This window comes from Podarcis pityusensis (genome assembly GCF_964106645.2).
Source record: "Podarcis pityusensis genome assembly, chromosome: 10".
Lineage (NCBI taxonomy): Eukaryota > Metazoa > Chordata > Lepidosauria > Squamata > Lacertidae > Podarcis > Podarcis pityusensis.
Window position 1 is genome coordinate 62,456,165 of NC_138035.1, and position 144,179 is coordinate 62,600,343.

Consider the following 144,179-nt stretch of genomic DNA (forward strand, 5'->3'; position numbering starts at 1 on the left):
TGCAGACTGCACTCTAATAGCTCAGTCTGTAGAGCATGAGACTCTCAGAGTAGTGGGTTCAAGCCCCATGTTGGACAAAAGATTCCTGTACTGTAGGGAGCTGGACTAGATGATCCTCACGGTCCCTTTCAACAGTACAATTCTATGATTCCTCTCATGTCCCTTGCTACCCCATGTAAGTTGTGGGCTTTGAGGTTACCCCACCCCATAGAACTGATGATGGAGAGTTGATTCCTTCAAGTGCCAATGAGTCCCCTAGTAGAAAAAGTAAACCAGTTGAAAATGTACCTTTGGGGGGTTCAATATAGTTGGTCACACCAGGATTAGACACTCTTTCTCAATGCAATCGGACATCTTTAGTTGGGTTTGGCTCCAGATTTGAGTGGCCTTCAGCAAAATCTGGGCCTCCTGTATACTTAGGGCCATGGAATCAGTAGTGGGGAGCGCTACTGAGTGGCTTGGAATGACTGTTGACATTTCCCACAATGCCTTGGAGCAATGCTACACTGGGGGATTGTGGGAAATTAAAATGGCGCCTCCCAGATCTAGTATGAGGGTCCAAGCACAATGGTGGACCACCAGTGAGGGAGCTGGGGCCTTGGCAGCTTCCAAAGAGTGCTAACACCAGCCTGACTCTGTGTTCAGAATTTTGTCCTGAACCAAAGTGCATTCCCACATCAAATGAATTGATAGGCAGCTGTTTAGTAAGCTTTTTTTTTTTTAAAAAAAAAGACTTCTCATGTGTATTGCTTATGTCATTAAAACATACAAGTCACGTTACTTTGGAAAACGTACTTGCACTATCGCATCAATATTGCATTTTTCTGAAATGATATTTTTTAAGTTAAGAGGCATTTTTTAATTTTTTTAAAAATAATAGGGCTGGAATTCATTTCTAAAAATTAGCCTACTTCCCTCTGCCTGACATCCTGCGAGGCTTTTCCCCTCCGGATGACTGATTCCATCCATATTGCCTCCCCTAATGGAGCCTATTCCATTTGCTATGAATTATCTGCCTAGCACACAGCTAGTGAACAAAGGTGCACTTTGAGCAAGAATTTCCTGTCATAAAAATCTTTCATCAGCCAAAAAGCCAAAGCAAATGTATGCATCTTCTCAACAGAAATGTCAAGGGAATCGGCCAGGCTTTAAGACGATGCTTCTAAGTGCATGGCACACAGAGCCCTGCGTTAGTTAGAATGCCTTTGTTCGAATTTACTGCGTTATTATGTTGCTTTCCCGTAATGCAATTACAGGAGAGAATAGCTGTTGAGGCAGAACGTCCTGCTTTTAAATATGTTAGGAGGGAGCATCACCCCCCCCCCCAGAATGCATTGTGGGCCTAAAGTCTTCCTTCTTATCATCAGGAGGAAAGAAGCCTGCAGGACACAAAGATATTACTCTTAGCTGTCAAGGATAATTCAAATGTTAAATCCACAGAGGTGTGTGTGTGTGTTTAGTTGCAGTTCTGCTGCTGATTCTGTTTAATGATTGCTGTCAAGATCTTCACGTCAAGGTGTGATGTTTCTTTCTCAAGGCCCCACCCTCTTCTTTCTTTGTGCTTCTTCTATTTATTTGCAAACAAGGCTGCTCTTGGACTAGATGACTCTCAAAGTCCCTTCCATCTGTCTATCTATCATCTATCTATCATCTATCTATCTATCTATCTATCTATCTATCTATCTATCCATATCTATATGTATATCTATATCAAAAGTTTACAGTTTTAATACACAGTACATATTTCCACCTGCCTTGCCCCACCCTCTAGTCTCTGCTTCTCAATTTGTATTGCATTATTTTATGTACTGTGGCTTGCCATTGTTTTACTGATTATAGTTTAGAAATTATTTATTGTAACTTGAGTGGATTTCTGTTTAGCTCTTATATGTTGATATTATTATTTTATACTACTCTAATAATCATTGAATGTTACTTTTTGATGTTATACTACTCTAATAATCGTTGAATGTTACTTTTTGATGTAGGTTGCTTATTTTAAAGTTTTGTTTTATTACCACATTTTTGTATTGCATTAGATTGTTATAAGATGTACATTTTTTGTTTCTTCAACTTGTAGACCGCTTTGGGTATTGTAAGATAGAAAGACGGTATACAAATAAAAAAATAATGATGAAATGATGATATTTTTCAATTAACATCTCTCCATATTTTCTATCAGTGCTGCATATTAGAATTACTCTATATCCTTTCCACTTGTTCCCAGATACATATTTTACTCCTGTTCTTCATTCAAATCCTACTTGCATTTTTACACGTTGACAACCGCTCTTTAGATACCCTACAAAAAGGTTTCCAGTCCTCCTTAAAAACTGCCTCTTCTTAATCTCTAATTTCCATGGTTAAATTTGCCATTTCAGCATATTCCATCAATTTTAGCTGCCACACTTTTTTTGTAGGTACCGCCTCATCTCGCCATTTCTGCGCATGAAGTACCCTTGACCCTCAAAGTCCCTTCCAATTTCTGCAGGGAGAGGTAATGGCTGTGTACACACCATACATTTAACAGGGAATGTTAAGGATGCTGGGAATTCTAGCTCTGTGAGAGGTAAACTACAGTTCCCAGAATTTTTTTTTTTTGGGGGGTGGCATGCCATGCACTATAAACCTATGGTGTCCACACACTCAATGTTCACACATCAATCAGGTGTGTAAGAAAGTAGAGAGGAATAAGAAATAATGAATTCTTTCCCATGGACACCATCTCGTCTCAGATGGGATTTGCCTAATCTGTCTAACAGTTTGGCTGCTCTCCATTTTTAAAAAGATGACATATCTAGTCACCTAATATTCTCGATGTTTGTGTATCTTCCACTTGATTCAAAAGCATGTGTTCTTTTCTCATAGAAAACGTGAAGCATGAATTGTGTATACCAGTGAAACAACAATATCTGCAATGAAAATTGAATCGGGTCAATTACAAATATAGCACCGGGTATTTTAGACACAAAATCATCTAAAGAGATCCTAAAATCCTGGCCTGTCAAGGTATACCCTTTCTTGTTGCTAAATCGTGGTGCACCATGTGTTGTTTTGCTCTCGCGGTCTAAGTGCTTTCATTTTTCTAAACACAAGGATACTTGTGTTTTATTTGAAGATGCCATTATAAGCTTCCTGTCTTTCTTCCCTTAAATAAAATTCAAGGGCATATGGTTTTTGCCTATTAAAGTGCTAGTCAATAGTGGAGTTCAATTTCCCAGCTTGTCATCCCCGGGTGCCATAAAGGACAGATGTCGAGCACTTGGAGCAATGACTCCTCAGAACTCATGTATTGTCAAAGAAAAAGCACTGTCTCTCTTCCACTTCAGTCTTATGACTTGTCAGGCTGTTATAAAAGATGGATTCTAGTCAACTTTTTGAAGTACATTTGAGCTGTGGCAGATAACTTGGTGTGGAGAAAATGTCACACGCCGCAAAGGATCTGGGGCATTAACCCATGAAATGATTGGGTTTTCCATGCCACCACAGAGAAATAGAACTGTTTCTGGAGTGTACCTTAATAATCTAATCTACTAATATGCTTTTGCATACAGAGAACTCTTGTTGTTAAGGCTTTCCTGTTCATCCCTATGGAAGATGAAGCTTAGCTCTCTGTTCCACATGCAAAAATATACACACCAAGATCACTGCCACATTGCAGTGAATGAGAAATCATAAATGTGCAGAATCTAAAGGTTGCATCGACTGTAGGGAACATACAACTTGATTTTAGAGGGTGAGGCAGATATTTTCCTTGCTTATGGCAAAAAGCCTCTGCTCTGATAGCCAGCATGCAGAGCCAAAGAGCAAAACTATATACAATACTAAACTAGCGTACAAACGGCACTATTTATATCGCATGGAGCATCTCAGTTCTGCATGAAAATCATTGGATGCATTTCTATAAGTCATATTGTGCATCTGTATAGCATCTATTTGTTTGTCTTTATTTATTTAATGGATTTTTGCACTGCCCTTAAAGGAACATTTCCATGCCTGCACAAGCTCATTGTGAACTCTGTTGTAAGTTGCCTGCCATTGTATAACAAGAATCAGAAGATCAATGGTGCAATTAGAACATAAGTAAGCCACATTCACCTTGCCGACAAAGGTCTGTACAGTGGTACCTTGGGTAAGTACTTAATTCGTTCCGGAGGTCCATTCCTAACCTAAAACTCTTCTTAACTTGAAGCACCACTTTAGCTAATGGGGCCTCCTGCTGCTGCCACACTGCCGGAGCACAATTTCTGTTCTCATCCTGAAGCAAAGTTCTTAACCTGAGGTAATATTTCTGGGTTAGTGGAGTCTGTAACCTGAAGCGTATGTAACCTGAAGCATATAGAATAAGAGAACAAGAAGAACATTTGTTTAAAGAAGATTGGAAAATGTTTATTGAATATATGGGGGGAAATCATGTATACTTGAAAACGTTGGCAGCATTAAGATAAATTCAACAGTGTAGATAAGTTTTGATGGAAGTAATAATGGATTACTGAATGGTTTAGTTCATATAAAATATGAAGGGATTTTTGCTATGTAAAATGAACCATGGAAAGAGAAGGGAAGTCATTGATATTTTAAGGTTGTATAAATGCATATTCTAAATTGTAAAACAGAAAATTTAATAAAAATTATATTTTTAAAAAAGTTAACTTGCTATGGCTGTGGGATTTTTTTATTTTAGAAACTGAACGATGTCAGCAGGTGGAAATCCATGCATCTTTTATCTTGGGGGTTGTATATTGGGGGATTCCTCCCAGGATGGTGTAAATGCCTTCCCCATCATGTGTTTTTTAATAGGTTGTGCAACAACATTACCCTGTATTCCTCGGAAACTCTCCCTGAAGCCTTTATCTGAGCTCTCTTTTCCATGGGATCATCATTTTGGGACTGTGCTACTGCAGCAAGCTTTTTCGGCAATCTGGCCGGCATCTCCCTGTCTTGAAATCCACTGATGAAAACTGAAAAATCTAGGTTGGCAGGATACATATGACCCGCTGACAGACTATGCATATATTTCATTCTCTTCCAGAAGGGAGGCATCAAATAAATTCTCCAGGGTTTATGAGGAATTGCAGTAAATGTCAATGGCATAACGAATAAAAAAAAAAAAGACAATTGGGGAAGAACTAGTTGGCGAATGCGACTTCTGTCTTCTTAAATAAGACGTAGATGTTTCAGTATATTATTAATCACCCAAGTGGAGCCAGGAGTGGAGATGGGGAAATAGGAAGCCATGGCAGGCTGTGACTGACATTGTAGGTATTTCTTGGAAAAAATCTTAAGCGTCTGCGTTACATTTCAGCAGGTTGCTCACTAATTGAAATTTCTTTTGATCCGCATTATGTGTCAGTTCATGGTGATGCCTTGCTTTAAGAAAAAAAACAAGCACGCAACGTGTGTCTTTTCATACTTGAATCTTTCAGGCACAACCACATTTTCTGAAGGTTTCTTTTTTTTTTGGAAAACATTTTTGTTTTTTACAATACAAGTTTATAGAAAAAATTCAATTGCATCTTCTTCAAACTCCAGTTGTTATATCAATCCATATTTTCCATGATAATTGTTACACTACAAGTGATTCAAAATCCTGCCAATAGATAACATTTCCCCCCATTTTTTTATAAAGTTTTTGTCCTCTTGATTCTTGAGTTTTCCAATCAACTTTGCCATTTCAGCATAGTCCATCAGCATGGTTTGCCATTCTTCTCTGGTCGGAGCTTTCCTTCTGAAGTTTTAAGGCATGCCTAATATACATTTTGGGACGCGGATGGTGCTGTGGGTTAAACCACAGAGCCTAGGGCTTGCCGATCAGAAGGTTGGCGGTTCGAATCCCCGCAATGGGGTGAGCTCCCGTTGCTCGGTCCCTGCTCTTGCCAACCTAGCAGTTCGAAAGCACTTCAAAGTGCAAGTAGATAAAGAGGTACCACTTCAGCGGGAAGTTAAACGGCGTTTCCGTGCGCTGCTCTGGTTCGCCAGAAGTGGCTTAGTCATGCTGGCCACATGACCCAGAAGCTGTACGCCGGCTCCCTCGGCCAATAAAGCGAGATGAGCGCCACTGTGGCAATCACACAAGGTCCCCGGACGTTTCACCATCTATTGATCCCTGTGCCACCACTTTATTTCTCGCTGCCACCACCCAGGCCCTACCTGGTAAAATACTGAGTCCAGTCAGGGTTAAGTTGGAATATAAACTTCTGTTTATTTATTGCAGTTTAACAAGCGTCTGGTTTCATAAACGGTCTCAGTCAATTACAATCATCCAGATTGTATCCAGACCTATAACTTTTGCTACCTGCTCTCACTCATTAAACCACCTCTCAGATATTTACTTGTCTTCCTAGCTCCTAGCTGTTCCTGAATCAGCTTATTTCGCTATACTAATTCAACCTACCCACAGACTCTATCCTAATTCACTCCACTCCAACCAACCACCCAACCTCCAACAAGCTCCTCAACAATCTCTCACTTTGCCCCTCCCAGAGATGATTTTCTAGTCCCTCTGACACCACCCCTTGGGTTCTGATTGGTTAATGTGTTTAACTATTTCACCTCCAGCACTCTCATATGTTAACGTCACAGCCGCAACCCCAGAGTCATCCGCAATTGGACCTAATGGTCAGGGGTCCCTTTACCTTTAATATACATATAGGTACTATTATTTCTCTCCTTGTATGGGGGGGATTATTGAAGTTTTCACAATACAATAAAAGAAACAAACTAATTTACAGGAAATAAAAAGAAAGAAGAAACAGAAAGGGAAACTACAAGACCCTCCTTAATCAATATATCTTATCTTTCATCCCCTACAGAGGAAGGTCTACCCTTCCAGCTGTCCGCTTGGTTCATCCCTCTCTTCTCACACTGTGAGATCTCCCCGTACCTGCCTCTCACACAGGGTCCAAACTGTCCTTCTCTTTGACACCTGGTGTCAAAAACGGTTATTTATGTATGCTATTACTGCGACCCGTGATTTGTTAGCCCCAAAATGGAAAACAAGCAAGGTCCCAACCATAAAAGAATGGCAACTTAAGTTGACAGAATATGCACAGCTTGCAGACTTAACATACAGAATAAGAGAACAAGAATAGCATACGTTTAAAGAAGATTGGAAAACGTTTATTGAATATACGAGAAATAATTGTGTACAGCTGAATACACTGGCAGCATTAAGATAAATTCAACAGTGTAAATAAGTTTTGATGGATGCAATAATGGAATACTGATTGGTATAGTTTTTGTAAAATATGCAGGGATTTATGATATGTAAAATGAACCATGGAAAGAGAAGAAAGGAAGTCATTGATATCTTAAGGATGTAAAATGAATATTTTAAATTGTAAAACAGAATATATATATATATATATATATATATATATATAATTTCCAAACTGAAATCAAGCACTCATTAATCCTTAACTTTGCTTGGATTGTGCCCTAAGTGGTTGCCTTGCTCATGGTATTTGACTTGCATCTCCATCTTCTCTGACCAACAGTCTCTTTTTAGAGTGTCAGACTACTGAAGGAGTTTGTGATGACCCTGTTCCTTTTTCTCTATGAGATTGCGCTTCAGCTGAAAGTCCCAGCTGGATAACCCTTTGTTGTTGTTTAGTCATGTCCTACTATTCGTGATCCCATGGACCAGAGCACACCAGGCACTCCTGTCTTCCACTCCCTCCCACAGTTTGGTCAAACTCATGTCAGTAGCTTTGAGAACACTGTCCAACCATCTTGTCCTCTGTCGTCCCCTTCTCCTTGTGCCCTTAATCTTTCCCAACATCAGGGTCTTTTCCAGGGAGTCTTCTCCAAATATTGGAGCCTCAGCTTCAAGATCTGTCCTTCCAGTGAGCACTCAGGGCTGATTTCCTTCAGAATGGATAGGTTTGATCTTCTTGCAGTCCATGGGACTCTCAAGAGTCTCCTCCAGCACCATATTTCAAAAGCATCAATTCTTCGGCGATCAGCCTTCTTTAGACAACCTTCATCTTATGCCCCTGTGAATCGGAAAGGACATTTAGATCCAGCACTGTTAGATTCGTTTTGGAATGTGGTGTTTGGAACCCTAGCTAATAATTCCAGCCTGCTTAAGGCAATAGTCTGTCCTGTTGCTTGCATTTGCTAACATGATCAAGGCATGCTTGCTTCACTTATAACAGAAGCCTTGTCCGATATATAATTAGCAAAATCGGCAGCCCAAATGAGAAAATTTAAAAACGAAGCAGGATACATGAAACTTGATTTTTCAAAGATCAAGTGATAGTAATCTCAACATGTCCTGTACAATTTCAAAAAAACAGCATCACTGGAAAGCCTCAGAATTTATGCGCACATGGCTTCCGTGCTAAATGTGAAGACTCAGCAGAATGAATTGTCCCCATTTCTGTTGGCAACCTGTGCTAGTAAACTAAACAACCTTAATGGTTTGATTGAAATCAAGTGATCATGCTGTTCTAAATTATCTTATAGTGCCTATTGCCTTGTCCTGATTTCCAGGGGTGAACTAGCTGTGCTGTTTTATGGCATTTCTAATGTATGCTGGCATAGAGCTGGATAGGATGTTAGTGAGATTGCTCTGAAATAAGTGGTATCTGGACAGCAGCCAGGGGCTTTTCAAAAGAGTCTACTATGAGTGGTAAACGAAACATATTCCACCGAATAAAATGTCCGCTTGTTCATTGTCCCCGGCTCACCCATTTTGAAATAATACATTATTCACTTAGTTTCGCATTCAGCGACTTCCTTGTGGCCTCAAAAACTCTCTGTGTTCCTGAAATTCCACACATTAGATTCCTAATGAGAGCTTGATGAGTTGGAAGCCATTTCAAGGAGAGCTCTGAAATATACCTTCTTCTTCTTTTGCGATCACTCGTAGCCGAGTAAGATTTTCTTCCAAAACAGGGTTTTAGCAGTGAGTCCGTAAGTGACTGTGGAGGTCAATTTGGGATCCACACGGAATATTGTGCGCTGTCCAGACCCAGTTAAGAATTTGAGTATGCAAGACATAGGAGACAGGAAGTTGTTGAGATTGGGGAAACTTCATAGGATCATAGAATTGTAGGGCATGGTGACATCACATGGCCCCAGGCCCTCTCAGCCTGCTCTGCGCTCAGATGCATTTGACACCTATGTGGCTACAGACTCCTATGTATGTGTTGTTAAAAGGAAGCAGCATAGAATGTAAAATTGACCCAGGCCAGGACACCTTGGTTTCAGCTTCAGTATTGTTTATTGGCAATAGATCTCTAGGGTTTCAGACCGAAGTCTTTCCTAGCTGTACTTGGGGGTCTTCTTCTTCGGCAATCCCTCATAGCCGAGTAAGATTGTCTTCCATAAACATGGTTTTAACAGTGAGTCCGTAAGTAACCGTGGAGGCCAATTCTGGATCCACACGTCCTTCCACAGCAGGAACATAGGTTTCTGGGCGGGAGTTGATCACGGTGAGGGTTTGCCAAGTGTGCCTTCCTCTTAGTACGTTTCTCCCTTTTGTCATGAGTTTGAGCCTCTTCAAAGCCCATGACACCTTTGGTAAAGGCTGTTCTCCAGTTGTAGTACTCGGAGGCCAGTGTTTCCCAGTTGTTGGTGTTTATACTACATTTTAAAAGATTTGCCTTGAGAGAGTCTTCAAACTTCTTTTGTTGACCACCAGCTTTCCATTTTTAAGTTCAGAATAGAGTAGTTGCTTTGGAAGACGATAATCAGGCATCCGCACAACATGACCCGTCCAGCGAAGTTGATGTTGAAGAATCATTGCTTCGACACTGCAGAGGGGTTGTTTTGTACTTGTTGGTGCAGCACTTTGGTTTTTTGGATGTTGAACGATAGGCCAAGCTTTCTGTATGCTCCGAAATATACCATGTACCATATGGTGCATGTCAGATATTTGCATGCTTAATCTATGGGGATGTTACAAGCATCAACAAACTCTCTGGATGATATGTAAGGCACTGGTTCAGATCTACAGCACTGGTGATCAGTGGTAACTGAGATGGGCACTAGACTACCTGGGTTTACATCAGTGGTGGCCAATGTGGTGCCTTCCAAATGAGTACTACTCCCATCACCCTCAGCTAGCATGGGAAATGGCAAAGGATGATGGGAGTTATAGTCCAAAACATCCATAGGGCCCCACATTGCCTAGCCCCAGTTTAGATCATTGCTTCAAGACTACGTAAACTAGGTGGCCTTAAGGCAGTGTCTGTCCCTTAGCTTATCAGCTGTCAGGGACTGGGCAGAGGGCGAGTGGTGGAGACCGCCTCCCCATCCAAGGAGGAGGAAGAGGAAGACAGTATAGATTTACAACAGTTGTTTGCGGGACGTCACAGCTCAGAGGCGGACAAGGGGGAAAGTTGGGAAATAATGGGAGAGGAGGAGGAGGAGGCAAAACTGGAGCATCATCTGGCTGACACATTTTCACTAGAAAGCATTCAAGACCCTCCATCTCCCATAACCTGGCAAACCTTAAAAGTAGGAGAGCAAAGAGCTCAAAGACAGAGGGCTTGTAGAAGCACCCATAGAGGAGACAATGAGAATGGCGTATGAGAAAGTAGGAGAGACGGGAGGTGCAGATTCATTCGGGACAACACCATTATCCAAGAGGTTGGGTTCTATAGCCTCTCTCTGTAAATATTGAAATAAAAAAGGACGGCAAGAAACTTTTCTTTGTCTTTCTACTTTGCTGGGAAACCAGCTGGGAGCCACTGAAAGCATCACGACATCAGCTTGTTGTGCAGATATTGCTTCTTGCAGTGGCTAACCAGATATCCACTAGCAGAGCACGAGTGGAATAGCCCTCTCCTGCCGTTGCTGTCCTGTGAATGGTATTCATAGTCTCTGATCCTGAATGTAATATACAGTGGTACCTCAGGTTACATACACTTCAGGTTGCATACGCTTCAGGTTACAGACGCCGCTAACCCAGAAATATTACCTCAGGTTAAGAACTTTGCTTCAGGATGAGAACAGAAATCGTGCTCTGGCGGCACGGCAGCAGCAGGAGGCCCCATTAGCTAAAGTGGTGCTTCAGGTTAAGAACAGTTTCAGGTTAAGTATGGACCTCCGGAACGAATTAAGTACTTAACCTGTGGTACCACCGTATTCTTTTGGGACGCGGGTGGCGCTGTGGGTAAAACCTCAGTGTCTAGGGCTTGCCGATCGCATGGTCGGTGGTTCAAATCCCCGTGGCGGGGTGAGCTCCCGTCTTTCGGTCCCAGCTCCTGCCCACCTAGCAGTTCGAAAGCACCCTTAAGTGCAAGTAGATAAATAGGTACCGCTTTATAGCGGGAAGGTAAACGGCGTTTCCGTGTGCTGCACTGGTGCTGGCTCGCCAGAGCAGCTTCGTCACGCTGGCCACGTGACCTGGAAGTGTTTCCGGACAGCGCTGGCCCCCGGCCTCTTAAGTGAGATGGGCGCACAACCCTAGAGTCGGACACGACTGGCCCGTATGGGCAGGGGTACCTTTACCTTTACCTTACCACCGTATTAGGGATGGGTGAATCTGTTAATTTCAGTTTCTCCCAGTTTCTTCTTTTTCCAGTCTTCAGTTCCACTTTTCCACTTCAGTTTGCATTTTTTTTAAAAAATGGAAGAGTCCTTGTGAAAATTCACCAGCACTTGAGAGTGAATTTCTCCTACTATGGACAGTTTTTAATGCATTTTTTTTATATACTTTTTTTTTGCAAAACAATTCCATGTATCAGAATGCATATTTGTTGCCATTTTGCATCCTCCATAATGACCTAGAGCTAATGTCGTTCTGGACATTGTGTGCCACATTTTGTGTCATTGCCACAAGAGAGAAAAAGGGGGGGGGAGTTTTAAAAAGTGGACTTCTCTTTCTTGGGGGGATGAGATAAAGAACAAAATGGAGGAATTTTCTTAGGGAAATCAATGCTTTCCCAGAAATTTAAGCTTAGGTCCAGTCTTATGCTGACAAATTCTGCAAAAAAACCCCACCCCACCAGACTTTTGCATTTTGCCAACTTGACAGAATATCTTTTTGATTTCAAAATTCTAAAAACTAAGAATGCTAAACCATTTTCCAGCGCATTGGCTAGATCGGTCCTCAAGAAAGGTAGGAAAGAAAACTTGACACTCAAAACATGGTAGTTTGATTTGCTGGCAAATTCCTCATTTTGATTTGTTTCTGATTAAGACTGAATGGAGATCCAGATCCTTTGTTTGAAACCGTACACACACACACACACACACACACACACACACACACACTTTTTGCTACAGCAGATATTGCTGAGTTTCTTAATAACAAAGGAAATATGGCCAAGAACTATAATAATTTGCGATCTCATTGAACACCTCATTAAAAGCAGCTCCATTCTCTCCCCACATTGCTCTTAGGGGAGAGACGAAGGTGTGCATTAATCTTTTAATTAATAATTTAAAGGAAAAATGATTTCCTCCATGTAGATGAGCTTTCTTTCAACAGGCGCTCAAGATGAAATGCAGGGAATCGGTAAGCATTGCAAAAGTAGTTGGCACAGCACGCTACACCTGTACTTGGAATTTGATGCACATTTGCCAGGCAATTAAAATTAATTGCACTCTCGTCCAGGAGCTGATTTAAGAAGAGCTTCTTTAGTCCGCCCGTAAGGGGATTTCCCAGCATGATGTACTTTGCCACATTTTTGTGTATGCCCGGAATCTGGATAGTGCTGAAGGCTAACATCTTTTGTCAGAGGTTAGTATCCCCCGGAAAAAAAAACAGTCACTTACATAGTTTGCCGTGCCTTGCAGAAAACAAAACAGGATGGTGACTGACTGCAAATTCCCATGTCGTTTCCAGTGATGCCCTTTCCCCAACTGAACTGTAACAAAACTTAACAAAAAATATGTTTATGGGTGGCTTTTCTGCTGATCTTGCACTTTCAGAAGTGCCACATAATGTTTGTTCAGTGTAGAAGTACCGTGGTACCTTGGGTTAAGAACTTAATTCATTCTGGAGGTCCGTTCTTAACCTGAAACTGTTCTTAACCTGAGGTACCCCTTTAGCTAATGGGGCCTCTGGCTGCTGCCGCGCTGCTGCCACCGCGCGATTTCTGTTCTCATCCTGAAGCAAAGTTCTTAATCCAAGATACTATTTCTGGGTTAGCAGAGTCTGTAACCTGAAGCGTCTGTAACCTGAAGCGTCTGTAACCTGAGGTACCACTGTATCTACATTGGAACTCCCTGCCCAGTGATATTAAGCAGGGACCTTTGTTATCTTGCTTTTACCACCTGCTCAAAACATCTTTGTTTAGGCAAGCCTCCCCAGATGAAGAGTTGTGACCTATATTTTTAACAGGCATTTTAATATAAAAACTCCTGTTGATTTTATTTATACTTTGAATTTTGCTAAGGCCAACTTGCTTTTAACACCTGATATTATCAGTGTTTCTAAAGCATATTTTCTCTTTATTTTATGTAAACCACTTTTGATGATTAAACAGTATATGAATCCTGTTCAAAAATGACCAATAAATAAAGATGCTGCGTTCCATTACAAAATTCAGAGAAGTGGAAATTTCAAAGGACGGCCGTGTTTTGGTTTGCATATTATTTTGGAGAGTACAAATGAGGTAAGATCACCTTTAAATGCAAACTGGGTCCAATTTCTCCCTCATCCTTAATGCTGATGTCTAATTGCTCTTAGCTCTCCTTTAATTTACATTCCCATCTGTGGACTGCTGTAATAATAATAATAATAATAATAATAATAATAATAATAATATATTTATACCCCTCCCATCTGGCTGAGTTTCCTTCCCCAATTTGTACAAATTTCCTTTCTGATGGATGTCGTAGATTCAGAAACCTGGTTGGTTTTCTTCCAGGTAGCCCCTAGCGGTGGATCTGGGTCCCCATTTCCACCAGAACAAGATTAACTTGTTTTTGTTCTTCGTAAGCTCATTAGCATGCCATAAAGCAGAGGTGCACCGCTGATCCCTGCTGGAATATGCACACGTGCCTGTGAAAAGTTTGTGGCCTAAGAGCAGCTGTTGTTGTGGGGATTCTTTGTCTGGAGAAGCTGTGCTATGAAAGTAACAGCTGTGTTTCCTATGGGGAACAAGGGCAAAAGAAAACATGTTTGCCTTTCTGCCTCATTCTGCTGAGTGCAACGGTGCCCCAGGTGGTTTATAAAAAGACCCTTTGGTGACCTAAAATGCAACTCCTCTCTGAGACAGCCTGTCCTGCTGCTGTTTCGCACTTGTTTAAAGATGCCCAGTATGGTAAAGGGAGTGAATTTTTTTAATGCAATGTTTTTGGGATGTAATAGATAAAGCGGGTGATGCTGTGGTCGAAAGCACTGAGCCTAGGGCTTGCCGATCGGAAGGTTGGAGGTTCAAATCCCGGTGACGGGGTGAGCTCCCGTTGCTTGGTCCCAGCTCCTGCCAACTTAGCAGTTCAAAAGCACACCAGTGCAAGTAGATAAATAGGGAAGGTAAACGGTGTTTCCGTGCGCTGCTCTGGTTTTGCCAGAAGTGGCTTAGTCATGCTGGCCACATGACCCGGAAAAACTGTCTGAGGACAAACGTCGGCTCCCTCGGCCAGTAAAGCGAGATGAGCGCCACAACCCCAGAGTCGTTCATGACTGGACTTAACTGTCAGGGGTCCTTTACCTTTTTTTTTTTAATAGATAAAGCAGCAATTCTTAACTGACCAAAGAAGAACATTGTGTCCGTGTTTTTGATGTTTCAGTGTCTACTGTAATTTAAGGTGAACGAGACGGCAAGGCCCTGCAAGTGAAGCCCTACCAGTTTCGGTAACATTTACAAATTATTTATGGAAGGCACCCTGAATGCCTTGCCTACCGCGTTCTGAAAATACTACTCCGCTATTCTTTGTCTGAGCAGTAGGAGGGAGATGGTCTTCCCTCTAAATGATCTATTGCAATTCATGGAACCAAGGATGAAAAAGGAGCGGCAGAAAAAGGACAGTCTAAAATGATTCTTTAACTAGTTCTTTCAAATTGCACTATATGGATGCCCTTTTAGGGCTCCCCGGGGGGTGGCCTGTAAGCACATGCCAGAAGTAAATGGCCGACCTCGAGAAGGAAATTCTTCCCTGTGAACTTCCTCGGGTTATGGGTTTATGACTGTAACGAGTTGTGGAAATCAATCTTCTGTAATCTCTGCCCTTTCTACTTTTACTCAAAGGGCTACCTTCATGCCAATAAATAATCCATCGGTGGTTCTGATTGAAGATAAAAAGAGTTGGCATGCAAAAGGGGAGGGGGGAAGAAAATGGTTGTTCGAGGTGAGATGGTAGTTTTGTACTGTGTTCTCCGGTTAGTTATACAGGAGTAAATGTACAAGCCCAAGAACAATTTGGATTCGTCTTATTGACTGACTTCCTGTTGACTCTTTCTGAAAGCCTGCTAAAATTTATAGTGCTTGCAAGACAGGACTTTCGGCAGAATCAGGAATCCCAAGGTATAGCGATTTCTTAAATCTAGCGGAAGAGGCATATGCCGGAAGGCAATGAACCAGTTACTGAGACTGCACGAAAGAATAAAGAGAAGCCCGTATGCACATTCAGTTCGAACTTCTAAGGGTGTATAATAAGCAAACTGCAACAGCACACGAATCTTTTACCTCACACTAAGTTCACACCCACACCCACATTTAAAGCACTGTTAGCGTATTGGCCTGAAAATAAGCCGCACTCCCCCTCCCCCAAATTCTGACTTTGAAAAGTTAAAGTGCGGCTTAAATTTGTGACCTTACAAAAATTGCCTATTACGATATCGCAGCTGAAACAGACATACGGTAAAACGGAACGGGTGTGAGTGCCTGCAGAATTTTAAGGGAGCGGCTTATATTTGGGTATTGTCTCTCCCCCCCTTGAATTTTAAATGTGTGGCTTATATTCGGGTGTGGCTTATATTCGGGCCAATATGGTATATCACTTTAACAGTCATGACTTCCCTCAAGGAATCCTGGTAACTGTTGTTCATGAAGGGGGCTCTGAGGTGTTAAGAAACCCCTCTTCCCCTCACAGAGTGATTGAACAAGCAATCCCTCTTGCCAGGGAACTTTTGGAATTGTAGCTCTGTGAAGGGAACAACTCTTAGCACCCTTCACAAACTACAGTTCCCAGCAGGGGCGCTGACTTGGGTCCCAGATTATGGGTGTCCAGCGGTGTGTGATTTAACGTGACATCATAACATCATGTTGCACCGTGACATCATGCCGTGATGTCGCGTGTGCCACAGCGGCGGCTGGGGACCCTGGAAGTCACGTCTAAGGCCCCACGAGGCTTCAAACACCACTGTTGTGGCCCCACAAGGCATCCACTATACCTGAAGGAGCGTCTCCACCCCCATCGTTCTGCCCGGACACTGAGGTCCAGCGCCAAGGGCCTTCTGGCGGTTCCCTCACTGCGAGAAGCCAAGTTACAGGGAACCAGGCAGAGGGCCTTCTCGGTAGTGGCGCCCGCCCTGTGGAATGCCCTCCCATCAGATGTCAAAGAGAAAAATAACTACCAGGCTTTTAGAAGACATCTGAAGCCAGCCCTGTTTAGGGAATCTTTTAATGTTTAATAGGTTATTGTATTTTAGTGTTCTGTTGGAAGCCACCTAGAGTGGCTGGGGAAACCCAGCCAGATGGGTGGGGTACAAATAAAAAAATATTATCATCATCAGACAGGACACCCACTGCTTCAGGAGGCACCAGAAGCCACATAGAGGCCTTGCGATGGGTGCGCAGGCCCCCAGGGCCCCCTATGGTTGGCACCAGTGGTTCCCAAGACTGTTTGTGGGAAGCGATGGCAATTAAAGTGATACGTGACTAAATGTGAAGTGTGGATGTTTTCACCCTTCAGATGTTCACACCAAGAAAGGATCCCGGGGCACAGGTGAGGCACATCTCTCTTAACAGCTCATTTATCTCCTTGATAGCACTATGTCCACTGTGGCTCTGAATGTTTTCACGTTGAATAAGAAGTTACAAACTCTGCTTTCTGGGCGTAATGTATCTCTCTTCTCCCACGTCCCCCCACTGGTAGTTCTACCCAGCGAAGGTCAAGGCAATCTATAAAAAATGGAATGCTTATTTGACTTGCAGTTCAGCAGGCCTAAACAAATCAGTTTTGACGGCACGGGTTGCATCATTTCAGGATCGTTGCCTCCCAAATGGAGTAAGAGCCCTGAGATATATGTGGGGTGGGAAAGAAGGGGAGGAGAAATAAAAATGATATTTTTTATTTTAAAAATGCAGAGCTTCACAGCAAAGGAGCCTGAAAGAAAACATAACACCAAATTGTTTGCAACGTTATTGCTATGAGGGAAGGCCCAAATCTCCATAGTGTGACTACTAAGAAAATGAACATAAACTGTGTTCTGAGTTTTGTTAAGAAGCACACACACACCGCCACCGACAACAAAATCCCAAGCACCCTTGAACACGAAGAGTGAAGATAACAATGGTTCTCAGTTTTCCCCTGAGGCGCTAATGAGGCTTCCTGCAAAATATATAATTGGATATGTCATCTTTTTAGGGTGGCAGCACTAGTGCCACCTTTTGAATGCTATTGTGTTTGGTCAGCCATGGGCGGTAAGTCCCATGTTATGAGGGTGGTCTTTCTTTACCGATTGCATTCCTTAGCGTGAAGAGCTTGAAAAGTGTCCGAGTTCCCCGGCTCATTATTTCTATGAAACTGGCATAGCAGCCGCGTCCTCGGAGCTGAATAGAGCATTCCTGGGAGAATCCGACATGGTTTCCCACCTAAATTTAGAGCGTTTGGGAGCTAGCCTCTGTCTGTTCCCAGAGCCTCCAGCGAAAGCTAGGGGTGCATTCCTGCGACATTTCAAACAGTAGTTAGATAACACTTCTAAGCTGCCTTATACCTAGCCAGGCCAATGCATTTTTATAGAATATCGGGCTGTTAATTGAAATTTCAGTCAATCCTGATTTTAAGTCTGCTCATTTGATGTTATCAGTGGCGTGCTTTATGCAACAGGCTTGGGCGTCTATTGTTGTGTTGTTGTTTATTAGTTGTCTCATAATACAGCCTCTCTTGTGACATAGGTAAAGGTAAAGGGACCCCTGACCATTAGGTCCCGTTGTGGATGACTCTGGGGTTGCGGCGCTCATCTCGCTTTGTTGGCTGAGGGAGCCGGCATACAGCTTCCAGGTCATGTGACCAGCATGACTAAACCACTTCTGGCGAACCAGAGCAGTGCACGGAAACGCCGTTTACCTTCCCGTGGGAGCGGTACCTATTTATCTACTTACACTTTGACGTGCTTTCGAACTGCTAGGTTGGCAGGAGCTGGGACCGAGCAACGGGAGCTCACCCCACCGCGGGGATTCGAACTGCCAACCTTCTGATCTGCAAGCTCTATGCTCTGTGGTTTAGACCATTGTGACATACAATGACTTAATAAAGACACCTTTGGGGGGAAAGTGATTGAGAGGGTTATGCCACAAGAACTGCAAGTACTCTCAGATGAAACTGATTATCTTGGCCCATACTGATCTGGGTTCAGGCGTGGCTATGGGACGGAATCACATTTTAAAGCATTTCATTCCCTGCCTCAATTTTATTGTTTTGTTGCAAACCGCTTTGAGGAGGGTGTTGTTTTACAAACAAGCAGCAAATAAATTCACCTCAGCATCCACTAGACCCAAATATGAGTAAATCGCATCGTCCCAGTTTTGTTATTTTCCTGTGTGTTCCCCCTCTCACACTTTAACCACATTGGATGTTTAAAAGAGCAATAGATTGTAACAGAGTGTATTACAGCAATAGGGCCTTGGAGAGTGATCTCGTTCTGAAGTTTTTGTAAAATCACATCACCGTCTGTTATAATGATAGTTAAAACCAGAGAGAGCGCTCTAATAAATCTCTACTCGTGCATCTGGGATTGTGGTTAATGCTTAATGAGGGGGAGATAGAGAGGCAGGATTTAGTGTTTCTGAAGGAATGTTCCGAGAATTGCAACCATATAAATGCAGAGGGAGGAATAGCCAGGCAGTTAATTCCCATATTGCATCACACGGTTAAAAAATAAGAAATACTGACAAGATGAGAAACAGTAAAAGAAAAGAAAAGCGTAAAGTCCTCTGGCAGCATTAAAATATTGCAGGGCATTTCAAGGTTATTAAAACAAATTCCATTCACGTCACTAAAGCTGTTTCAAAATATTCAAGTCAGCAAGAAGCTTCTTCAATGTTTTACAACCCTGGTCGTCTTTCCCCCTTTATTCCTGCGCTTCAGTACTTGAGTTTAGTAGATGTGGAGAGGTGGTGGTGAAAGCATTTTCTTCTGTGGCTAACCTGAATTTGTTAATCAAGAATAAACCAAAAAGAGGGTAAAATGAAAGGCAATCTTTCATATCATATAGAACAATGAGATTATGATGCAACAAAAGCATTCAAAGCTTTGAGTGGCATTATATATGTCAAGCAGGAAATACAAGGCAAAGTAATCATGATTTAGGTTCATCCCTCCCTCCTTGGCATTTGGTCCTAGGAATGCTTTATTACTCACATAACTTCACTTTGATTAAGAATTTTTAGCTCATTCACCTTGACCTTTTAAGCAATACAAAGAGCACACCCCTGTTCTGGGTGATGGTCTACAGAATTATTATTTTTTTAAAGTATAAGGTAAAGGTAAAGGGACCCCTGACCATTAGGTCCAGTCGCGCACGACTCTGGGGTTGTGGCGCTCATCTCGCTTTATTGGCCGAGGGGGAGCCGGCGTACAGCTTCCGGGTCATGTGGCCAGAATGACTAAGCCGCTTCTGGTGAACCAGAGCAGTACATGGAAACGCCGTTTACCTTCCCACCGCAGTGGTACCTATTTATCTACTTGCACTTTGACGTGCTTTCAAACTGCTAGGTTGGCAGGAGCAGGGACCAAGCAACAGGAGTTCATCCTGTTGCGCAGATTCAAACTGCCGGCCTTCTGATCGGCAAGCCCTAGGCTCTGTGGTTTAACCCACAGTGCCACCCGCGTCCCTTTTTAAAGTATACTTTCATCAAAAAACAAAACAAAACAATTTTGCAGTATGGTGGCTGTCGAGGCTCATTGCGTGGCAGCCCAAAATACACACAATGGCCAAATTGTGTTTTGAAGTCTTTAAAAAACCAGACTCCCAAACACTGACATGCCCATGTAAATAAGTGCAAATCGAATTGTGGTCAAATTGTCAAACCGTTCACAAGAAAAGGAGACTCATAAATACCTTTGGTTGGTGAGAGTCACTTTTAAAAAAAAAAAAAAGTTTTCATTGCTAAAATAAAGAAGAAAAGAAAAAAGAAGAAAAGAAAAAAGAAAAGGGAGAGAAAAAGAAAGTAAAAAAGTGTGAAAAATGCAATGTAATGATATAATACAATAAATATCCAGTTACATTTCTATACATGTTGTTGCTGCTGCTGTTGCTGTTGTTTAAATTCGTATACCACCCTATACCCGCAGGTCTCAGGGTGGTTACAACATAAAATCACAATATAAAAACATATAAACATAATAAAAACAAAAACAACCCAATAACCCCCAAGAGATAATATTATTGTCCTAATACACACATGATTATTAATACCCTACTGTATTCTGTATAAACTCATTCCAAATATCAATATATTTATCCAAATAAAGTCTTCATCTATAAATAATACGTTCATATGTTGCTAGTGTTGTCATGTCATCAATTATGCTGTAAACCGCTTTGAGATTTTTCTTAAAAATATAAAGCGATATAGAAATGAAATTATTATTATTATTATTATTTCACTGATTAAAGGAGATCCTATCTTTATTTAATATCAATCTTTTGGCCACAGTTAGGGAACATAGAATCCATTTTCATTGTCCAGTTGTCAACTTCCATACAACAGGTATAACACTGAAAATAATATTTTGAAAATTCAGCTTTTTCTGCACAATCATATTTATATAGCCCAGCACTTTCTCACAAAACTTAGTGAGTATAAGGCACCACAAATACATTTCCTAAACAGAGAGCTCATCTTTTGGAAATATGTTCCGGCTATAAAAAAGGTGAGAGTCATTTATTAGGATCAAAAAACGTTGCATATCAAGTGTTAGGAAGATATCACTGCTGTTAGGCCTGGATGGTACAAAGTAGATGATCAGATTAAGTAGGGTATTTATTTGTCCCTGAAAGGTTATGTGAGGACAAATGGATGGCTTTGTTTTCTTCTGCAAATAAGTAAATAAGTCCTGCTTTCATAGACATCAGATAAAATTCTCTCAATCTTCCTATCAGTGGTGGTTTATTTATTTATTTTTTAAAAAATAATAAAACCGAGAGCTGAATAACAAACCTATTTGCCACTTTGGGTCTCCCCCCGTTTCCTTTATTCTACCTCATGAAATGCTGATTTGGGCTATCACTGGTTTTCTACCATGCATAATATTTATTTATTTAATGTATATTCCTCCCTATACTCAGGGCGGCTCACAGAACAAAGCCAGAGCACAAAACCACAAAATATGTAACCAAAATAAAAGCAGCAACCCCAAATCCTCCCAAACCCCCAGATTTTAAAAGGGCATAGGATGTCAATCAAATCAACCAAAGGCCTGGTTAAAAAGGAATGGTTTTGCCTGGTGCCTAAAGGTGTACAATGAAGGCACCAGGCGAACTTTCCTGGGGAGAGCATTCCACAGACGGGGAGCCACTGCAGAGAAGGCCCCGTTCTCATGTTGCCACCCTCCGGACCTCACATGGAGGAGGCACAAAAGAAGGGCCTCAGAAGATGATCTCAGGGTCCAGGTAGGTTCATTTGGGAAGAGGTGGTCCTTGAGGTCTTGCGACTGTGAGCCGTTTAATGCTTTATAGGTCAAAACCAGCACTTTGAATTGGGCCTGGAAACTAATTGGTAGCCAGTGCAGTTGGGCCAGGATCGGTGTAATATGCTCAAACTGTCTTGCTCCGGTGAGCAACCTGGCCACTGAATTCTGCACCAGCTGAAGTTTCTGAACCGTCTTCAGAGGCAGCCCTACATATGACGCATTGCACTAATCTAACCTTGAGGTTACCAAAGCATAGACAACAGTAGTTAGGCTATCCCTGTGCAGATAGGGGCGTAGCTGGGCCACCAGTCGAAGCTGATGGAAGGCACTCCAGGCCACTGAGGCCACCTGAGCCTCAAGTGACAGCAAAGAAGAAAAGGAGAAGAAGAAGAGGAAGAAGAAGAAGAAGAAGAGGAGGAGGAGGAGTTTGGATTTGATATCCCTCTTTATCACTACTTGAAGGAGTCTCAAAGTGGCTAACATTCTCCTTTCCCTTCCTCCCCCACAACACACACTCTGTGAGGTGAGTGGGGCTGAGAGACTTCAGAGAAGTGTGACTGGCCCAAGGTCACCCAGCAGCTGCATGTGGAGGACCGGGGAAGCGAACCTGGTTCCCCAGATTACGAGACTACCGCTCTTAACCACTACACCACACCGGCTCTCAGGAGTCTCAGGAAGCAGGAGTACCCCCAAGCTACGAACCGGCTCCTTCCAAGGAAGTGTAACCCCACCAAGAGCAGCTGATCTCCTACCCATCTGGTCTAGGGAACCACCCACTAATAGTGCCTTAGTCTTATCTGATACTGAGATAAGACTTGGATTTGGGAAAAATAAATGAACCATAAAGGTAAAGGGACCCCTGACCATTAGGTCCAGTTGTGACAGACTCTGGGGTTGCGGCGCTCATCTCGCTTTATTGGCCGAGGGAGCCGGCGTACAGCTTCTGGGTCATGTGGCCAGCATGACTAAGCCGCTTCTGGCGAACCAGAGCAGTGCACTGAACCGCCGTTTACCTTCCCGCCAGAGCGGTACCTATTTATCTACTTGCACTTTGACGTGCTTTTGAACTGCTAGGTTGGCAGGAGTTTGAACTGCTAGGTTGGCAGGGCTAGGTTGAACCACACACCCCACTATTTTTGTACGGGTTTTCTCATTCCACTAGGGCAGGCTTCCTCAACCTCGACCCTCCAGATGTTTTTGGCCTACAACTCCCATGATCCCTAGCTAGCAGGACCAGTGGTCAGGGATGATGGGAATTGTAGTCTCAAAACAGGGCCGAGGTTGAGGACTAGGGGGATATGTGTGCAAAAACCTGATCCTAGGTACTTAGTGCCTTTCCTGTAACTCGATGTGGTGAGGAATTATCAGAATGGAGGAGAGCTATTGAATTACTGTGGACCCCTGACCCCCTCCCCAAATTATGTCAGAACGAATCGCCTGGGCTATTACTGGGAACCTGCCACTCTGTTTTGAGCTGCCTACATGTGGTGAGCCATTAGAACTGCAGGTTGGTGCGATCACCAAATGACTTATATCTGTGGAATACAAGCTCATTTACATTGCATTATTGCAAACAGTATGCTTAACAATTTACAGTAGCTTGGACAACAGCCCGGATTGGAATGATTTAACGACTTGGGAGTTGCTGCGTCATTAAACTTCAGATGATAGACTTGGACAATAGCCTGGATTGGAAGATTGGAATGGAGTCAGGGAAAGCTGCGATGGCAAATAGACAGTTGAAAAAATATATACCCACAAATAAAGCTGTATTCGACGGATGAAAGGATATATGATTTCTGACATGACAGAATTGTAGAACCAGGGATGGAGAACTTTAAAGCGTTAAGATCAGAAGGCGGAAAATACGAAAACAACGAGAAGAGGCAGGAATGAAGATTTGGAGATATGCTTCAGAGGTCCAGATGATGGGGAGCCTGGAAAAATTAATAATTACAATTTGGATTATCACTGGTCATTTAAAAAAATTAGCTTATTATTTTTAGTCGGATTATGATTCGGATATGTTGGCTGTTTTTTATTGGAAAATTAATAAAAATGATTTTAAAAAAAGGACTGCAGGTTGGTGCATCTTCCTGGGTAGGTGAAATCTCAGGCTCCAAACAGCAATTGGGACCCCCCAGCCCTCTAGGGAGAAAGGGTTATAAAGTACTTGCTGTGGGGGTTGTGACTTTGCCTAAACCCTCAGTTCTGATTCTCTGACTCAGCTCCTGCCTCCTGTCTCCCATGGCCCAGCCTTAACGCAAAATGACCCCGCGCATGTAACCTGAAATATACTTGGAGTCGAGTGTGGATTTCATGCTCTTTATTCAGCTTGTAGTAGTGAGGAATGGAAGTTCCCCCGAGATGTCTGCTTTATATACATTATTTACACAATGGGCCGCACGTGATTGGCTAATTCTGGGATTCTCCTGTAGGCCAATCAGGTTGCGGATTCACTTCCACCTGGAGCTGGATTGGGTGGCTCCTGCGGACCAATCAGACTGCTGCATTGTTCTAGGACCAATGAGACTGCTGCATTCTGGACCCTATTGTTCTAGGACCAATCAGACTGCTGCATTCTGAACCCTATTGTTCTAGGACCAATCAGACTGCTGCCTTTTGGATCCTATTCAACTCAGTACATAACATAACATAACCGTTCTGCATAATTTGGCACAGGATTCACATTATTGGTGTACAGCTGGAATGATCCCGGCAGAGACCATGCCGAATAAGAATGCAAACAGCACCTGAGCTTATGTAGTTGTCTGTGATGCAGGAAACACCCGTCTCCTGTCCTTAGAGCTGATTTTTAAAAACATTTTTCATGAAATGTGCTCAAATTTTTCTTCTCCCCACCCTGAGAGACTTGACTCGTCAACATAACCATTTCCATCAACGACGAGATCACAGAGCATTTTTAATCTTACACTGGATAGAAAGGCAGAGATTACTGCTTAAAGGGGGAGACCATTAGTATTTCCGAGGGTTCCCACGTATTCATCACGACTCTGATACAGATCAGTATTAATAATGGGAGCAGCCAGACACAATCCATTTGTTCGATGTTCTTTCTACCTCCTTCTCTCTGCTCCCACTGCCTTCTCTCTCCCCCTCCACTACTCTCCGCCTCCAGACACTGCCTGCTCTGGTCTCCAGACAGAAAAGCCAGACAAGGCCATTCATCAATGCAGCTATAATCTGTCTGATTTTATTAGCTTTTGAATTTTATCACCAAAACGTATGCGGGATGGGGGGGAGAGGACGTAAAAGCAGGCATCATACAATACTTCCATACCTATGTATCCCCCTCTGTGTTGCAGCCCGGAATGAGGCCAAAATAACACAGGAAACAATGAGCAGAAAATTTCCATGATATTTCCCCTGCTTCTGTCCGATTTATGTGCTTCATGCTCATCTGTGATGTATCCTTTGGAAAAGCACAGAACTGTTGTTAGCAGAATTCTCTGGCATGCATTTTGATTTTCAATTCCATCACTTTTTAAAATGTGGGTTTCTTGCATTTCCTTTAGCAGGAAACAAAATCCAACTCATTTTCTTTTGTTTCAGGGGGTAAAATAGTTTAAGGAGTGTGTTGGTGTGTTTGTGTGTGCAGGTTTCTTCAGAAGTAAAAAGCCGCTGTTTTTCCACTGTAAACTCATGTCCTCGTAAGTACACCAGCTCATAGCTACTTATTAAGAAGCAGGCATGTCAGAGAATTCTGCCGTAACTGGGTGCAAATATGGAAATTCTCACTGTTTCAGTGTTTGGGGATGAAATTCCTTGAAGTGAATGCAATCCACATTTGTTCATAGTGGGTTATTTAGAAATAAAACAAAAAACCTGCAAGATTATACATAATTAATGTTGGATTTTTTTGACATGACACTTTGTTTGACGTGCTGTTATCATGATGCTCAATAGAGGTTTAGAACCCTGCAGGGAGCTGGCTAATTGATAGGCCATTAGTTGCTTCGTTTACTTTGAAAGAAAACACACAGGGATGTGAATAATGCAAGGTATTTATTTTCAGGGCTGGGCACAGCCTTCACTCCCCACCTGATCCAGACCCCAAGATGACCCCTGATCTGACTCGGGCCAACCCAGGGAACACCTGACTCATATCCAGCCCTGAATCAATTTGAGGGGTGAGGCTAATGCTTAACCCTAGCTAACATATGGTTGAGAGCAGGATTGGGGAAGGAGATGTTGGTGCTGACCTTTAAAGGCTTAAACGGCCTCGGTCCAGTGTACCTGAAGGTGTGTCTACACCCCCATCATTCATCCTGGACACTCAGGTCCAGTGCCGAGGGCCTTCTGGCGGTTCCCTCACTGCGAGAAGCCAAGTTACAGGAAACCAGGCAGAGGGCCTTCTCCGTAGTGGCACCCGCCCTGTGGAATGCCCTCTGACCAGATGTCAAAGAGAAGAACAACTGGGCAATCCAAGAACAACTGGGCAATCCAAGGCAGTCTCCACCCAATTCAGCTGAAGAAATTCGGTTTGGTTTGCATTGTAATGCACATTTCCTGAAACAATACATGAACCAAACCACAGCTCTTCTTTACAGTTCTGTAAATTGTGTGATGCAGATTTCTGACCACAAAATGTGTAGAGGAATAAATCCATTTCAGAAAATTTAAATACCACTGGATCGTAAAAAAAGAATTTTTTTTAAAAAAAATTAAGTCAGTTTACAAATGTTAAGAATGCTGTAAAATCTGTAAAAATAATTTCAAAAATCAAGGACAAGCTAAAAATAATATTAAAATACATGCATTCAGAGACCCTTATTAAAAAAAAAAAAAGATAATAAATTTCATTGCCAACCAGCCAGGTGTTTGCATGCATTAAATATCACTATTAGAAACATGGCCTTGGACCTATCTTCTGAGCTGTCAAATTCTTATCTGTGAAATAATCTCTCTTGCAAGTTGTAACTTCTTAATATTTACACAAACAACTGAGAAGAATGTAAGGGGCCTGAGGATAAATGGATGGATCTTTTAGTGAGATTACACAGCTGCGCTTAAGAAACACATGCAGGAAGAGATAAATGCTTGCACATCCCACATATTTACTGGGCACATACGAATGATTAATAATAATAAAAAAGGACAAGGGTGACATTTCTAGAAAAATGGGGTGGTATTGGCCCACTGGAATGATGATTTCCAGAGAGGAGCAGTTCTGCATGGAAAGCTTTAAATTCCCCGTTTATAAGGGCTTGTTGTGCTTTTCTGCAATGATTGGCATCCTAATCAAGCCACATGCTTCGAGACACGGTCTTTGGCCACGTCAAATTTATTTCTGGAATATATCTCAGCTATGGGGAACTTCTTCTTTTCTAGTCCCAGAGCTGTATTCCCCTTTGGACAATGTTTCATGGGCCTCATGTTGGCGATGGATGTGGTTAAGAGGGGAAGGTTGGTGTTGCTAGAGGAAGATGTGGATTGGGCAAGTGAGGCTAGTCTTACTTTTGTGCAGTAGGCAACATGCCAGCCACACAAAAGTCTGTCAGTTTGCATTGCTTAGTACAGAAAGTATAATCCAGAATGCAGCAGCAAGACTGGTGACTGGCCACCGAGACCACATAACACTTGTCCTGAAAGACCTACATTTGCTCCCAGTATGTTTCCGAGCACAAGTCAAATTGTTGGTGCTGATCTGTAAAGCCCTGAATGGCCTTGGCTCAGTATAACCGAAGGAGCGTCTCCACCATCATCATTCAGCCCGGACACTGAGGTCCAGCACCGAGGGCCTTCTGGTGGTTCCCTCCCTGCAAAAAGTGAGGTTACAGGGAACCAGGCAGAGGGCCTTCTGGGTAGTGGCGCCCACCCTGTGGAACACCCTCCCACCAAATGTCAAGGAAATAAACAACTATCTGACTTTCAGAGGACATCTGAAGGCAGCCCTGTTTAGGAAAGTTTTTAATGTTTGAAGTTTTATTCTGTTTTTAGTGTTCTGTTGGGAGCCACCCAGAGAGGCTGGGGAAACCCAGTCAGAAGGGTGGGCTATAAATATTATTATTATTATTATTATTATTATTATTATTATTATTATTATCATCCTCTGATGTGTAGAAGATCTTTCCTATTCTCCTTAATTCAATAAGCTTGTGGAAGCTTCTCTGTGTGACAGAAACTTCATGATGATTGGGTTATTCCTTCTGAGTACAAGTGGTTTAAACTGGTTCTGTTAGCTCTTTCTGTCAAGGTCATGCTGAGTATAATAGTGAGGCCAGAAGGAGCCTGGCTTTGTCTTTCTATCTCTTTTCTTTCGGGTGTGGTATTCTGTATGCTTAGTGTTAAGGTTTAGTCTTATTATAAGATATTGGTAAGTTTAAGTTAAGTCTGCTGCAACTGGATTTCTTATGGACAGTGCCAATCCTGAATGTATTGGATTTGTGACCATTATGCTCATTTGCCTTCAGTAGCAGTAAAGCACAATTGATGAAATACCAATTGCCTCTGGTCTATTTCTTGGGAAGCCTGCAACGGGTTTAAGTTGTTGCTCTGCTAACTATACATTGGAATCTACTCTGGATCAATACCGAGTAGAATTTCAATGACAAAGTCTCTTCATTCTCCATCCAGGCAGACTTGAGGCAGTGCCAAACACACATATTCTAGCCAGGCACAAACCGCTCAAGGAGGGTGCAGAACAGGACTAGGGAGGGGTGTAGCCTGGAGATAGGAGATGGGGCATGTTTTGGGAGGAGTCCTGAGGGCCTGAAAGACAGACCTGGAAGGCCACATTCAGCCTCTCGGTGTCAAGGAGCTGTCAAGGAACCAGGTGAAGCACGGGGCAGGCACACACACAGCATGCACAGAATACAAACAAATAACAACAAATAAATAATACACCTCAGCACAGGCAGTTCTTATGTACAAATCTGGCAGTACAGTGGTACCTTGGTTCTCAAACTTAATCCATTCTGGGAGTCCGATTCCTGAAACCGTTCGAAAAACAAGGTGCGGCTTCCGATTGGCTGCAGGAGATTCCTGCACTCAAGCAAAAGCTGCGTTGGACGTTCAGCTTCCCAAAAACATTTGCAAACCAGAACACTTACTTCTGGCTTTGCGGTGTTTGGGAGCCGATTTGTTTGACAACTAAGCAGTTCGAGAACCAAGGTACCACTGTATTGCGGAGTTTGAGAAGTTACTCCCAAACTGGAAAAATCCACTTTTCTTTAGCTGGATAATTTTCTTCATATTAGCTATTTATACAAACATAGTTGCACAAAAGGTAGGATTGTTGCCACCAGTTACCAAAAATAGTTCTGAATTATGCAATGTGGACTAAAAAAGGAAGAAAAAAGCTCACACAGAGTGTTCCGCTCTTTAGCCTTGCTATAATCAGAGACACGATATTAATAAATTGCCAAATAGACTTTTCAGGATCATGATTTTATATATCAAATCTGCTTTGCGTTGGCAGCTGAATTAAGTGGACAATAAACACAGGATATTAAAACAGTCAGATTTATGCAGGATCCAGCCAAAGAATAAGAATTACCTCAAGTCATTAGCACTTTCTTTCTAGACTCAGCAATTATGACAGTAATAACCACTAACGTAAGGCCATGAAACAACTGTAACATAATATATATTGATATAAATAAATCCTTTTTCAAAAGGTACAGTTTTGCCAAAATCATTACCACAACCCCCAACCCGGAATTCAGAAGTTTATGCTGAATGAAGTGATCTGTTGGCATCCGTCTGTCTTGGGAGACAATGGATGAATGCCCCTTTGTGGGTGAAGTCAAACCACTGGCACCAACTCTAGGTGGCCCTGGGTGCCTGGGCCCTCACATTTTTTTGTGTGTGGCGGGGCTCAGCTCCCACACCGCCGGGCTTCAACTCAAGTTCAAGTTTCATGAGGTCTCATGAGGACTCAGACGTGACCTCTAGGCCCCAAGCGGCTTTGGAAGCAACATCCGAGGCCCTGCTAGGCCTCCAACATGACTTCTGGTAGAAACCAGAAGTTGTGTCAGAGGTTTTGCAAGGCCTCAGAAACACCGTTATGTCGCGGGCACCATTGGTCGCCCATAAGCTAGGGCCCAAGCTGACGCCCTTCAGTCAAACTGTTGGAAGATTGCAGCGCTTGCTGTGGCTGTAGAGGCTGATATGGGAGAGACATGTTTTGTTATAGCTGGGCCAGATGAAGGCATCTGGTTGTACTGCTGCAGATGCACCATGGCGTTTCTTCTGTCTATGCTTCTTTAGGTGATCATTCCTCCTCTGGTCACTCCTATGGATGCACAACCTGACTGTCTGTCTGCAGTCGTCTGACAACCCCGAAGAATGGCAACCACTGGACTTTGGCAAACTTGTATTGACTGGTCAATCCTGGAGGGGAGAGGGGTAGGTTGTTTGAATTCCTACTCCATGATTGCAGTCATGGGATTTTTGTCTATCACATGACGGTGTATGTTTTGACTCCACAGAGTGGGAAGCGACGGAGACAGGATGCTTGTGTTACTGTGTTCCGTGAAGTGGGGCTATTGTCCTTTGTTTTTTCTTTTTGCTGTCTGATGCTAGAGAGAGAGGGAGCCATGTTGCAGTGCTCCGTGTGTATTTATATGTAAATAAAGTAGATTAGCCAAAATGCTGAGTTGCTGAGGTCTGTTACGCAAGCTGTGAAGACTCTGCGGATCCCTAAGTGTGCCGATGTCTGTTGGCATCGGTCGCTGTGATGTTCGGGCTGAAGAAAGCTCATGAAGTTCCCGAATGATCAACCAGGAGGGAGAGAACATGCCAGTTGGGCATGTGTCTCTGCCAGTGTCCTACTCGAGTGTAGGATGAGCTCCTGACATAGGTTTCCTTCCTTCCTTCCTTCCTTCCTTCCTTCCTTCCTTCCTTCCTTCCTTCCTTCCTTCTTATTTATGTACCAACCCTATACCCGCAGGTCTCAGGGTGGTTCATAAGATAAAATTACAACACATGATCAAAATATAAACAGAAACAGCCCCATAACCCCTCACAAAAACATAAAAAGAGTTTAATTTTTTTAAAACAACAACAACACACAATTAAAAAGCAATTCTTTTGTAGTCTATCAGTCCCCGCCTAGGCCTGGTGGAGAGAGGCAAGAGCAGGACCCTCAGATTCTCAGCATGTTTTCTTTCTCTCTCTTTTTGTAATTGTGTGTGTGTGTGTGTATCCCCAAGACGTTTTCCATTGTGCAACAGCTGATTCTTTCTTACAATCTTTTGTGCAACCCTATTTAGTAATGTGCTTGCGTTTTCCCCTTGCACAACAAATTTCCTCCGGTGCAACAAGTAAACTGCTAAATGACTTAGTGCTACATTGGATACGATTCTCTGGTTCAGTGGTGGCATTCATTTGGAAACCAGTTGCGAGGTAGAGCCAACAGTTCTTTGGGGTCCTGCAGCTTATAGACGTTCTTTCCCCCTCACCAAAATTGCAAGAAGCTTCTTTGAGTAATGCTCCGAATGAAAATCTCCTATGGATAATCCAACAGCTGTTAGGTCGGCCACGATTGCCTAGAGAAGAGCGAGAGTTTCAAGTCTGTCCTATATTCAGACCATCATTTCGCGCCATTTGCCTTATGTTCTTAAAAGAAGCATGGGAGATGCACCTGGAAATGTCTCCCTGAGTCATGATGTGCATTTCCATTTCATCGTGAATAACTTCCAACTGCATAACTCAGATAAAGCCTAATTTGTCTTCCAAAAATCGCAGGGAAGGAGCTATACATTCAGAGCGCTGCAACATAATTTATATCACTGCATTATTATTGTAACTTGCTCAGAATCAATTTGAGAGCGCACGCTAAAGGGAACATTGATTGCTTGCTACTGGCGCTTCACTTGCAGTAGTCAATACTAGAACATAGACTTGTCCTGGGGTATGTATAATTATGCTACAATTGTATGATGAACATATTTATCTTCTATGAAGTGCCTGATCAAATGGCTAGTTTATGGAAATTTTCCTCCTGCTCTGTCCTCAGCAGCTATGACAAATTGGACTGTCTACCTCTGTGGTTTTAGAAGAGCTACCCTACCAGTCACACCCTCTTATGCAGCTGAGCTAGATTAATGGAGATATAAATTTAACCCCTATGGTTTTGGGAAGACATTCTGTATTCTCGACTCGCGGCACTAACCTCAAATGACCTCTATTTGTCAACCATTTTCTGTTCTCACTGAACAGCTGGCTGATAATGCACCAGAGTTCTTTCATAAATATTGCTTTTTAAATGTCTTGGTGTTTGGTTTTTAGTTACATTTTTTCCCCCTTTGTAATAGTCAGCCTGCATGTCCAATTTGTATTGATTTAACGCCACCTGAGTTCTGGCTGAAGGTTTTGAAACAGAAGCTGAATGGCCACCTGCCATTATATGATCTAGCTCAGGGGCCAGCAAACTTTTTCAGCAGGGGGCCCGTCCACTGTCCCTCAGATCTTGTGGGGGGCCGGACTATATATATATAGGGGAATGAACGAATTCCTATGCCCCACAAATAACCCAGAGATGCATTTTAAATAAAAGGAGCCATTCTACTCATGTAAAAGCACACTGATTCCCAGACCATCCGCGGGCCGGATTTAGAAGGTGATTGGGCCGGATCTGGCCCCTGGGCCTTAGTTTGCCTACCCATGATGGTGTATGATGGCAGGGGATTGGACTAGAGCAGCCTTTCTCAACCTGTGGGTCCCCAGATGTTGTTGAACTACAACTCCCATCACCCCTAGCTAGCAAGGCCAGAGCTCAGGGATGATGGGAGTTGTAGTCCAACAACATCTGGGGACCCACAGGTTGAGAACTGCTGGACTAGAGGAAGGAGGGTCCCTTCTAACTCTACAGCTCTATGATTCCATGAGTCTCCATGTGTTTTAGGGCACATTTTTGGCCCAAACAAACAAATAACTGCCTAGCTAATGGATTAGGGAGACAGGGCTTTAGTCTTTCTAATGCCCAAAGCACATCACATGCATCATTGCACTAATCTTTAGGACACTCATAATATCTCTTTCTCCATACTAGTGATGGGGAATTGAGACTGAGAGTAATTGACTTACCGTACATACCCCACCCCCATCCAAAACAGCAGTCTGAAGTCTGACTCCAACATCAGTCCAGCAGTACTGGAGGTAGATGTCAGTATCCCAGCTGGAGTAGCGGCATGGGCTTTGACTTGGAGGTGCTAGCCCAAACCATCAGCCCAGTGGCACTGGGAGACACTGCTGGTCCCAGCACCATAACCAGTCTGAAGCTATAGACCAAGTTCATCAGGTCAGGGGCACTTGAGCCCAAGACCCTCAGTAAGGACCTTTGAGATCCATGCTCACACAGACTCCATCCCAGAGCACACCTCTTCATGCTAGGGACTTGTATCTCCATGCCAATCCAGCCATTTTTATTTAATTAATTAAAAAAAATATACATACAGTCGTACCTTGGAAGTTGAACGGAATCCGTTCCGGAAGCCTGTTCGACTTCCAAAACGTTTGGAAACCAAAGCGTGGCTTCTGATTGGCTTCAGGAAGCTCCTGCAGCCAATCGGAAGCCGCAGAAGCCCCGTCGGACGTTCGGGTTCTAAAGAACGTTTGCAAACCGGAACACTCACTTCCGGGTTTGCGTCTTTCGGGAGCCAAAATGTTCGACTGGCAAGGCATTTGACTTCCAAGGTACAATTGTACTTCTTGATTGCAGAAAAACAAAAACAAACAAACAAACCCACCACCAAGCAGTTTACAAAAATAAAAAATAAAAAAACATGGCAATGCATTTAAAAACAGGTACAAGCATTCAAAAATGACTAAAATCAACAGTAGCTAAAAAGAGATAAGCACTTGTGACTTCCACATGTCTGGGTAGGCTTGCTTAAACAATTTTTTTTTAAAGCAGGCATCAAAAAGAACACAGTGAAGGCACCTGCCTGGTGTCAATAGAATTCCAAAGTGTAGGCATTGCCACACCAAAATATCAATTTCTTACAACAGTGGAATGGTTATTATGTGGCACTTCTGGCTGTGTCAGTTCCACAGAATGAAGTGGTTAAATTGGCATATCTGGGGCATGGCGATCCTGCAAGTTAACTGGTCCCAAGCTGTCAGGGGTTTTGTATACAAATAGTGTCACCCTGAATTTGAACTAGTAACAAATGGACAATGAAGAAGAAGAAGAAGAAGAAGAAGAAGAAGAAGAAGAAGAAGAGGAGGAGTAGTTTGGATTTGATATCCCGCTTTATCACTACCCGAAGGAGTCTCAAAGCAGCTAACATTCTCCTTTCCCTTCTTCCCCCACAACAAACACTCTGTGAGGTGAGTGGGGCTGAGAGACTTCAAAGAAGTTTGACTAGCCCAAGGTCACCCAGCAGCTGCATGTGGAGGGGCGGGGAATCGAACCCGGTTCACCAGATTATGAGTCCACTGCTCTTAACCACTACACCACGCTGGCTCCATACTGATGATCTGTAAGCAGATGATTTATATAATGACAGGATATCACTCCTACCAGCAACGGTGCTGCAGCATTCTGTGCTGACTCCTGCTTCTGGATCCAGCACCAGGGAAGCCCATTATCGAGTGCACTGCAGCAATCTAATATTGATGCCATTCATGCTTGAACTACTGTACAAACAACCATAGCTGTCATTCCAGCTGCAGCCGACAAAATGTGCTTCTAGTCACTGATGTCACCTGAGCTTCCGGCGACAAAACTGGATCCAGAAGCATGCTCCAAAATTGGTCCTTTGTGTGGGGTGTGACCCTGTCCAGGGAACTACATTGACGTTGCAACTGCTGACCATCCTTGCAGTATCATTCCACGTGTGTCAAACTCAGGAGAGGACAAAGTCCATAGCTTGGGCAATGTGTCTAGAAGGACTTAGTGAAACTGAGGAGGTCTGGTAGGCTCCAAGCCTGAGGTCTGTCTTGCCAGAGTGGTGCATGCTCTAGTTATCTCCCTCTTGGACTACTGCAATGAGCTCTATGTGGGGCTACCTTTGAAGGTGACCCAGAAATTACAACTAATCCAGAATGCGGCAGCTAGACTGGTGACTAGGGGCGGCCGCTGAGACCACATAACACCGGTCTTGAAAGACCTACATTGGCTCCCAGTATGGTTCCGAGCACAATTCAAAGTGTTGGTGCTGACCTTTAAAGCCCTAAACGGCCTTGGCCCAGTATATCTGAAGGAGCGTCTCCACCCCTATCGTTCTTCCCAGACACTGAGGTCCAGTGCCGAGGGCCTTCTGGTGGTTCCCTCACTGCGAGAAGCAAAGCTACAGGGAACCAGGCAGAGGGCCTTCTTGGTAGTGGCATCCACCCTGTGGAACACCCTCCCATCAGATGTGAAGGAAATAAACAACTGCCTGACATTTAAAAGACATCTGAAGGCAGCCCTGTTGAGGGAAGTTTTTAATGTGTGACATTTTAATGTATTCTTAATCTTTGTTGGAAGCCGCCCAGAGTGCCTGGGGAAACCCAGCCAGATGGACGGGGTACAAATAATAAATTATTATTATTATTTTAAGCCTTCCATTCTACAAGCAAGGGAGCAGATCCCAGAGTGAGTAGACTGTTGAGTGAGGCTCATAAGGCCTCAACTCATCTCTGGCATTTGCTGGAGCAAGCGGCTCACCAGGAGCTATCCTTGGTGCTGCAACTCCTTGCCAGCCTGGCTGTCTCATGGCATGTGGATTCTGTGTCAAACTCAAGATAGCTGTGGCAAGCTTATAGTTGTGGCAAGAGTTCATCCAAAGAATGTTCAAACACTTGTGTCTTAACCAGTCGGGTGGCCGCATTCTGGATTAGTTGTAGTTTCTGAGACACCTTCAAAGGCAGCCCCACGTAGAGCACATTGCAGTAGTCCAAGTGAGAGATAACCAGAGCATGTACCACTCTGGCGAGACAGTGTTCACGCAGGCAGGGTCTCATCCAGCGTACCAGACGGAGCTGGTAGACAGCTGCCCTGCACGCAGAATTCATATTCCCATCTCCAGTATAATGAGCTATATATAAATTCCACAACTTTCACTTTAAATTTACTGAAGGGGTAAGTACCTCTTTGGCTTGCTTAAAATATGAAGGGCATATTTGTGTGCACACACGCATGGCACACCTCTGAACGCGTTTCTTCCAGAATGTATTTACCCCAAAGTCAATTTGCTATGTCAACATCTTTCTTGCCCTACAAGACCCAACAGGCATATATTTTTTACAGTTTAACAAGCTTTCTTATTAGCCTTTGAAAAATGGATTGGGTTATTGGCGTGCACAAAATGTATTCAATTAGTCTTGATTTTGTGTATTTGATTTAAAGGTTTTTGATTATTTGCTCCATGTTCTGAACTGACAAGTTAGAAATGGAATGAAATTAACCTGTCAGGGTGGATTAATGAACTGATCTGCCCCGTCGGTTTATGATTTACACAAATTTCACCACAACCTACTTTGCTGCACTAATATCTACAGCTGAACCCCGATTAAAGGTACATGCCAGCATATTCTCCAAGTTTATTTCTTAATTGACAGTAACCACCTGGAGAGAAAGACGGGGGTACAAACAAACAAAAAATGTGCAAAACGTAGATTAAGTGTGCATCTTTACAAAGCCCAAGCCTTTTACATGATAGAATGACCTTGTCAATATTTAAATTAGTATATAAATCAAATAATTATAAGCTTTCCCATTTATATTTATGTAGGGCTTTGAATCTCATTTATATCAGGATTAATTTATGGCTAGTCCAATAGCGTAAAAATGCTGCTTAAAAGAGGAGGGATTTAGTCAAACAAACCTTAGACATGGGTAAGTTAATGTTTCTCCAGGAGGTTCTCTCACATACATACCCTAATCCAATTTCTGTCTGTGTTTGGCATATTGGCAGAGGCTTCCCCATTCATTTCAAAAGAAAGGGAACTTCTGTGGGACATAACCTGCTTCCTGAGTGGGAGCAAGAAAAGCAATGGAGTTTTACTTCTGATGTCATATTATTATTATTATTATTATTATTATTATTATTATTATTATACCCCGCCCATCTGGCTGGGTTTCCCCAGCCACTATGGGCAGCTCCAAACAGATGATGATGATTAAAGCGATAAAACATCAAACATTAAATACTTCCCTAAACAGGGCTGCCTTCAGATGTTTTCTAAAAGTCAGATAGTTGTTGATTTCCTTGACATCTGATGGGAGGGTGTTCCACAGGGTGGGTGCCACTCCCGAGAAGGCCCTCACAGGAAGAACATCTTGGCAAAGGGGGTACCAATTTGGCCTCATCCATGGGCCAGTGAAGGGGCAGCTGCTCAGAGGCTTACTTCCCTCTTCCCACTTTTCTCTCCATTTCCGTTTTTTCCTTTCCTTTCATATAGTCTATTTGATTGTGAACCTGCGGGCAGGGACTGACTTATCCTTTAATATATGCACGGTGCTTACAAATCTTTTGGTGCTTCATGTTTAATAAAATTTTATACATGTGTCTCACCTTGCTAAAATGAAAAATAGATTAATAAAGAATCTCTGAAAATGAAGCTCCAGAATTTTGGGTAAAAGGTGGCTTCCAATGCAGTCCAAGGAGCTGAAGTCAGTCAGGAGTGGGGAAGCCAAATGCTACTGTCCACAAAACACCTGCAAACTTCTATGGGACCTTTTTGGATTGATGTTGTGGGACCCAGGTGGTGCTGTGGTCTAAACCATTGAGCCTCTTGGGCTTGCTGATCAGAAGGTCAGCGGTTCGAATCCCTCAAACAGGGTGAGCTCCCATTGCTCTGTCCCAGCTCCTGCCAACCTAGCAGTTTGAAAGCACGCCAGTGCAAGTAGATAAATAGGTACAACTGCGGCAGGAAGATAAACGGCGTTTCTGTGCACTCTGGTTTCTGTCATGGTGTTCCGTTGTGCCAGAAGTGGTAGAGTCATGCCAGCCACATGACCTGGAAAGCTTTCTGTGGACAAACACTGGCTCCCTCAGCCTGAAAAGCGAGATGAGTGCCACAACCCCATAGTCGCCTTTGACTGGACTTAATCATCCAGGGGTCCTTTACCTTTTACCTTTGTTACAAGAGGTATAAAGGTAAAGGTAAAGGTATCCCTGACTGTTAGGTCCAGTCACGCATGACTCTGGGGTTGCAGCACTCATCTCGCTCTATAGGCCGAGGGAGCCGGCGTTTGTCCACAGACAGCTTCCGGGTCATGTGGCCAGCATGACTAAGCCGCTTCTGGTGAACCAGAGCAGTGCATGGAAATGCCGTTTACCTTCCCGCCGGAGCAGTACCTATTTATCTACTTGCACTTGACATGCTTTCGAACTGCTAGGTTGGCAGGAGCAGGGACCGAGCAACGGGAGCTCACCCCATCACGCGAATTCAAACCGCCGACCTTTTGATCAGCCAGCCCTAGGCTCTGTGGTTTAGACCACAGCGCCACCCGGGTTCCATTTACAAGAGGTATAGCTGAGGTTTATATAGTTACCTGGTATAATGGGACCAATTCCTCATTCATTGATAGAAAAGTTACTAAATATTAGGAGTATGTAAACTGCCCTCAGAATTTTATTCCTTTTTAAAAAAACCAAGTGCATTTCTTTGTTTTTTTCAGTGAAAGTGCAAGCTGAAACAGGGAAACTTCAAGAGTTCTTTGCAGTGCGACAGACTAAGGTGGCGAAAAATAAAATGAGTCCCAGTACATGAAGCTGATGTTTACCTCAGCGCTGGGTTTAGGTGGTTGTGTAGGTGGTTCCTTTGTACAGGGTGCCAAGCTAAGGGGACACAAAATAGAGAAGATTCGTAATTGAGAAGATCCATTTGGAGGTGCCAAATTTTGGCCTCGCATAGGGCGCCATATTATGAAATATTACCAAAGTCTGCCCCCACTTACCTAACATTACAATCTTATGCATGCCTACTCAGAAATGAGGCCTACTGAATTCAGAGAAATATACTCTTGGGTTAGCATGCAGGATTGCAGCTTTGGTATTATTTTCGACAATGGGTAACATTTGAGAAATTGTCCGGATGCTTAAACTGTATGCCGCTATTTATTCTCTGGAGAAAATAAACCAAAAAGGTGCTATCGTCAAAATGTCTACATTTGCAATTTGTTTGCTTATTATCAGTTCGTAGATGTTTTCTTTTGTCATCTGACAGCAAATGGAAAATCAAGTACGCCCTAAAATATTGATTGATGGGTGTACCTCAGCAGCCATTAGACAGCTGTTACGCTGCCGTAAGACTCTGATTTCATGGAGCAATTTTCTAATCAAAAGTGGTTGGTTAACAATAAGGTCAAAGAAGCAATTAGTGAAGAAAAATACATAACACGGAAGCCTTTTACTACAATGCATGCTGACATCGACGTGAATTGTAGTATTGGAGCCATTAAGGTGACCTGGAGTACTCTATCACACTTTGGCTGACCCTGAAAGACTTTGACCAGCTATTTGTTGTCATATCTCCTTGATTGAGCTACATGACAAATACACACAAACCCCGATTCTCAAATGACACCTTTTGTGCGAAGGCGCAGCGTTTGACCTTTAAGTGGTAAAGGTCACTGGGTCATGTGATGGAACATCTGCTACCTCCGTTGTCTCGAGGCAGCAATTCTGTTAACTAATATAGCATAACCTTTCATTTCTAAGCGATGACATTCATCCCTCGCTAAACTATGTCAGGTTTCCAGCACAGAAATAAGATTTTTTTTAAGGTCCACCCGCTCCCCTCTTTTCATTTATTATGTGCACCATCAGGCAATATGCTTTGCCTCAATCACTCAGTGACTTCGGGAGATAGTAAATGCCAAATTACTTCTCTGTTCTGCATGCAGGGTGATTAGAAGCAAAGAAGAAAAGGCTCCTTTTAAATAGAGCCGTAGAAGAGATTTCCCCCTGCCCCCTGGATGCATCCCGAAGAGCTGAGGGTCCCATTTCTCTTTGGCATCTCAAAAAACAGAGATCTTTAATTCCCCCCTCCCCAACCAGATGGCAGCATTCTAGCATCACAGCAGCTTTCAAAAGCGTGAGCATGTCATTCAAGACAGTCAGCAGTGTTTTGGCAGCTGAGACTGTGTTTCGTATCTGGAATATTTAGGGAATTTAACACACCTGTGCTGATGCTGTTATGTTGCTCACACTGTTTATCAGTCTTTGAACAGACTCTGAGTAAAAGTCCCGGGGACATACAGATCAGACTAGAGGGGTGGGGGAGATGTAACTTAAAAAAATAATAATCTTTTGAGTGTGGTGCTGATAATGCCAAGGTTGCAAGTTGCAGGTTTGATTGCCATAAGGGACGGCTGCATATTATTTCCATCGTTTGCCAAATGCAATCTTTGTCACCTAGTGGGAATATGGCTGACCAAGTGATAGGGCTTTATCTTCACAATCAGGCATAGGCAAACTCGGCCCTCCAGATGTTTTGGGATTACAATTCCCATGATCCCTATTTAACAGGACCAGTGACCAGGGATGATGGGAACTGTAGTCCCAAAACATATGTTTAATAGATTATTGTATTTTAATATTCTGTTGGAAGCTGCCCAACAAGATGGGCGGGGTATAAATAAATTACTATTATTATCATCATCATTATTATCTGTGTTGTTTAATTAGGAGCAGGAACATGACCCTTGGGAAAGGTAGTTTCCTATGACAAACAAGTCAGATGACCCATTATAATTATTTTTTAAAAAACAGAGAGCCATCATGGGCTGACTAGTAAAAGCAGTCATTATTGCAGGGCTGTTGTGTATACTTGTCCTTAAACTCACATGGTGCCTGCTTGGAAAATGCTGGAAGTCTGAGTCCTTCTGGTTTCGCATATGCCCCCAACACCTACTCCTTTCAAATCAGCTTTGTGCTTTGTTTCTGTGATTTTTGGTACAAGTTGAGCAGAACTGGAGCTGACAGCTATTCCCCTCCCCCATTTACCATCGCTCCCTAACCCCTGCACCTATCATTCTGATATTTTTCTGGAGTACTCTCTGACATATGCTATTTTCATATATATTGGTTTTCACCCCACAAAACAACACAGGAGCTTTTTTAACCACTCACAACTGTAAAGGCTGCCTTTATAAGAAAACAGCTGTATCTGTCACTCTGAAATTTGGCAGTTGTCATCTCCTTAGGAGAAGCTATCATGCCTGAAAATTTCATCTAATCCTTAAAAAAACAGAGAGAGACAGTTTCAAACTTTTAACCCCCCCTTTTTTTACAGGTGATATGCATAAAACCCTCCAAATATATTTGTCTGAGATTTGGCAGACATTATCCATTTAGATGGGGTTACTTTGCCTGCAAATTTTATCTGCTTCTGTCAAAGAGAAATAAAGTTACAACAATTTTTGTTTTTCTCATAATAATGACTAGTGAAATGAAAAACCACCAGATTTCCTGAATCAGAATTTGGAGCCATATTGGTCCTAACAGATTTCGTCTCTTATGCAAAATGCTAAATTGGGGTCAAAACAAAACCTCATATCTGCGCACATCCCTACTATGTGCATTTTTGAAGTTTCACAAATACGTCAACAGGGCACAAAATCATCCCAAAGCGGTATGCATTTTTTGGTGTTTGGAGTCTGACCAGGAACTGCTCTTTCACTTTCACATTACACTCAAATTCAAATAAGTATTCCTGGCAGAATTTGACATACTGGATGATGTAGAATATGCTACTTGGTCAGGTCCCCCCCCCCTTCAGTTTGTGTTGCTTTGTTGAGCAGACCATAATGCAGGCATTGCCTGGGACCCAGGTGCATGTATTGACTAAAACGGTTCTCTAAAGTAATAACTAACCAAGTGCTCTACTGGGAACGTTGTTCTTTCCTTTTCCATTTCTGCTGTAAGGGGAAAACAAATTAAATTAGTATTATTTATTTACCCGTAGCTGTGAAAAGTGCACATCCAAACTCATAATGGCATGAAAATAATTTAGCACGTGCTTTTAACATTAACTAATACTATATATTCTTATTGTTTATGTGGATATATGAATTGTGGACCTCTTCGGTTTCCCAGCAGTGGAAAACACACACACATTCAATTAATTCTCTGCATTTGAAACTGTCGACTTTTACTTGAGATATAAATATTGCTTTTCAGCGTTGAAGGAAACAAGGGTCTCTCGCCCTCTTTCTCAACAAGTTCTTGAGGAATGAAGAGGAAAGGTGTGTGTGTGTGGGGGGGTCTTCTTTTCAGCCTGAGAGTCACATTGCCGCCTGGGCTGCCTTTTGAGGGCTGTATGCCAATGGGGACCAATGTTTCTAGCCCAAAATGGGAAGAGCAGTGGATGCAAACTTTACCTTGGTACAGTAGTAGAGTTTCTACCTGCACTTAAGCACTCCTCTCTGTTCCTCATTTGGACAAGCCTTATCTGAGTTCAAGCAGGGGCGTAGCTAGCTGTTTCAGCACCTGGAGTGACGTGGGCCAGGCGAGCCACCCACGGGGGCAGTGCGGCGTGTCAGGAGCTCAGCCTACACTCAAGTAGGACCCTGGCAGAGACACATGCCCGTCTGGCATGTTCTGGTCGATTGTTCAGGAGCTTCAAAAGCTTTCGTCAGCCCAAACAACAGACACTTAGGAATCTGCAGAATCTGCGCAGCTTGCGTGACAGACCTCAGCAACTCAGCATTTTGGGTAATCTACTTTATTTACATATAAACACACACGGAGCACTGCAACATGGCTCCCTCTCTCTCTAGCATCAGACAGCAAAAAGAAAAAACAAAGGACAATAGCCCCACTTCACGGAACACAGTAACACAAGCATCCTGTCTCCGTCGCTTCCCACTCTGTGGAGTCAAAACATACACCGTCATGTGATAGACAAAAATCCCATGACTACAAACATGGAGCAGGAATTCTAACACGGTGATCTGTGCATGGGGGTGCTGCGGCGATCCGCCCAGGGGGAGGCGTGGTGATCCGCCTTGGGGGGTGGTGAGGCGGGCTGCCCATGGAGTCCGCCTGGAGGATGCAAGCTCCACGCTGCCATTTCAAGCAGTACGGGGCCCCGAGCCACTGCGTCACTCCCAGGAGAGACGCGTGGCTCGGGCTTGCTGCAGGCCAGGCCCCTCGGTAAGTGCCGCCCCCCCACAGTGTGCCATTTTGTCACCCCCTCAGGGATGACACCCGGGGTGGACCGCACCCTCGCACCCCCTTCCTACGCCCCTGAGTTCAAGGGCACATTCCAGCCAGCCAAATGAGAGTGCAAAGCAGAGTCGATGAGAGGAGTGGCTCGTGGGAAAAAACCTGGAAGGCTGCCTTTTTGCTGCTGGGCCTGAGGTTCCCCATCACTCTCCTAGAGCAATGAAGATTTGTTTTTAGAATGACTGCACCAGCTTAGCCATGAAGATACTGCCACATGTTTGCATGTATCCATTTGTATTGATATGATTGTTTGGTAGATTCATTGTTGCAACCACTACATGCAATACATGCACACAAATCCCAGCAAAAGAAGAATGGATACAAAAACTTATGGAATATGCAGAAGTGGAGAAAGCTTACCGGAAAAATAATAAATCAAGATAACAAACTTTTCATAAAAGAATGGAAATGGTTTATTGAATATTTACAGATAAATTGTAAACAGATAAGAGCATTGGCAGGATTATGGTAAGAAGCTGCAGTTTCCTAAGAGCATATCTTTAAAAAAGACGAATACATGAGCAGATTAAGTTAATTTGGATATGCAGAATATATTAAAAATAAATTTAAGGGACCACAGAAAGAGGGGGGAGGAAGTCAAGTTTTGAATTGTAACAATGATCATAAAATCAGTCAAAACAAAAAAATTCCTTCCAGTAGCACCTTAAAGACCAACTAAGTTAGTTCTTGGTATGAGCTTTCGTGTGCAAGCACACTTCTTCAGATACACAGAAGAAGTATCTGAAGAAGTGTGCTTGCACACGAAAGCTCATACCAAGAACTAACTTAGTTGGTCTTTAAGGTGCTACTGGAAGGAATTTTTTTGTTTTGACTATGGCAGACCAACACGGCTACCTATCTGTAACATAAAATCAGTGAAATGTATAAACCTGAAAAGTATATTTTTAATATATTTTTTAAAGAAGTGCAGTGTTTTCATATGGGTCATTCCTAGGAAGCCCCACAAGATCTGGTCATGGCCATCAATGTAAGTCCAATTCAGGCATTCTGTTTATTTGTCCAATGAAAATCCCGTGAGGCAAGGGCATGTAGGTGAACTTTTTGGGTATATCACCCGCCCCCAACCAGCTGTCCAGAATCTGGTAAAGACAAACATCTGAGGTGGAGAACCTTCTGCATTCCTGGAGGCTCTTGGCAGAATTTAGATCCCCAATAGTTTAGACCATAAAGTTTAGAGTTTAGACCATAAAGAAGGCTGATCGCCGAAGAATTGATGCTTTTGAATTCTGGTGCTGGAGGAGACTCTTGAGAGTCCCATGGACTGCAAGAAGATCAAACGCATCCATTCTTAAGGAAATCAGCCCTGAGTGCTCACTGGTAGGACAGATCCTGAAGCTGAGACTCCAATACTTTGGCCACCTCATGAGAAGAGAAGACTCCCTGGAAAAGACCCTGATGTTGGGAAAGATGGAGGCCACAAGGAGAAGGGGACGACAGAGGACGAGATGGCTGGACAGTGTTCTCGAAGCTACCAGCATGAGTTTGACCAAACTGCGGGAGGCAGTGGAAGACAGGAGTGCCTGGCATGCTCTGGTCCATGGGGTCACGAAGAGTCGGACATGACTAAACGACTAAACAAAAACAAACAAAGATCCCCAATTCTATACCGTGCAGGAATCCCTCCATCCATAAAGCAGGCTCCCTCCTTCAAAAAAATTCACCATCAAACTCATGAAAGCCAGGATGGGGGGAAAGGGATGCTGGAGGGTGTGGAATTTTCCTGTGCACTCTTGCTCTCCCTCAAATGATTTCCATCACACAAACAAACAGAAGGCTTGAAAAGGGCTGTCAATAGCTTTAAAAGAGGACTGGAGAAACTCACGGAGGATAAAGCTGTTATTGCATACTTGTCGTGATGCCTGTATATCACTGCCGGTATCAGCAGCTGTAAGACTCCAAAAACCAGCTGCTGAGGGACAACAGCGGGCGTTTTGCACTTGTGCCCCGCTTGGCGGCTTCTCATTGGTATCCAGCTGGCCACTGTGAGAACAGAAAGCTGGAGCACATAGACTTTTGGTTTCACCCAGCAGGGATCTTCTTATCTTTTTATGTTCTTAGCTGTGAAAACTCTGGGATCAGATGATACTTTGTTTCCGACACAGCTGCGTCCATGAGGCTGTTCTGCACATTCCAAATTCAGATATTCAAATTGGCATCAAGAGATGCCATTGGTCACGTGATCTGCTTCCTGCCGTGCTACCTTTGACCTAGAAAGGCCATCACAGCTTGGGACTCCCATGTTGAAGGCGATAACTCCACACCCAACACAACACAATGATCAAACCCTCTTTCCACTAGCCTCAACCATGGTTAATGCTACCAGGGTTCCCATCTTAACCAGGATGTCTATTGGGGTTTGTAGTTAAAGCCATGGTTTTCCCAGTAGTGATGTATGGAAGTGAGAGCTGGACCATAAAGAAGGTTGATCGCCAAAGAATTGATGCTTTTGAATTAAGGTGCTGGAGGAGACTCTTGAGAGTCCCATGGACTGCAAGAAGATCAAACCTATCCATTGTGAAGGAAATCAGCCCTGAGTGCTCACTGGAAGGACAGATCCTGAAGCTGAGACTCCAATACTTTGGCCACCTCATGAGAAGAGAAGACTCCCTGGAAAAGACCCTGATGTTGGGAAAGATGGAGGGCACAAGGAGAAGGGGACGACAGAGGACGAGATGGTTGGACAGTGTTCTCGAAGCTACCAGCATGAGTTTGACCAAACTGCAGGAGGCAGTGGAAGACAGGAGTGCCTGGCGTCCTCTGGTCCATGGGGTCACGAAGAGTCGGACACGACTAAACGACTAAATAACAACAACAACAACAACAACAACAACAGCAACAGCAACAAGCTGCTTTGAAGACCTTGTGGAAGGGAAGCAGGGTTAGAAACTGGCAGGGTTGCACACATACCTCGTTGCTGGAGCATAAAGCCCACTAGGGCTTTACGTAGAGTAGATGCAGAAGAGGCTCTTTTGAACTACAAACCTTGGATCATCCCGTAGCTTAACTAAACAAAAGCCTTTGTACAGGATACTGATGATGGGAGGCTTTCCTCTTCCCGTACTTCCTCTTCATGTTTTCATCCTAGCTCAAGAATTTATTGTAGCCATTAGTCTTCCGAATGAAAAATTCTCTCTCCAGTTTTGATTTTATGATAAATCTGGGGAAGTATATTGCTAACATATGAAAGGATGTATTAAAAGTTGTTTGTATCAAGAAAGAAAATAGCTACAGGCCTTACAATGGAAAGGTGATGATATATTTGTTGTCACCGAGGGAATTGTTGGATCATAGGCACTGCAGATAAAAATCTCATCTCGATCAGAAATGCTATTTCCTCCTTGCAAGACTCAGTTTTACCCAGAATGCTGGATACTTTCCAAAAAACCTAAACCTGACAGAGAAAAAAACAAACACCAGACCAAAAGTAAGTGTGTTGAAATTTTGCAAGTATTTTTTTAAAAAAAGAATTCCCTGTACTCATTTATTTATTCTAGAATACGTTTCTAGTTACACAAAAAATTAATATATTTCAGGGATCCATTTTAAATGCGATAGGACTATAGCAGGCATGTACAAAGTCCGACTTGGGGGCTCAATCTGGCCCACTGGTTGGTTTAATCTGGCCCCTGTGGCAGTTTATTTCAATCCTAAAAAATCCTAAATCCTAAAAGAAAGCTCAACAAATTTGGGGTAAGATCCTGAAAAAAAACAACTCAACAACATTGGTTGGCCCCCATGCATGTTCACTTCATCATATCTGGCCCTCTTTGAAAAAAGTTTGGGCTCCCCTGCACTATGGGAAAGATGTATTCTGATCCATCAATTTATTTATATATTAAAATATTGGCATGCCACTTTTCCAGCTGTTTGGAGGCGTTTACAATAAATACTTTTTTGAAAATACAGATAAAACAAACATTGAGAACATCTAACATCATTTTAAGTAGCCACAGAACCCAAAACCAGTTGTATCGTTTTGAGCAAGAGGCATCTGACCTCCTGCAAGTTCCACAGTTTTGAAGCTGCCACCGTAAGGACCCCTACTCTGAGCTGTGACTGTCGCTACTGCCCACAAAAATGAAACTGACAGAAACACCTGCAGACTAGATTTCAGGAAGCAAGTGGGCTCATACATGGAGTGATGTTTCTTGAGGCACGGAGCATTTGGACCAACAAAACACCAAAACAAATGCTCTTGGTACGAACCTCCAAAACTGGACAAGAGTTGGGGGGGGGGGCTCCCATTGGTGCTATGTGCACATGTGGTTGTCAGAATCATGGCAAGGGAGGGCATAGTCTTGTCTTTTCATACAATCCATTCCCATTTGTAACTCACTCTACGTGGGGCTGCCCTTGAGACTGACCCAGAAACTCCAGCGAGTGCAGAATGCCACGGCGAGACTCCTTATGGGGTCCTCGTCACAGGATCACATTCACCCGGTGCTATACCAGCCGCACTGGCTCCCGTGGAGTACAGGACCAGCTTTAAAGCCCTATACGGTCTAGGACCCTCATACCTACGGGACCGCCTCTCCTGGTATGTCCCACGGAGGACCTTACGGTCTTCAAACGAAAACATCTTGGAGGTCCCGGGCCACAGGGAGGTTAGGCTGGCCTAAACCAGAGCCAGGGCTTTTTCGGCTGTGGCCCCAATCTGGTGGAATGCTCTGTCACAAGAGACTAGGGCCCTGCAGGACTTGACATCTTTCAGCCCCCCACAATGTCCCCAAAGTGCAGAGATGAAGCACAGGGTTGAGTGTGGTGGAGCTATAATGGCCAATTCCTCCTCCTCTTGCCACGAAGAGGAATGAGGGTCCAATCAGCTGGTGGTACTGCCAGGAGGAGGTGAAGGAGAAGCCACCGGCCATTGAAGCCACATGGCTGCCACATTTGGCTCCGCCCCTGGCTCCTCCCAGTATCCCCCAATTGCCCTCACAAGCTGGCATCTCAGCAAGCAAATAACACTAATACAGTGGTACCATGGTTCTCAAACTTAATCTGTTCCGGAATTCTGTTCCAAAACCAAAGCGTTCCAAAACCAAGGTGTGTTTTCCCATAGAAAGTAATGCAAAACAGATTAATCCGTTCCAGACTTTTAAAAACAACCCCTAAAACAGCAATTTAACATGAATTTTACTATCTAGAATCATAGAATCATAGAGTTGGAAGAGACCACAAGGGCCATCGAGTCCAACCCCCTGCCAAGCAGGAAACACCATCAGAGCACTCCTGACATATGGTTGTCAAGCCTCTGCTTAAAGACCTCCAAAGAAGGAGACTCCACCACACGCCTTGGCAGCAAATTCCACTGTCGAACAGCTCTTACTGTCAGGAAGTTCTTCCTAACAGCTCTTACTGTCAGGAAGTTCTTCCTAATGTTTAGGTGGAATCTTCTTTCTTGTGGTTTGGATCCATTGCTCCGTGTCCGCTTCTCTGGAGCAGCAGAAAACCACCTTTCTCCCTCCTCTATGTGACATCCTTTTATATATTTGAACATGGTTATCATATCACCCCTTAACCTCCTCTTCTCCAGGCTAAACATGCCCAGCTCCCTTAGCCGTTCCTCATAAGGCATCGTTTCCAGGCCTTTGACCATTTTGGTTGCCCTTCTCTGGACACGTTCCAGTTTGTCAGTGTCCATCTAACGAGACCATTGATTCATAAAATGAAAGCAATAATCAATGTACTGTACTATAAAATAAATAAGACAGTACTGTAGATTATAAAAATTAAAATTATTTTTTCTTCTTACCTGCACTGATGATAGTCATTGTTTGGATGGTGGGGCTTTGATCCATTTCCGCAGTCACACAATCAATCAATCAATCAATCAATAGTTGAACTGGGTTCCACGTAGTCACGAAAACAAATTACCGACAAAGCCTCAAAAACAAAAATGCAAAATAAATAGCAAAAACCAAAGCGCCAAATTTAATGTGTTCCAGAAGTCTATTTGACTTCCAAAATGTACAAAAACCAAGGCTCAACTTCTGATTGGTGCAGGCGCCCTGGTAACAACAGCCACATCAGATGTTCAGCTTCCGAAAAACATAACACTTGCTTCCGGGTTTTCAGCGTTTGGGAACCAAGGCGTTTGAGAACCAAAGTACCACTGTATTGTAAAGTGGAATCAGTTCAGCTGCTAGACATTGAGCGATCGACTGCAGAGAAATTGAGTGATACACATGCACCTGTGAATGAGACCTAAACGTGTCCTACCTTAGGAGCTGAAGCTATGAAAAGCCATGAATGAGGACGTAAAACAAATCATTTTAGGCACCTTTCGCTGCGGGTGTCATTGCCAGTTCAGCCTTGAAAAAGAATCCCAAATAGTCATTAGCCTACTTTAATGAAAACTGCCGGTGAAGGCTGCCACTTGTGTATTAAATCATTATTTTTTCATAATTTGATACTAATCCAGTGTTCTGTTTTTTGAAAAAGAAGAAGAAAGAAGCAGCTATCATTACTCGGTGATTATATTTTATGCGTTCACAAATGTGCAGAATGACAAAGTATGTTTTCATGCCAGATTCACTTGTTATGCCCTTGTGCTTTTGTAGCAGTAAAATGGCTTATAGTATCCTTTTCAGAAGGAATTAGAGCAATTGCATTTTTAAAAATAGCATTTCTGCCTAAGCAGCAACCGATAGTACTGCAGCCACAGCTTTCTACACAAAGGCTGGAGAAATATAATAATCTTAAATGGAAGAAGCAATAATACGATAGTGAGACATTCTGAGTAGCTGGGCTTAAGCTGCTGATTACTGAGGATGCTAATTTTGTGGCAGTGCCAGAATTTTATGTTAATGCTATTGAACAAAAGGCTAAAGCATTTTTTAATTTAAAATTACTGAACTATAAAATTGAAGTATTAGATTAGGTGGACAAAGGGAAATACGATGTCAAAAGTGCATTTCTGTCACCTTCGCTTGAGTTGAACTTTTGAAAGGCGGCGCCTCGTTGTTTTCAGTCAGAATTCTGCCCTTGCTGTTTTGAATGGTGCCCATCAAAGATGATTCGTATTCAGCTATCTGATCGAAAGCATCACCTGCATATGGGTAACATTGTGTGACTCCACCCACATTTTATGGTGGGTAGCTTTGCGGCCCGTGGCGATCTGGCAGGGGGTACAATATTGGCTGTCCTGCTGGCACCTGGTCGTGCCAAACAGTGGTGGAGGAAGCTGATTGGGCGTCTGGGGTGGCGAGTGTGCCCCACACCCAGGGGCAGGGCCAGCCTCCCATGGGGCCAGGCAGGGCAGGACGCTCCGTGGGGCCTCCGAGGAGTCTTCCTGCCTCCTCCCACTCAGCCACCCTACAGCTGAGGGAGAGGCGGTGGGCGTCAGGGGCGGCGAGTGTGCCCCACACCCAGGGCCAGCCTCCCATGGGGCCAGGCAGGGCAGGACACTCCGTGGGGCAGCACAGAGCCTGGGGGCGCCCAAGCCACCGCGTCACTCCCAGGAGAGACGCATGGCTCAAACACGCTGCAGACCCAGTGGTGAGTGCCGCCTGCCATTTTGTTACCTCCCTTAGTGGTGACACCCGGGGTGGTCCACCCCCACCGCCCCCTTCCTCTGCCCCTGGTGCCAGGGGCACGGGCCAAGCTGTCCTCTGGGAGCGGGCTTGGCTGACCAATCAGCACTGGCTGGGCATGCTCCTGGAGGGAATTTAAAGGGCGGGCACAGCAAGGCAGCCACCCATGTCGGTTCTCCTGCCCTCCCACCCTCTAATTTTGCTCTTGCTATGGCCTTGCTATGGACCATGTCGGTCGCCGTTTTCGGGGCCGAGCAGGAATTTCCCCCACTTGGCAAATTGGCACTGGCCATTGGGTTTTCACCTACCTCATAGCAATCACCACAACTTTGTGAGGTTAGGCATTGGGCAAGCCTTTGGTTGGTTGGAGAGGAGGTTGTAGCTTCCGCCTGCCCCTCTTTGTTAAGGGTGTCCTGTTAAATTCATCCGGGGAGACTGGCTTCTGTGCGATACCCAGACGGGGGCTAGGGCCATAACACTCCCACCGATGGGGATCCCTGAGGGGGGAGTACCGCTATTTGAAGTGGGTCATAGTGCCCCCCCTAATGGTGGTTTACCCTTAGATGCTCTCCCAGCAGACGAGCAGGAATGATATAGTCTGGCTTCATCCAATGTGTACGCCAAACCGCTCACATCTGTAACCAATGAAGTTGAGGGCTATTTGAACCCATAAACCAAACACCATTGGCTCTGTGTTTACTCATCGCCTAGGGAACTGCGGGTCACAGGGTCTTGGCACATAAATGCCATCTCTACATCACAGTAAGCACTTTACATATCTTGGTATAGGTGTGCTATATAAATAACAAGTATATTAACAACCTGTGTGCTGGGAAAGTGGGAATATCATCCACTGATGTGGAGAACATGGTCCCATAGCCTACCACAGGTACACCAAATGTGAAAGATGGTGGGATTATCCACAAGTAGGCCTCCTTAAATTTATTCTGAATGTTCTCTGTTTCTCTTGGTTTCTTACAATTCTGATACGACCATGAAACTTTCATAATCATACCCTCCAACATTTCTCAGATGAAAATAGGACATTCTGTTCTACATCAAGAAGCTTCTCCTGCGTTTATCTCTCTGCACATATTTACGTCATGTACAGATCTACATCGGTCTCCTTGAGCCAACTGCAGCCTCTCCACCTCACCTATCTCATAAGATTGTTATAAAGAAAAAAAAATGAAAGGGATATACAATACCTTCAATGGATAAATAGAATGAAATAAAATTTTAGCTGTATGCTGTCTTGAGTAAGGGGAAAAATGGGAAGAAATAATAATAATAATAGTAGTAATAATAATAATAATAATAATAATAATAATAATAATAATAGAAACCATGAGAATGATCAAGAACATACCAGAGACTAAATCCTATTGAACTCAGTGGGGCTTACTTCTGAATAAAAATGCTTAGGATTGTAGTGTAAGACTGCACAGTCTTTACCCAGTTATCTGGGAGTAAGCTCCAGTGAGACTTACTTCAGAGTAGACATGTAAAGGCTTGCAGTGTAAGGCTCAATTTAGAATTAAGTAATAAACACACCGCACATTTCCTTAAAAAATGGTTGACTTCTGAATCATTGGAATTAAAGAATCTAAAGTGTTAGCAATTAGTAAGACACATTTCACTCTTACATGACACTGCCCATAAATTTTGGTGGCTCCTTTGTTAAATGTCCTGATTCAGTAAAGGATAGTAAAGCTCACCTGTCGAGGAAGTGTCCAGGTTTTCTTAATGGAAATATTCATGGAAGGCTTGACTGCTGGATAAATATATGGTTTAGAGGAGGTGTCCATTAAAATCTCCATTCAAATATGTTCCCCCTCACGAATATCATCAAGCCTAGGGAATCCCCACCAGAGATCACAGAGACAGTGAGAAAATGAGGAATTCACAGCATCCTGTAGTCAATCCGATGGGCAGAGCAATATTGGCTGGGCAGAAAAGAGACATGAATGAGTGTGCTGGTCCTGAGGGTTAACCGTGCGGTGAGGTCCGAGTCCAGTCCAAGTTCGAGGAGGCTGTCCGTCAAAGCTGAAGTGGGGTCCAAGGAGAGGAGTCGGGTGAGGTCAGGAACTCTGGCAGAAGAGCAGGACAGGGTGCAGGCAGGAACAGGCTACCAACAATGTTGCTCCCGCAACCTGGGACTAGGGCTGGCTGGCTTTCATCTGCCCTGAGGCATAGGGCAGCCCCGGTCCACAGGTGACTCGCCTCTCCTGGCCTGGAGGCGAGCACTCCTCCTGTGGGAACTTAGTTCCCTCCGCCTCTCTGCCCTGAGACTCTGCAGCTCAGGAGAGGCTGGAGGATTACCGGACCCAGAGGCAACCTCACTTTCCCCTGACGGGGCTGAGAGTGGAGCACCTGCAGGCAATGGGTCCTCCATCACCTCAGGAGCCAGAGCAGACTCAGCTGGTGCCTGCACCTGAGGATCCAGCACAGGTGAGGACCCTTCAGGCTCAAGCCCCAGCCCCGGCTCAGCTGGTTCTGGAGGCGGGGACTCCTGTGCAGGCTGGGATTCCTCAGGTTCAGCCTCCGAGTCTGAATCCCAGGCCACCACAATGAGTGGCATCACAGTTATTGCATCTGCAGCCCCACCAGTCATGCCAGCCAAGATGGAAGGCAGAGTGGGCAGGCAAAACCCTGGAGCTGGCTTACCAACCAGGCCCACATTGTGCCTCATGTTGCTGAGTGATGGCAGTGGAGGTGGTCCAGTGGATCCTGGGCTGATCCAGCTCCTCCCCACCCACAGAACACTCCATTTGGGGACTTTCCATGGACAATCACTGGTAGGAATCCTGCTGGCAGTACTTCTGCCCACCTGTACTTCCAGCGAACAGAACAGGCAGCTCCATGCTGATGGAGTGACGTTGGAATCCCTCCATGGACAGAGGCTGGCAGAGATGGGTGGAGGGCGGCCTCTGGTGGATCAGTGGTTCAGATTGCAGTCTATGCATGCTCTCTATTCATGGACATCAAAATGCAAATAGACTGATTTCCCATCCATTACTTTGAAGCGCCATCTGGAAATGTGTCAGGTCCCACCTAGCTGTAGCTTCTTGCAGGTGTCTTGAGTTGCAGTTATCTGTGATAAAGTAAGTCCAGAACTACAATTACCAATGTATAGAGCAGAGGTGGGAAACCCTCTAGATGTTGTTGGAGTCCCATCAGCCTCAGCTAGTGTTGGCAAAAGATAAGGATGATGGGAGCTGTAGTCCAACAACACCTGGTTCCCAATCCCTGCTATAGAACATTTCTGAATTAGTGAAGACCTGTACTGAGGGGGGGGGGGATAATCAAGGATACGAAAGAACGTATAGAATTAGAGAAGGGCTTTAAACCTTATTCCTTTATAATGAAATATTTCACTTCAGCTGGATCAGCAGTTTACCTTCAGACAAGGGCGGGGGGGGGGGGAGTTTAAATTATCTGGGTTCATGAATGTGTGAAAGATTGGAGCCATTCTTTTCATCCTGGTGAAACATTTACAGTGCCCCCAGAAAACATATTCTTGTTAAATGAGATCAAGGGGAAATTGGTGTCAGGCCTTTAAACCCAGCTGAGCTTCCCCAGCTGAAACGGCAAATAGCTCCAGCTGGACTGCAAATGAACTTCGGGTCATCAGCTGACAGTACAATGCCACGCCAAGCTCGACGGGCCATTTCGTAAATTACTCGGTTCCTAAGCATGAGTATAGACTAGGCTCCTCCTTCCCAGAAAGAACACCCTACATAACAAGGGAAAGCCCAGTCTGGCCCAGGAGGAAAAGCTGCAGAGAATTTACTTGCTTGCTTGTTTTGGCCATGTGACAAAGCCCTTTGCTGCAACTGCCCTGGGAATGCAGTGCTTAATTTTCAAGAAAAAGAGGTTCTGGAAGTCATCATGAACACCTCCCTTGTTGTTTTACAATGGCAATAGTGCCCACCTGAGAGGTGCTGTAACTTCCGACTGAAGGAAGTCCTACCTGGGAGTGCAGAAGAAGAAGACGAAGAAGAGTTTGGATTTGATATCCCACTTTATCACTACCCAAAGGAGTCTCAAAGCGGCTAACATTCTCCTTTCCCTTCTTCCCCCACAACAAACACTCTGTGAGGTGAGTGGGGCTGAGAGACTTCAGAGAAGTGTGACTAGCCCAAGGTCACCCAGCAGCTGCATGTGGAGGAGCGGAGACGCGAACCCAGTTCCCCAGATTATGAATCTACAGCTCTTAACCACTACACCACACGCAAGGAAGCTCTGGCCTCTGCCACTTGGTGTTCATTGTTGAAGTAAGAGTAGCAAAAACAAAGCTAAGACTCTCAAATCATATATATGACTGACACCCTTCTTTGGAAATTAAACCAATGTCCAGACTTTAACATTCAAAAACTTTACTTGCAGAAACTTACAGTTATAGATCATGGGTAGGCAAACTAAGGCCCGGGGGCCGGATCCAGACCAATTGCCTTCTAAATCTGGCCTGTGGACGCTCTGGGAATCAGTCTGTTTTTACATGAGTAGAATGTGTGCTTTTATTTAAAATGCATCTCTGGATTATTTGTGGGGCACAGGAATGGTTTATCCCCCCAAAAAAAATTATAGTCCAACCTTCCACAAGGTCTGAGGGACAGTGGACTGGCCCCCCTGCTGAAAAAGTTTGCTGACCCCTGGTTATAGATGAATTAAAACCTAATATTTACAGTCTCATGCTTCACCAAGCATGGGTTTACCGTCTCTTCTTCTAACATCCAAACAACTGTATTTTCCTCCCTTTCCAGAGCTCAGTACTCAGCCTTCTGTATCTCAGTTAAGCCATGGCTTCAGTTACAGATAGGTAGCCGTGTTGGTCTGCCATAGTCAAAATAAAAAAAATCCTTCCAGTAGCACCTTTAAGACCAACTAAGTTAGTTCTTGGTATGAGCTTTCGTGTGCAAGCACACTTCTTCAGATACACTGAAACAGAAGTTGCCAGATCCTTCTATATAGTGAGAAGGTGGGGAGGGGTATTACTCAGAAGGGTGGTGGGAATGGGAGATTGGCAGATAGCTGAGATGAGCCTGCTGACGACTCTTAACGACTGTAATAGGTCTTACAGGGAAAGGCAAGGGGTGAGCCATTTCTCACCTTCTCACCCCTTGCCTTTCCCTGTAAGACCTATTACAGTCGTTAAGAGTCGTCAGCAGGCTCATCTCAGCTATCTGCCAATCTCCCATTCCCACCACCCTTCTGAGTAATACCCCTCCCCACCTTCTCACTATATAGAAGGATCTGGCAACTTCTGTTTCAGTGTATCTGAAGAAGTGTGCTTGCACACGAAAGCTCATACCAAGAACTAACTTAGTTGGTCTTAAAGGTGCTACTGGAAGGATTTTTTTTATTTTAAGCCATGGCTTGCAATTCCTAGGAGAGGTTTCCAATTTTACCTTCTCCTTCAGCTTTGCTCTCTTTCTTTCAAGCACAGAAGCAGCACTCTGACACTCTATTCAACATGGCAGTGTTCACAGTGGATTCTAAAAACCGTCATCTTACTTCATGTAAAATGGAGCGTCTCCTTCACTGCATACCTTCCATGTGACCATTGCTAGCCAGTCACATGAGAGCTCTAGAATTCAGTTACCAACCAATCAAATTTAAACACATAGTAATGCATACAAACATTTAAAATTTCAGTGAATTAAATTACTATACTTAACACTGAGAGGCGCTGGCACTGAGTTCCAGTGATTTCTGGCTGAAAAAAGGCCCTGCCTGGGAGTGCTTTAATGAGGGCAAGGACACTCTTGCCTCTGCCACTTGCAGGAGGCCTAAGGGCCAAACAAGGTAAAGGTGAAGGTAAAGGGCCCCTGACCATTAGGTCCAGTCGTGGCCGACTCTGGGGTTGCGGCACTCATCTTGCTTTATTGGCCAAGGGAGCCAGCGTACAGCTTCCAGGTCATGTGGCCAGCATGACTAAGCCGCTTCTGGCGAACCAGAGCAGCGCACGGAAACGCCGTTTACCTTCCTGCCAGAGTGGTACCTATTTATGTACTTGCACTTTGACATGTTTTCGAACTGCTAGGTTGGCAGGAGCAGGGACCGAGCAACGGAAGCTCACCCCATCGCGGGGATTCGAAGCGCCGACCTTCTGATTGGCAAGTCTTAGGGCCAAACAAGATGTGATGCTAATTGCCTAAATGGGAATGCATTTTTTAGAAATGTAAATTGTAGTTGTGAAGCAGCCTTGAGAGCATTGGGTGTGTGTGGTGGGGGGGGTGTGAGGTAAGTTGAGGGGGCTAATCCGGACCTTCTGTGCTGCAGTCCCAACAAAAATTATGTGCAAATTGAATTCACACAGTCAATGCCATATCTAGTTTGGCTGTAAGGGGCAGAAGGTAGCTGCACTGTTTCTAGCAAAGCAAGGACAATGGCAAGAAAAAACGAACTTGGCCATTGCTCACCACTTTTGGCTGTCTTTTATCAAACTGGTATTCATCCTCTGCAGTTTGCCTTCATACATGTTCCCTTCAGGGAACCTTAGTCTACAGCAGGGGCACCAATTTCACGAGGCTCTTGGAAGGTTACCTACAAAGGAATGTGGCCTGTGTGCTTAAAAATATCCCCTACATTAGGTTTATGGTGTGGCCTTGTCCTGGTATCATCACAGATGAAGAGTGGGTTAAAATAACATTTTGGAAAGCCTCAGAATTATGGGTGCAACTCAGCAGCGATTTACTAATTTTATGCTTTTAATAAGAACCAGAAAAGTAAACCGCTACTGAATTGCACCCACAATTGTAAGGCTTTCATAGCCAAAATGTTATCATTGGCTATGCACTACCTGTGATGTCACAAAAGCACATGACAGCTGATTGGATATAAAGGTGGGCCTTTTCTTCTTCAACAGAACGCAGTGGGTAACAGCTGTGACATTCAGCATTGCTCAGTCTTCTTCCACCTTCAGGAGGCAAACTGGCAGACAAACGAAGGTGACCATCTATCTGGGGGATGCTATGGAGCACTAATAAGGTAAATTCATTTCCTGAGCAGGATTGCAACTTGAAGGCAGCTGGTGTCCATGGTGGGAAGCTGGCCAATGTCTAGTGATGGACCTACTGGAAGGTGGCAGATGTTGGTGGATGGAAGCTGGTGGAGGTTGCATTTAGAAACTGATAAATTCTTCAAGGCTGAAATAGGCTGGTGTTTGTGGATGGAAGCTAGTTGAAACTCACCTTTGGAAGCTGGTGGATATTTGGGGATTGAAGGCTGGTAATGAATGGAGAGGCAAGAATTAAATTGCCTGTTGGTGTTCTTCATAGATGTTGGCTGGCGTACGCCTGTGGGAGATTTCAAACGGTGTTTGTATGTGTATGAATATGATATGTGAAAGGAAACAAGTGGATATTTATGAATAGATGGAGACTGTGAAAGTGGGCAGGATGATGTTAGTGGATGAAGTCTCCAGGCTGAAGTCGGTGGAGGCAGCTGGGTGATGTTGTTGGATGGTAGTTTCTGTCAGGAGATCAGCCTACACTCGAGTAGGACCCTGGCAGAGACACATGCCCAACTGGCATGTTCTCTCCCTCTTGGTTGATTGTTCGGGAGCTTCATAAGCTTTCTTCAGCCCGAACATCACTGTGACTGATGCCAAACGACACCGGCACACTTAGGGACCCTCAGAGTTTGCGCAGCTTGCGTGACAGACCTCCGTAACTCAGCATTTTGGCTAATCTACTTTATTTACATATAAACACACACGGAGCACTGCAACATGGCTTCCTCTCTAGCATCAGACAGCAAAGAGAAAAAGAACAAAGGACAATAGTCCCACTTCACGGAACTCAGTAACACAAACATCCTGTCTCCGTCACTTCCCACTCTGTGGAGTCAAAACACATACCATCATGTGAAAGACAAAAATCCCATGACTGCAGTCATGGAGCAGGAATTCTAACAGTCTCCCCCCTCAATATCTGTGCATTTCCCAGCAAGGGACATCTGAAATTGGTGAGGTTTTCTCAAGACCACCCCGAAAGCAAATAAGTGAATTGCAGCACTTAAGAGAGTCAGGTTATATTTCTCAACAAATGGCTTTCTAAATACACCTAGCTGTAGCATCCACTCTTATCTTTTTCTTCAAAGACAGATAATGGAAAATGAAATGCCTGAGCTTTATGGTGTGCCTCATACCAGTACACAGGTGGGGTGAGTGAGAAATACCATATTTTTTGCTCTATAGAACACACTTTTTCCCCTCCAAAAATTAAGGGGAAATGTGTGTGCATCCTATGGAGCGAATGCAGGCTCCTTGGCTTCAGCGATAGCAACGTGAAGCCTCCAAAGAGCAGAGGGAGAGCTCCCTCCGCGCTCCGGAGGCTTCACGTTGCTTTCGCTGAAGCCTGGAGAGCGAGAGGGGTCGGTGCGCACCGACCCCTCTCGCTCTCCAGACTTCAGGGATAGCCGCCTGAAGCCTGTGGAGAGCAATGCGAGTTCCCACTGTGTTCCACAGGCTTCAGGTTCCCTTTGTTGAAGCCAGGAGAGCAAGACTCTCCTGGCTTCAGCAGAGAGGGAGAGCTGCGCAGCGCCCCTTCAGCCAAGCGGGAGGAGAAATGGAAGGGGCTCCATTTCTCCTGCCGCTTTGCTGAAGGGGCACTGAGCAGAGAGGGGGAGATTTTTTTTTCTTGTTCTCCCCCTCTAAAACAAGGTGTGTCCTATGGTCGGGTGCGTCCTATAGTGTAGCCTTATAAGGCTTTGCCCTCGGGTGGGAAAAATATTGCACCCGGGAAAGGGAAAATGGGAGTCAACAGACACTCAAGGAATAGTTTCGGAGAAAAGGCTTTATTTCTACCATCCATGAACTGGTAGAAGGAGCAAGTGTGATAGTTCACAAAAGGCATGCACGGGTTCACAGTCATGTGCACAGAGCATATATACCCCTTCCAGTTCCCTCCCCCTTTCTCTTCCTTCTTCCAGAGTCCTGCCTATGAGTTCCTCTGAGCATGAACAGAAAGCTGTCTTGGGACTATTGGACTCTTGGCACCCCTCCCGGGAAAGGGGAGTGAGAGCCAAGGGGTCGAGGAGACCTGGTGGTTCAGCATGTCCAAGATGTTGCAACTGCATGAGATAAAAGTCAGTTCTCAGGCCTGCTTTGAACAGAGTCTATTCATTAGCTTTTTGAAGCCTTCTTGTACTGATAAAAAGTAACGGTTTGCCTATGCACATCATCTTGTGAGAAAAAGCAGAGGAAAGCTTTAGCTGTGGATTTTTTAGAAGACAAAAGGAATTTTGGACAGCTTTGAGGCCTGGGGTGATTATTGAGTGGGGGGGGGTGACTTCGGGCCTAGGTGGGGTAACCTGTCCTCACCTCCTACAATAGAGTGAAAAATATGGTAATAAACAAATTTGTGCTGAGGTGCCCCACAACTGTCTGGCCTGGGGAGGTTGTTCTGATGTCTCTCCAGCTGTTGCCATTGGCTGCCATCTGCCTGTGATGTCACAAAAGGACACTGTGGCTGAGGGGAAACAGTGATGTGACATCTGAGGTGCTCCTGACCTGGCAACTCTATTTCCACCTGTGTCTTGGATTTTTAGTTCATAGGCCTGAGGACAGAACTTATGGCTCTCTTGGACTGATGAGGATCACTTTGGGAGACTATATTTGCCTGTCAGGTGGGATAAGCCTACAACAGAATACGTTAAATGGACAAAAATGGTTTTCACATGCTGCAGAAAGCGCTGAAACAGCAAATATATTAATACTGCTTCTGGGGACATGCATGTGTTCCACATAAGGGGACAGAACATTTTTTAATTGCTTTTATTTTTATCTATGTCATTTTAAATTGTGATTGATATTAATACTGTATTCATAGTTTTAGATTTTATGATTTATGTGGAAATTGTTTTCCATTTGGTTCTGTACTTTTTGATGTGTTTTATTTATTATGTTGGTAATTATGTAAATCCTGTCATGTTGTAAGCCGCCTTGAGCATTGTTTTAACTATGGAATGACGTTATACAAATAAAATGATGTTGATGATGATGATCTATTTATAAGGACCCTTTCTCCATTCAAGAAAATGAAATTCACAAACAAGTTAATTGGTGATGGAAAGGTGATGGTTTATTAACACCTTTTAGCTAAATTGATTATCAGGGCTGGATTTAGGTTTGATGAGGCCCTAAGCTACTGAAGGTAATGGGGCCCTTTATATGTATTTTATCAAAGTAATTGTTGAACTGAAATACAATTAAGAAGATTTATATTAATAGTGAAATAAAATTAAGAAGAAGTATATTAATCGTGATAGTGATATTTTAGGGAGGAGGCTAGCAGGCGGGGCCCATTACTTACATCATAGGAGCCTACACAACACAAAACACTCTTGCTGGATGTAGGTTTTATTTTATTTGTTTTTTATCTTATATTTTGGAAATGTGCATCCAGGTTTTTTTCTTTATTTTTTTTTTGGGGGGGGGGCCAGGAGAGTGGAGCCCTAAGCTATAGCTTGTTTAGCTTATACGTAAATCTGGCACTGTTGATTGTCTATGTTCAGAAGTGTGCGTTTCAATACATAAGGATGGGGTCTGCTTTCCAGTCCTGTCCTGCTTGTGAGCCAAAGGCATTTTTCTCACTATTTTGGAATCAGAAAATTGGGGCAGGTGGTCCTTGATCTTATTCAGCAAGGTAAGTTATGTTGTCCTAAAACCTGTGCATTGACTGATGCAGTATATGCTTTGGTGTTGTTTAGTCGTTTAGTCGTGTCCGACTCTTCATGACCCCATGGACCAGAGCACGCCAGGCACTCCTATCTTCCACTGCCTCCCACAGTTTGGTCAAACTCATGCTGGTAGCTTCGAGAACACTATCCAACCATCTCGTCCTCTGTCGTCCCCTTCTCCTTGTGCCCTCCATCTTTCCCAACATCAGGGTCTTTTCCAGGGAGTCTTCTCTTCTCATGAGGTGGCCAAAGTATTGGAGCCTCAGCTTCAGGATCTGTCCTTCCCGTGAGCACTCAGGGCTGATTTCCTTAAGAATGGATAGGTTTGATCTTCTTGCAGTCCATGGGACTCTCAAGAGTCTCCTCCAGCACCATAATTCAAAAGCATCAATTCTTCGGCGATCAGCCTTCTTTACGGTTCAGCTCTCACTTCCATACATCACTACTGGGAAAACCATAGCTTTAACTATACAGACCTTTGTTGGCAAGGTGATGTCTCTGCTTTTTAAGGTGCTGTCCGGCCCTATGGACTGTCTGGCTTCTGTTTAGTTCAGGGTTGAGTCAAGCAGTACCTAGTGCATCTATATCTGATCATTTGTTCTTCCCAGCCTGCCACCACGTTTCCTTGCATTTCTTCGTATCTGCTAATACTCCCCAAGCAATATGCGACAGAGTTTGATTTCAGTGGATCTCGCTGGGTCTTCCATTTCTCGTTAAAAATAAATAAATTTGTGGTTACAGTTTTATATTTATACTTGGCCATCAACAATGACTGTGTGTGTAATTTCAATCAGACTCAGCTGCATATTTTTCCATTTTAATTCTGGAACACAAATAGTGCTTTCAGTCTGCAAATATTTATTGGGGAAACGATGTCATGTATAAATGTATTCATATTTCAAAATGTACCTGCCATTGTTTTCCCATTGTGTTTGTGATTCTGTGCTAGTGTTCCATTCACAGTGCAATACAATGGTACCTTGGTTCTCAAACGCCCTGGAACTCAAACGCCTTGGTTCTCAAATGCCAAAAACCCGGAAGTAAGTGTTCTGGTTTTCAAACATTTCTGAAGCCGAACATCCGATGCGGCTGTCGGCTATTGTTGATGGGGCACCTGCACCAGTCAGAAGCTGCTCCTTGGTTTTTGAACATTTCAAAAGTAAATGGACTTCCAGAACAGATTAAGTTTGGCGCTCTTGTTTTTGTTATTTATTTTGCATTTTTGTTTTTGATGCTTTTTTTAGTTAATTTGTTTTTGTGACTGTGTGGAACCCAGTTCAGCTACTGATGGATTAATTGTGTGACTATGGAAATGGATAAACGCCACCCATCCAAACAACGACTATCATCAGTGCAGGTAAGAAAAAAATATTAATTTACATTTTGATCATCTACAATACTGTCTTATTTATTTTATAGTACAGCACATTGATTATTGCTTTCATTTTGTGGATCAGTGGTCTTGTTAGATAGTAAGATTCATGTTAAATTGCTGTCTTAGGGGTTGTTTTTAAAAGTCTGGAACGGATTAATCCATTTTGCATTACTTTCTATGGGAAAGTGTGCCTTGGTATTGGAACGCTTTGGTTTTGGAACAGACTTCCGGAACGGATTAAGTTTGAGAACCAAGGTACCACTGTACTAGTGTTAGGGACTGACAGCATGTGGAAGAGTGGTGGGAGTCGCCTGCCCAAGAGCCCCTCAGGGAGGACACAGAAGATGACGACTTAGATCCCCAATCCTGGTGGTAGGACATTGAGGAGCAATCAATCTTCTTCCCTCAAAGATCTGATGAGACAATGCACTGGATAGTGTACGACTAAAACTTGTTTGATGCAAGGTCATGTGACCTCCCTGCAAACAAATCAGAATGAATGCTCATTAAATTGCCAACATTGTCTAGTTTTCCTGCAAACAGACAAGGATGGATGCTCAATAAACAGGTTGACTGGTAGAACCCACTATAGTCAACAGAGCTTCCCCACCCTCCGCTGACTGTAGCCTGTGCAGTTTTTATGCAAGCCTATTCCAAACAAGTCCCAGTGAATTAAATATGTCTTTGTTGTTTAGTCGTTTAGTCGTGTCTGACTCTTTGTGACCCCCTGGACCAGAGCGCACCAGGCACTTCTGTCTTCCACTGCCTCCCGCAGTTTGGTCAAACTCATGCTGGTAGCTTTGAGAACACTGTCCAACCATCTCGTCCTCTGTCGTCTCCTGCTCCTTGTGCCCTCCATCTTTCCCAACATCAGGGTCTTTTCCAGGGAGTCTTCTCTTCTCATGAGGTGGCCAAAGTATTGGAGCCTCAGCTTCAGGATCTGTCCTTCCAGTGAGCACTCAGGGCTGATTTCTTTAAGAATGGATAGGTTTGATTTTCTTGCAGTCCATGGGACTCTCAGGAGTCTCCTCCAGCACCAAATATGTCTTACCTTCACGTAAATGTGAGTAATATTGCAGGCTAAGGAAATACTGTATGTACTTACCTGGGGAATAAGTCCTATTGAACTCCATGGGACTTCTTTTCTGAGTAGATATTCTACAGGATCACACCGTAAGTCACTGTTAGACATTGTTTGGGGTTGCATCGTAAGTCGCTCTTTGTTTTTTGATCCTGAATTAGCCAAATGTATGATCCAAGCCAAGTGGGGATCACATTGTGAACCTGGTGCCATTGTAAGAGAGGCAACTCCCCATTTATGGAGGGGTTAAATTCCAAGGCACCGCATGTGTCGCCTTTCATAGCCAAAATGTTATCATTGGCTATGAACTACCTGTGATGTCACAAAAACACATGGCATCTGATTGGATATAAAGGTGGGTTGTACTAATTGGACCAATTCCATTTATCTGTGGTGGTATTGCTGAGGGGAAGCAAAGCCAATTGAGAGAGATGGCACAAGAGCTGTGCTTTTTTCTGGTGGGTACGCAGGGGTACGCATACCCCTAAACATTTTGTGAATCTAATGGAAGAATAATTTTTAAAAAAATGTTAGTTTCTTCTCTAGCACCGTGAATTGTCAGTTCTGTTGCTACCTCTGCCTCATTTCCTGTCACAGTGTTTCCCATGTCTCAGGCGGAAGCGAGCGTTTAATGTGTGAAGCAGTGTGGAATGTGGATGTGTGGTGTTTTACTGATGAAAGTTTGGCCTTGTTGAGGGGCAGTATTTCAATATGAGCAGGAAAATATTAGTGCACACAACCTCATGCCAATGTGGAAGTTACTGTGAGCTGTCAGCTGTGTAATATGAGGTAATGCATGTTCTTTGTGCTTTTGTCCTTTTACTGTATTTATTTCCCTTGATTTGAACTATAAAATGGTGTTTTTCTTGAGTCAAAATGAGAGTACCCGTAAACATTTTTTTTTAGAAAACAAGCACTGCACGACAGCAATGTTAACAAGAATGTATGTATTGATTTAGACGTTTAAAAAGATGCCTTTCAGAGCACATTGCCCTCACAAATAGGCAAAGATGTTTGCAGGCATTGCTGGAAAATCATCAAAAAGGGAAAGATCCATTTCAATGCTGCAACTCGCTTTTTTCCGTTTCCCCCCCCAACAATTTAGCCCTAATTTCGGTGTAGCCCTAATTTTCAATGCTTTTTTCCCTCGACATGAAGAATATCTGGGAAAATTCGTATAGTTGCTTAAAATACAGTGGTACCTCGGGTTAAGAACTTAATTCGTTCTGGAGGTCTGTTCTTAACCTGAAACTGTTCTTAACCTGAAACACCACTTTAGCTAATGGGGCTTTCCTCTGCCACCGCGCTGCCACTGTGCGATTTCTGTTCTCATCCTGAAGCAAAGTTCTTAACCCGAGGTACTATTTCTGGGTTAGCGGAGTCTGTAACCTGAAGCGTCTGTAACCTGAGGTACCACTGTATAGATCAATTCTCTAGACAAAGGCAATCGCTGTGAAGGCAAATATTTGCATGTATTTTTGGATTTTAGAGAAAAGCCAGTCACACCAATGGCTATTGCCTCCTCTGCTGTATTACCTTAATGATAATCTGCAGTGGCTTGGTATTAAAAAAAATTGCACTCTGGAATTAAAACAGCTGTGCAGCGATGCACAGAATGAGCACTGAAATGTGAAAATTAAACTGTAAGCTTTTACAGAAAGTGGATTTTGCTAAACCCTGGCAAGCTGCAGGTGATTACAAATGGCTCTACTCCCCTCTCACAAACAAATATTTGAATGCACTTAACACTTAATTGCTGACTTTGTTCCACTTTCACAGAGTATGCTCATGACTATTCTGAAACAGGCTCAGAACCAGTACCAAGTGACTATTGCTTGGCACCGGACTTCCCTTCGTATTCACCGTATTTTTCGCTTTATAGGATGCACCTGACCATAGGACACACCTTGTTTTAGAGGGGGAGAACAAGGGGAAAAAAATCTCCCCCTCTCTGCTCAGCGCCCCTTCAGCAAAGCGGCAGGAGAAACGGAGCCCGAGCTTGTGGGGCTGGTGGTGGGGGGAAGCGCTGCTTTCCCCCACAGCCAGCCTCAAAGATCCCTGAAGCCTTTGGAGCGCAGCGGGAACTGGCGCTGCGCTCCGATGGCTTCAGGCGGCCATCCCTGAAGCCTGGAGAGCGAGAGCGATTGGTGCGCACCGACCCCTCTCGCTCTCCAGGCTTCAGCAAAAGCAACACGAAGCCTCCAAAGTGCAGAGGGAGCGCTCCCTCTGCGCTTCGGAGGCTTTGCGTTGCTATTGCTGAAGCCAAAGAGCCTGCATTTGCTCCATAGGACGCACACAAATTTCCCCTTAATTTTTGGAGGGGAAAAAGTGCGTCCTATAGAGCGAAAAATACAGTACTTCCTTACTTCGTTTTATTTGTATGTGCCTTTCCGGAATTCAAAGCATGCTCAAGGCGGCTTACAAAATGAAAACAAAACAAAGAAGTACCGTATTTTTCCGTGTATAAAATACCTCCTATTTTGGGGAACTCCAAATTAAGAAAATGGGGGCGGGGGAGATTGCCCAGAGTTGTTGAGCTTATTTTAGGGGGGATTGCAGAAAATCGCTCACCCGCACACATCGCAAAAGCCACCTATTGTCTGTCCCCTCGCCAGCAGAAGCGGCCAATTGCCCGCCCAATTGTTGCAGCAACAGCCACTCTCACCAGCCCTTCCACAACCACCAATAACACGCCCAATAGCCGCTGACAATCTCTGACTCATGGCAGCAACCAATCACACGTCCTCCCTATGCACTGTCCATGTATAAGACGATCCCCAGTTTTTAACATAATTTTTAAATAAAAAAACCTTGTCTTGTATACGGAAAAGTATGGGAGTTACAAACGTAACCAAAAGTAGTCATCCAAAAGTAGATCAAAAAGCACACAACCAAATTGAATTATTTGCACATAAATCACGAGATCTAAAATAAAGATACAAACCATAATATCAATAACAGCAGCAACCCACCCCTCAACACCCCCACCCCTAAAGAACACTCCAGCCCAAATTCATGTAGAAAGAATTTCAGATGTATAATGAACTGATCAATGCTATCCGTTGCTCAACAGATGGGGTATATGAATAATAATAATAATAATAATAATAATAATAATAATAATATATTATTTATACCCCGCCCATCTGGCTGAGTTTTCCCAGCCACTCTGGGCAGCTTCCAATCAAGTGTTAAAAACAATACAGCATTAAATATTAAAAACTTCCCTAAACAGGGCTGCCTTCAGATGTCTTATAAAGAGAAGATAGCTGCTTATTTCCTTCACATCTGAAGGGAGGGCGTTCCACAGGGCGGGCGCCACTACCGAGAAGGCCCTCTGTCTGGTTCCCTGTAACCTCACTTCTCGCATTGAGGGAACCGCCAGAAGGCCCTCGGCACTGGATCTCAGTGTCTGGGTTGAACGATGAGGGTGGAGACGCTCCTTCAGGTATACAGGACAGAGGCCGTTTAGGGCTTTAAAGGTCAGCACCAACACTTTGAATTGTGCTTGGAAACGTACTGGGATGTTTTCTGCAGTTACATCAAACATGACGGGCAAGAAGCACATCTCTAAATACCTAAGGCCAAGCAGTGGAACCTAAGGTTGACTAGAGATCACACCCACTGCATATTTACAAGGGGTATCACATAATTGTAGAGTTGGAAGAGACCCTGAGGATCACCTAGTCCGTGGGTAGGCAAACTAAGGCCCGGGGGCCGGATCCGGCCCAATCGCCTTCTAAATCCGGCCCGTGGACGGTCCAGAAATCTGCGTGTTTTTACATGAGTAGAACGCGTGCTTTTGTTTAAAATGCATCTCTGGGTTATTTGTGGGGCATAGGAATTCATTCTCCCCCCCCCAAAAAAATAGTCCGGCCCTCAACAAGGTCTGAGGGACAGTGGACTGGTCCCCTGCTGAAAAAGTTTGCTGACCCTTGAGTCCAACCCCCTGCAATGGAGGACTATGCAGCTGTCCTTACGGGGATCGAACCTGCAATCTTGGCATTGTCATCACCACCCTCTAATCAACTGAACTATATTATAAAGGTAAAGGTAAAGGGACCCCTGACCATTAGGTCCAGTTGTGGCCGACTCTGGGGTTGCAGCGCTCATCTCGCTTTATTGGTCGAGGGAGCCGGCGTACAGCTTCCGGGTCCTGTGGCCAGCATGACTAAGCCACTTCTGGTGAACCAGAGCAGTGCACGGAAACGCCGTTTACCTTCCCGCCGGAGTGGTACCTATTTATCTACTTGCACTTTGATGTGCTTTCGAACATTATAGTGGATATGATATATTTAAAATGGAAGGAAACGAACAGAAACAATGAAAACTTGGTGTGCGTAAGGCACTAACATGAAATGTATCCTGTATTTTAAATCAGTCTTGCAAAGCAGATAGAATAGTAGGCATTATGATAAAAAATATCTTATTAATTACGTCTGCCTTCCCTGGGTGAGTGTGCTATCACAGTGATGGTTCTTGTGAGTGGTCAGTGATGTGCTACAGCATAATCCTAACCTTGTCTACCCAGAAGTAAGTCCAATTGAATTCTTTTGGGCTTTGAGGTAACTAGGGCTAAGATTCCACCCTCAGTTCCTCCCCTTCTTCCATTTAACTTTATGACAGCGACGGCATACTTCGGAGGGTTAAAAAGAAGCCTCTTATATATTCTTGGCTACAAAACAAAGTGGATTACCAGTGTCCAATGCAAAAATACTGCTCATATAAGATGGGCGGCAAAAAATGACCATCTGTCATATATTATTTTAGTGTTAACCTCTGCCTCATAAAGTAAGCTCTCCTCATGTCTCCCGTTGCAATGTAGAACTATTTTCAATTCTCTTCATGCCCTCTGGGCATCAGCATGATTTGGAAACCTAATAAAGAAAGTCATCAAAGAACAACTCATGTGCCCAGAATTTGTATTACTACACTACGGGGAACCCAAGTGGTGTGTTATCCTTTGACCATATGTCTTCTAAATCTCCATTTATTGCCACAAAATCAATACGGTCTTTTTTTTCTAGTAGAAAGTTCCACTAAACATGAAATGCTGTACCAAATAGGCATATTGTGCTGAAGTGCTATCTCCCAGGAAACATCTGTATAGCTCGCCGTAAAGGTTATTTTTTATTTATTTAGTACTTTTGTATCTTACCTTTCCTCCAAGCTGTTTTAGCCTCTCTACGATTCCACAAGTAGGTTAGGCTATAAGGGTAATATTATAGTAGTAGTAGTAGTAGTAGTAGTAGTAATAATAATAATAATAATAATTTTTATTATTTATTTATACCCCTCCCTTCCTGGTTCAGAAAACCGTGCTCAGGGTGGCTAACAACAAATTTAAAACACTTAATTGATGCAACAAAAAACAGCATAAAATACAGTATAAAACGTGAATAACAATAAATTCAGAACTCAAAAGTCAATTTAGGGGGGAAATCCATCCAATAAATATTAGATGATCACCAGGGCTAGCTGGCTATATTAGTCCTATTTGGGCCAGCGAGGAGACCATGGGAGAATTAGCTGTGGGTAGGCAATTGTCCAAGGCTACTCAGAGATCCTCATTGAGGAATGAGGTTTTGAAACTTGGTTTCTTACATCCAAACCTAAGACTGCAATCCTATCCCCATTTACCTGGGAGCATTCTCCTTAGAATTCAACCCCAACTCCGGTCCTGGTTAGAAGAGCAACTGCATAGATCCATTATCCACTGTTGGGTTTTGTCGTTTTAAGGCTTAAACGATGTGTGTGCATTTTGTGAGACTAAAGATGGATAAGGCTAAATTGCAGTTGTATGGATGATATGCAGGACATAAAGAAGGGGATGGAAGAAGTTCACCTCATGGTGAAAAGAATCGTTGGGTGATGTGTCCATGGTCTGAGGTGCGTTGAACCCCCTTCTGCAAGAAGAGAGGGATGCTCTCAGGTGAGAGCTGGGAAGATTCACCTTTTCCTGTATGGGATAAAAGCTAAGATATAGCAGTGACAGAGGATTTTGTAGTTTTCTATCTCTTTTCTTTTCTTCTAGCTTCTTTCTTGCTATTATGTTGTTGTTGTTGTTGTTTAGTTGTTTAGTTGTGTCCAACTCTTTGTGACCCCATGGACCAGAGCACGCCAGGCACTCCTGTCTTCCATTGCCTCCCGCAGTTTGGTCAAACTCATGCTGGTAGCTTCGAGAACACTATCCAACCATCTCGTCCTCTGTCATCCCCTTCTCCTTGTGCCCTCCATCTTTCCAAACATCAGGGTCTTTTCCAGGGAGTCTTTTCTTCTCATGAGGTGGCCAAAGTATTGTAGCCTCAGCTTCAGGACCTGTCCTTCCAGTGAGCACTCAGGGCTGATTTCCTTAAGAATGGATAGGTTTGATCTTCTTGCAGTCCATGGGACTCTCAAGAGTCTCCTCCAGCACCATAATTCAAAAGCATCAATTCTTCAGCGTTCAGCCTTCTTTATGGTCCAGCTCTCACTTCCATACATCACTACTGGGAAAGCCATAGCTTTAACTATACAGACCTTTGTCAGCAAGGTGATGTTTCTGCTTTTTAAGATGCTGTCTATGTTTGTCATTGCTTTTCTCCCAAGAAGCAGGCGTCTTTCAGTTTCATGACTGCTATTATAGTGGTACCTCTACTGCTGCATCCCTTTGGATACGAAATCTTTGGGTTATGGCCACTGCCAACCTGGAAATGTATACCTTCAGGTTTCACTGCACACACATGTGCCTTGTGCATGCGCAGAAGCGCGCCTCTATTTACATAATTTTCAGGGTTCAAACGGACCCCCAGAATGAATTAAGTTCATATCTGGAGGGTCCACTGTATTCTGTGCGGATTGGTTCATTTTTTAATTGTATCATGAAAAATTTTGATAAAACTTTTCAACCCCCCCCCCATGGGCATAGCTGGGGGGGGTCAGCTGCCCCCCAATCAATAAAAATAAATAGCTAACTGAGGTCTTGGCCCCCCACCAAAAATCCTGGCTACTCCCATACCCTGCCCCCCCAAGCAATAATTAAGAATTAAAAATGCATCCTTGGGAGCCAGATTCATGAACAGTAAACTGAACTAAGCCACGTGAGCTGTTAGATCAGGATGTCTGTGGGATATGTAACATGGTAGTAGTACTTTGTAATACACCCCCCCCCAATGAATTTGCCTCCCAGGGTGTATGCGTGCAGAGGGCATCTATAATACTCAAGCATATTTTTGCTGCTCTGAAATGAGCAACTGCTGGGGATGAATGAATAATCCATCAGGGACAATATTAATTTTAATATAAAAGGGGTTTTCCAGCATCTAATCCCTGTGGAGTAGTTCAGCCTTTAAGAGAAGAATCCGTGACCCGCCCCAGCGATCTTCCAGCTGAACGCCGCAGCTTGATCTCTGACTTTCCAGCTGGATCTCCTCTGCAAAAGAAGAGAGCTCTTTCACACTTGACTCGCCAGACAACTGTGAAATTGCACTGTTCTGAAGGCGCACGTGTTATACAATAGATGTTAAAATGCAAACAATCCCGGGATGATCTCTGGGGTCCAATAATCAGAAGTGCAATTTTGTAAAGGGGAAGATTACGTTCCTCAGTTGCTAGATCAAGTTGGAAAACTCCATAAGGAATGAGTGATTGAAAAAGAACACCAACTGGGGGGCCTTTGTACACTTACCACTTATAGTGGTATATTTGCTCTTTGACCTGGCATTTTTAAGTGTGAATTTGTAGCTGATCACCTGTACCTTTGGTCACATGCCGACGTGATTAGAGACTGAGGGCAGAGTCTTCCTTTCCGCACTACTGGTGGATTGTGCCCCAAATGAGAAAAGTTATGTGTCTGAAGTCACATCCTTTATGTACTCTCACATTCCTCCAGCCAGTAAATGTCAGAGTTGTTGTTGTTGTTTATTTATTTATTAAATTTATATACCGCCCACCAAAAGATCTCAAGGTGCTTCACAGAGTAAAATACAACTTAAAACACAAGTAAACAATTAAAGCAAAACAACAAAACGATAACACAGGGATAGCCCCTTGTGCCACCCCTAGTAGCTATAATGGGGGCATTTAAAAATGGCTATAATTGTAACAAATTTCCCTGTTGCCAGAAATGGAGAAAATTTGCAGGCATATTAGTCCCTCCTGTGCTGCTGATGTTTGCCAAATTACCAATTAATAGACACAAGGCTTTTTTCTGCTCCCTCTGCCCAAAGAAACCCTACATAACATTTTTTATTTATTGACAGAATTGGATAAGAATGCTAGATCTAAATTTATGAATTCATAAGGGACTCAAACCAGTATGAAGGACTTTGTGTACAGAATATTCAAGTATTGGTTTGAACTTCCTAAATAATGTTTGTCTTAGAAGAGTATTTTTGTTTTTGTGTTTTTTCCAGTTTTTGTCGTTTTGTTTTGGTTCCCCCTTCTTTTTTCTTTTTCTTTTTTAATGTTATTCTGTTTATCTTAGATCCCTAATTACTTCTACCATGTATTTTGTAACACCAATTTTTATCTTAGAGTATGTAGTTGAGGATCAAATTATTCTTTTTATTCTTTCTTTGTAAATTTTGAAAATGTAATAAAGTTAAAAAAAAAAAAACATGCCCCAAGGTAAAAGACTTCTGGGAAAGGATTTATAATGAACTGAAAAAAGTGTTGAAAAACACATTTATTAAGAAACCAGAAGCCTTCTTACTTGGTATAGTGGGGGGAGAAATCCCCCAAAAGGATGTTACTTTTTTTCTGTATGCCACAACAGCTGCGAGAATATTATTAGCGAAGAACTGGAAGAAACAAGATTTACCAACTATAGAAGAATGGCAGATGAAGATGATGGACTATGATGGACTACATGGAACTTGCCAAACTGACTGGGAGACTCCGAGACCAGAGAGAAGAGACGGTGGAAGAAGACTGTAAGAAGTTTAAAGAATATTTGAAAAAATGTTAATATTTAAATCTTAGAATAGCTTTGGAAGTGGATATAGGCTGTAGGGTTAGAAGTAGAAGATAGTGTATTTTAAAATAGTATTATTTGTAAGTGATAAAATGTGAAGATTTTTAGGGTAAAAGTAAGTGTGATAAAAAATGGTTAAAATTATGATATATGAAACTGCTAAAGATGAAGTAAAATAAAAATCAGATAGGGGGGACTTGGGGAAGCTCACCTAACAATGTTTAGAAAAAATAAGGATAAGACAAGAATTTGTTTGTATTGTTTGTATTTCTGTTTGTATTGTTTATTTATGTTATAACCTGAATAAAAAAAAATTGGGGAAAAAAAGTTTTTTAAAAAGTTAGATCTGCTGGATCAGACCTGAAATCTAAGGTTAAAGAAAATGTTTGTGAGAACTTTAGAATGAATTTTTGAGAAGGAAAGTTTTGAGATGATTTCCCCTCCCCCTTCATTTGATAAAATATTCTGAAAGCTCCGCTGTGTGGTTAGATTTGCTTTCCAGTATTGTTCAAGATATTAAACTTTCAATATTATCATCTGCATGGGGAGTACAGTGGTACCTCAGGTTAAGTACTTAATTCGTTCCGGAGGTCCGTTCTTAACCTGAAACTGTTCTTAACCTGAAGCACCACTTTAGCTAATGGGGCCTCCTGCTGCTGCTGCGCCGCCGGAGCATGATTTCTGTTCTCATCCTGAAGCAAAGTTCTTAACCTGAGGTAATATTTCTGGGTTAGCGGAGTCTGTAACCTGAAGCGTATGTAACCGGAAGCGTATGTAACCCGAGGTACCACTGTATTCTACAAAATATACTTGAACACTCTAAACAGCTCTAGGTTCAAGAGGTCCTGAGCGAAGTGTCTTCTGGTAGGACCACTTCTCACCTGGTGAACTCTGGTGAGTTTACCTGGCTCAGTGATGGGTAACAGTGAGCTCTGCTCTAAGTAGCACCAGCTAACTGAGGCCATCTGCCCACTGAATTTCCTACAGTGCCCCTTCAATACATTTTTGGAAACCCAAACGGTGAACAGGCCAAGCCTTCCATCAATTTTTGAATCAGGAGGCTGTAAACACAGCTAAGCTAAGCAGTTGGCTCCTTACCTCTCTCGCCCTGACCTAGCCACTGTGATCCACATGACGGTCACCTCCAGACTGGATTATTATAACTCACTCTACGTGGGGCTGCCCTTGAGACTGACCCAGAAACGCCAGTGGGTGCAGAATGCTGAGGCGAGACTCCTTACGGGGTCCTCGCCGCGGGATCACATTCACCTGGTGCTATACCAGCTGCACTGGCTCCTGGTGGAGTACAGGATCAGGTTTAAGGTGCTGGTTTTAACCTTCAAAGCCCTATGCAGCCTAGGACCCTTGTACCTACGGGACCGCCTCTCCTGGTATGTCCCACGGAGGACCTTACGGTCTTCAAATAAATACATCTTGGAGATCCTGGGCCACAGGGAGGTTGGGCTGGCCTCAACCAGAGCCAGGGCTTTTTCGGCCGTGGCCCCGATCTGGTGGAACACTCTGTCACAAGAGACTAGGGCCCTGCGGGACTTGACATCTTTCCGCAGGGCCTGCAAGACAGAGCTGTTCCACCAGGCCTTTGGCCAAGGCACAGTCTGACCCCCTCCTTCTGTAAGAACTCTAGCCCAAAGGTTGCCATTAATTTGACTCTGAATTGATTTTAGAATGTATTTCAATTAATTGATTGTGATTTTATGTAAACTGTATTATTTTTTACTGCTGTTACCCTCTCTGAGCCTGGCTTCAGCTGGGGAGGGCGGGATATAAATAAAAAATTATTATTATTATTATTATTATTATTATTATTATTAATTAAAGGTGTTCAGGGCTGGTGTCGGCAGTGGGTCCTTCTGGAGTTCAGCTGCTCAAGGATGCCAAGTGCTAAGAGAAAATTTAATCAAGATGTTTTATAGATGGGACTTAACACCTGCCAAAATAGCTAAAATGTATAAAGCAAAAGCAAACCTGTGTTGGAGGTGCGGTAAAACAGAAGGGACACTTATACATATCTGGTGCACCTGTGAAAAAATCCAAAGCTTCTGGAATATAGCATATGATGAACTTAAAAAAAAGATTTAAATATAACCTTGTGAAAAATACAGAAGCTTTCCTATTAGGAATAACAGACACAGGTGTAGCAAAAGAAGATCGGAAAATATTCCTTTATGCCACAGGGGAGGACCTTAATTGCCAGATATTGGACAAATGCATTTGTGCCAACCAAAAAAGAATGCCAGGATAAATTATTAGATTATGCTGAACTGGCCAGATTAACAGAGACAATTAGGGGACAGACAACCCAGACAAGAATGGGGGAAATGCAGAGAATACTTTAGCAAACAGTGCCCCCAAATATATACCTAGACTTGTTTCGATTAATTTTTACAGGAGACTTTGCGGTTTTTTAAGTCATAACTAGGAAAAATTGTAATAATCACATATAAAAGAAACAGTACACAAGAAGTAAATAAGGAGGCCATTTACAGGATAAAGGAAGTCTTTTAATTTTATGTTATGTTTTCTTTATGTAAGGGGTTAGGGGTTTGATTTTGATAATTAAATTGTCAATGGTGGTGGGTTTGTTTGTATGTATGAGTTGTTGTGGACTATGCTGTAAATAAATTATTATTATTATTATTATTTAAAAGAATGCCAAGTATGAATGCTAGCTCTGATACTGAGTTTAAGGTATAGAGAATCACACACTTGGCTTCCGGACAGAGTGGATTTGATTTAAATCAAATTGATTTAAATCACGATTTAAATCACTAGTCAGTAAGACCCATGGGACGCGGGTGGCGCTGTGGGTTAAACCACTGAGCCTAGGACTTGCCGATCAGAAGGTTGGCGGTTCGAATCCCCATGGCGGGGTGAGCTCCCATTGCTTGGTCCCTGCTCTTGCCAACCTAGCAGTTTGAAATCACGTCAAAGTGCAAGTAGATAAATAGGTACCGCTCCAGCGGGAAGGTAAACGGCGTTTCCGTGCGCTGCTCTGGTTTTCCAGAAGCGGCTTAGTCATGCTGGCCACATGACCCGGAAGCTGTACGCCGGCTCCCTCGGCCAATAAAGCGAGATGAGCGCTGCAACCCCAGAGTCGGCCACGACTGGACCTAATGGTCAGGGGTCCCTTTACCTTTACCTTTAAGACATGATTTAAATCATTCCCCCCCCCCCGAAAGACTCATTCTTGCTGGTATAATCTGAATATTTACAACCAGAGGAAGGTTTCAATTGTGGAATAATAAATTTTCAGAGTAGTTTTTACAGTTATATGAAAAATTACTGATTTGGTTATACTATTAGAAATACATAGACAGATAATTATGAAATTATGGTGAGGTATAGTAAGTTAACTGTTTATATTTGTACTGTTGTACTTTATTGGAAGGAGAGAAATAATCATTTCCTTAATAACAATTTAAACAATTTATTTAACTAAAACAATAACATTATAGCATATGTATCCATGTTTGTTAAAACTTAAAACAAACCCTTATTTCCTGATGAATAGCCTTTGGACTATAATTTAACTATAATGTAATTTAAGATTATTAGAAAGGAAGATTTTTCTTCCAAAAGCATTTTATTTTAAAAATCCAATTTAAATCAAAAAAATCTGATTTAAATAGAAAAAAATCCGTTAAAAAAAATCATTGATTTTTATTCACCCTGCTTCTAGACTTTTGGCAGTAGGTGAGAATGAGGGAACAATTTTTGCCATTGCAGAATCACAAGGAGAAAAAAAAAAGGGATGACCTCTCTCCACCAATGTAAAACATATGGCTTTGCAGGTCATTTCCGCGAGATCCATAATTAAAGCTTTCTCAGGGGAGATGATGGAGCATTGTAAATCCCGACGGCTGTTTTCTGAATTGTTTTGGCGATCTTTTCATTTCGTTTTAATATTCCTGGGAAATATCATGTCCAAGGTAAGCATGGGACAAATTGTGGATAGCTACCTGTCTGCTTATCGGTCTATGGAAAAGGGAAACTTAGCACGGTTGTTTAGAGCTGGGACGGGGTTCAGTCAGAGGTAATTTTAGCCTTACTGCCGATTCCCTTGGGCTGAGGCACCTGCTGCTGTGCATAGTGATTGTCACCCCTTGAATGTGTGCGCGTGTGATTTCTGTAATAGACAACAAAAGAGATTAAGGCCGAGTGAGGTCTAAGAGAGGGCAAGAACCAGAATTTTGAACAGATGGTGTACAGGGACACACTGGCCTGCTGAAAGCCAGGAAGTGTGGAGAAATGGCAGGCAGTAATTAGCAGGAGATGTTAAAAAAAGGAAAGTATCCGTGATCTCCCAGAACATCTGCCGAAAAAGAACAAAAAAGGAGGCTCTCTGACCCTGATCTTAATGAGCATAATAAAAAGATACGGTTTAATGACAAAGTGAGCACTGTGGTGTACAGAATTATAGTGGGTTTTGAAATTATTTATTTGGTTTGGTTTAAGGAGGGGCTGGGCGCAGTATTGAACATGTATATTCAGAATAGGAAGGAAAACACTAGTTGTCTTGTTACAGAACTGATATGTTTTCTTCTTCTTTAAAGTGGGGAAAATATTATCAGCCTATGAACGTTTCCAATGGCTGCACTACAATCTTTCAGGATGTGTAACAATCTTTGCATATTTGGGCTTGAGGAAATAATTTGGTCACAGTTTTGGCATGGGATAGGTTTGCACACAATTCTATCCAAATCAGAAGACTTAAAAAAGCAAATTGCTGGAGGCATCGTTTGCTTGCGATCTGGGAAGGTCAGTCTTAGGGCTGGATAGCAAACAGAAGATAATTGCAGGATTGCATGGAGATTTGTTAGTGTAGTCTAGATGTGTTGAACTCGTTGACAGTCTCCCATCAAAGTAATGTGGAAAACCACAGTTATGGTAATAGTTAAAAATACATTGGCTCACAATAAGCTAGTAGTTATTATATTTTAGTCCCCCCCCCCACAAAAATGGGTTGATAGCACTACATAAACTACTGTTGAGCAATATTAAACAGTGAGCTGTAAGAACATTAGGCTCCATTTGTTTGCTAGAGGAAGTTAGATGAATCGGTGAGGTAAGCATTCTACTAAAGACAATTCTTAACTCCTAGGCAGTGCTTTTTTTCAGCCGGCACATCTCAGGTCGGCGCCATTGTGGGCTGGTGCTCCCCTTGCCTGCTTCTTGCATTTATGTACTTCTGAGAAGGCCAGAACGAACATTTCAAGTCAAAACAGAAGCTGGCTAGCATGTGTGAGTCTTCACTTTTTTCCCTAGATCCTAGCTGCTCCTAACCACGATTAGTCAAGCCTCGGGGCAGGGCCAATTCGTATTATTATTATTTTTCAAATTTTTTATTAGTTTTCTAAATTTATAACAAACAGATAGAAAAAAGAAAATAAAAAACACACAAACCAATAAACCAACAAACATTTATCCTGATTATAGTAATTCCACTTTTGTTAACATTGTTAGGTGACTTCCTCGAATCCCCCTGGCTGAGTTTTATATGGAAACAGTTGTAACAGTTTTCCAAAACTTTTTTCACATAACATTTACTTGGTCAATTAACATCTTTCTTTCTTTTCATTTTTAACTTTAACATAGTATTTTACACATCACATTTTCAAATCCTAGGCCTATTTGGTACTCGCTAGTAATTCTATTTATATTCTCTTAAGATATTTAGCTAAATAGTCTTTGAATTTCTTCCACTCCTCTTGGTGCTCCTCCTCCCTCTGGTCATGGACTTTTCCGGTCAGGTAGGCTAGCTCCCAAAAAATCCATCATCTTCATCTGCCATTCTTCCACTATTGGTACTTCTTGTAGTTTCCAGTTTTTAGCCAGCAAAATTCTAGCTGCAGTTGTGGCATACAAAAACAATCTAACATCTTTTTTAGGCAATTCCAAACCTATTATTCCAAGTAGAAAGGCTTCTGGTTTCTTAATAAATGTATATTTTAACATTTTTTCCAATTCATTGTATATCTTTTCCCAGAAGTCTTTCACCTTGGGGCAGGTCCACCATATATGATAAAAGGTACCTTCTTTTTCTTTACATTTTCAACATAGATTATCAGTCTTATGGTAGATCTTTGCTAATTTTACAGGGGTTAAGTACTATCCATAGATCATTTTCATAACATCCAATTTGTATTTTCTTTTCTTCTGTCTCCCTTGTAGCAGTGAAAGTCTTTAAGCTTTTCAGTCAGGTCCCTATTATTGCACTAGCCATCTTCCTGAAGAGAACGAGGGAGGTGGGGTCACATTTATCTGACCTGTATCATAACCAGGGACAACCTCCAAACCAGTAAGGGAGACAACTTGCTGTAGCTTTTAGCACCTCCTGGGCAGTGAACGCTGTTGTCAAACTAGAATCTGTTCAGGGCTTCCCCGAGTTGCCTGGCGACTTACTGTAAGAACTTCATTTGGGTCCTCTACCCTGGGAATATAAAGGATCTGCTCCCTGATCTCTGGGACATGTGATCTGGGGCTGATGGGAACTGAAGTCCAACAACATCTGGAATCCCATAGGGTTCCCAACCATGCCTTAAGGCAGGCATGACCAAACTTGGCCCTCCAGCTGTTTTGGGACTACAACTCCCATCATCCCTAGCTAACGGGACCAGTGGTCAGGGATGATGGGAATTGTAGTCCCAAAACAGCTGGAGGGCCAAGTTTAGCCATGCCTGCCTTAAGGAAATGAAGTACAGTGGTACATCGGGTTAAGAACTTAATTTGTTCTGGAGGTCCGATCTTAACCTGAAACTGTTCTTAACCTGAAGCACCACTTTAGCTAATGGGGCCCCTCGTTGCTGCCGCACAATTTCTGTTCTCATCCTGAAGCAAAGTTCTTAACCCGAGGTACTATTTCTGGGTTAGCAGAGTCTGTAACCTGAAGCGTCTGTAACCTGAAGCGTCTGTAGCCTGAGGTACCTCTGTACATATTTCACACACCCAATCCGTACTGCTTTGTTGCTTTCCCTGGATATCAGAGGATGGCTCTCACTGCAACATCAGCAACACAGTTACCAGCAACACACAACAGATCCTTCTCAAGTCATCAATGATGATGAGTTACATGACTTCCCCACCATTCCTCCCCTGTGTTGAGCAGGTCAGGGGACTTCCTGGCTCTGCTTCCTCCCTCCCTCCCTCCCTCCCTCCCTCCCTCTCTCTCTCTCTCTCTCTCTCCCTTGCTGAATGCAACTGGAAGCACAATGAGATAAACTGCTTCTGGCAGCATAATGAAATGAAGTGGACCTTTGACCTAGAGAAGACCAGGAGAGACATATGGGGTCATTGAATTTCCTTTCCTTTCATCCTCACTTGGACATCCTGCTCACCTGACGCAGATCAGTGGATTTAAACGCTCTCCTGCATGCTCACACCAGGCTTTCCTTAGCTGGTCCATTTATAGTCTTTGCGAAAGACTATCGAATTTCAGTGAAAGGATGGAGGAGAATTAACTCTAATTAGGAGAGACTGGGTTAGTGAGCCTAAGACCACCCTCTCCTCCAAATCCCACAAAGAGACAGATCTCTCACAGTGATGAAGGAAATGCTGTGATCGTCTGTGCTCCAGAGGCCCAACTTGTTTTAACTAGAAGCCAGGGATTCAGTCTCGTTGCTCCCATGCTGTGGACCCCTCTTCCAGCAAAGATTCAACAGGCATCCTCACAATTGTCTCTTGAAGACTGTTGTTTGCCAACAGGCCTATGAAGCTGTTTAAGCTTTTGCAAGAAGAGCGGGTTGCATTTATGATTTTATATATATTTGTATTGTACTTGCATGGGATGCGGGTGGCGCTGTGGGTTAAACCACAGAGCCTAGGACTTGCTGATCAGAAGATCGGCGGTTCGAATCCCCACGACGGGGTGAGCTCCCGTTGCTCGGTCCCTGCTCCTGCCAACCTAGCAGTTTGAAGGCACGTCAAAGTGCAAGTAGATAAATAGGTACCGCTCCGGCAGGAAGGTAAACGGCGTTTCTGTGCACTGCTCAAGTTCGCCAGAAGCGGCTTAGTCATGCTGGCCACATGACCCGGAAGCTGTACGCCGGCTCCCTCGGCCAATAAAGCGAGATGAGCGCCGCAACCCCAGAGTTGATCACGACTGGACCTAATGGTCAGGGGTCCCTTTACCTTTACCTATTGTACTTGGATAGTTTCTATATGCCGCTTTGATAGTTTCATGAAGGGTCGGTCTGTATATATTAATAACAACAACAACAATTTTATTATTTGTACCCTGCTCATCTGCCTGTGCTGCTTCAGATGTCTTCTAAAAGTTGTGTGGTTCTTTATCTCCTTGACATCTGATGGGAAGGCGTTCCACAGGGTGGGCGCCACTGCCAAGAAGGCCCTCTGCCTGGTTCCCTGTAACTTCACTTCTCGCTGTGAGTGAACCGCCAGAAGGCCCTCGGAAGTGGACCTCAGTGTCCAAAATGAACAATGGGACAATAAATAGATAATTGTCAAACTCTTTTTGTTTGTTTGTTTGTATAATCCCTCCAGATTTGTGTTTTTACAATCACAGGTTTTGATAAGGAATGCCTGATGAATATAGATGATATTCACCTAAGTCAGGCTTCCTCAACCTCAGCCCTCCAGATGTTTTGAGACTACAATTCCCATCATCCCTGACCACTGGTCCTGCTAGCTAGGGATCATGGGAGTTGTAGGCCAAAAACATCTGGAGGGCCGAGGTTCAGGAAGGCTACCCTAAGGTATACTCAGAGAAGGCCCATAGGAATTTACGAACATGACTCAGTTAAGCCCATTAATTTCAACAGATTTGAGCAAGACTTAGTTGAATCTGTAATGTTTGTGAACCCTGACATAAACTGCCATGGACCTGCATTTTTTAGGCTAATGTGCAGAGTGGACCATCATTATTCACCAGCTTTCGCACTTCCTGAATATTTCAGTGCAGATCTCAGCTCAAAAAGAAATGTCAAAATACATTTTAAGATGTCCTAAACTGCCCCACCACTACTAAAGATGTAATAAAGATGCAGGTGGCTTCACCATCAGCCATCTTTAGTGTCCCCCCCCCCACTTTGCCCTGATAAAGAGCTCTGGAGAACTTGAAAGCTTGCCCATTTTTTGTGCCACTTTGGTTGACCTAATAAATATTGCCCTACTGTGGATTTCTTAATTTTAAAAAATGGCATTTTAAAATAGAAATGGGTATTTTGAAAGAAAAGCTGTTTTTTTTAAAAAATTACACATTAAAATGTGAATTTTTGCCTGAATTAAAATAATTCAGATTAATGTGGAAATGAGTGAATGTATGTGGAAGCGAGATGTCATAGAAATAGACTGATTTGCCCATCCATAGTTTCATCTCAAGTATAATCACTTTGGAGGCAGCTGTGTTGGTGGTATCTTGAATGACTTCAATCGTCTTCTGAAAGAGCACTCAGGAGATAACGGACTCTTGCCTCTGATAAAGAATTGCAAAACTCAAAATGTATTAGGCGAAACAACCAACCGTATATTAGGTGATAGTTTTCAGGGGATGGGAAATTTTAGCCTATGTTATTTGCTCATATAAATTTTATTTGTATTGCAAGCCACCTTGTGAGAGCTTGCCCTGAGGCTGGGGTTGTTGTTGTTGTTTAGTCATTTAGTCGTGTCTGACTCTTCGTGACCCCATGGACCAGAGCACGGCAGGCACTCCTGTCTTCCACTGCCTCCTGCAGTTTAGTCAAACTCATGCTGGTAGCTTCGAGAACACTGTCCAACCATCTTGTCCTCCGTCATCCCCTTCTCTTTCCCTCTTTCCAGGTCTTTTCCAGGGAGTCTTCTCTTTTCATGAGGTGGCCAAAGTATTGGAGCCTCAGCTTCAGGATCTGTCCTTCCAGTGAGCACTCAGGGCTGATTTCCTTCAGAATGGATAGGTTTGATCTCCTTGCAGTCCATGGGGACTCTCAAGGGTCTCCTCCAGCACCATAAGGTCATCAGATTAAATCATGCCCTTTTATTTAGCACCTTGTAAGTTTTGCTTCTGTGTATGTATGTGTTTGTTGAAAGTGGGGCTCCACTCCCTTTTTTTCATGCTGGTCTGAACCCACCCTACTGTCTCTCAGCTGAATCCAATATAACCTTTTTTTAAACACACACACACACACACACACACACACACACACTGTGTGAAACATTTCCCTCTGAGAAATGGCTCTTTCACTTTAATGAACACAAGCCAATCAGCACTGACTGTGTTAGCACAAGGTAGCGCTTGTTTGTGTTCTGTACCCTGGAGATGCTTAATGAGATTGAGAGTAAGGGAACCGCTCCACTGGGGCTCCAGCTCATAAGGCAAGGGAGAAATGATTTATGCAATGGATGTCAGCGAACATAAAGAAAACAAATTGATTCTATCCTTTCTCGAGCTTATTGGAAAGTTGGTACAATTTATTTCGTTTCATATTTTTTTTATATATAAAGAAAACACTACACTTCTATGAACGATTATTTCGTATCAAGACTTATGAACCATTTAAGATTGTGCATACAGAAGCAAGACACGGTGCTTTAGTCTGGGGGGGGGCACACCATTTGTGACCCACTGAGCAATGTGAGGGCCTCCAGTCTTTCATAAATGGCTGGTGAGCTGAGGCACGATGATACGAAGCGTTGCAAACTTGTTAGTTGCTTTTCTCACCAAAGCTCAAAGCAACAAATACAACTGGTGAACGCTGGTTGAGGAGTGAGTGATGGCCATAGCTGTCAACTTACAGATTTGAAAATAAGGGACCAGCAGCCTCGAAAATAAGGGATCAGCAGCCAAAATAAGGGATTTTGCGAGCACAGGTATGTTCAGCTTCTGAGCCCCTCCGAGCCAAAGGCAGAAAGCCCAGCCAGCAGCAAAACGAAGCCTCAAGTGGTGGTTCCTACAGTGCAGCAACCCAGCAAAGGGGATGCAGCAAGGAAAACCACCGTCACCTCTCCGCTGGGAAGCGCTGAGCAAAGGCTAGTCCCCAGGCAACACGGCCGATTTGATCGGCACAAGGCATGCAAGCTCCACCCCCCCAGTCGTTCTTAGACTCCTTATTGGGTGAGCAATGCAGCCAAGCAACACAGTTGGAGCCTCCCTCCTCCCTGGCTGGCAGGGAGGGAGGGAGAGGAGCTGCTTCCTTTGAAACCCGGGAAATTTAAGGGACATCATCAATAAGGGACAGCAGCGGGACATGGCGCTGGGATAAGGGACTTTCCCGCCAAATAAGGGACGGTTGACAGCTATGGTGATGGCATTTGGAAGCACTGAACGCAAAGTGACTGGGGCAGCATGATATGGTCGAGGAGTGCCTAGCAAGGTCTAGTTCAGGTTGATGATGTCATCACTGCAAGACCATGGAATCCCTTTTGCTTGTCCATCGTTCAGCCCAGAGGGCAACTTACTGCCACCCATCCATCTTCAGAAGCCATTGGTGTGGCCATGTATCTCACGGCCCAACAAGCAACTCCTTACTCCCGTTTAACAGGCAGAAAGCAAAAAAATGTTTATCAAGTATATTGGGAACTACCATGAAGCTGGCTGTTGGGTGGGCTGTGTTCAGTTTGAGGGGGGTCAGGATTAGGCCACGGGCTTTTCATCAGTACTCCTGGTGCTGGATGATGAGTTTTGACTGGACAACGAGAAATTCATGCAGCCTTAGTAAGAAACACAATGACTAAACACCATGGGAAAGTCTTTGAAATGGAAGACTCTATGGCGAGTTAAAATGGAAAGTGCAGCTTAGTGTTATCAGTCTAACAATGTCGCCAAGCTTCATTTCTTTCTCATGCCCATAAAGGTAAAGGGAACCCTGACTGTTAGGTCCAGTCGTGGCCAACTCTGGGGTTGCGGCGCTCATCTCACTTTATTGGCCGAGGGAGCCAACGTACAGCTTCCAGGTCACGTGGCCAGCATGACTAAGCCACTTCTGGTGAACCAGAGCAGCACACGGAAACGCCGTTTACCTTCCCGCTGGGGTGGTACCTATTTATCTACTTGCACTTTGTGCTTTCCAACTGCTAGGTTGGCAGGAGCAGGGACCGAGCAACAGGAGCTCACCCCGTCGCGGGGATTCGAACTGCCGACCTTCTGATCGGCAAGGCCTACGCTCTGTGGTTTAAACCACAGCACCACCTGCGTCCATTATTATTGAAAAGGTTGCTAGGTTGGCAGGAGCAGGGACCGAGCAACGGGAGCTCACCCCGTCATGGGGATTCAAACCGCCGACCTTCTGATCAGCAAGCCCTAGGCTCCGTGGTTTAACTCACAGCGCCACCCGTGTCCCCTTCTCATACCCATAGTGAACCAGAAATGGAATAGAATGGAATCCAATCAAAGTTGGTTTCTCAACACAAAAAGCAATAACCTCTAAGCGTTTCCTAGGACTTCCTGGCTATCAAAAAGGCCCCCTCCCAATTCATTCCTACAAATATTTGTCAGAACCTACAAATGTGTGCCATTAGGTTTTCAGGATGGCAGTCATAAACACTGCAGATGGATCTATTTGCTTCCATTCTTTAGGTCAGGGGTACAGATGTTGGACCCATGGGTACCTACAGGGCGGGGAAAGGGAGAACCCCTTCAATGAACCATAATTTCTAGAGTCTTATTTTTCTTTCTTTCTTTTTCTAGTATTTGTAGAAACTGAGATGCTAGACAAAATGAACAGGCACTGTTCTCAAATTACTACTACTAGAGAAATTAGCCTGCTCTCCCCTGACAGTGTTTCACTTTGCAGTTCATCCATTCCCACCCTCCATCAATGTCTCTAGATTAGGGCTTCCTAAACTTGGGTCTCCAGCTGTTTTGGGATTACAACTCCCATCATCCCTCGCTAGCAGGACCAGTGGTCAGGGATGATGGGAACTGTAGTCCCCAAACAGCTGGAGACCCAAGTTTGGGAAGCCCTGCTAGATGTTGTTGGACAAGAACTCCCATCAAACCCATCTAGCATAGCAAATGACCAGCGACTGAGTTGTATTCCAACCACATCTGGAGGACACCCAAACTTTAAATAGATAATAATAACAATTTATTATTTATACCTCGCACATCTGGCTGGTTTTCCCCAGCCACTCTGGGCGGCTTCCAACAGAATATTAAAATACAATAGTCTATTAAACATTGATAGCTTCCCTAAGCAGGGCTGCCTTCAGATGTCTTCTGAAAGTCTGGTAGTTGTTTTTCTCTTTGACATCCGTTGGGAGGGCGTTCCACAGGGCAGGTGTCACCACCAAGAAGGCCCTCTGCCTGGTTCCCTGTAACTTGGTTTCTCGCAGCGAGGGAACCACCAGAAGGCCCTCGGAGCTGGACCTCAGTGTCCGGGCACAATGATGGGGGTGGAGACGCTCCTTCAGGTATACTGGACTGAGGCCGTTTAGGGCTTTAAAGGTCAGCGCCAACACTTTGAATTGTGCTCGGAAACGTCCTGGGAGCCAGTGTACAAACCCCGAAGCCCAGATTCACCAGGGTCTTGAAAGCCAATTCCATGAATGTGCTTCTGAAGGTGTGAATTAACTAACAACTAACTAACAACATGCTTCATTCTGTTGAACATGGTGCCTTATGCATGCAAATACAGTCATACCTCGTGTTACGTTTGCTCCACGTCGCGGCTTTTCAGGTTACGAACGCGGCAAACCCAGAAGTGTTTACTTCTGGGTTCGCTGCATGCACAAGCGAAGCGATCTGCGCGCTTCGTGCACGCGCAGTAGCAGCACCCTACTTACGGACTTTTCGGGGTATGAACGACACCCCGAAATGGATAGTGTTCATAAGTAGAGGTACCACTGTAAGACCAGGCTGCTGCTATGGAGGTGGCTTTCTGCCCATGTTTCCAACAGGAGCTGCATTTGTGCGCAAGCTTGTGTGACCTTTTGTCATTTTAAGCATCTTGTGCAATAAACCCGGCTTGAAAAGTGCCCTTGTGAATGATGAAGAAAGTAAAAATACATGACAGCCGCTTAGAAATTGAGCTTGGGCCTCTGTTCTGTTTACATTTGCATTAAGCAGTGGAGGAAAAGGAGGCCCTGTGCCCAGGATAGAAGGGGAACCCCTCTCTTTGGGGAGGCAATGTAGACACCCTGGCTCCGTTTAAACCTCATTATGACATCAATTCATGTTTTCTTAAGTCACAGGTTTGTGGTTCAGAACTGTAATAAGCCCTTTAGAAACAAGCTGCCTTGGAAATGTAACTTAATCCATGCAACTTCCAGGATTAAAAATAATAATAATTATATACTTTCTACACTGGCTTGTTGTGAATAAGTTTGCCCTGTAACTCTTTCATTTCAGTGAAGAACTCACACTTGTTCTTTTAGCATGGCGATTCCTCTGTAATTTAAGGTGATTACATTTAGCAGCCTATTTAATTTGGCTTCTTTGGTTCTGTTCTCTCTCTCCAATTTTTTCCCCTTTTCTGCATTGAGTGGAGAAGTTTGGCGAATGGTTTCCATTCAATTTGCAGACATTCCTTCAAGAGGAAGGAATGGGCCGATATCACGGGAATACAGAAAATTGTACCAAGGTTGAGTTGATAATGTTGTATTTCATCATTTAAATCACTCAATGCTTGAAGAAAAGGAATCCTTCCAAGATAAATTATTCTTTATAATTTTCATCATTTGCCTCTCCAACCTCTCTGTGTGTCTTCTTTTCTATATTGTTCTGCCATGAAATAAGAGGGATTGATCACACATCAGGTGCACATGTGTGATAAAATGGTCATTTGTGCCATCCCTGATTCCCAATGAAATTGATGGTAAAACTCCTATTGATTTTACTTACTAGACCTCTTTTGAAGCCAATGATCTTGCACAATGACCATCCACTTGGAAAGTCTGCAGCAGGTGAATCCTGAATCCCCAAACGAGAGACCATTTCAAGGGTTGGAAGGATTTGTCCGTTTCAGTTTCCTCAATTTCTTATTAGACCGACGTTAAATTCAGTTCTCTAAATATTGCAAAAATAAAAGAAAATAAAGAAAAATTAACATCCTCCTGTAAATTCACCAGATTTTAATGCAAATATCTCCTAATAAACAGGTGGCGCTGTGGTCTAAACCACAGAGCCTAGGGCTTGCCGATCAGAAGGTCGGCAGTTCAAATCCCCGCAATGGAGTGAGCTCCCATTGTTCGGTCCCAGCTCCTGCCCACCTAGCAGTTCGAAAGCACGTCAAAGTGCAAGTAGATAAATAGATACCGCTCCAGCGGGAAGGTAAATGGCATTTCCATGCGCTGCTCTGGTTCGCCAGAAGCAGCTTAGTCATGCTGGCCACATGACCCGGAAGAACTGTCTGCAGAGAAACGCTAGCTCCCTCGGCCAGTAAATGAGTGACGCAACCCCAGAGTTGTCCGCGGCTGGACCTAACTGGCAGGGGTCCCTTTACCTAAGGTATACATTTCTGCAAGCAATTTCCTCTAACATAATGCAGTTTTGTATGTTTTCCTTAGTGAGAGCATTTTAGGCACACTCATGCTTTTTAGATACATTTTTGTAAACATTGCTTGGATGGAAAACTCCATCACAAAACTCAGATGAGTGAGAATTTCAAAGAATGACGGTCTTTCGGTTCTCGTTATTATTTTGGAAAGTGAAAATTTGATAGATTCATCTCACTCATCCCATTGTCCTGGGAAGGGGTGCCAACTTGAATAAAATATTGGTGGTGGTGGGGGGTGCAGATAAGCCAAGCCCCACAAAATTGATCACAAGACACTGCATAGACCCAGGGTCACTGTCTTTCTGATTGGTTCTATGACCAACTGTTGTAGGGCCCAGGCATTTAGATTCCAGTCATGACTGGATTCTCATAGGAAGCTCACAAAAAATGTCAGAAATCATTCTTTGATGGCTAGTCTGTGCACGCAACATGCACAGATATTCAACGTACATTTGGCCTTTAGAGCTGAACGCAATAGCTCTAGCTGGTGTATTTAAAAAGAAGATCCCTTAGGATGCATGGCTAGGAACTGCAAAGTTGTTGTTTTTATTGCACATTTTATTACAAAATAGCTATACCTACAAATTCCCCCTCTAGAAATTCAACATGATCTATTGAGGACAGTGATGTGCTGCCGTTTGCAATCTAATAAAAGTCTCTGGTGGAATCCTCTTCCCGTTTTGGCCTAACAGAGCATAAGTGACATTCAATAACAAGGGATATCATTTACTAAACCCAACAATCACTCTTAATATTTGCTAACTCTTCTTACAGCAAACACTTTGATATCAGGCAAAATGGAGACAAATGTGTATGTTTTGTTCTCGAAAAGGAGAACGAAGTTTGGTGCTGGAGGTAATATGCCACACATTGCAGCCTATTATTTGAGAATCCCAGCTATTATTATCATCATCATCATTATTAAAAATGATTGATTTTCTAGACCTCATGATGCTAGAGAAAAGCTCAGAAATATGTGTCTGGTAACCTTTAGCAACTAAGGTAGGATTTCAGGAACGTGGAATTTGAGGCCTTGCATGCATTTAGTACCAACTGCTACTATTATTAACACCCCCATTGGGTCCCACTGTTCTATTTCTATTGCTGATTCAACACTTTTGCTATAATTCATGGCACATTACGAGAATGCTCACGTGTCTATTAAAGCCCTATATGACTTCTTGTTGGCATCCCTCTGTCTCGAGAGACAATGGAGTGCACCTCTGGGGGTGAAGTCAAACCGCTGCATTAGCAGCACCCAAGTGACCTCCCTGGGGTGCAAACCTGGGCAGTGTGTATGGAGGTCCTGGGTTGCCCAAATGACCTAATCCCCTTGGCTTGGTGGATGTGGTCCAAAAGAAAGAGCAATACGTTTGACACCAGCTTGACCGCAGGAGTTGCTGGAAGGAGGTGTACAGTGGTACCTCGGGTTACATACGCTTCAGGTTGCAGACTCCGCTAACCCAGAAATAGTACCTCAAGTTAAGAACTTTACTTCAGGATGAGAACAGAAATTGTGCTCCGATGGCGGCGCAGCAGCAGGAGACCCCCATTAGCTAAAGTGGTGCTTCAGGTTAAGAACAGTTTCAGGTTAAGAACGGACCTCCGGAACGAATTAAGTACTTAACCCAAGGTAGCACTGTACAAGGAACTGCCCAATTGTCTTAGGGGCTCCCCTCTAGATTTGTGTAGGTTTTACTCATTAGCCTTTTCTTCTCTTGAAGATATCCTATAAGGCAGCAGAGGTTTAGAATCACAGTACGTTTCCGAGCTCAATTCATAGTGTTGGTGTTGAGCTTTAAAGTGCTAAATGGCCTCGGCCCAGTGTACCTGAAGGAGCTTCTCCACCCGCATCGTTCAGCCCAGACACTGAGGTCCAGCTCCGAGGGCCTTCTAGCAGTTCCCTCACCATGAGAAATGAAGTTACAGGGAACCAGTCAGAGGGCCTTCTTGGTAGTGGCGCCTGCCCTGTGGAATGCCCTCCCATCACATGTCGGAGAAATAAACAACTATCTGACTTTTAGAAGACATCTGAATGCAACCCTATATAGGGAAGTTTTTAATGACTGGGGTTTTGATGTATTTTTAATCTTTTGTTGGAAGATTAAGGCCTCTCCATGGTGACGGCTGCTGGCTCCTCCCTTGGGCAGCTCTTAGCTATTGCCCAGCCTTGTGAGACTTGCTGACTCTGAGGCACAGGCAGAGGGCAGGGCCGCCTGGGGTGGGAAGAAAGGGTGGAGCGAGTGGACCTGTAAAAGGGTAAAAGAGTATTGGGAAATGATCCATAATGAATTGGAAAAAAAATGTTTAAAAGTACTTCCCCACACCCACCAAAAAACCCAGAGTCCATTCTGGTGGGGATAATTCAGACTGAAATTCCCAGGTGTCAAAAAAGGTTATTTATGGGCTTGCTGATCAGAAGGTTGGTGGTTCGAATCCCCATGGCGGGGTGAGCTCCTGTTGCTCGGTCCCTGCTCCTGCCAACCTAGCATTTTGAAAGCACGTCAAAGTGCAAGTAGATAAATAGGTACCGCTGTGGCGGGAAGGTAAACAGTGTTTCTGTGCGCTGCTCTGGTTCGCCAGAAGCGGCTTAGTCATGCTGGCCACATGACCCGGAAGCTGTATGCTGGCTCCCTTGGCCAGTAAAGTGAGATGAGCGCCACAACCCCAGAGTCGTCCGTGACTGGACCTAACGGTCAGGGGTCCCTTTACCCTTTACCTTACTGCGGCCCATGTTTTGTTAGCCCCCAAATGGAAAACGAGCGAGGTCCCAACCAAAGAAGAATGGCAACTTAAGTTGACAGAATATGCACAACTTGCAAACTTAACATATAGAATAAGAGAACAAGAAGAACATACGTTTAAAGAAGATTGAAAAACGTTTATTGAATATATGTGAAATAACTGAAAACACTGGCAGCATTAAGATAAATTCAACAGTGTAAATAACTTTTGATGGATGCAATAATGGAATACTGAATGGTATAGTTTTTGTAAAATATTTATGATATGCAAAATGAACCATGGAAAGAAAAGAAGGGAAGACATTGATATCTTAAAATTGTATAATGAGCATTTTGAACGGTAAAACAGAAAATTTGATTAAAATTATATTTAAAAAGGGGAAAAAAAGAAAGGGGGAGTTGGTTTTTTTGAAAAAGAAAATCGCTTTGTGCATCAATGTCTAACCTTGCCCTTTCTAAAATTTATTTATTGGTGTGTGTCTTTCGTTGTGTAAATCTACCAAAGAACAAAATGAAAGAAAATCTGAGTTTTATTGGGATGGCATGTGTGCTGTGCCCTGTTTTTATTGTGGGTTTTATTCTGTGGGATGAGGGGGGGGAAATTGGGGTTTGGTGAGGGTCAGTTGGAGGGCAGAGTGAAAAATGTACCTATTTTCATCTGAGGAATGTTGGAGGGAGTGCAGCTGGCAGCAACCATGCTTCTGAATGGAATTTGGAATAGAAATAAATTATGTCATCTTAATTTAAGCCAGCAGACATTTCCCCGAATTCCTATATTTAGGTTTGTTCTGTTAATTGCTGTTTCAAAGCTGCATATTTTTTTAATATACATTCATTGGAGCACTGGAGAGATTTATTCAAGCTGAATTCTTCAGTGGCACAAAAATCTCCCTGAAATCATTGGGAGGTAAGGGCACTTAACTTTCCCCTAATTGAGGCATCCCATTTGATGGCATGATTAGGGTGTAATGAAATATCACTATTCTGAGCTGCTGTGAGTGTATTGGATTTGAGACCTGTAGCTGCAGTAGAAGCCTGCGTTTTCTTGGATAGCGGGAGAAATTCGGTTTCTGGATCGGTGCCACAGAAAGCCTTGCATTCTGCAGGAATCCATTGTCGTCAAGACAGCTGGTGGTTTATTGTTTGCCTTAATTATCATTGCATTTCTCAATATTCTGAAAGCAGTTGTCATTTATCACACAGAATAATGTGCTAAATTAAAGCAGCCTTGATAAAAATGTAAAATTATCACTGTCGAACGTAAGCATATTCTGAACTTCCCAGAGGAATGGATAAAGGGGAATCTGCCAGAAAGATCGCAGAAATTCGCCACTCTTTCTGTATCTGCTTGGACTGCAATCCTGTGCATATTTATGGGGCAATAAGACCCACTGAATGTAATGACACTTATTTCTGAGAGGCATACATATAGGATTGTACTTTAATTATAGGACAGATATCTGCAGCTGTTTATTCCACAGCAATACTCTCTTTGGTTAATACAGAAGAATGCACAAAAATATTATCAATCAACCTTCATTGGTATGCACAAAAATATTATCATTCAAAAATATTATCAATCAATCAATCAATCAATCAATCTTCATTGGTATGCACAAAAATATTATGGTTTATCAAACATTGCGTGTCGAGGTCCCCAGGGCCACCCCAATAACTCACACATCACACAGAATTTTTTCTTTAAGATTTATGGCATAATTTTGGCCACAACTTTATTAAAATACAAATTTGTGAGTGGTTGCTTAGGCATTGGTTGCGATTATCTGCCCCCACCACGGGGGACAGACTGACATTCCGCACGATGCGAAAGTCAGAAAAGGGGAATACACTTGGGGGTAGCGACAGAGCAGGGAAGCTACCCTCAGCCCAAATGCAACCAGGAGCTCATTGCTATGGCCCGAGCCCCCTTGACAGAGTGGACAAGCAATAGTTAGCCTCCAATTCCTTTAAGGAATCCCTTGCAGCAGCAGCATTAGAGGGGCAGGCACAGCCAATCCATGCCCCTCAACCAACCAAACCATAAACCAATGCCTAACCGCAACCTTACAAGTTGCGACGATTTGCTACGCAGTAGGCAAAAACCAAATGGCCCCAGCCAATCAGCCAGATGGACAAAATTCCTACTGGGCCCCTGCCCCAAGAGCAGACGACCCCATGACAGGCATAGCAAGGTCAAAGCAAACAACCCTAAATATAGGGAGGGGGGATGGGCAAGCCGATGCACGGTCGAAAAGAGGAAGCCCTAGCCTCGTGCAAGGAGCTTTAGCATTTCTGGCTGTCAATCAACAAATGGCAACATCAACTTCTTCCCAACAACAAGGGAGGCCCCAATCGCATCAGTGGCCAACGATCAATTAGCCCGCCCCCAACTTCGGAGTGTCCTGGCAGCCCCCACCGCAACACGTGCTCTCCATGAAGGAGAACACGCTTTGTCTTAAAAGTTTAGCTGATATGTCTTCATGTCCAGTAAGATATATGGTACTAGGAATGGACAAATATGTCAATTTTGTTTCTCTGAAATAATGCAATTTTGTATGCTATTTTCCAGGAATATATGCACTTTTATGCACACTTTACCACAGAATGTGGATTTTTGTACACATTATTTGGCTGAAGATCTGCACTAGCCCAGCTGGCAGAGCATCTCAGGTTTGAGCCCCAGGTTGGACAAAATATTTGGTATAAATTTCAACAGATGGCTGTGTTTTGGTTCTTGCATTGCTTTGGTAAGGGCAAATTAGAGCGGTCCACATTTAAACGTAGACCGAATTGTACAGAAAACGTAGAGGAAAAACAGCTACCAGTATTTTAATATTTTGTTGGAAGCTGCCCAGAATGGCTGGGGAAACCTAGCCAGATGGGCGGTGTATAAATAAATTATTATTATTATTATTATTATTATTATTATTATTATTATTATTATTCTACCCTCTTCCTACGGTGTCCCTATGTGGATTTAGGTGAGCATTTTATCCTGAAGTGATGTTTGGTTATGACCACATAGAAAAGTTTTGTGAGGAACTTCAAAATTCGAAGAGTCGGGAGTGAAACCCTCTTTTTCGTGATGCACCAAATTCATGTTAGAAGGGTCATCTTTAGAAGATGCACCAAAGGTTTATGTTGCAGAGGAACAAACCTGTTTTACACCCAGATTTACAGACAACTGAATGATTGAGCTAGGAGTTGACCAATCAATGGACAATAATTTTGATTGTTGTTAGCTGCCCTGAGCCCAGCTTCGGCTGGGGAGGGCGGGATATAAATAATTTATTATTATTATTATTATTATTATTATTATTATTATTATTATTAATGAAATGTTACATTCTCCTTTAAAATTTAGAATCCCCTCCCAAAGGCATAGGCCAGGGGTAGGCAACCTAAGGATGGGCCCGGATGTGGTCCATTCGCCTTCTAAATCCGGCCCACAGATGGTCCGGGAATCAGCGTGTTTTTACATGAGTAGAATGTCTCCTTTTATTTAAAATGCATCTCTGGGTTATTTGTGGGGCATAGGGATTTGTTCATTTCACCCCCTCCTTCAAAATACAGTCCAGCCCACCACATGGTCTGAGGGATGGTGGACCGGCCCACAGCTGACCCCTGGCCATAGGCGAATGTTTTGCCACCTGAGAAGAATCAGCAACTCTCCCCCCCCCTACACTCGGGGCAAAAAAAGTCCCACAAGTGCTTTTCTTCTGCCAACTTTTCTCATGTCCCCAAATACAATAAGAACCAATGATTTGCTGCCTTTTAATGACACCCCAAATCAGCTGCCTGAGGTTGCTGCCTCAATTTGTCCAATGGTAAGGCTGGCCTCGACGGTTGTGCTCTAAGCTATATTCTTAGCTTGCGCAGGGTGACACTGTCCAAACCAATCTTCTATATGGACCTTGAACATTTCCTAGAATCCTATGGAAGTACAAATTCCATGGAAGACATGCAGAGGTTCTGGATGGTATCTGTTGAGGCTGAAAGTTCAGAACCTGTTGATTGGCAGCACTAAACAATTGGTGAAATTTCACAAGTGACACCTTCTCCCCCAGTGGGATATTCTTACGACGTTGGGGTACTTTTTATCCCTTTTCTATGGAAGGTTAATGTGAAACCTTGGAAAAGGGCAATAAGAGGTGGCTTATTTTCAGGGAGAACAAACAGTGAAGTCTAAAATGCATGCGAAAGCTTGTTTGCATAGTATTTTTCAGCTGCTGGAATCAAGGGTACTCCATCCTCAGATAAAAATAAATTTTGTAGTGGCATATTAATGAATCCTCTCCGAACAATTATCTTTGAATGATGAGGGTAAAAAATAAAATAAAACGGTTCTGTTCTGTTTGGAGGGATCTTCTGCTCAATTCAACTGTCAAATCAAGCCAAATGTCAGCATAATTGGTTGCAAAGTAGTCCTTAATAAGTCCTTAGTAATCAGTATTTCATCTGTCAATCTAGTTTAGCATGACGGCAAGGTTCATAATTATCAGAAGTTTTAGAGCTGTAGTTAACAGCTTTAAAGGCAGGGGAGCCGATGGAATGCATCAGCAAGCTGTCAAGAGATGGGAAACATTTTAGAATCCGAATGTGCTTTTAACCACTTTGCCGCATAAAAAGGAGCATGCTAAATGTCATCTTCCGAGGCATGTCTCTGATAATTTTGCATGGACCCAGCGAGATGTGAGTAATACAATAATTTGCTGCCATTTGACTAAGTGATATGATAATAGTACTGTGCCATTACTTGGAATAGTTCTTATTAAGTGCTTGAAGATTCAATATCAGATGCCCTATTGTTCTACCTAAACAACTTATCCTTCAATTTTATGATATTTTCATCCAATAGGAAGCATATTATAAAAATGTTAGCACCAGGGTTACTATAGTAACAGTCATGAATGGAACACAATCACAGGGTAAATGATGGCAAAAAGAAAACAAACGTCTCTGTGCTGGTATCACAGGTGTCAAGCAGACGGAAGAGATTATTTCCTCGTGGCCTTGAAGTTCCAGGATGTGGAAAGCTTCTTGTTTTGAACTGGTTGAGTCCAGATCCTGTTTAAAACAACAACAACAAAAACTCACAGTTGATGGCTTATCAGGTGCTCAGGAGTGCTCTATGATGAGGGATTGATGGTAGTCTATTTTACAGGTCTTTTTTTTTTTTTTAAGGCTTACTGAAATTACCGTATTTTTCGCTCTATAAGATGCACCAGACCATAAGACGCACCTAGTTTTTGGAAGAGGAAAACAAGAAAAAAAATATTCTGAATCCCAGAAGCCAGGACAGCAAACGGGATCACTGCGCAGCCCCCCTCCCTCCTCAGGGAAAAGCCCCCAAGAGCCGCACACACACTCCACGCGGCTCTTTAAAGGGAGCGCTGAGCAGAGCCTTCCACCTGCATTCACTCCATAAGACGCACACACATTTCCCTTTACTTTTTAGGAGGGGAAAAGTGCGTCTTATAGAGTGAAAAATACGGTATGTAGGCGAGTGGTTAGGAGAAGTCCTGCATAAGTACTGTTACAAAAGTTGGGTGCCTCCACCTCTCTCTCTCTGCTGAGCGGTGGCAAGATTCTATGTGGTCCTTTGGAGAACTGAGACACGGCGGAGACTGAAGCTTTAAGAAATATGGTTTATTCACCTATTCATACCTTCAGTCTGCATAGAGGGAATCCAGATCTTGCAACATGGTCCTTTCAAGAAAGCCTGTACCCCACAGCAGTGCAGTCCTGGAGTCCTAGGCATCTCTTCCACCCAGCCTTCAGCCATCCTGCCCAAGATGGATCTCTCTCTCTCTTCCTGCTTCTTCTTCCCAGAACTGCTTGCTACCAGATGCCCTTTTCCTGTCACCTCAAACACAAAGTTACCCTGGCAACCTTCCAAACCCTCAGTCTCTGTTTGCACCTCAGGGCAAGGGGGAAGGACAGTTCTCTTGCATTGCCAATGGCCTTCAGTGATCCTCTATTGTTTCTTAATCGCCCTAGCCTGACCAGGTCGTTTTGCATAGGCTAGGCCTGGAATTCCTCTGCAGATTGTATTTCTTCCTTCACATCCCAAATAATCAAAATTTATTAATTTCTAGGGTTTAAGGGGTTCCCCCCCCAAATATATATATAACAATACCAGTGAAACAGTCTGGTGCATGCTTACTTAGAAGCAGATCCCAAGTCAACCTTATATTAGTGCATGGGTAGGCAAACTAAGACCCGGGGGCCGGATCTGGCCCAATTGTCTTCTAAATCCGGCCCGCAGACCGTCCGGGAATCAGTGTATTTTTACATGAGTAGAATGTGTCCTTTTATTTAAAATGCATCTCTAATTTATTTGTGGGGCATAAGAATTCATTCATCCCCCCCCCAAAAAAATATAGTCTGGCCCCCCCACAAGGTCTGAGGGACAGTGGACTGGCCCCCTGCTGAAAAATTTAGCTGACCCCTGTATTAGTGGGTAATTCCTATCCCTTGCTCATATCCTGGGCTGCAGTTTTACTTTTCCCCTAAAGGGTGAATGCCAGCTAGCTTACATTGTATTGTACTGAGTTTGTGGTGGCAAAGCCATCCAGCAAACAGCTGTGAAATGGAGAAGAGAGAAGGAATGGGATGGAGAGAGTTAGCTGTGGTCCATATGTTGGTGCTGTTCTTCAACCTCCACCTCTCCATCTAAGAATGTGTTTCCTCCAAAACGAAGATCTTCCACTCCTGAGAAAAGCTATGGTGCAAACAAGACCTCAGTGTGACTGGAAAGCATCGTAGACTACTTAGAATCATAGAGTTGGAAGGGACTCCAAATGTCATCTGGCCCAACCCCCCGCAATGCAGGAATTTCAGCTAAAGCAAGAAAGGAGATTCCACAACCTCCTGAGGGAGACTCTTCCACTGTCAAACAGCTCTTACTGTCAGAACGTTCTTCCTGATGTTTAGGTGGAATCTTTTTTCTTGTAACTTGAAGCCATTAGTTTCAGTCCTATCCTTCAGAGCAGGAGAAAACAAACTTGTTCCCTCATCCATGTGACAGCCCTTGAGGTATTTGAAGATGACTAGCATATTTACTCTCAGTCTCCACTTTTCCACGCTAAACATACACATTGTTCTATCTTTCCTCATAAGTCTTGGTTTCTAGACCCATGAGCATCTAGGTTACCTTCCTCTGCACACGTTCTAGCTTGTCAACATCCTTCTTAAATGATGGTGCCCAGAATTGGACACAGTATTCCAGGTGTGGTCTGACAAATGTGGAATAGAGTGGTACTATTACAGTGGTACCTTGGGTTAAGAACGTAATTCATTCTGGAGGTCCGCTCTTAACCTGAAACTGTTCTTAACCCGAGGTACCACTTTAGCTAATGGGGCCTCCCACTGCCGCCACGCCACCGCCGCTTGATTTCTGTTCTCATCCTGAAGCAAAGTTCTTAACCCGAGGTACTATTTCTGGGTTAGCGGAGTCAGTAACCTGAAGTGTATGTAACCTGAAGCGTCTGTAACCCGAGGTACCACTGCATTGGCCATGATCTGGACATGATGCTTCTATTGATGCAGCCTAGAATAGCATTAGGGGTTTTTTTTTTGTGCGGCATCACACTGTTCATTCTTTGAGTTGCATGCTGGGAAGGGAGGGCAACTTATCTGCTCTCCAAATCAGCCCTCAAAGCAGTAGTATTTAATATATTATTTATTTAAAACATATCTTACCACTTTCTCTCAGGAGAGCATGGTGAGAACAGAATGCTGTACTAGATAGGCCTTTGGAATAGCAGTAGGAGGACATTGAATCCAGAAGACATCTCAAAGAATTTAATGCAGAAGAATATCATAAGTACTTTTCAAGTACACGTGGTGGTGTTTTTTGTTTTTTGTTTGCCCTGCCTTGTTTGCCAAAAGTGTTGGATTGTTAACAGTGTGTAAAAGTATATATTTCCATGTGCTAGTCTTCCCCTTCCCAGGTATCAATGCATTAATCAACAAAAATGATGAGTGTTTTGGAGAAGATGATCCTCTTATATTTCTGAATTGACACGGAGAGTTTATCACAAGCTTTTAAGACTTCAAAAGGAAAATCAATATTAATCCCCCTGCTGAAAGCCAGAAACATTCATTTTGTCAATGGGCCTAATCTACCTTATTTGACACTAGTGCTGCTGTAAACAGGAAAGGATCATTAATATCTATGAGGAGAGATGATCAGATGTCTATTCAGGCATCCTTGTCTAAAGAGGCAGTTTGCATTTATGTATATCAAAGAGATGGCAAGGACTCTTGTAAGGGACTTACAGCTTTGCCAACACACCCTGAAAGACGACCTGAGAGGCAGGGTAATGGTGAAAGGGTCATGTTTATTCAAATATAGCAATAGAAGATCTGCCAAACAACAACCAAATTGTGCAAGTACAGGCAGGTGGGTTTGAATTAACGTATGTTAATTCCCTCCAACTCCACTGGACATGTAAACGGCCACATTCTGTGTCTCCCCAGCCAGTGACTGGGTGCAAATGATTCCTTCTTGCTAAGTGAGCTTTGTGAACCTGACACGCACACCCAGGCCCGACTGATCAGCATTCACAAAGATGTGCATGTCAGCCCTAAAGGGCAGCCCCAAGTACACCCCAAACGGAAGACTATGGAAGGGGACTCAAGAGTGTCGTAATGCCTGGTGGTGCGTGATTTCTCCCCCTCCAATTGGGTACTTCTGCATATGTGATCCCCAAGACCTCTCCCAACCATTCCCCACAAGGCTTAGTTTCCAGGCCTTGGATAATGTTGCTTGGCCTCCTTTGCACACATTCCAGCTTGTCAACATCCTTCTTAAATGGTGGTGCCCAGAAATGGACACAGTACATGCCCCAAGGTAAAAGACTTCTGGGAAAGGATTTATAATGAACTGAAAAAAGTGTTGAAAAACACATTTATTGGGAAACCAGAAGCCTTTTTACTTGGTATAGTGGGGGGTGAAATTCCCAAAAAGGATGTTACCTTTTTCCTGTCTGCCACAACAGCTGTGAGAATATCACTAGTGAAGAATTGGAAGAAACAAGATTTACCAACTATCGAAGAATGGCTGATGAAGATGATGGACTATATGGAACTTGCTGAACTGACTGGGAGACTCCGAGACCGGAGAGAAGAGACGGTGGAAGAAGACTGGAAGAAGTTTAAAGAATATTTGAAAAAAATATGTTAATATTTAAATCTTAGAATAGCTTTGGACGTGGATATAGGCTGTAGGGTTAGAAGAAGAAGGGAGTGTATTTTAAAATAGTATTATTTGTAAGGGATAATATGTGAAGATTTTTAGGGTAAAAGTGTGATAAAAAATGGTAAAAAAATTATGATATATGTAAACTGCTAAAGATGAGGTAAAATGAAAATCAGATGGGGGGACTTGGGGAAGATCACCTAACAATGTTTAGAAAAAATAAGGATAAGACAAGAATTTGTTTGTATTGTTTGTTTTTCTGTTTGTGTTGTTTAGTTGTGTTATAAAATGAATTAAAAAAAATTTGGGGAAAAAGAATTGGACACAGTACTCCAGGTGTGGTCTGACCACGGCAGAATAGAGCAGGTCTGGATACTATACTCAGGGCCGGATTTAGGTTTGATGTGGCCCTAAGCTACTGAAGGTAATGGGGCCCTTTATATGTCCAGCTGTCCTTTGTCAACAACAAACTGCCGTTGCTTTCTGTGTTGAATATATGCTATATGGTAATTTATGGACCTAATAGGTATCTAAAGCCATTTACTCGTAACAAAATATGTATTTTATCAAAGTAATTGTTGAACTGAAATACAATTAAGAAGAAGTAAATTAATAGTGAATTTTTATGGGGCTCCCCAAGAGAATGGGGCCCTAAGCTATAGCTTGTTTAGCTTATATGTAAATCCAGCACTGACTATACTCCTGTAGATACAGCCTAGCATATTAGCTACAGGGAGAATATAATATTTTTCCTACATGCCCTAAGCTCCTTTTGCTACTGTTTTTGTTCCTTGGCAAAATTTAGGATGTCGATTCTTACCTTTAAAACTCTTCCAAACCTTTTCCAACCACATATGTATTCTCTTTCTTTCTTTCCTTCAATTGCTGTGATTAGCTTTGTATTATGATGTATTATGATTGAACAAAACAGTGTGTATGTACATAGACATACAAACAACAGTTTTCAGTGATAAGCCTGTTGTCCTTAACTCACCCTATTGTGTTTATTAGATCCTCCTTAAGCTAATAGGATTCTTCCAGGATTTATTTTTCTACCTGCTCATATGGTTCAGAATGCTGACTGACCTATTCTTTTGACATGGTTCTCAGAAAAGCTAGATTCTAAGCCAGACATATTCATGGAAATTAGGACTTTTGTGGAGATTGTGATGGGTTAACTGTGTTTCAGAAAGTCATCAGTACAAAGCAGACCTTGCTGTAATGTCCTTTAGTTCAGAGGCCCTTATCTCTCACCAGAATCTCAAATATGCCTTCAAATACTCTTCCTATGTGGCTTGGGGATTCTGAAATTACCTTACCTTGGTACAGAAAGGCAACACAGCAAAGGTATCATGGGAAGGAATCTTAGGATATATACAGGGTACCTTATTTACTTAGATAGTTCATATCTATGTAAAGTTCATGTTGGGGAGACAATTCCACATAGAATCATTCTGTAACCAACTCACCAACCAATTCAGACAAAATTTGAAAGGAAGAAGAAATTGCAGATGTTCGCTTATTAGTCCCATGACTTGAGGTCCAGCTCCGAGGGCCTTCTGGCGGTTCCCTCCCTGTGAGAAATGAAGTTACAGGGAACCAGGCAGAGGGCCTTCTTGGTAGTGGCACCCGCCCTGTGGAACACCCTCCCATCAGATGTCAAGGTAATAAACAACTATCTGACTTTTAGAAGACATCTGAAGGCAACCCTGTTTAGGGAAATCTTTAATATTTGTAGTTTTATTTTGTTTTTAGTGTTCTGCTGGGAGCCACCCAGAGTGGCTGGGGAAACCCTGCCAGATGGGTGTGGTATAAGTAATAAATAATAAAATTGTTGTTGTTGTTTTGTTATTGTTGTTTTCAAATCTAGTGTATAGGATCGGTTGTTGTTTTCAGTCTGCAAATTGATTACATAATGTAACGGCAGCATAATTTATGTAATTGTGTAAGTTGAATAAGTTGTGTCATTTTGCCACAGCGGATAACAAGATGAATAACAATTTTTGGTTGAAGACGAATTGTAGCAGAATGGACACAGGGCTGGATGTGAAGAAACCAGAGCAGAATGGGAAACAGTGTCTTGTTGCATCCCTGCTCATAGCCTGAACAATGAATCTTTCAAGAGCTTTGTATTGGACCCAAAATCTCCAGAACGAATTAAGTTCTTAACCTGAAGTACCACTGTACCTTGAACTGTGTGAACAAGCTTTACTTACAGAAAAGCTCAGATGGGAGAGACTGGTGTATGACTGAAGTCTACAATAATAACCCTATGCATGGCCGCTCAATGGGACTTACGCCTTGCTGCTATCTTTAAAGCCAATGTAGCAGGAGCAAAATTGTCTCCTCGCTATATATCCTTCATCCAAGGAGTGCAGGTTAGTGCTGAAGGGACTTGATCTGTTTTGCACTCATAGTAACTGCACAAGCCTGATTAGGCTGAGAAAGAATGACTGGCTCAAAGGAAAAAAAGTGGGCTTCATCACTCAGTGGGAATTTGAACCAAGGTTCCCTCCATGTCCAAATCCAACACTGTCTCTATGGCACTGGTAGCCATCTTTGCATCAACAAGTAATTTTATCGCTCTTCTGCTATTGGAACGTACTGCTGGAGGAGACGTAGGAAATACAAGTCTAAACGAAAGCAAATAATAGATACAGTTTGTTATTGTTATTTAGTCGTTTAGTCATCTTTGTTATTTAGTTGTTTAGTCGTCTTTGTGACCCCATGGACCAGAGCACACCAGGCACTGTTTTCCACTGCCTCCCGCAGTTTGGTCAAACTCATGCTGGTAGCTTCGAGAACACTGTCCAACCATCTAGTCCTCTGTCGTCCCCTTCTCCTTGTGCCCTCAATCTTTCCCAACATCAGGGTTTTTTCCAGGGAGTCTTCTCTTCTCATGAGGTGGCCAAAGTATTGGAGCCTCAGCTTCAGGATCTGTCCTTCCAGTGAGCACTCAGGGCTGATTTCCTTCAGAATGGATAGGTTTGATCTCCTTGCAGTCCATGGGACTCTCAAGAGTCTCCTCCAGCACCGAAATTCCATAATAGATACAGTTATCAGTGGCAAATAAAGGGTAATCATTGTGCATAAATCTAATGCAGGGGTAGGCAACCTAAGGCCCGTGGGCCAGATGCGGCCCAATTGCCTTCTCAATCCTGCCCGTGGACAGTTCTGGAATCAGCGTGTTTTTACATAAGTATAATGTGTGCTTTTATTTAAAATGCATCTCTGGGTTATTTGTGGGGCATAGGAATTCATTCGGTTTTTCCCCCTTCAAAATATAGTCCGCCCACCACATGGTCTGAGAGACGATGGACCAGCCCACAGCTGAAAAAGGTTGCTGACCCCTGATCTAATGCATGCTTCTTGTTTTTCCCATTGCAAAGCCCTTATGTACATTTGGAAGGATTGGTTTTTACTGTTGTTGTTTTTTAAAAGAAGCAGGCCAGAATAAATCAATGGCATGTTCAATCACTGAAGTATTGGTGGATCCTGTAGCAGTGCTTTGTAGCAGTAGCAGCTGATAAGGTCAGATAAGGACACTGCCAGGAATGGATGAACCATTTCTTCTTACATGCATTAATACCCTTATGACCACTTCTCAGCTTGGGGAGAGGTCAAGCAAAAGTTATTTCAATCAGGGCAGCTATGGAGCTATAATCTCTCTTTCTTGACCTCTAACATCACCTAAAACAAGAAGGAAGTGGCTTTCTGACAGTATAAACACAACCTAAAGAATGGATGTTATTGAAAAGTCCAAAACGGCAAATCACAGCACCCAAGTTTTTTTAATGTTTGGAACTGAACTAGTTCAACAACCAGCTATCAGATCGATTATTACTTTTCGATGAGTGCAAACATCGGAGTCTTAGTTCAGCATAGCCAGAGACCCTGGCTTTCATTCATTTGAAACCCACTGACGCCGACAAGACCAGAATCGGCCGAAACTGAAGTGGTTGATCTTAAGCAGGTTGTGGATCATCCCGTAATCTTCCTTGTCCTTTGAGTAACCCAGATTAAACATTCAAATCCTCTGAAAGCTTAGACATCTTCTCTGCGCGCCAGTTGGAGGAGAAGGCGAGTGTTATAAGTGACCCTGCAAAGAGATCAGGTCATCTGTCTATGTCTCTAGTTGGGAGACTTTGGGAGGGTAATGTGAGGATTTCCTCTCTCTCTCCAACCCTCCAGCTGTTAGCACACATTCTGGCTTGCACACATGCACAAAACCCTGGCTAGACAAGCCGCTGCATTTTGGCTGACCTTTCTTTTTTCGTGTTTGCTAGCTAGCTTGCCATGAGAGACACCGACAGGATTACATAAAGGCAGCAAACCCCTGTAGTTTTGTGAGGAATTTTATGGCTCACTACAAACAAGTGGACTGAGCGCATTGAATGATACAGAGCCCTGTAAATTGCTAGGATTTTGTTGTTATTTAGTAAAGCTGCAGCAAATTAAAAGACGCCTGCTTCTTGGGAGAAAAGCAATGACAAACCTAGACAGCATCTTAAAAAGCAGAGACACCACCTTGCCAACAAAGGTCAGTATAGTTAAAGCTATGGTTTTTCCAGTAGTGAGGTATGGAAGTGAGAGCTGGACCATAAAGAAGGCTGAACGCTGAAGAATTGATTCTTTTGAATTACGGTGCTGGAGGAGACTCTTGAGAGTCCCATGGACTGCAAGAAGATCAAACCTATCCATTCTGAAGGAAATCAGCCCTGAGTGCTCACTGGAAGGACAGATCCTGAAGCTGAGGCTCCAATACTTTGGCCACCTCATGAGATGAGAAGACTCCCTGGAAAAGACCCTGATGTTGGGATAGATGGAGGGCACAAGGAGAAGGGGACGGCAGAGGACAAGATGGTTGGACAGTGTTCTCGAAGCTACCAGCATGAGTTTGACCAAACTGCAGGAGGCAGTGGAAGACAGGAGTGCCTGGCGTGCTCTGCTCCATGGGGTCATGAAGAGTCGGACACGACTAAACGACTAAACAACAACAACAACAACAACAACAAATTATTTGGGCCTAACTCAGGCTTCCTCAACCTCGGCCCTCCAGATGTTTTTGGCCTACAACTCCCATGATCCCTAGCTAGCAGGACCAGTGGTCAGGGATGCTGGGAATTGTAGTCTCAAAACATCTGGAGGGCCGAGGTTGAGGAAGCCCGGCATAACCTTTGGGAAGTGTGTTAACTGAGTAAACCTCTTACGATTTCACAGAGGACACCAGTTCAAGAGGTTATCATCTTCTTAGGCCCTAATTACCCTGCACATTTAAAGAAGTATCTGAAAAGTCACGACTTCCTCCCCCCCAAAGAATTCTGGGAACTGTAGTTTGATAAGGGCATACCTTCCAACATTTCTATGATGAAAATAGAGACGTCCGATTCAATAATAATAATAATAATAATAATAATAATAATAATAATTTTATTATTTATACCTTGCCCATCTGCCTGGGTTGCCCCAGCCACTCAGGGCGGCTTCCAACATATATAAAACACACAATAAAACATTAAACATTAAAAAAAACCTTCCCTATACAGGGCTGCCTTCAGATGTCTTCTAAAGGTTGTATAGTTAGTTATCTCCTTCCGTTTTGAGTGTTACGCTTCCGATTTGAGTGTTACACTTCCAATTTGAGTGCTACGCTGAGGTCTGTCGGCTGGCGAGTCCCGAGCACCCACGTGACATGGAGGTGATATTTGGAGCTTATATTTGGGCATTTTGTTTTTGCTATTTATTTTGTGTTTTTGTTTTGGCGGCTTTTTCGGTTAATTTGTTTTTGAGACAGTGTGGAACCCAGTAAAGTTCATGTTAAATTCCTGTTTTAGGGGTTGTTTTTAACAGTCTGGAACAGATTAATCCATTTTGCATTACTTTCTATGGGAAAGCGCGTCTTGGTTTTAGAACGCTTTGGAAGTCGAACGGACTTCCGGAATGGATTAAGTTTGAGAACCAAGGTACCACTGTATTTTAATATTGATTTCTCCCAATATAGTGGTACTTCAGGTTAAGAACTTAATTCATTCTCGAGCTCCGTTCTTAACCTGAAACTGTTCTTAACCTGAAGTACCACTTTAGCTAATGGGGCCTCCCACTGCTGCCACGCTGCTGCTGCGTGATTTCTGTTCTCATCCTGAAGCAAAGTTCTTAACCCGAGGTACTATTTCTGGGTTAGCGGAGTCTGTAACCTGAAGTGTCTGTAACCTGAAGTGTCTGTAACCTGAGGTACCACTGTATAATGTTTATTTATTTTGCTAATGGGGCCTCCCACTGCGCACGCAACTCCGGTGCGTGATTTCCATTCGTATCCTGGGCAAAGTTCGCAACCAGGAGCAGCTACTTCTTGTAACCTGAAGCATTCGTAAGCAGAAGGGTTCGTAATTCCACTGTTCTTGGAGTTGCACTGGTTTCAAGGAGGCAACAGGAATGCAATCCTATACAGTGGTACCTCGGGTTAAGAACTTAATTCATTTTGGAGGTCTGTTCTTAACCTGAAACTGTTCTTAACCCGAGGTACCACTTTAGCTAATGGGGCCTCCCACTGCCGCCACACTACCGCCATGCGATTTCTGTTCTCATCCTGAAGCAAAGTTCTTAACCCGAGGTACTATTTCTGGGTTAGCGGAGTCAGTAACCTGAAGCGTCTGTAACCCGAAGCACCTGTAACCTGAGGTACCACTGTATATTCTTCCCTTCCGCAAACTCAGTGGGAGAGTTAAGTAAAGCATTGATATCAGTGCAGCTTTGTACGGCTTTGATGGAATTCATAGGCAGCCTTGGTTCAGAAAAGAGAGAAAGGGGAACAAGTAGAGGATTGTTGAAAGCAGAGGTTGTTTCAACGTAACTGCTTAATCATGTCACATCTTAAGTCGGCGTGACCCATGGAAATTGCTTCATTCCCTTCACCTATTTGATATATGAGATTGATACTTCAGGCACATAGGATGAAAAGAAATATTACATTAAAACATTAAGGGGAGTTTATTGTTTCATTAAAAATTTAGGAGCCATTGATTCAAATTTCAATGGTGCTACAGAACAGGAGACCTCAGGCTCTACAACTGTAAATGTTTGAGCTGGCGCCTATCAGAAACAATTAAACCCGAGGCAAAACCTTCCATGCTAAGAGTGTGAATGTTCATGCGCCAGATTTTATGGGCTAAATAATGGAACTTTCCATGTTAGATAATAATTTGTAGCTAAACAGCCGGGCTGCTATGGAATTTGTGCATGGACGTCACAGCAATGTGTTCTGCTCTTGTTTGGTTTCGTTTTTTCCCTGAAATTTGGCATATATATATATATAGTATCTGTAGGTATAGATATATAGTACAGTCGTGGGTTCTCGAACGCCTTAGTACTTGTACGTCTTGACTACCGAACGCCGAAAACCCAGAAGGAAGTGTTCCGGTTTTTGAATGTTCTTTGGAAACCAAATGTTTGAATGTTCTTTGGAAGCCGAAGGTCCGATGGGACTTCCACGGCTTCCAATTGAGTGCAGGAAGCTCCCACAGCCAATCGGAAGCTGCGCCTTGGTTTTTGAACTGTTCTGGGAGTCAAACGGACTCCTAAAACGGATTAAGTTCGACAACCAAGGTACACTGTGCAGAGAGAAGGGGTAAGACCTGGAAGACTCTCTCCTTCCTGCAGACTGTCCTGGGTGCTAATATTGGCAATTCCTTCACCTCTTGGCAGTTCCTTCACCTTCAGAAATTCAGGGGTGGTGATACTGGTGCAAGAGAAGGCCTTCTCTGTGGCAGTTTTCTGTCACTCAAGTTATATTTTGTTGACATGAGGAAAGGTCCTGCAGAAGTGAAACGAAACACCATTGAACATTAGAATAACAAAGCTCTCCGCTACTTTATTCTTACTACTACTACTACTATTATTATTACTACTATTGTTATATCCAAAAACCCAAGGCAATGGCACAAAGAGACAGATCTCTGACAAAGGGACACTGACTTTTTCAGTGGAAAAGGAAAACAGTGTGATAAAATCTGGTGATTTCTACACAATCTGTTTCTCGGATTTAATCACCTGTCATCTTGATATCCCTGAACCGTAATTCCATTCAGTACTTTTTTTTCTTCTTCAACGATCACTCATAGCCAAGTAAGGTTGTCTTCCATGAACACGGTCTTAACAGTGTGTCCGTAAGTGGCTGTGGAAGCCAATTCTGGACCCACACGTCCTTCCACAGTGGGGACATAGGTTTCCGGGTGGGAGTTGGTCAAGGTGAGAGTTTGCCAAGTGTGCCTTCCTCTTAGCACATTTCTCCCTTTCATCCTGAGTTTGAGTGTTTTCAAAGCCCATGACACCTTTGGTAAAGGCTGTTCTCCAACTGGAGCACTCGCAGGCCAGTGTTTCCCAGTTATTGGTGTCTATAGTACATTTTTAAAGATTTGCCTTGAGATGTCTTTAAACGTCTTTCGTTGACCACCAGCATTACGCTCTCCATTCTTTTTTTTTTCCCAGACTGGTTCAAAAACTTTATGTAAGAAAGATTGAAGATTCAGTAGTTATTCCAACATTCAAAAGCTAACCAATAAGTTATTGTGCAGACAGTTTGGTTTACTCTCCATTCTTAAGTTAACAGAGTAGTTGCTTTGGAAGAAAATAATCAGGCATCTGACAACACGACCAGTCCAACGAAGTTGATGAAGTTGAAGAATCTTGCTTCGACACTGGTCATCTTTGCTTCTTCCAGTAAAAGGTAAAGGACCCCTGGACGGTTAAGTCCAGTCAAAGGCGACTATGGGGTTGTAGTGCTCATCTTGCTTTCAGGCCAAGGGAGCCGGCGTTTGTCCACAGACAGTTTTCCGGGTCATGTGGCCAGCATGACTAAACTGCTACTGACGCATGGAGGACCGTGACGGGTGTCAGAGCACACGGAAACGCTGTTTATCTTCCCACCGCAGTGGTACCTATTTATCTACTTGCACTGGAATGCTTTTGAACTGCTAGGTTGTCAGGAGCTGGGACAGAGCAACGGGAGCTGACCCCATCACAGAGATTCGAACCGCCGACCTTCCAATCAGCAAGCCCAAGAGGCTCAGTGGGTTTAGAACACATTGCCACCCGTTCGCCTGTCTTCCCATGTGATACACACACACATGCAGGGGCAGATTTGGGTAATCTTTTGTAATATGGCTGCCTGTGTGAGACCCCCACATGGATCTTCTCAATTATAGATCTTCTCAATTTTGTGCCCCCTTGTTGGCTTGGCACCTGGGGAGATTGGGAGTGGAGTGGATGGAGGCAGCATGCATGGCGTGTTGGGGGGCAAGCAGATGCCCCCTGCATGCCCCCTACACATGTGACCTACACATGTGACCTGAAGGAGCATCTCCACCCCCATCGTTCAGCCCGGACACTGAGATCCAGCGCCGAGGGCCTTCTGGCGGTTCCCTAATTGCGAGAAGTGAGGCTACAGGGAACTAGACAGAGGGCCTTCTCGGTAGTGGCACCCTCCCTGTGGAATGCCCTCCCATCAGATGTCAAAGAGATAAACAACTACCTGACATTCAGAAGACATCTTAAGGCAGCCCTGTTCAGGGAAGTTTTTAATATGTAACACTGTACTGTTTTAAAACTTGATTGGGAGCCGCCCAGAGTGGCTGGGGAAACTCAGCCAGATGGACGGGGTATAAATAATAAATAATAAATTATTATTATTATTATTATTATTATTATTATTATTATTATTATCAACAATGCCTGTTTAGGGGTACCATCTCCATCATTAACCTTTCCAGTACTCAGTGCTTGGTTTATGTCAAGTGTGTCAGACCAGTTCCAAAGCTACATAAGAAATGTTTAGGTGGTTTCAGAAACTGTTTAGATTAAGAGCAGAACATCCGTTTTGTCATCTCCCTTTTGCCAGCCATCATAAGAGGAAAGGTACATTTCCAAGCAGAAAATAATATTCTCTTACAGGAAGAAGAAGTGAAGAACTTCTTGCACATGTTTTTTTAGTGAGCATATTGAAAGGAATAATAGCTGTCGAGTAAAACCTGAGATGAACCTCCTCTTTGCACAAGGGGAAACCAAACCTCTGCTGATCCTTACAACTCAATTATCATCTAAACTGCTCATTTCCTCCTCCAATCTGAGATTTATAGAATCTGAATGGGACATGCATTTTTAATGCCGTAGCAGGAATCATAAATGTGGTTGGCCTTGATTACCAGAATGTTAATACAATAAAGACTCTCCGTCCCCTGGAAGGGGAAAAATAAAATTAAGGGAAACTGATACACTGAGAACCCTAATAATGCAGGCAACATTTTTGATATGATTAAAAGCCTTTGGAGGAAGGAAGCCAAGTCCTGAAATATCAGATCCATTTGCAAAATCCTCATGTCGTCTCTCTCCCCCCACCCTCCCCATTTTTTAAATGATGGAGGAGCAGGTGGTAGCATTTCATTTCAACTAATTAGCCTCTAATTTACTGTAAATATCTTAGAATTCCTTGAACAAGTCTCAGCGGGATCTGAGAGGAAACAATCTACTGGTTCAATACATCTTCCAGAAATACCGTGGGGAGGCCGCTAAATACATGAAGCACTGCATTAGTTAATAAATCTGAGCATGCTTTTTAAATATGTGAAAAGCACTTGAAAAATGCAAACAGTATGCTCCTGTTATCTCTTACCCATTGCCGGTGTGTGTGACAAAAGCGGCATGCCTGAGAAAAAAAATGATAATGATTTTCTGTGAAATTACGTGTAATTTATGACTCTGCGTGGCTCATTGAGGATGATTATCTGTAATAAATGAGAAAGTAATGGTAGTATTACTATAACAAGTGTTATTGCATAGTTACTATTTGTAATATATTTATTAGATGTATTTATTCCTGTGTGAAATATGCAGACTGGTATCTGACCAAATTGTGCTCAGGACCCGTTGAAGTCAAGGGGCTTATGTTAGTCACATCTATTGATTTTAATATTCAACCCCATCTGTCCCAGCCAGTCTGGCCAATGGACAAAGATGATGGAGGTTGTAGTCCAATAAGATCACAGGTGACACTGAAATGGGCCAAATTATCCATTATTATAAGAGAATATGAGAGAGAGAGAGAGAGTTGCTACCAGTCTCTGTCTCCTTCCTCTGTTTCCTCACTCTCACTATTTCAAGCCTTATGCACTTGTGATGTCACCTGTGATGTCACCTTATGCACTGTGATGTCACTATTTCAAGCCTTATGCACTTGTGATGTCACCTGTGATGCCACCTTATGCACTGTGATGTCACTAGTTCAAGCCTTATGCACTTGTGATGTCACCTGTGGTTTGTTTTTGTTGTCCGTCCCTCCCACAGTAGGATAAAGTTTATTGCTTTTAATTTAGTCAAACGTTTTGGTGTGTAATCAACAAGAGTCCAGAAGCTCTTGAGCACATGGTCCAAGTTTCTCCTTTCTTCGCCCCTCTTTATAGAGGCCCCCCACGCTTATTAAAAGAGGAAGGAGGAAGCAGAATTTTTTTATTGAAATGCTGTGGGCCTGGAGGTAGCCCCACCCCAATGGTGAAGAAGGTCCATTGGCTCTTAACCCTCGGAGGATTAAGGCAGATAGAGTTTAAAATGGCTTGGCTAGAAGGGACTTTGTGTCTTTTTGGCTGCTCTAACCGGAAAAGTATGGGACGCGGGTGGCGCTGTGGGTTAAACCACAGAGCCTAGGGCTTGCCAATCAGAAGGTCGGCGGTTCGAATCCCCGCGATGGGGTGAGCTCCCGTTGCTCCGCCGAAAGCACGTCAAAGTGCAAGTAGATAAATAGGTACCGCTCCGGCGGGAAGGTAAACGGCATTTCTGTGTGCTGCTCTGGTTCTCCAGAAGCGGCTTAGTCATGCTGGCCACATGACCCGGAAGCTGTACGCTGGCTCCCTCGGCCAAAAAAGCAAGATGAGCGCCGCAACCCCAGAGTTGGTCACGACTGGACCTAATGGTCAGGGGTCCCTTTACCTTTAACTGGAAAAGTGGGCTGCTTGAGGTCCAGATCCATGGTGCAATCTTAGGGGAGAGGACTGAAAGCCACAAAGACGGCTTGTGTGCCCATCCCAAATTCTTGCTGTGCTGGGTTGGGTTTCCCAGGGAAAGTGACTTTGCTGAGGCCTACCAGGAACATGTTATTCCTTGAAAGAGAACTACCTGAAAATCATTTACAGGTGGTATTTAACTCGTGAGTAGACTTGCTAAAATGTATAAGACTGAATCAGTTAAGTGCTGGAGATGCAATGAGGCTGAGGGTACGTTCTATCATATGTAGTGGACTTGTAAAAGGGTAAAAGAATACTGGAAATAATTTATAATGAATTGGGAGGGGGGAATGTTTAAAAGTACTTTTCCGAAAAACACTCAGAATCATTTTTGTTGGGGGTAATTCAGATGGAAATTCCCAGGTGTCAAAAAAGGCTATTTATGTATGCCACTACTGTGGCTGTGTTTTGTTAGCCCCCAAATGGAAAACGAATGAGGTCCCAACTAAAGAAGAATGGCAACTTAAACTGATGGAATATGCGCAGCTCGCAGACTTAACTTATAGAATAAGAGAACAAGAAGAATATAGCTTTAAAGAAGATTGGAAAATGTTTATTGAATATATGGGTGAAAATTGTGTACGTTTGAAAACGTTGGCAGCTTTAAAGTAAATTCAACAGTGTAAATAAGTTTTGATGGATGTAAAGATGGGGTACTGAATGGTTTAGTTTATGTAAAATATGCAGGGATCTATGGCATGCAAACTGAACCATGGAAAGAGAAGGGAAGTCATTGATATTTTAAGGTTGTTAAAATGAATATTCTGAAATGTAAAATAGAAACACACACACACACAAATGAAAACAGGGGAAAGATCCAGCCAAGTGAAACCATGTAATGTTCACCAGAGAAGACAGAATCTAGGGATGGTTATATCCAGGAAGAGTGTTTGTTTTCAAGGTTTCAAGAAAGAGACAAAAGACATGGAGCAATGGCAGCTCCAAGTGTCTTACAACTTCGAATTTGGCCCTAAAACTAACATTGCATGGAGTGTCTCGCAACATGGCTCATGCAGACGAATCGTCTTCTTTAACCTTGGCTAGAGAATTGAGTGTGAATTGATGGGTTTTGCTTCTCAACTGCTGTGAACAGTGAACTGCTGTACAAAGATCAATGTCTGTGAGAGGAGGAAACATCTGGAAGACATAGAGAAATGTCAGCTTTTAAGATGGCACTAATCTATTTCTATGTTGGATCCTGTTTAGGCCAAGGTTTTCCTAGCCCAAACTTTGATAGTGGTTGTCATGAGATGATGTACAATTTTATTCGTTTATTTACAGCGTTTGCATGACACTCAGTAACAGTGATCTCAACGTGGTTTGCAATAATGAAACGTCAGAGCAAAACCAAGCAATACATAATCAGCAAAACAGCAAACTTCCGGCTAAATACAGTCCCCATCGAAACGCATATATTAGTGTAGATAACATAAAAGCTCACTTTGCAGAAACATGTATACCAGCAAAATTTCCATACAAATACATGTCTATTAGGAGAAATGTACAGTGAAATTCTGATGAATTTTCATGAGGGTTTTAAAAAAAACAAAAATCCTGACAAGACAGAAGTACTGTTTTTGGGGGACAGGAGGCGGGCAGGTGTGGAGGATTCCCTGGTCCTGAATGGGGTAACTGTGCCCCTGAAGGACCAGGAGCGCAGTCTGAGAGTCATTTTGGACGCACAGCTGTCCATGGAGGCACAGGTCAAATCTGTGTCCAGGGCAGCTGTCTACCAGCTCCATCTGTTACGCAGGCTGAGACCCTATCTGCCTGCAGACTGCCTCGCCAGAATGGTGCATGCTCTGGTTATCTCCCGCTTGGACTACTGCAATGCGCTCTACGTGGGGCTACCTTTGAAGGTGACCCGGAAACTACAACTAATCCAGAATGCGGCACCCAGACTGGTGACTGGGAGTGGCCGCCGGGAACATATAACACCGGTCTTGAAAGACCTACATTGGCTCCCAGTATGTTTCCGAGCACAATTCAAAGTGTTGGTGCTTACCTTTAAAGCCCTAAACGGCCTCGGTCCAGTATATCTGAAGGAGTGTCTCCACCCCCATCATTCTACGCGGACACTGAGGTCCAGCACCGAGAGCCTTCTGGCAGTTCCCTCACTGCGAGAAGCCAAGTTACAGGGAACCAGGCAGAGGGCCTTCTCAGTAGTGGCGCCCTCCCTGTGGAACGCTCTCCCCCCAGATGTCAAAGAGAACAACAACTACCAGACTTTTAGAAGACATCTGAAGGCAGCCCTGTTTAGAGAAGCTTTTAATGTTTGATGTATCACAGTATTTAATATTTTTTTGGAAACCGCCCAGAGTGGCTGGGGAAGCCCAGCCAAATGGGCGGGGTATAAATAAATTATTATTATTATTATTATTATTATTATTATTATTATTCATGTGCCTGAAATATTGTTGTCACATGGCTCCTGACTGGAAGAAATGTCACAGATCCCGTAAGGCAGAATCCTGCTAACCAAGCCGTATGAACAGGCATTCCAAGACATACCGTATTTTTCCGTGTATAAGACATGGGGTTTTTCTTTAAAAATTAGCTTTAAAATTTGCCCTCGTCTTATACATGGGTAGTGCAGAGTGGGGTTGGGCGACTGGTTGCAGATGCAAGCAGGAGATTTTCTGCAGCGATAGGGCAGGCGATTGGTGGCTGTGTGAAGGGCTGTTTGCGATTGGCTGCCTCTGTGGATTACATGGCTGTGGGTCTTCGGCGAGGTGCGCAATCGTCAGCAGTGGGTGAGTGATTTTAGGCAATTCCATCCCCCCAAAAGCTCAAGAAATCTGGGCAACCCCCCCAAAGCTCAAAAACTGTGGGCAATCCCCTCCAAAAAAGCTCTCCCCCCCCTTTTTCATACACACACACACACACACACACACACTTTTTATTTTTGAATATTTGGATGTAATGTAATTTATGCTTTCTCTGTAATTTTAAAAAATGCAATAAAGATAAAAAAAGAAAGAAAGCGAGATGAGCCCTGCAACCCCATAGTTGCCTTTGACTGGACTTAACTGTCCAGGGGTCCTTTACCTTTTTTAAAAAAGCTTTTTGCATTTTAATATGTACAGTATACTCTCAACTTACATGCATTTAGCTTGTGTGCATCCTGTTTTATATACTTGGCAAACAAATGAAGAAAATTAAAAAGGGTCTGGAAAGGAGGGGAAAAAACCTTCGGCAATCCAACCCACCATTGCACCTAATGCGTTTTGATTATATATACATTTGTAACTGCTGGTTTTATTTACATTTTAAAAACAACAATGACTTGGTTACCTAGGGCAGGATTCAGCTAATGAGTCCAGATAGCAGTAGCTTGCACAAGGTCTTCCACTTGTGCAACAGAATTGCACGCCCCTGTGCCCCCAAAACTGGCTCAGGTGTGTGTGTGGGAGAACCCCTGGACCAAACTTTGTGGCGGAAGACATGCTTGCCCTACCAGAACAACCAACATAGCACAATATCATACCCTCCAGCATTTCTCTGATGAAAATAGGGATCTCCTGTTCCATAATAATACTAATAATTTTATTATTTATACTCTGCCCATCTGACTCAGTTGCCCCAGCCACCCAGGGAAGCTTACAACATATAAAAATAATAATAAAGCATTAAACATTTAAAAAAACTTCAGGTGTCTTCTAAAGGTTCTACAGCTACTTATCTCCTTGGCTCATAGTTCACGTAACTCCATACCCTCCAACATTTCTCCGATGAAAATAGTGACGTCCTAAGGAAAAGCAGGACATTCTGGGATCAAATCAGAAACCGGGACATCTTCTGCAAATCCGGGACTGTCCCTGGAAAATAGGGACACTTGGAGGGTCTGCAATATTGAATTCCTCCCCTAGTTTTTAACTCTGTTATCGATCATTTTAATGTACATTCATTTTATGCAAACAGCTTAGAAGTGTTTCTACCTTCTTCTTTTTAAGCTGAACAGCCATTCCATTAAATAAATATTTGTGTTTTCAAAGGCTGCAGTCCCAAGCAAGCTTCCTTGACAGTAAGTCCTGCCGAACTCAACATGTACACAGCACAGGGCTTTGAGAATGCTAAAAACCATTTCTGACCATGCACTGCCTTCAGCCACAAAAGAGAACTCCATTTGTATTCCAGTTTTACAACCATCAAAGCCCCTTGTCCCTAGTTTCCCTGTTTAAAGCATTCTGCTGGCTTATTGCTACGCTGTCCCCAGAAGTCTGGTCTTGTGGGCTGCTGAAAGGCCTTCCAGACTATTTGAAGTGTGCCCATCCTTCCATAACTTTACTGCTTTGGCGACCGGAGAAGCCAGCCTCCTTTAGGTCGTAAAAGTGCTGATGAATACGGGCAGTGAAAAGAGAGCAAAAACTACAGCAGCTGCTATGGGAGGGGAGCCTTGACCTGAGTAAACCCTTCGCTCAGTCATTGTTTCAGCATGGCTGACAATCAGGTTATTTAAAGGGGCTAAGTGGTAAGCACATCAGAAATGGTGATTTTTTTGGGGGGGGGGAAGGGGTGTGTGTGTTTGTGTAGGGACACATTATTCTTAATGCTGCCCTCATGGGGCGGGGGAAAGCAGGATGCACTTGTGCGTCATTCGATCTTGCCTAAACACTTCTCCCCTCAAAGGGGGAGATGCACTTAATGTGATTGAACTGCAAGTCACTTGCAGGGTATACGACTGGTGGGGATGGTAGATGATCGTTCAGATTGGTTTTCTCATCAGGGGTGCCTAGCATCTGGCTGCAGGCCAGCTGTGAGACCTAAACGGCGCTTGCTTGCAGTATATTAAGACGCCTGGAAAAAAATAAAAAAATAAAAAAGACTGCATAAAAGAAAAAGACATGGGTGGCGCTGTGGTCTAAACCACTGAGCCTAGGGGTTGCCGATCAGAAGGTCAGCGGTTCGAATCCCCGTGACGGGGTGAGCTCCCGTTGCTCAGTCCCAGCTCCTGCCCACCTAGCAGTTCAAAAGCACGTCAAAGTGCAAGTAGATAAATACAGTGGTACCTTGGGTTACAGACGCTTCAGGTTACAGACTCCACTAACCCAGAAATAGTGCTTCAGGTTAAGAACTTTGCTTCAGGATGAGAACAGAAATTGTGCAGCAGCGGCACGGCGGCAGCGGGAGGCCCCATTAGCTAAAGTAGTGCTTCAGGTTAAGAACAGTTTCAGGTTAAGAACGGACCTCCGAAATGAATTAAGTACTTAACCTGAGGCACCACTGTAGGTTCCGCTCTGGCAGGAAGGTAAACAGTGTTTCCATGTGCTGCTCTGGTTTCACCAGAAGCGGCTTAGTCATGCTGGTGTGAATGACTCTGGGGTTTTGGCGCTCATCTCGCCTTACAGGCCAAGGGAGCCGGCGTTTGTCTGCAAACAGTTTTTCCGGGTCATGTGGCCTATTTATCTACTTGCACTTTGACATGATTTCGAACTGCTAGGTTGGCAGGAGCTGGGACTGAGCAACAGGAGCTTGCCCCGTCATGGGGATTCGAACCGCCGACCTTCCGATCGGCAAGCCCTAGGCTATAGCCAATTTAGATGTGATAATCAGCATGCAGGAGCCCATCAAATGCTTAATGCCAAAGCTAGTTTGGCCCTAAGAGGATGGAAGATGCAAACAAATCTGGTTATGAGCTAGATTGTGGTTCCATGGCTGCTGGCTGAATACTGATGCTCTAACTCCTGACTGCGATGCTGCCGTTTCTTGTAACTGATTAATCTGTCTGGAAGCCCAAAAAGAGCACTCAGCGCTGAAAGTCAACAACAGTGGCATTTGGTGGGAGAAGGCTAAAGCTGTAAGCTCACACTGAACTGCTGGCGCAATCCTCTGGCAAACCGCTCAGAACAGCTGTAGTTTTTATTGGCAACAATGGCATCTGCACTGGGAGGAGGGGAAAGATGCAAATGTTTGATGCCTTCAGAATGTGTGTGTGTGTGTTTCTTGAAAAAGGACAAGAAATATATCATTTAAAAATGTATGTACTCCTGAGGGACTCAACTAGATATAATAATAATAATAATAATAATAATAATAATAATACCCCAGCTACTAATATGGGCAGTTTCCAACACATATCAAAACATAATAAAACATCAAACATTAAAAACTTCCCAATACAGGGCTGCTTTCAGAGGTCTTCTAAAAGTCAGATAGTTGTTTATTTCCTTGACATCTGATGGGAGGGCATTGCACAGGGTAGGCACCACTACCGAGAAGGCTCTCTGCCTGGTTCCCTGTAACCTCACTTCTCACAATGGGGGAACTGCCAGAAGGCCCTCGGCGCTGGACCTCAGTGTCCAGGCAGAGCAATGGGGGTGGAGACGCTCCTTCAGGTATACTGGGTCGAGGCCATTTAGGGTTTTAAAGGTCAGCAACAACTCTTCTGCTCGGAAGCGTACTGGGAGCCAGTGAAGATCCTTGAGGACTGGTGTGATATGGTCCTGATGGCTGCTTCCAGTTAGCTGTCTAGCTGCCATTTTCTGGATTAGTTGTAGTTTCCAAGTCACCTTGAAAGGTAGCCCCACAAAGAATGCACTGCAGTAGTCCAAGCAGGAGATAACTAGAGCATGTACCACTCTGGGAAGACTGTGCACAGGCAGGTAGGGTATCAGCTGAGAAGGCCCTCTGCCTGGTTCCCTGTAACTTCACTTCTCGCAGTGAGGAAACCACCAGAACGCCCTCAGAACTAGAAGTCTGCATTTTGGTTGATAGGTAACAAAGTTAATCCATCATGATCCCCTAGCTGTCTTACACAACTTTCATGCAAAGATCTGGAACTTGATCTAGGAGGGCAGACGTTCATCGAATTTCTGTTGTTGTGATGATCCAGTTTGGTGGCCAGTTTGAATGAATCTTTATGATAAGTAGGTCTTTCAAGCTCTGGGTAGTGGTGCTACCACTTCAACCTTGTACAGGACTTCCGGAAAACCACCAACACATTACAAGACAAGACAGATGTGGCCATGTTCTGATCTTGAGGGGGTGGGGAGCAGTTTAGTGAAAGCTCAACCAATGTGAATGTGAAATTGCTAAGGGGCAAAGCGTGTTCTCCCTAACAGAGAGCACGTGTTGCGGTGGGGTCTAGCAGACCACCCCACTGTCGCTGGGCAGACCTGTTTGGATAGCCACAGGCAGTCATTGGGCAGTTGAGTTTCTGGGGAGATTTCGATGTTGCCAATTTGGGGGTGGGACACAAAGGTTTTAAATGCAGGACACGCAGCTTTGGGTGTTTTCTTTAGCTGCGTGCACCCGATCACCCACCCACCCTCCCTGAACTGGGGGTCTTATCACTTTGACCTTGCTATGCCTGTCATGGGGTCGCCTGCTTTTGGGGCAGGGGCCTGGTAGGAATTTTGTCCATTTGGCTGATTGACTGGTGCCATTTGTTTTTTGCCTACTGCGTAGCAAATCGTCACAACTTGTAAGGTTTGCGGTTAGGCATTGGTTAAAAAATTGGTTGGTGGAGGGGTAAGTGCCTACCCCTCCAATGCTGGTGCTGCAAGGGAATTCCATTAAAGGAATCCGGGGGCTTGCCAGGCTTTTGTCCAAATCCCTGGCATTGGGTTTGGGCTGCGCAAGCCCCTGGGAGCATGCGGGGAGAGGTGAGGGTCTGTTCTCCAGCTTCATTGATCCCCAATATTGTTTCCCCTGACTGGCTTCCGCTGGAATCCGGAAGTCGGTTCTGTCCCTGGGGCAAGGACAGATAGTCTTAACCAATGCCTAAGCAACCACTCACGTTTGTGTATTTAAATAAAGTTGTGGCCAAAATCATGCCAAAAACCTTAAACAAAAATTCCGGGTGAAGTGTGAGTTTATTTTGGGGTGGCTTGGGGACCTCAACGCGCAAAATGCAGTTGGGACACAGAAGGCAATATAGTATCAGAGAAGGCTGGCTAGCTGTGAGGGAGGGGGAGAAACATGCAAAGAATCTTTAAAAATATGGCATCTCTGTCAAAAAAAAGTAATAAAGATGACAGCCAACCCTTGTGTAACTCCTTTGTGACAAGGCGTACTTAATGTTCCTCATGAGTGGCTATTTTTAAATATTTCATATAGAACTTAGAATGAACTTTGCCTTTATGGTTCCTGCTAATACTGCTCCTATAGGATAGAGATAGATACCTGAACCATAACATAGAAGGACTTCGATCATAATATTCATTTGCAGCTTTTCATCGCGCAAATATTATATTACTTTTTTTGAAGTATAGTGCTCATAAAATATCTGCAGAAATCAACACAGCCGGAGCCCAAGTGACTCAGGAAGACAAGAGCTTCTTATAGCTAAACTTGATCCTCATCGAGTTATGTATAAAGAGGTACCGAGGTGGCCATTTCAAAAATTGCTGCAAAGATAGCATATATGTGCATGATGGGGACACGGGTGATGCTGTGGTCTAAACCACTGAGCCTCTTGGGCCTGCTGATCAGAAGGTTGGCAGTTCGAATCCCCACAACGGGGTGAGCTCCCATTACTCTGTCCCAGCTCCTGCCAACCTAGCAGTTTGAAAGCACACCAGTGCAAGTAGATAAATATGGCGGGAAGGTAAACGGTGTTTCCATGCACTCTGACTTCTGTTACGGTGTCCCGTTGTGCCAGAAGCGGTTTAGTCCTGCTGGCCACATGACCCGAAAAGCTGTCTGCGGACAAACACCGGCTCCCTTGGCCTGAAAGTGAGATGAGTGCTACAACCCCAGACTCACCTTTGACTGGACTTAACCATCCAGGGGTCCTTTACCCCCCCCCCTTTTATATGTGCCTGAAAGCTAAACACATTGCCCACCTTACAGTTTAACTCTCCAAAGTTGTGTTCTGACGTCATTTCCCCCTCAGCTGGGCTCCAATACTGGAAGTGTATTTCATTTATGTAAAATCAGATTGGTTGTGTAGGAGAGCTGAAAATGATGCCAATATATTTCACATCTGGCAACCAATGTGCCCCTTTGGTTTCAGGTAGTACTTATGTAGATGAATCCAAAAAGCCCAGGTCATAAATTTTCATGGCCCTCTAGCAGCTAGGGTAGTCCATTTACCAGAAGTACAGTGGAACGTAATCTGTTCTGGAAAACAGTTTGACTTCTGAAACATTAGAAAATCAAAAACTGAAAACAGAAGCCTCAATACAATAGGGAAACTCAAAAAGGAAGCTGTGTGGCACGTTCAGCTTCCAAAAAATCATTCAAAAACCGAAGTAGTTACTTCCAGGTTTTTGGCGTTTGGGTTCTGAAACGTTCGTCAACAGAGATGTTCGATAACCGAGGTTCCACTGTACTGCATTTAGGGCTAACTCTGAAAACGTATACCCGATTCTGACTAAACTAACCCCCTCGAAGCAAAATATACATCAGGGTTAAAGGTAAAGGGACCCCTGACTGTTAGGTCCAGTTGCGGACGACTCTGGGGTTGCGGCGCTCATCTAGCTTTACTGGCTGAGGGATCCAGCATACAGCTTCCGGGTCATGTGGCCAGCCTGAGTAAGCCGCTTCTGGTGAACCAGAGCAGCACATGGAAACACCGTTTACCTTCCCGCTGGAGTGGTACCTATTTATCTCCTTGCACTGCGTGCTTTCGAACTGCTAGGTTGGCAGGAGCAGGGACCGAGCAACGGGAGCTCACCCCATCGCAGAGATTCGAACTGCCGACCTTCTGATCAGCAAGCCCTAGGCTCAGGTTTAGATCACAGTGCCACCCGTGTCCTGCCCCCAACACACACACACACACACAAAGTGGTGTTTCTCTCTCTGAAACATGAAGTACACTCCGAGCATTCCCTTTTCTTTCATGTTTGATGCTGTTAAATAGAATAAGGTGTGTATGTGTGTGAAGGTTTTATGGTCATATTTCCAGAAGAGGACTAGATTGGGGTGCCTTCCAACTCCACAATTCTATAAGTCTATGATTCTATGATATATATATCCAGCAGCAGCACTGTCCTCACTGCTGATTCTATTCAGCTCAGCATCTTCTGCAGCCTATCGTACAATTTAGGGTTGTTTGAGGCCAGTCCCCTTGAAACCAGGACTTTCCCTGCCTTAATTCTACGCGCTTACAGTGGAATCACACCAATTAGCACATCAGATTCATAGCAGAGTACCTACCGTATTTCACAGCAGAAAAGGGAGAGAAATTGGAGCAAAGCAAACTCGCCGGGTAAAATTACTCCGACTTACCATTAGGTGGTGCACACATAGTAGGAAATATTTGATTAAGTGGAATTCCAGGATAGTAGGTGAAAGGTTAAGTAATACATTTTGTAAAAGAACACATGCACACCAAAGAATGCAATTAATACTTGATTCCACTCAAAATTTCTAATTTATTCATGCCTGGAAGATCTAAGGCTGTTTGAGCTGAACTCACCCACTCTCTAGATAGCAGGAGAATTTAATACCACATTCCTGTATAGGGGTTGCTAGTTTCTATCTCTCTGTCTGCCTCTGTCTCAGACCCTCCAAATGTCCCTGTTTCCCAGGGACAGCCCCGGATTTACAGAAGCCGTCCTGGTTTCTGATTTGATCCCAGAATGTCCCACTTTCCCTCAGGACGTCCTTTTTTTCATCAGAGAAACGCTGGAAAGTATGTTATGATGTCCCTATTTCCATTGGAGAAGTGTTGGAGGGTATGGAGTTATGTGACCCCCGAGCGAAGGAGATAAGAAACTATACAACCTTTAGAAGACATCTGAAGGCAGTCCTGTATAGGGAAGTTTTTAAAAACGTTTAATGTTTTATTATGCTTTCATATATGTTGGAAGCCACCCGGAGTGGCTGGGGCAACAGAGTCAGATGGGTGGGGTATAAATAATAAAATTATTATAATTATTATTATGAAATGGGATGTCCCTATTTTCATCAGAGAAATGTTGGAGAGTATCTCTCTCTCTCTCTCTCTCTCTCTCTCTCTCTCTCTCTCCTATATCTATCTATCATATCTATCTATCTATCTATCTATCTATCTATCTATCTATCTAATCTATCATTGCTACATCTCCATGGCCAGTCCCAGATAGTTGAATTTCCTGGACAGAATCTGCTTCTTCCTGCCTCACAGTCAGATATTCCCATTCTCTGCAAGGTTTCAGTTATTCCTCAGCTTCCTTTGGGGGCTCCTCCTAAAATCTATGTCAGGGGACACTACCAGATCAACCACTTCTTCTCCCTTTCTATTTCCTTATTACTGAATATTACTGCTGCCCACAGCTGCAACACTCAGTTAAAGGTTGGTACGCGGGTGGCACTGTAAGTTAAACCACAGAGCCTAGGACTTGCCGATCAGAAGGTCGGTGGTTCGAATCCCCGCCATGAGGTGAACTCCTGTTGCTCGGTCCCTGCTCCTGCCAACCTAGCAGTTCAAAAGCACGTCAAAGTGCAAGTAGATAAATAGTTACCACTCCGGCAGGAATGTAAACAGCGTTTCCGTGCCCTTCTCTGGTTCGCCAAAAGCGGCTTAGTCATGCTGGCCACATGACCCGGCTCCCTCAGCCAGTAAAGCGAGATGAGCGCCGCAACCCCAGAGTCGGTCACGACTGGACCTAATGGTCAGGGGTCCCTTTACCTTTAAGCACATTGCAATTCCTACTTATTTCTTCATTCTCCTACCATGACCTTAGCAGCTTGGGGTCTTCTGTAGAGCTTGTATCTGAGACAAACTCTTCAAAATATGCTGGATGGGACAGTCCTGTCAATTTGGCTTTTTAAAAAACCCCTCAAGGAAATTAGAGAGAAATTATGGTCAACAATGGTGGGAGGTTGGAGCTCTTGAGAAGTTGTTGGACTACAACTCCCATCAGCTGTAAGTATTGGCCATGCTGGCAAGGGCTGATGGGAGTCTAACAAATTTTAGAGGGGCAAAGGCTCTCCTTTTAGATTGGCAGTATTTCTCTCTAGTTCAGCCTAATGGGTTTCTTTCTTGAATTAAAAAACAAAACCAAAACCAAAATGACAGGAGGGTCCCGTCTATCAGACTTTTGGAACATTTGTTCCAGATGTCAACCCCTGCCTGAAAAGAAAGATTGAAAAACAGAAGTGGCTAATATGTAGCTAACAGAAAACCTTCATAGGGAATCAGAAACTCTTTCACAACCCCTCTCATTTTCCAGCATAAATCAGACAAGGATGACAGAAGCACCCTCATCCAAGTTTAAGCCAACCATGGTTTGTTGTTACAACCAACAAGAACCAACTGCGGCTAGTTTAAACTATGGTTTAGTGGAACAAGACAGATCAAATTATGGTTTACACTTCTGACTTGTTCCAGTAAACTATAGCTTTAAATTAACTTCAGTTGCTAAGTCAAATGACAAACTGAGATTAGTTTAAACCCAGAAGTAGATCTAATTTATTCTAATTTATGGTGGAATGGAAAGTAAATTGAGCTGAATCGCATTCATGTAGCAATGAATTAAGGTTAGTGTAATGTCTGAATCAAGCCTATCCCCACCAGTAATGTGGTACTTGGTGGGGAAAACTCACTACCTCACAATGTCACATTGTGCAGCAAGTTTCACAAGACCCTACCACTTTTGATGGCAGTCACAAGTCTTCCACAGCATCTGGTTCTGCCTTATGTATCTGATCTCCAGCATATGGATTCCTAAAATTGATCCATATTAGCTATTCCATGCTGAACATTTGTACAACCTAGGGCAATTTTACTATCTGAAAGCACATGCTCTTTGAAGAACACATGGTGGCTGTTCTACCAGCCTTTGGCTGTTTCTCTGGCAAGTTAACGGAGAAGCTTTTCAGGGCATGTTTGACAATCTGCTGTACACATCGAGGGGCAAATGCCTTCAGATGGAACAAAAGTGCCCCAGATAAGAACTGTATTTAGTGAAGGGGTAAATTTGGGTCATGTTCGCATCGACTATGCCAAATAGAATTATGAAGTTGTAATTTGCAAATATCTAAAACAGCGCTGGGTGCTTATAAGAGAAAAGGCACTGGGGCTTTAATAAGAACAATTACTGAAAAGGCTTTCTAGGTGTTAAGCTGTTTAAATCCTGCTTGCATTTTCAGCAGTTCTCTTAAGTCATTATATAAAATCAGCCACCTGGCCAACAACAACAACAACAAGGACTTTATTTGTGTAGCCAACAGGCCATAGCATCAAAGGACAAACACCGACAAAAATACATTACAAATATAGTTACCGTATAATCTTATGGCCTATTAAAACCCTAGGTAAAAGCTGGATTATCGTTCCTTTCTGCTTATGGCCTTTTAGATGCACGCAGAGTAGCATGAGGTGCTGCAGTCTCAAGAAGGAGTTATGATACCATATGCTTCCAAATGTTGGTTTAAATTGTGTTCAGCTCTAGCAAATGGCAACAGGACACTTTGCTGCTTTCCGGGAAACAAAATGTTAGTTGCAAATCTACACAGAGCCTGCATTCTTAACCCGATAAAAGTTACAAATAATCAGTGGCGTAGCGTGGGGGGTGCAGGGGGGGCGGGCCGCACTGGGCGCAACATCTGGGGGGGGCGCACTTGCACTCACAGCTCTCTGCCCCTACCTCGCTCACTCACTCTCTCTCACTGCAGTGCTGGCTGTGCGAATCCGATCCGAGCCACCGGGTCGCCGCCCACTGTGGAGGGGGGTGTGTGCCAGGCATGCGGTGCGGAGAGAGAGCGAGGGACTATCTGGGGGAGGGACAGTGCAGCGGCCGCCCAGCGCAGCGCTGAGCGCGGGAGAGAACCACACTAGACCAGCCCAGGCAGCAGCAAGAAGAAGCTGGCAGCGGCGGCAGGTGACACAGGCCAGAGAGGAGAAGGGTTAAAATCCACGGGTTAGGGGGCGCAAATTACTTGCCTTGCCCCGGGTGCTGACAACCCACGCTACACCACTGCAAATAATATGGACATATTTTGATTCTGTTCATTTTAATTTACCAGAGTTGTATCCTGTCTGTCATTGTAACAATGATCTCAGGGGAGCTAACAATGCAATAGTGTGGAAAAAGAGAAAAGTCAATCAATAACATTGTAATAAAACAACATACTGTGTTGTAAACAAACCATGAGTTTGCCCCAGCTTCCTTAAGTCAGGAACCCTGTCAGAAGCGAAATGTTTTCAGCTAGCACCAAAAAGTAGTCAATGGTGGTGCCACCATTGAGAAGGCCCTGTTGCAGGTCCTGGTAGCAGTTCTAAGCCACAGGCAATCCGGAGTCAGGTCACTCATACACACACACACTCAAGTCCTTATGACATCAATATTTCTTCCTCCTGCCTGCAGTGCTGAGCAAATTTTTCACTTCTGGGAATAATTATTTCAAAATGTTAATATTTCAAGATTTTAAAATCACTATGTACCTATAGTTGCATATACAACAAGCAGTTGCAAAATCTATGCAAAAAAAATCCATTCTATATGCGTTGGTTCCTGATATATATGACAGATATATATATATGTATATATATAGAGAGAGAGATGCACAAAAGGGACATAAAGATGGCTACCAAAGATGAGAAGCAGCAAACGTCAAGGATGTCCTCAAAATCTTCCACCGCAGAGGTGAAATATGACTCTGCACTTTTGAAGATACCTCTGAGCTAAAGCTTTCCACGCTTGGTTACAGTACCTTACTGCAGATAATATTACTCTCACCAGACTCTTTCTCAGTTGCGAGGAAATACATTTGTATTTGAAGGGTGAATTCAATGTGTCAAACATGCAAGAAAATGGGGCTTTCAAAATTGTATGTAATCTTTCCGAGGGAAAACTTTATGAATTCTGTGAAGGAGTGGGTTCAGAAGGGATCAAATGATTTAACGTGAGACAACTGTATAGGGATGGATACAAATAATGAGTCCTGCTGGTGGAAGCCAGCACTTCTGAACCCCTTGAATTGGCTGTGGGGCTGGGGAGAACCCCTTGAACAGCATGCGGGGGGAAGCAGTGGGTGGATCTTGCCATCTGGCAAGCTGACTACAGTCGTATACCTCAGGTTAAGTACTTAATTTGTTCCGGAGGTCCGTTCTTAACCTGAAACTGTTCTTAACCTGAAGCCCCACTTTAGCTAATGGGGCCTCCTGCTTCTGCCTTGCCACCGCTGCACGATTTCTGTTCTCATCCTGAAGCAAAGTTCTTAACCTGAAGCACTATTTCTGGGTTAGCGGAGTCTGTAACCTGAAGCGTATGTAACCTGAAGCGTATGTAACCCGAGGTACCGCTGTATGCTTGTGTTGATGAGATGATGGCCATAGCACAAACCTTGAATTCACCGCATTTGGGATGTAGGACCTGAGCTTGTGAATGTACGTGAACAGGATATGGGTCACCTTGCAATGTGGGTGCCTGCTCCTGCTTTCCCACAATTGCTTCAGCTTCCCACTGGGGGCGCTAGGATTCGCAGTCCTGGTTCACAGGAGAGCTGCAGCTAACTTGTGCCACCACCTCATCCCCCTGCCCCAGACAGTGGTGCCAGGTCGCTCCCAGGTAGCCAAGCCCATCGCGTGACATTACACACATCTGTCAACACCACACAGGCTGGTGCAGCATTCCACTTGGCCACACAGTCCTCCTCAATATGGGGGCGGGGCTGGGCCCACTTCAAACAAATATTGAGGGCTGAGGAAGACACCTCGCCCCCTCCCCCCCTGAGTTGGTTTGCCTGGCCCCAGATAAGGTTTGTACATACCCTCCAACATTTCTCCAATGAAAATTGTTGTTGTTGTTTAGTCGTTTAGTCATGTCCAACCCTTCATGACCCAATGGACCAGGGCATTCCAGGCACTCCTGTCTTCCACTGCCACCCGCAGCTTGGTCAAACTCATGCTGGTAGCTTCGAGAACACTGTCCAACCATCTCGTCCTCTGTCGTCCCCTTCTCCTTCTGCCCTTCATCTTTCCCAACATCAGGGTCTTTTCCAGGGAGTCTTCTCTTCTCATGAGGTGGCCAAAGTGTTGGAGCCTCAGCTTCAGGATCTGTCCTTCCAGTGAGCACTCAGGACTCATTTCCTTCAGAATGGATAGGTTTGATCTTCTTGCAGTCCATGGGACTCTCAAGAGTCTCCTCCAGCACCATAATTCAAAAGCATCAATTCTTCGGCCTTCTTTATGGTCCAGCTCTCACTTCCATACATCACTACTGGGAAAACCATAGCTTTAACTATACGGACTTTTGTCAGCAAGGTTATGTCTCTGCTTTTTAAGATGCTGTGGACGTCCTATTCCATTATAATAATGTTACTATTTATACCCCATCCATCTGACTGGGTTGCCCCAACATATATAAAAGCACAACAAAACATTAAACATTTAAAAACTTCCCTATACAGGGATGCCTTTAGATGGCTTGGGGGGTTGGATAATTCCATACCCTCCAACATTTCTCTGATGAAAATAGGGATGTCCTAAGGAAAAGTGGGACATTCTGGGATTAAATCAGAAACTGGGATGGCTTCTGTAAATCCGGGACTGTCCCTGGAAAATAGGGACATTTGGAGGATCTGTTTGTAGGCCCCTAGGGGACCGGGGAAAGTGGGGAAGGTGGTTTTGGAGGTATGGAGAGTGTGCACCAAAGATCATGGAGCCCCATTTTGTGTCTGTGCATTTCTATAGATACTGCTATTTTCTTTCAGCCATGTCTTCAATATAAGTGATCTGATTTCATCAAGCTGTGCCTTTCCCATTGTTCTGGTTCTGATAGGGAGACCATGTTCCTGAGCCTCAGGAACAGACAGCATCGAGATGTGTTCCTCAGCTCAGACTGAGAACACGAAGAGAGAAAGATAATGCAAACCGGGCAGGGACTGTGCCTTCCTCTGCGTTTGGAGAGGGTAGCTGGGGCATGGATTTGGAACAGAATAATAAAGTGAGATGGCTGAGATGGCTACATGTTAATTTGAAAAGTACAAGCATTTTGGGATTGGGCTGACATATAGATTTCTGAAAGGATAACACAGCAGCAGCACACAGAATTCAGCCTGCACACTGTCTAGCTGGGCAATTCAGCATCTTCTGCTATTCTCTTGACAATATGTAATTCACCCGAAACACTCATAAGAGCCACATTCCTGGTCCTTGGTCTGGGGCCCTACCGTCTTTCAGGGGCCCCTTAATGATGCTGTCCTAGCTTGTTCGTTTTCTGGAAAAATAGATCAGCAGGCACATTTCTGCTGAAGTGAAGCGCCTGACAGTGTTACCCGCCCCCCATTTTTAATTCCCTCACATGGTCCCCAGAGAACTCTGAACTTCACTTCACTCCAGCAGCAGTGCATCTCCTTAAAAAGCTTTTTTTTTTGAAGAAGAAGAAGACAAAGATGATGATGAAGAAGAGATGGAGGAGGAGGAAGGGGGAAAAGGCTTTGTGGGGACCTGCCGCTGCTGATAGCTGGCTAGTAAAGAAAAGAAAAGACCTTTCATTTTAACTAACTTTTATCGAAAACGTCTTATGCACGGACTCCACCCTTCTTCTCCACTGACCCCTTATCCCTTGGCGGGTTGGCCATATGTGCCTTGGGGCCCCAGGCTGAAAGAGGCAGTCTGATAGAGATTGTTGGATGTGTTGGAGGCATTATGCTCAACAACAACAATTATAATCATGGCCACCATTTTGTGTCCTTTCATGACATTGCCAAATCACAGAGCGCTGCTCAAGTTCTCCCTCTGGGACTTCTGGCGAGCCTGCTATTTTGTAATATCCATTCCCCTATGCATTCCATGAACGTGAAGGCGTCTGAAAAATGCGAGGGGCGAGCCCTGAGGAACTTTCTGCTCATGTTTAAGAAGAGGGAAATACCTGGCTTTCTTCCAGGCCCAGCGAGATAAATATTCATGGGCCAAAATGCACCTGTATTTGAAGAGATCTGGCAGATTTTATATTAAGCCTTTGCACCTTGGCTGCTTTGTAAACAGCGGACATGACATCTAAGGCGATGGAGACTTTTTTTTTAAAGGATGCCACCAGAGTTAGAAAGTGTGCAGCATGCTTTTTCTATTTTTTTAAAGCTATCTGCGGGGGAACACTTGTAAGTAAATGCTGTTGATTTCCATCCTGAGGTGAAAAACTTTTCACCTATCCCTTCAGCTTCTGCTTGGGTGGAGGTGCTACTGATCTTATTTGGCCTTGACAGCGCTGGCAGCCAGTGTTTAGAATTTCAGATCTGCTCCGCCTTTCTGAGGAGTTTCCTCTGCAATGCCCTGTTTTCCTGCATGAGGCGTCTGCACCACATTGTCTCCCCTCTGTGAATATAAAACAAATCCTGACAGAGAATTCTCTTTGGGCGGCAAGCATTTAGCTCCTCTGCGTGTGAGAGAGATCCACTTGGCGCTTGCATTTCGGGGCATCCCAAATTAATTTTGCACCATTAGGAGCGTTTTGCTCGTAGCTGAATTCCGCGTCCCGAGAGCCAAGAAACGAGGGAAATTCCTCTCTCCGCATTATCCCCCCCTCTCTCCCCGCTCCCCCCCCGTGCCACAGCTTGCAGGAATTTGTTGCTGCAGTGTCACAAAAACGTGTTGTTGTTGCTTTGAATGCTGGGCCAGACTGTAAGGCAAGACAGAAAGAAAATGCTCGCGAGGAACATATTGAATTATAATAAATCTGTCTCGTCTGGAGACGATGATGAGCTGGCACATTTTGTCAAGTGGCAGCCTCATAAAATGGCTGTGCGCTGCATACATATGACTGCATTAGCAGGAGGCAAGGGATGGGGTGCGGGGAGAAGATGGCACCAGCCGAGGAACTGCTGAGATAGAGAGGTTGATCATTTGTATTCCGGAGCTCAGCAAGCGCTCAATTCACTGATCCAAACCAAACATGTTGAAGTCAAGGCCCTGTTTCTATAACATCTTTGATATACAGCTGAGCAGTTTAACTGAATCAAAACAGTATCTTATTAGAAAAGGACTGCAAGCTGCAGTGGGTGGTGAGAACGACCAGAGATTTTCTTGGCATGAAAGGTGTGTGCTGGTATTCCACTTCAGGGCTAAAATGTGCAGGGCGATGCACGGAGCATTAATCACACTGTTTTCGTTGCACAGCTGTTCCCTTCACAGTTAAGATACAGCGGTACCTTCAGGTTACATACGCTTCAGGTTACAGACTCGGCTAACCCAGAAATAGTACCTCGGGTTAAGAACTTTGCTTCAGGATGAGAACAGAAATTGTGCTCTGGCGGTGCGGCAGCAGCAGGAGGCCCCATTAGCTAAAGTGGTGCTTCAGGTTAAGAACAGTTTCAGGTTAACAACGGACCTCCGGAACGAATTAAGTACTTAACCCGAGTTACCACTGTACTGGCATTTGCTTCTTTGCCTTTCTTTGTTTAAATAATTTTTAACATTTTAAAAAAACAAATAAACAATTCGACAACATTTCAAATTTAACAGTCAATCACTCCACCTAAGGGACACGGGGGGTGCTGTGGTCTAAACAACAGAGCCTAGGACTTGCTGATTGGAAGGTCGGCAGTTCGAATACCCGCGACAGGGTGAGCTCCCATTGCTCGGTCCCTGTGTTGGGATTTGCAGGATGATGAGTAAGTCTGCAGGCTTCAACAGGCTGATGCAATACTCTGTGAAGTGCTGGGTCAGAGTGACTCAGCAGGAATGTGATTGGCTATCACCTGTTTTAAAAGGAAAGCCTGTTCAATAGTAATGGTGGTTGTGGTGTGGTGGTGCTGTGGTGGAGAGTATTCGTTTGCCTTAAGGAGCAGGTACTCTGTATGGACTGTTTTTGTAAATACCTGTATATAGCTCACATTAAAAAGACTGCACTGGAAAAACCTGGGACTCTGAGCGTTTCGCTAAAAAGCGCCGCGAGGAATTCGCGACACCCTGCTCCTGCCAACCTAGCAGTTCGAAAGCACGTCAAAGTACAAGTAGATAAATAGGTATCACTCTGGCAGGAAGGTAAACGGCATTTCCATGCGCTCTGGTTTCCATCACGGTGTCCCGTTGTGCCAGAAGCGGTGTAGTCATGCTGGCCACATGCCCGGAAAGCTGTCTGTGGACAAACACCAGCTCCCTTGGCCTGAAGGCGAGATCAGCGCCACAACCTCACAGTCACCTTTGGCTGGACTTAACCGTCCAGGGGTCCTTTACCTTTTTACCTTACCTACTTTAGAAGCCCTCTGTCCTTTCTATGAGCTATAAAATCATGAGTTGATAGAACACACCGTCACATTCCTTAGAAGGGGTTCACTCATAAAGGCGGAGAGGACAATCAAACTTAACCAGCAACCCTAAATTCTGGTCTGAGTGCTCAGAAATTTCACCTAAAGATAAGGCATCAATAGCCTCTGCAGCAAATGTTACAGGCTATCCTGCTGGCTGAAATCTCTCAATCTCTCTCTCTCTCTCTCTCTCTCTCTCTCTCTCCTGCCCATTGCCACAGATTCTTTTCCCCACCCCCACAACAAATTGCATAAATAGTTATTTAGAGTGGAAGGAGAGTAATAGACAGGGCTGGTGATCTCGGGTGGGGGCAGTGGGAGAAGAATTTGCAGCATCTTCAAAAATATGTGATTCCCAGGGTTTCTTGGGAGACAGTTTCAGTCTGTTTGAAACCAGTTTATGTTTGTAGGTCACATCTGGCTTATGATAAGAAATAGCTGCAACCACAGAGGCTACAAATATATTTTTGAGGTTTAAAATAATGGGATGATTGCCTCTGAAGCTCTGAGAATTTGACTGGTGGTGGAGTTTGGTAGTGAGGGAGCTGCATCTGACTCAGTATACAAAACCGTTGCTGCCTCCTAAACTGTATTTACGATTTCCAGCACTTTGACAAAATGGAGAGAGACAAGGCGAAGGCATCTGAAGTGTAAATGCTTGCTATTGCAGCTTGTTATTTTATTTGTGGGGATTGTTCAGCTGCTTAACCTTTAAAAGGAGAAAGCAGCCAATCGTTTCGACTTGCTTGGAATGCAAATGCACAGAGATTCTCCACATTCATGACACAGGGAAAAAAGGGACATTGTTCCATTTACGTAATCAGACTCTTCGTGCTGTGAAGAAAGCCCTTCAGATTGGTATTGCACAGACTTCAAGGTACGTCAGTGCTACCAAACTAGAGCTCCCCCTTTGTTCCTGAGTTCTGGGCAGTTTTTTGAAGCTGGATTCTTTCAGGAGAGGGAGAACAGAAGTGCTACTGTAACTTGGTGGTAATGTACCAATTTACACATTTACATTCCAGATGGAATGGAAAGGGTGCATCAGGAAGTGCCAGTAGCCCAGAGATCATGCCACTGTCTGAAAACACGTGATACTTAGCGCCTTGCTGAGACTAAGCAGGCCTGAATGTGGTCAGCACCAGGATGCGAGCTTCTGGTGTACACTCCCTTGAGTTCCATCAATGAAGAAAGATTGGGCATCAATAGAAGGAGGACTTGGGTGCATGACCAAACATGTGTTGCACAGCATATGTTACCTGAAGTGATATAGAATCATAGAATTGTAGACTTGGAAGGGACCCCAAGGGTCGTCAAGTCCAATCCACTCCAATACAGGAATTTCAACTATAGCATCCAAGACAGGTGGCCATCCAACCTCTGCTTAAAAACCTCCAAGGAAGGAGAGTCTACAAACTCCCAAGAGAGACCATTCTACTGTCAAACAGCTCTCACTGACAGAATCTCCTTTCTTGTAAATTGAAGCCATTGGTTCGAGTCCTACCTTCCAGAGGAGGAGAAAACAAGCTTGTTCCCTCTTCCATGTGGCAGCCCATGAGATACTTGAAGATGGCTATCGTATCTCCTCTCAGTCAGTTCTTATCCAAGCTAAACCATATCCGACTCCTTCAACCGTTCCTCAGAAGGCTTGGTTTCCAGATCCCCAGTCATCTTGGTTGTCCTTCTCAGCACACGCTCCGGCTTGTCAACATCCTTCTTAAATGGTGGTGCCCAGAACTGGACACAGTATTCCAGGTGTGGTCTGACCAAGGCAGAATAGAGGGGTACTATGACTTCCCTTGATCTGGGTGCTATACTTCTGTTGATATGGCTGATGCTTTCCTCTGGTTTCATCCCATGGCAGACGTAATATAAGAAGCAGTCTTCAGAGTTTAGAGGCCTTGGACGAGCCTCAGAGGGTCTCTGATTGGTCTATGGATTTTTATTATGCCCAAATGATGTGATGGAAAATCCAGCATGGCTTGCTTGGTCCCCCAAAAAGGAGGACCACGAGGACCAGCAGGTTTCAGATGCATTATCCAGCCACATAGGTCTTATTCACACACTTTCTAATCTATAGGGCAGCCAGAGTGGGGTTGTGCTACATAAGACCTTTGTGTGTTGAGCACAGGTATCTAAAAAGCGAACCCTTTGGCTAGGCATGTGTCAGGGAACTGACATCGGAGCCAGAGGCAGAGGCTAGGCTCTCAAGCGATGCTGGAGAAGGGCCCAGCAGGGGGAGAGGCGGCTCACCAGCTGGGGAAAGAAATCAGCATAACACCAGGGATAAAGGGGGGCAGATGAGGGAATTGGCGAGGGGGCTCCAGGACTCCTCGCCGGAGATCAGCGAGGAGAGCACGGGTCCTCTGCTACCCACGCCCTCCCTGCGCAGAAGGCTTCCGCGCAGGGAGAGTAGGAGGAGACTTGGAGTCAAACAACTTTTATGTTGGAAAAGGTTTAAGAAACGCCCACTGACGGATTCTGCTAGTGACTGAACAGCCACGAAGTGCAGGGCTGTCCAGACAGAAAAGGTTTAACAAGGCAACCTAGCCAGGAGTGGCACCAACTTGCGCACGAGCAACCCCTACATTTATTACAGCATGCTACAGAATGCTGCTCAAAACTGATATGGGAATGGCATTTGATGAAGTTCTCTTATTTGTCCCATGTCTGGAATGTAAATCAATCTAGTGGAAATGCCTTCAGTCTACAAGCAATACGTAATTGATTGTGTGAATGGTGTTACACAGCTGGCGTGGTTGCAAATGTGTGTTTGCATGTTCTCACATCTTAGGAGCCAACAACTAGGGGCTCTGCCAATAAAATATGCATCAACTTCGTTGGACAGGTCATGCTGTGTGGATGCCTGATTATCGTCTTCCAAAGCAACTACTCTATTCCGAACTTAAAAATGGAAAGCATAATGCTGGTGGTCAACAAAAGAGGTTTAAAGACTCTCCCAAAGCAAATCTAAAAAAATGTAGTATAAACACCGACAACTGGCAAACACTAGCCTGGAGCGCTCCAGTTGGAGAACAGCCTTTACCAAAGGTGCCATGGGCTTTGAAGATGCTCAAACTCTGGACACAAGGGAGAAACGTCCTATGAGGAAGGCACGCTTGGCAAATCCACACTGTGATCAACTCCCTCCTGGAAACCTATGTCCTCACTGTGGAAGGACGTGTGGATCCAGAATTGGCCTCCACAGTCACTTACGGACTCACTGTTAAAACCGTGTTTATGGAAGTCAATTTTACTCAGCTACGAGGGATCGCCAAAGAAGAAGAAGAATTTGAGGGGGTGCCCCCCAAAAGTTAATGGGCATTGCCAATCAAATGGTGTGTGTGTGCTGTGTCATGTGATCGATTATGCTGGGTGGGGCTTACCTGCCCCCCCCCCCAATATTTTATTCAAGTTGGCACCCGTGTCTCGCATCCATATTGCAACACTGGCTGGGTGTGCCCTTCAATGCAGACCGGAAGATTCACCCCCTTCTCAAACTCCTGGTCCATTACACACACACAAACACTTTCACATAACTAGGCTCAGTCAGAGCTTTTCTTTTGAAAGGTCAGTGCATTTTGAGGAAGATTTGCTGCCTCATGTTTGATCAGCAGTGTAGCGTGGGTTGTCAGCACCCGGGGCAAGGCAAGTAATTTGCGCCCCCTAACCCCTAACCTGCCGCCGCTGCCAGCTTCTTCTTGCTGCTGCCTGGTCTGGTCTGGTGTGGTTCTCTCCCACGCTCAGCGCTGCGCTGGGCGGCCGCTGCACTGTCCCTCCCCCAGATAGTCCCTCGCTCTCTTTCCACACCGCACGCCTGGCACCCACCCCCTCCACAGTGGGCGGTGACCCAGTGGCTCGGATCGGATTCTCACAGCCAGCACTGCAGTGAGAAAGAGTGAGTGAGCCAGGTAGGGGCAGAGAGCTGCGAGTGCGAGCGCGCCCCCCCAGATGTTGCGCCCTGTGCGGCCGGGCCCCCCTGCACCCCCCACGCTACGCCACTGTGTTTGATTCTTCCCTTACTCATTTATATATATACCATTGGAACAGGTACTCACTTTTTACAAAGTGGAAGGAAATATTTCTGCACACGGAAGCTTTTACAATTAGAAATATTTAGGGTGGTAGTCATCTAAATATTACTCAGAGTAGACTCACTGGAGTTGACAAACATGACTAAGTCTGCACCATAAATTTTAATGTGCATATTCTGAGTCAAACTTTGCTGAATAGTCTTGGAGGTGCTGCAAAAGCCATTAAGTGTATTAATAGCAAATTCAATTCTCTGAGTGTAGATGGTTCTTTAGCTAAAATGGGATTGCGCAAGCACAATAGGGTGGTAGCAGGCTGGGGGGAGACCACCCCATAGTGCTTGGATGGTACCACCTTAGCTAAAAGAAAATTTTAGCAGCATGGAATGGCAGAGAAACGCAAGAAAACTTGGATGCAATTATCTAAGACGCATGTCGAAATAGAAACATAAAAGAACTAAATGATACAGACTTCCAACAGATTTATAGTCGTCAAAAAACCGAGCTGAAGAAGGCGTGTACTCCGAAACAGGGCCCTGTCCTGGTTACCACCACTGAACCGTACATCTGATTCACACTCCGGATACTCCTTTTTGGCCCCATTTGATCCTTCATTCTTTATTCTTTATTCTAATTTTATATAATGTGGACTCGTTTTGACTGCTATTGAGACTTGTATAAAACAATTGTTGTGCACTGGTATTTCATGTACCTTTGTACTATATCATTGTATATTTGAAACAACATTATTTCTGCACTTAAACGTTGTATCCAAACTTACCATTACTTTAAAACTATCATACTTATACGTTGTGTTTAAATCTACTACTAGCTTCAAACTGTTATTCTTAGCAGAATACACACGTTTTTCATTTCAACTCTTGAGTAGGAATTATTCCTTATATTGAAACTTTTGGCCAGAGTTCTTGATATATCCTTTTCAGTGGAATGGCAGAGAAGCTGATGAACCGAGAGGTAAAGAAACCTGGAAAATCTGGAACACAGGAAGTGGAATGGAGTGTCCTGGAAAAGGGAATGGCTGGCTGGAATCCTGAATACGATAAATCCACATTGGAACATCAGGTGGCTCCATGGGTCAGTGTGTCTGGCTGTTAACCAGAAGGTTGGTGGTTTGAGCCCATCCAGGGATGACTGTGGGCAGGATTGCTGCATTGCGGGGTTTGGACTAGATGACCCTCACATCCCTCTCAACTCTACAATTCTGATTTTTTTTTATTTGCTGCTCCCACTTGTTTATTTTACTTTTTTTATGAAAGCCAGCAGATTCTCCACGTTAGCCAGCTAATATTAACAGCACATCCTGTGTTCAATTGCCTATATTAGGAAGCACAGTGACTTTAATACTCAAGGTTTTTTTGGCAAACAGCAACGCATAATATTTGTCTTTAATGGGAAGCAAGCACAATAGGCAATACTGAGTGTTTGTGTTTTTCGATGATCCCTCGGTCTTGCTTTATAAAAATTCTGTCTGAGGCAGCCTGTGCAATTCCGCACATGCTATAATTAGCTGTGTGATTAGAGTGTTCTTTTAGCATCAACAACCTTGAGAATAAATAGGGAGTTTGAATACATATGACTCTGCTGCTTGGCTTATAACGTGTGCTTTTTTATTTAAAAAAAATCACTTATTTTGAATGGAGTAACATCTTCATGCAGAAATTACAGAATTCACTTGAATGCCTGCCCACACACCTGCTATTTGTATGTGTGTGCGCACATGTATATATCCAGAAAAAATGATATAAATATGGATATAGATTTAAGAAAAACAGATTATATCTTTCTTTCCAATTTTGGCAGAAACTACTGATGTATTTTATTCAGGCACAAAACCCACCTTTCTCACAGGAGGCACACACTGGGCCAGTGCCCATTATGATTCCAAGGTCTTGCTCCAATTTTAAGTAAATCTTTATTCCCTTTTGGGCTGTGTGCTTTCATTTTTCGCAAGTCTCCTCAGTGGAGAACGGGATGGATTCGATATTTTCTCTGTCAACTTCTACCACTCAAGCTATTTACCCACAGTTTATGGTGTAGTCTTTAAGCAGCCTGCTGTAACAGAGGTTAGAGGTTTTTCTCTGGTTTCCATGGTTAGAATTCCTGCTCCATGATTGCAGTCATGGGATTGTTGTCTATCACATGACGGTGTATGTTTTGACTCCACAGAGTGGGAAGTGACAGAGACAGGATGTTTGTGTTACTGTGTTCTGTGAAGTGGGACTATTGTCCTTTGTTTTCTCTCTCTTTGCTGTCTGATGCTAGAGAGAGAGGGAGTCATGTTGCAGTGCTCCGTGTTTGTTTATATGTAAATAAAGTAGATTAGCCAAAATGCTGAGTTGCTGAGGTCTGTTACGCAAACTGCAAACACTCTGCAGATCCCTAAGTGTGCCGATGCCTGTTGGCATTGGTCGCTGTGATGTTCGGACTGAAGAAAGCTTTTGAAGCTCCCGAACAAAAGACCAGGAGGGAGAGAACATGCCAGTCGGGCATATGTCTCTGCCAGGGTCCTACTCGAGTGTAGGCCGAGCTCCTGACAACCCTGACATTTACCGTTGGACCATGACTGTTCATTTTAATATAAAATGCAATCGAGGCCTAGGTCCTCTAACTCTAACAGTGCCACCTACTGAAGAACATTGAGGGGGGCCTGATGTCGCTCCACATCCTGGTTCTCAACAGTGAGGGATGGGTGGACATCTACAAAAAAATAAGATTAAGGAGCCCAAAGAACTTCAGCCCCCTGGAGCCAGCACCTATACTCTAACTTCAGTCAGCCATCTTAGCAACAGCAACAACATGCCCCACCACCCATGCTGCCTCCTATAATTATCATCTCTTTATCTTTACAGAATTCCACCCACCCCATGCCCTGCCTCTTCTCTGCTACATAGCGCTCCCTTCTGAGGGCACTTTGCAAGAGAAAAGGAAGCATTCTGGGGCCAGGCTAGCATTGGCCACAGTGTAATATGTAGTTCGGCCCTCAGCCAATTTCTAGAAAGGGAAACTGTTACCTTTCCCTCATGCTTTATGTTTTTTTTGGGGTGGGGAATATTAACATTGTGTCTGATTTTGTCCGCAGTACACCTCAGCCTCTCAACGGTCAGTTAGAATCTGGCTGTTCTGGGCTACCATGTTAACAGACTGCAAACCTCGGAGATGCTATCTCTTCAGATTGTATAAACGAGATGCTTTCTAGGCCTTTTCCTGTCATTCATATATATTATGTATATTATGTAACATGTTGTGTGTGTTATTCTGGTAATTTAAAAAAGTATGACTGCTCTCAGCTCTGAGTAAATTCTGGCAAATTAAAAAGCATGACTGCTCTCAGAGCAGGGAGCAGTCATACTTTTTAATTTACCAGAATAACACATACAACATGTTACATAATGAGAACAGCATCTCTATCAGAGCTGTGCCAATAATGAAGGCAAAGTCATTTATGTAAGTGGCCATGCACAGTTACAGCAACAGAGGCAGTGGGAGGCTTTAAGTGACTAAACAGGAACTGTAATCTGCAACACTGAATTTATGAATTGCTGTGGATGTGTTCTGATGACTAATGATGTACTGATCAATAGGGACTTAACTAATGGATGGAGGAGGTTCTCCAAACTGATAATACAAAGAGAAGGGGGTGGGGGAGAGGAGGAGGAGAAAATACTCAAGCCTGAAGAACATTTTATTCCATCCCCAAGAGGGGGTCTTTAATGACTCTCAAACAAGGACTTTACTCATAGCTGCTGGAGATGAAAGGCAGGGAGAAGGGACTCGTTTTTCCTCTCTTTGGAGAACATCAAAATGTGATTATAGAAAGGCAGCTCCCAATAGCAGAGATGTGTGAACTCCCTTCCAGAAACATGAAAAGGGGATTCGTGAGTCACGCATACACCCTCCTTTTTTGTGTGCTTCCTATATTGTGAAGAGGGACATGGTGGCACTGTGGGTTAAATCACAGAGCCTAGGACTTGCCGATCAGAAGGTCGGCGGTTTGAATCCCAGCGATGGGGTGAGCGCCCGTTGCTCTGTCCCTGCTCCTGCCAACCTAGCAGTTTGAAAGCACGTCAAAGTGCAAGTAGATAAATAGGTACCGCTCCGGCGGGAAGGTAAACGGCGTTTCCGTGCGCTGCTCTGGTTCGCCCAGAAGCAGCTTAGTCAATCTGGCCACATGACCCGGAAGCTGTACGCTGGCTTCCTTGGCCAGTAAAGCGAGATGAGTGCCACAACCCCAGAGTTGTCCACGACTGAACCTAACGGTCAGGGGTCCCTTTACCTTTACCTTTTTATTGTGTGAATCTGCAGGGCAGCTTGCTCATCTGGCTTCCGAATGCCAAGTGTTGCTGCTGGCTCCCAAGAGGGCATGGGGATATAGGAAGCAAGGTCAGACACGGAAGCAAATCGGATTGGCTTCACTGTCGTGTTCACACTATGAGGATCTGCCTGCACCTTGCCCCTCCCCTGAACCAGCAGTGATAGGTTTAAAAAAAAAGGTAAAGGACCCCTGGACGGTTACATCCAGTCAAAGGCGACTATGGGGTTGCGACACTTATCTTGCTTTCACGCCAAGGGAGCCGGCATTTGTCCACATACAGCTTTCTGGGTCATGTGGCCAGCATGACTAAACTGCTTCTGGCACAACGGAAGCCAGAGCGCACGGAAAGACCGTTTACCTTCCCGCCACAGCGGTACCTATTTATTTACTTGCACCAGCGTGCTTTCAAACTGCTAGGTTGGCAGGAACTGGGACAGAGCAACGGGAGCTCACCCCGGCACAGGGATTCAAACTGCCGACCTTCTGATTGGCAAGCCGAAGAGGCTCAGTGGGTTAGACCACAGCGCCACCCATGGCCCTACTCAATGTTGGGGAGGAAGGTGAGCAACACTACATTACCCTGCTAACCGCTACTGCCTGAAAAGTTCTCCATTTTCTAAAGGCCTGGTTCAGTCATCTGCCTGGGCAGCAAGTTACATGACTGAGGTGTGTGTCCATCATGCATCATATGATGAGCATGTTCTACCCAAAGGCCCATTAATCTCATTTCTGCAGTTCTTTGCCCTAAAAAAAGAAGCAGGAGTTGGCTGTTGCAAGTCATATCAGTAACAACAACAGCCACCTCCTTTTCATCTTTTCTCATCAACATAACTTCAGTCTTGCTTCTATTGACCCTGGGAGGTGTTTGGCCTCTGCCACAGTTGTAGTGAGTCTACATACTTGACCAGGGAACGATAATGCTGCCTTGTAATGTCAGTCCATCGAGACTGTTGGAAACTGCTGAAAATTAGAGACCAAATGGAAACATAATTCTCTAGTCCTCCTCTTTTTGGTGTCTCTATGGCCAACTTCTTAGTCCTGTGCAGATGACAATTCTGGGGATAGTGAAAAGAGAGGGAACATGATTTACTTGCTGCCCCCTCTATATGTGGACTAGTGGGGAGTGCCCGGTGCCACATGGGAATTTTTGGAAACCGAAAAATAATGTGATTTTTATGTGGATAGTGTGATTTGTGAATTTGGACCCGCCACACAAAAAAACTGGATTAAGTCACACCAAAGTCATGATTTGGTCCACCATCTTTATTCAAATTGGCAGCTGGCATCCAAACGTCAACGAAGTCCACCAGCTCTACTCCAGGAACTCTTGTGCAGAGTTTGGTGATGATTGCTTGAGAGGTGGCAGAGCCGATATCAAAAAACAGGTGAAGTCATGCCAAAGCCACATTTTGGTCTGCCACCTTTATTCAATATGACAGCTAGCATCTGACATCCACAAAGAGTGCCACCCCCACCTTGAGAAGCCATGTTTGGTGAAGACATCTCGAGAGGCGTCCAAATGCAGAGAGAACAAACAAACAAATGGAAAAACCACTTTCCAGAATATATAGTAGATTGAATCTTTCTCCCCACACTCAGCCTACATTCACACAAGATACATGCGTATAGGCTCTGTGGTGAACCAGTGATTGATGTATAGAGGTCACAGGGGGACACTGGCGTGGTCACCCTCCCTAAACCCATTAGGCCCTGATTTGTCATCTGCACATCTTTGCTGGGTTTCTGTCGTGTATGCATGTGTACCGTGAGTAAAAAATGGGTTGTTGTGCAGCAAGGGAGCAGCGTGAGATTTTATTTTACAAAAGAACTACTTTAAATTGAGATGGCATTGTGCAGATCCAGTTCATAGATGAACTCCTTATAAAGTCACAGGGGGGGTTGGCATAATCCTATCAAAGCCACTGTAACTCAAGAATTAGACTTTGCTAGAGCACTGCTTTCCTGCCCATATGAGGACTGTGTGCACATGTTTTGCCTGGCAATTCAGCCATACATCGATCACCACAAACCATAAGATAGATCTCATTTTGTTCTCTCTAGGGAACACAAAATGTTGACAAAGGGAACAGCATGTTCTGCACATTAACTGGCTAGAGGCAATTCTATTATCTATGAAGGATTACGCACGGCAGCTAGTAACCATCTGCATTGTATTTACAAAAGTAACAATTGGTTTCTCTCCTATTGCCTTGTTAACAATTTAAGACAAATTAGCTTTATTCATGCATTATTATTATTTTTTTAAATTAAGGACAATCTAATTATGTATGCTTTTTATATTTAAAGAGTTGCCTTGCTTAATACAAAATCACGACAGCTTACCCATCAAAATATAGCATGAATTGCTAGCAACAGGGAAAAGAAAATTGCAAACAATTGTAAGAATAACCGTATCATTACCCCAAGTCACTGTTTGTTCATCACAATGACGCTGGGGTTTTTTTGTGCTTCCAAAAACTGGAAGTTGAGCTTGCCAAGGAAATTCTATTATATGGAAGCCGGAGAAAGGATGGTCAAAGTCTGCCTCATGCTCTGGCGATTCTTATATCGGCTGAAAATGGTGACACTCAGGGTGGGCACGAGGTCTCATCTGGAGAAACTGGTTTACGACTGAAAATACTGTTCCTTGCATAGGAGAAAAATAAAAAATAGAGCTAGGCTTATGATGTTTCCACCCAGAGCTACTGATTATTTCTGTTAAGCACATCGCAAAAAAAAAATTGCTTTTGGTATTCTTTTAAAAAATCCTAGAATGTTACGCATCTCAAAATGTTGAGGAACTATGCCCATAAACATATATTCCATTTTGACTCCCCCCCCCCTTGTGGATCTTAATGTATTGTGGTACCTTGGGTTACATACGCTTCAGGTTACATACACTTCAGGTTACAGACTCTGCTAACTCAGAAATAGTGCTTCAGGATGAGAACAGAAATTGTGCTCCGGCGGCACAGCAGCAGAGGAGGCCCCATTAGCTAAAGTGGTGCTTCAGGTTAAGAACAGTTTCAGGTTAAAAACGGACCTCTGGAACGAATTAAGTACTTAACCCGAAGTACCACTGTAATGATTTCCCCCTCTGCATCTCTTTCATAACTCTATTATTAGGAATCCTTTGTCAAGCCATAGTTCAACTTTTTACTGCAAGTTTTCTGTCAATCCTACCAATGTATGTAATTGTTTACAATAGCTTTTCAAAGAAATTATAACTTTCCCCCATTGTTTATTAAAGACCTGGTTTCTAATCCTTCCTGTAAGTTTTGCCATCTCAGCATAGTTCATCAATTTTGTCTGCCACTCTTCTTTGGTCAGAGTTGTGCCTTCTTTCAATTTCTGGGCTAACAGAGTCCACGCAGCCATGGTCGCATACATAAATAGTCCTTCAGGATCTCTGGTCCTATAATACCTAAAAGAAAAGCTTTTGTTTTCTCAGGAAAAGTTATTTTCAGCATTTTTTGGGTTAATTATACTGTGGTACCTCTAGTTATGAACTTAATTCGTTTCGGAGGTCCGTTCTTAACCTGAAACTGTTCTTAACTAGAGGCGTGCTTTCGCTAATGGGGCCTCTTGCTGCCACTGCGCCGCTGGCACACGATTTCCGTTCTCATCCTGGGGCAAAGTTCTCAACTTGAGGTAACTCTTCCAGGTTAGCAGAGTTTGTAACCTGAAGCATTTGTAACCTGAGGCGTTTGTAACTCGAGGTAC

General features: G+C 43.8%; 3 long non-coding RNA genes across 10 annotated transcripts; 1 reads left to right on the plus strand and 2 right to left on the minus strand.

Moving 5' to 3' along the window:
* Positions 1-16,950: 16,950 nt before the first annotated feature.
* LOC308486730 lies at positions 16,951-51,338 on the minus strand. Of its 6 annotated transcripts, none has more exons than XR_013991235.1 (7): positions 50,749-51,338; positions 49,832-49,956; positions 49,128-49,219; positions 41,535-41,578; positions 38,441-38,495; positions 36,589-36,682; positions 16,951-17,139 (listed from the first exon to the last, which is right to left on the minus strand). It is a non-coding gene; the product is annotated as an uncharacterized lncRNA (long non-coding RNA). The 6 variants fall into 6 exon arrangements; XR_013991236.1 differs by lacking the exon at positions 16,951-17,139 and adding an exon at positions 29,999-30,114; XR_013991237.1 differs by lacking the exon at positions 16,951-17,139 and adding an exon at positions 30,861-31,271 and having other exon boundaries at positions 50,749-51,336.
* Positions 51,339-51,842: 504 nt separating this feature from the next.
* On the minus strand, positions 51,843-55,974 carry LOC308486756. Its single transcript, XR_013991273.1, has 3 exons — positions 55,852-55,974; positions 54,234-54,413; positions 51,843-53,534 (listed from the first exon to the last, which is right to left on the minus strand). It is a non-coding gene; the product is annotated as an uncharacterized lncRNA (long non-coding RNA).
* A 133-nt stretch (positions 55,975-56,107) lies between these two features.
* On the plus strand, positions 56,108-82,530 carry LOC308486750. 3 transcript variants are annotated; one of them, XR_013991265.1, is made up of 6 exons: positions 56,108-56,248; positions 57,312-57,433; positions 59,996-62,483; positions 72,338-72,494; positions 76,283-76,485; positions 82,331-82,530. It is a non-coding gene; the product is annotated as an uncharacterized lncRNA (long non-coding RNA). The 3 variants fall into 3 exon arrangements; XR_013991266.1 differs by lacking the exon at positions 76,283-76,485; XR_013991267.1 differs by lacking the exon at positions 82,331-82,530 and having other exon boundaries at positions 76,348-77,477.
* The last annotated feature ends 61,649 nt before the right edge of the window (positions 82,531-144,179 follow it).